Consider the following 116,071-nt stretch of genomic DNA (forward strand, 5'->3'; position numbering starts at 1 on the left):
AAGAGTATACTGTTTAATTTCCAAATATTTGATTTCTAATTTCAATCAATTGTCTACGGTCATAGAGCTGGTACACTTGGAGCTAAAATTTGTGCCTAGTGGTTTACTGAAGAACTCCCCCACCCCCAATGTCATGAGTCACTTCAATGTTCATATCTGGTCACTGATAAACCAAGTTTTTCTTTTCTTTTTTCCCTGTGATTATATTAGGAATATTTCCAAACATACAGAAAAACAAATAATTATATCATGAATGAACACCTATATACCCACCACCTAGATTGTATGGTATGTGAATAACTCTCAATAAAACTGCTTTAAAAAAGAGAATATGTCAGAATCATAACTTAAGTGTAACTTTATATTTTAAAATTTATGTTTTTATTTGTAATATTTATACATTTTTGTACTTGAAATGTCACTTCACTAACTTTAATTTTGTTTTATGAACTTGGAAGTCTTGTTAGTATGAATAGTAGTATTTCAGTATCAAGCCAAAAAAAAAAAAAAATATATATATATATATGTATTGGTATTCTCTTCCCTTCTTAGGAGTCAGTGGCCCTCTGTCCATGTGCAGGATGGCTGGGGCTGAACAACTTCATGATAAGAACAAAGGTGATTTCACCAATGGGCCAAGGTGGGATGCTCAAAATGAGTATTGATGTTCCAGAGTGATGTGTACTGATCCTTGCAGCTTGCTTTGAAATGCATCCGAAATAGACTGATGGATGCACAGAGGGAAAGATGGCTAGATATGTGATAATGGTGAAATCTAAATAAAGTTTTAACTTTTTCATTTTTCGGTAAAAAAAATATATATATATATATATATATATGTATAATATAGCCATCAACTACAACAATTTTGAATGCTTTCAATTATGTAGAAAAATGCTTATAAAATAATATCAATCCAAAACAACATAATATGAAATTATATGTATAGTATGTCCTCAACATTTAAGAGTATGTGTATAAAAAACACTGAAAAAAAACCTTAAAATATTAACAGTGATTGTCTCTTAACAGTGATATTATGGGTGGTTATTATTTCCTTCTTAAAATGTTCCTGTATTCTCCAAATTTTCCACAATATTATTATATTTTCCCAAAAAATTACTTAGGAAAAAATATTCCTAAATAATAATTTAGAGACTAGTTCAAGAATACAGTAATAAATTATTTTGAAAATACAGATATTACAAATCAATTTACAAAAACTCTCAAAACAGTAGTTAGAATAAAAGTTATACTTCTAGCAGATGGTAATAAAAATAAAAAGGAAATTATTACATATACACGTAAAATGAAAATGAATTTTATTTATGACTATATAGGTGTATAAACAAATTACCAAATAGGAAAAAAATACATTGAAAAATATATGCCATAATCAAGTAGAGGTTTATCTTGGGAATTTAAGGATGTTTTGTTTTTGTTTTATTTTTTTCTCTCCCCTTCCCCCCCACCCCAGTTGTCTGTTCTCTGTGTCTATTTGCTGTGTGTTCTTCTTTGTCCGCTTCTGTTGTTGTCAGCGGCACAGCAATCTGTTTTCCTTTGTTGCGTCATCTTGCTGCTGTCAACTCTCTGTGTGGGCAGCGCCATTCTTAGGCAGGCTGCACTTTCTTTCATGCTGGGCGGCTCTCCTTACGGGGCGCACTCCTTGCGTGTGGGGCTCCCCTACACGGGGGTCACCCCTGTGTGGCACGGCACTTCTTGCGCGCATCAGCTCCACACAGGTCAAGGAGGCCCGGGGTTTGAACCGCGGACCTCCCATGTGGTGGACAGATGCCCTAACCACTGGGCCAAGTGTGCTTCTCTAAGGATGTTTTAATATCATGAGAACCACTGATAATGAGAATCATATTAGGTGATTTAAATTAAAATTATATGATTATATCAAAAGATACCAACTCCTATTAAATGCTTTCAATAAACAACAGCCTAAGATGCTAGCTCCCTTATAATAAAGAACATTTGTTTAAAACCAACAATTATAATTCAATGAACAAATACCAAATAATATCTTTTTATCACAATTTTATTTAATACAAAAACAAAATAAGACATTAGAAAAGAAATAGTTTTGCAGCTATGATTTCATATTTAGAAGAAAAATAGGCCATCTAAAACTGTTAGAACAAGGACAATTTACCAAAAGATAAATATTTTTAAAATTATAGCATGCTAATGATAGCAATTCCCATATAGAGTAGCAATACATACACAAAATACTCAAGAATGAATTAATGTAATCAAGGATATACAAGACCTGGACAAAAACAAGAACAAATTATAATGAAAGAAATCAAGAGACACTTTAATAATGGAGAAACTTAATTCCTCAATGGAAAGAATTGGTATCATAAACATGGCAAGTCGTAAAGAGTTACCTTATAGGCTAAGCACAATTCAAATTAAAGCACCAGAAAAGAAAAAAAGATTTATCATATATAACACATTCCTTAGGGAAAAAACTGATATTCTGAATATTAAAAAAGAACAATGGAGGCCAATATAATTCTGGTTCAAGGAAATACAGTTTGATTTATTACATGGCAAAAAAATATGTATTAAACATTACCAAATATAGAACTATCAAGAAGAACACATAATGTGTCTGCTCCAAGCCAAGGGAATAAAAACACAAACCAGCATAATGTAATGTGGTAGGGCTCTGCTAGAAGAATGCTATGAGAACTACCTTTTTTGGGGTCAGAAAAGGCTTTCCAGCTACACTCACAGTTTGGGAGGGAGAAAGGAAGGGCACTTATAAAATACAAAATATCATTTACAAATACAGATAGTCACAAGATAAAACGGCACATTCCAAAAATTACAAGTAGGTCTCATTTTTACAAACCAATTAAAAATTAATATTTAAAAATCAGAAAATTTCTCATAAAAATCTGAGCCCATAGTCCCACATAGGAACGAGAGGCAGCAGCTCCTTTTAGATGGGACTTGTTCTCTACAATTTGACACAGCACTTCCCTCCTCTCATTTCTTGTACATCCAGCTCACTTCATCCATTTTACTCACCTTCTGGCCCCCTACATGATGGGTAGCCAAGGAAGGTTTTAAACGGAGAAATGGAATAAAGTTAGGTCTACATTTCCAAAGATCAACTTGGCAGCAGGATGGGAGACATGGGAGGAGATTGGTGATAGGCAGATCAGTGAAATCTACAAAAGCTTATTATAAAAAAACTTTAAATGGAGCTACCGTAATTGAACTTGGGTAGGAGGTTCACTTAGCACCTTGCTCCAAGAAATTCCCACAGCACATAACTTGAGAATTACTGAATTAGGCATCTGTGGAATATATGCAAGGTTTGAAACAAGGCAATGTGGAGGGGTGGAAAGGAAGAAAAAGAAAGTATAAAAATATTAGAGATTTTTAAGGAGAAGAAAACTCTCTAACAACAGATAATAAATTGGATACAGGGGACAAGAAAAAAGAAGAGTATAAGACAATTTCCAGTTGTCCAGTTTTTGGTTTAAGTCCTTAGATGAATGGTGGTAACACTCAAAAATAAGGAAATGTAAAGAGGAACAAGTTTGAAAAAAAGTTAATAATTCAATTTAGCATATGCTAAATTTATGGAGTCTATAAATATAGAACTTCGTCTCATAAACCCCAATAAATTCTCAGGAAATAATCTCCAACTCTAGAGTGATGATAACTCTCTAACAGCTGGCTCATCAGAAGAAAATAAGAGAAAGATAAACAGGTATGATTATACCTTTACAGAATGAATCACAGTAGAACTAAGATTAAATGGAATATTATAGAATTAAATAAAATATTGCAACAAAGATTACAGAGGGCCAATAGTTTCAAATGTAAAAGCATAATTATAAAATACATTTAAAAAGACAATAATATAAGTCCACCAAGTCTCCCAATATGAAAGGATATGTATTTATACCCTACCCTTTTTCCATAAAGGATTTAAGATGGCTTACAACAAAAATATAAGTGATAATATGTAAAATGTAAATAATAAAATGTAAAAACATTTTAAAAAGTAGCACAAGGGAGAAATCAGAACTAAGAAAAAAATATGAACTTATAAAGGCTTTCAGAAATACTGTAACAGACAACCAAAGTGAAAAAAATTAATTTAAACTGCATGATTTTTATTGACCATTAAAAGAAAACACAGCAATTTCTCCCTTTAAAAAGGACATCTTTGTGTCCCCTCCCCCAAATAGAAAAGATAGCATTTCATAATAAGCATTTCTCTAAATTAAACAAATTTAGCTTCATAAAAAACTCACTACAAAGTCCCTATTTCTCAAAGGTTATGTTATTGCAGGACAGTTACAATTTTTTTAAAAACCACTTTACACACTGATATTTGGGAATATTACTGCAACAAACACAGGAAAGGATTTTAAAAAGCTGCTTCTTTGTGGTACTTCCTGATGAATGTAAAGGACAAAATATCTAAATGTAACCCGATGAAGACAACTGGGTGGTGGAGACAGAGAGCAAGGGGAGAGTCAAGATGATAGAGGCAAGGTATACAGTTTTGTGATCCATGAAAAGAATGGAGACAACTTAGAGGAATGGATGACCTATATCATCCTTCAAACTACAGTAAATGGATTTTTCGTATAAGTTCAATAAGAGATGGATAATAGAGAGATTGGGATAATGTTCTCTGGTGATAACCCAAAGGTCATATATTCTGCAGTTTGGCTTAGGATGGATCCACAAAAATTGACTATATGAGCACCGTATAGTTGACATCGCTTTTGAAATTAAGGACCCTAATCAAGGGCCATCCCACATCAGTACAGAGAAGGTCCCCAGTAACAAAAGGACATGTAAATAAAAGTGCACAAAATAAAGGCATACAGAAACACAAAAATATTCACTCACATATATTTGAAGAAAGGCAAATTAAGTTTCATTTAGCATCTATAAACTAAGTAAAAGTAAAGAAAAATTGAAAAATTCAATACTATGGTGATTTTAAGAAAACAGTTAACTTCCAAATTTGTTAGAAAGACTAAATATTCCAGAATGAAGATAGTTAAATGAACCATGCAATATTAACTTGAGGAAATGTATCCAGAATAAAAAGGATTATATAAGATAAATGTGAACAAAAAATGAAAAGATGCTATGGAACAACATTAAATTAAAAAATAGAGTACGAAAGTATGCACAGTCTATGTTTATCACAATGTAAATTATGTATATGGGCATGTAGAAAAACAATGGCTAGGTCACAGAACAATGTCAGCAGAAACCTGCCCCTTGGGCAGAAGCTGCAGGACATTAGTGGATTTACCTTGCATTGACCCTGTCTGCACCAAGGGTCCAGCCTCTCTTGCCTGATTAATGCCCAATATCATCCTCGACCACCCATCCCAGTTTTATCCTGCCAATCTGGCATTTTCTCCTTTTTAATTATCTTTAATTCTCACAACAATCTGTGAGATACGTATTATTATGACCATTATTAATAAATGATTAAATGGTTACAAATTAAAATTCAAAAGAAGCCTTGTTTCCCGACCTCCCGAGGTAAACAGGCTTATTATTTCATGGACGCCCTTTCAGCTTTACCTGAGCATGGATTCTTGGCAGAATGAGCAGGGACACAGGCCATAGGACTGGCTTCTGCAGCCCCAGCTACCTGGACTCCTTGTTTCTCGGGGCCCTGTGAACGTTCAGTAGAAGAAGCTGAATTATCTAAAGGGAAGAAGAAAGGGATGAGCTTTCCCAAGACATTCTTTGTATCACTCTAAATTTCATTTTATATTGGGACCATCAGCCCAGATAACCAGACCTTGGACAAGCCTCCTAACATCCTAGATTTGGAGAGTTCCTGTCTTCTAGATGAAAAAAAAAAAAAAATGTATCAACAGCAAGGAGAAAGCCACTATTTCATAGTTGGGAGAGACCCACTACACAAGACAGATAAAGATAATGACATAGTATAAAGTAGAAGGTTCCTATCTGCCACCACTCAGGGTTCCCTAGAAAGGCTCTGACACTGGTATATGCAGAGCTCTTTCTATCTTCAAACCACTCGCCCATAAAGCCTGCCACTAACATCCCAATATAAGAAAAACCCGATATTAAAAGCTTTAGTGACTCAGATTTTGTTTTCATATCAGCAATTCTCCCAATGCCCATCACCCCAGAAAATGATTTTCAGCCTCAAACAAATCTAATAGAATATGTAAACCTAATGCATTATAATTAACACCAAACTACATTTTGTAAGTCTTTTAAAATGAAAGACTACACAGCAATATGAGAAGATAATTATGATGTTGTATAAAGTGAAAAATTAAGATAGTAGACTAATGCATACTTTGACCACAACTAGAAGCCTAAAAAAAGTAACGATTGTGGGTTAGGGTGAATAGAATCAGATGCAATTTTTATTTCTAAACTCTATTTTCCAAATTTTTCTGTCATGGGGTTAAAATTATGTGAAAATTCAAAAAGAAAAACTTTAATTCTATGTAATAAAAGAAAGCCATCCCTGCATTACCCTTAACTTTCTAGTCACTGACCCATTTCCCTCTTGTTTTTGTCTTAACCAAGATGTTAAGACTGTCTTACTTACCTCCTGACCCCCAACTTACCAAGGACCTACATACACTGTTGAATACTGGATAGATTCTATTAGCTGGCAGTGCTTATAATAAACTCCACCCCTTCCTTCCCTTATATCATAAAACGCTGAATGTCCTAAGCTTTCCAAAAGACAAAGCAGCAATGAACATATGAAATATTTTCTTCCCAGACTCACTTTCAGTTATTGTTATTTCTCTATGGTAAGAAATCTCAAAGCTATATTGAGAGTGCTTTGTCTACCTCTGATATTCTTACCTTTATTTTCCAGCATCTTGTGCAGCTTCATATGTTTGTATGCGGAGATTATTTGAAAATTAACGACGCTTGTAATATTCAGTCCTTGGTCTTGTAGTAACTTCAGGGTTGTAGCATGAATGAGCTGATGTGATCGTTTGCAGTTCTGAAGCTTGCACTCTCCCCTGACAAAGGATTTGCATACATGAAACTTGTTGCACTTATCCTTGAGGTTGCAGTAACCATACAGTGCTTCACCTCTGTTGTACAGCAAACAGACCTGGTACAGAATTAAGGCAACACATTAATTTTCATTATATCTTTAAGACAGTAAATTAGTCTCTCTCGCTCACCTAGAAATTAAGCTACATCTTCTGATCATCAATGGCTCTTCAAATCACTGGGTGAAAAGGCTGATGAACAGTGTAATAGAGCTAATAGTGCACCCCCCAGATTCTCTTTACTGGGTAGGTCCTCCTATCACCCATCCTCACTCCCCACCCATACTGGTGTGAGAACTGTCTGCCGTTGACTCACAGCTGGTCCTTTCTTACCCTCTAGTGACCCATCCTCCTACCCCAAAGCTGAAGCCAGACAGTGACTGTTGAGGTACAAAAGGCTGCCCACCCTATGCCCTCAAGGCTAAATCAATTCTATAGTGCAGTTGTTGCTCCAGGGTCCTCCATGAATAAAGTTAAGGTCAGACTTAACTTGCTTGTAGCTTTTCTTTTCCTCTCTCCTGCTTCCCTGTCTCCCTTATAGGGTTTTCTTGAGGGGTCCTCCCACAATAAATCACATGCACCTGAATCCCTATCTCAGGCTCTGCTTCCAGTGAAACCAAACCAAGACAGGTTGTATGAACATATAATTTATCATCCAAACTAGGACATTTTTGAGGGTGAAAGGGAGTACTATTAATAATTACCTTGGGACAGGTAACATAAACTGAGACTGTCCCAGGCAAATCAAGACTCTGGGGAGAGCTTAATAATTATGGATCAGGCTGTCTGCCCAGAAGCCACTAATCAATATTAACATCACACAAAAAATGAATGTCCAGACATTATGTGCCCCATCTTATGATGCAACAGGAAATACCACGTCCCAGGTTTAGCACTGAAAGTCCTGCACTTCAGGAAACTCTTAGTCCCAGGCAAATCAGGACAGTGACCCTAACAGTATACCACATATAAAAAAAATCTTGCTATAAAATAACCTAAGTCAAATCTCTAGACCTATCTATTTATAGTAAATTCAAGGGAAAGAAAAACATGTTAAATGATAATCCAGGAATCTAATCAAATTCATAATGTAGAGCACATGACACAGGTATCTCCTTTAAAGCAAAATGGCATTCTACCTATAATTGTGATGCCAATTTTCTAAAATGAACTCACAATTTTCATGCAATTTCCAACCCTTTCCCCCAATCCTATAAAATATTTTCAGGAACTTAAAAGATTCTGGCATTTGTCTGAAAAAGCAAACAAATGAAAATTGATTAAACAAAAGAAGAAGAGTAATACACAAAGACACTTGTTGGATAGTAAAATATATTACAAGCTATTTAATTAAACAGTGATAATGGTACAAGAATGTACAGGAGATCAAGAAAAATAAATCCTAGACCTAGTCCAAATCTGTTGGAATTATTAGACTCATCTGTTCCTTGAACTCAATGATAAAACTATGAGTCTCATGTTTTTTTTTCCAAGGAGATTTTAACTAATGCTTTGGTTTTTAAAGATGTTTTTAGGACTATTTTGACTTTGTAGTTCTTCTTAAGTCAATTTTTTTTTAAAGATTTTATTTATTTATTTATTTATCTCCCCTTCTCCCCTCCCCCCTGCCCCAGTTGTCTGTTCTCTGTGTCTATTTGCTGCGTCTTCTTTGTCCGCTTCTGTTGTTGTCAGCAGCACGGGAATCTGTGTTTCTTTTTGTTGCGTCATCTTGTTGTGTCAGCTCTCCATGTGTGCGGCGCCATTCCTAGGCAGGCTGAACTTTCTTTCACACTGGGCGGCTCTCCTTATGGGGCAGACTCCTTGTGCTTAGGGCTTCCCTGCGCGGGGACACTCCTGCATGGCAAGGCACTCCTTGAGCGCGCTGCGCATGGGCCAGCTCCACATGGGTCAAGGAGGCCCAGGGTTTGAACCGCGGACCTCCCATGTGGTAGACAGACACCCTAACCACTGTGCCAAGTCCACTTCCCTTCTTAAGTCAATTTTGATGAGCTGTACTTTTCTAGGAATTTGTCCATACCATCTAAGTTTTCAAACGTATCAGCATAAAATTTTACATACTGTCCATTGTTATTTTTATTATATATTGTAACCAGTTGTACCATTTTCCTCCCTAATATTTATTTATACCATTCCCCTCAACCTTTTTTTCCCCTTGATCAGCCCTATCAGATTTACATAGAGATTTTATTAGAGCTTTCAAAAAACTAATTTTTTGACTTTGTTAATACTCCCAACTACATTTTTATATTCTATATCATAGACTTTTACACTTATCTCTATTAATTCCTTTATTCAACTTTCTCTGGATTTATTTTGTTGATTTTTGCCTAATGTCTTAATTTGAATTATTATCAGCCTTTCTTTTTTCTAATATACACATGGAAGGCTCTATTCCTTCTAAGTACTATTTTACCTAATCCCTCAGTTTTGATTATGTAGTATTTTCAATACTGTTCAATTCTATTTAAATTCCTCTTTGACCCATATGTTGTTTAATATGTATTTTAATTTCCTGATATATGGGAATTTAATTTTTTTTTTCCTAACTTAATTGCATTGTGGTCAGAGAAAGTACACTCATATGAATGATTTGAAATTTGTTGGGTTCTCCAACATGTAAAGAGCTTGGAAGTTGTCACTTTTGTCCTAACAATAAGAAAAAGCTGAACAAACTGAAAAAAAAACTCTTTTTAAGTCCATCAGAGAACTAAGGTCATAAGAGCAAGCTGCTACTTTGAAAACTAGAGAGGCAGATACAGAGAATCACAGCTTTCTTGAAACAGAAGCCCAGAAGAAGATGGTGTCCACTGGAACCAGTATGTATTAGTTAGCCAAAGGGGTGTTGATTGAAAATACCAGAAATTGGTTGGTTTTTATAAAGGGTATTTATTTGGGGTAGAAGCTTACAGATACCAGGCCATAAAGCATAAGTTACTTCCCACACCAAAGTCTATTTTCACGTGTTGGAGCAAGATGGCTGCTGATGTCTGCGAGGGTTCAGGCTGCCTGGGTTCCTCTCTTCCAGGCTCTTGCTTCTCTTTGGGTTCAGGGTTTTTTTCTTCCTAGGGCTTGCTTCTCTTTCCTCTGTGTGCTTACTTCCCAGGGCTCTAGCCTAAGACTTCTGAATCAAACTCCAACATCAAAACTCCAACATTAAGAACGCTTAACTCTGTCCTTTGCCATGCCTTTCATCTGTGAGTCCCCACCCACCAAAGAGAGGGGACTCAACACCCTACTGGCACAAGAGGTTTACATAAGTGCTTAATCAAGTAAACCTATGAATCCAATATACTCTAATATGCTCAGGGGAAAAGATGAGTTTATAATCATAATCCAATATTTCTTTTTGGAATTCATCAATAATATCAAACTGTTACATAGTACCAGAAATTACAATGGAAAGAACAGCAAGGCTCAGACCTTAATTAAGTTCCGGCAGCCACCTCCTTCACCAGCTAACCTCTCTGGTTTCTGCCCCACAAACACTGCGTCTCTGTGGCTTCTCTCTCTCTCTTTCTGAATTCAGTTTTCAAATTATTCCCTAAATCCAGTATGCTAAGGCAGTGTTTATCAAAGGATGTTCTGTGGACAACTAATTCTAAGGATTGTTAATAGGTATTACATTAAAAAAAAAAAAAAAAGGGTTTCATAAGCAAATTTTGATTATGTCCAGTTGCTACTTGGATTTACTTTTGGCAATATGGTTGGAATGTATCTGGCTCACAACTATGACACAGCAAACCTGGGTTAAAAGCTTGAAGAAATTAAAAAGGAGTTGGATGCCAAGAAGAAACTTCTTGGTTCCTAAGGCTAACTCCTGGGCTGACTTTCTGGGTACACTGACTCTCCTGCGTTGAGGGCATCCTCTGCATCTGAAGCAAAGGCTCCTGCTCATATGCCCAGTTCTGTGGCCTTCTTGCCTTCTAGATGCTGAACAACTTTAGCACTAAAATGGTACACAATTAAGAACAGAGGCAGAAGAAAACCACAGACTCCTTACTAAGTCCACACTATACTGTATATTATTTAATAAATATATCACACCCGCATCAACATGTCCCCACAAGAATAATGGTGTTTTTAATTTCAATTCAAGTCCACAAACCCCTTGTTAAGAATCCCTGATCAAGAACTACCCTCCATTGCCCCAATATCTCCACTTTTTCCCACCCCTCCTTTAGTAACTTGTGTTGATGATAAAAGTATGGTGCTAGATTAGAAAATGCTACCTTTAATTAGTGGTCTTTTGTCATAATATTTTCTTTCAGGATTCCTAATATTTTGTTTAAAAAATTTTTGTTGATATCCAAACCCATATAAACTATGCAAATTTTACCATTTTAGGAATTATAATGGGTACTTCCTAATCATTTGGATGTAAACATATTGTTTTAAAGTAATTAAAATCTAAATAATATCTAAAGCCAAAAAAGTAAATGGGGAAAAATATTTGTAACAAATGTGATTAAAAAAAGGGGAGGGGGGGAAGATTAGGTAATATTATTAAAGACATCTGCTTTAAAATTAACAGAGAAAGACAAATGCCGCAATAGAAAAATACGCAAAGGCATAAACAGGTAATCCATAAAACACAAATGGCTAATAGATTTTTTTAAAAATCAAATTAAATGAAATTCAGAACCATTTTCAACTATGGTATTAGCTGAAATTTTTAATAATATTGTTAGAGCTCTTTTGAGGAATGTTTCAAGGAAATTCTAACTGGCTCACTCTTTTCTGGATGTCACTTTGGCAAAACATGTCAAAAGCTTTGAGATTCTGCATACCTTTCCATACATGCCACAGAGAGGCAGTGTTTGTGGGGCAGAAACCAGAGAGGTTAGCTGGTGAAGGATACCTTTAACAATTCCACCTGAAAGAATTTATTTCTAAGGAAATATTGCACATAAACAACTACCTTAATGGATGCTTGCTACGACACTATTTGTACTCATGAAAAACTAGAAACAAATCAAATATCCAATAACTAGGGAGACTTAAGCATATTATACTAAAACAGTATGCTAAAATATAATGAAGCTAACAAAATGGCATTTTGAAAGAATTTTAATTTAAAAAATGGAAACAGTTACATCCACACCCATTACAGGCAGACACACAGATGTAAATGAAATATATGTAAAGGACATTCACCAAAATATTAATAGTATTTCTCTCTGGGGTTTTGCAGCATTGAATGGTTTTAATTTTTCCCTCTATGTTCATTAGAGAGAAAATTTTCTACAGTGAAGATGTACTAATTTTGTAATTTAAAACAAAACAAAAAGCACAAATCCGAATGTTAAAAGAAATAACATATCCAATCATTTTCAAAACGCAAAATCTTGACTGTTGTCGCTGGGTCGACTCTTTGCGAAAGGAAAATAAACACTTAGGCTGTGCCTTTCTAAATTAGTCAAACCTGCTTGTGTCCTTTGGGATTCACACACCTATTGAAGAGTAACTAAGCAAATTAATTACACACAGTACAAATGCCTGAGCTTCTACAGTCTCAGCCCCAAAAGAGGTGGCTGTGGACACTACACCTTGGCCAGATACTCCCACTCACTCACTACCAGGACTTAAGAAAGTGAGGCCAGAAATGGATTTACCTGAAGCCTGTCACAACTGGTGGCAGAACCAGCCCAAAGATCCTTGTATCCCAGTTGTCTTCTTTAAAGTACAGTGATAATAGCAAGGCTTCAGAGTCAGACAGACAAATTGCAATCTGCTTAGCAAAAGAGGAGCAATGGTTTAAATGGTATAGCATTTCTATTTGGGTTGATTGTAAAGTTTTGGTAATGGATGGTGGTTATCGTAGCACAACAGCCCTGAATTATATATGTGAATATGGTTAAAGGGGAAATTTTAGGTTGTATATATGTTACTAGAATAAAAATTAAAAGAAAAAACAAGATTGTACAACACAGTGAACACTATTGTAAATGATAATTAATTGTATAATTATAAAAATGTTCTTCCATGAATTACAACAAATGTACCACACTAATGCAAGGTGTAAATAATAGTGTGGTATATGGGAATGCTGTATTGTATATATTTTTTACATGATATTTCTGTAAACCTCTAACTTCTCTAGCAAAACAATTAATTAAAAAACTAAACTAAAAAAAAATTCCAATCTGCCACTTACTATGTACCTTGGGCAATTTATTTAATCTGAGCCTCCATTTCCTCACCTGTAAAATGGGGACAGGAATACTTAATTCACAGGTTATTATTAAGCTAAAGTATATTAAGTGCTTAGCATGCACTATGCACTAAAAGAAAGCTGTAGCCATTATTATTTCTATAACATATAGGTTCATCTCTCCCTGTGTATCAAAGTCCAATAAAAAGCATAGACTCCAAAAGGTCTGCATTGCACCATAAATCCCACCCATACACCCCCAGGCTGTAACCCCCAGGCTGTCCTCTGTAAGCAGACTTAATATTCTCCCCTTGCCTCTTTTATGGTACAGACTATTATATATGAGGGTGATTCCTTGGCGACTCACCTCTGGTAAAAGGCAGGGGTCATTCTGCAAAAGCAGGATCCGAAGCTGGGCCTCATTGAGGCCAAAAAGTCCATGGTTTTTCAGGACTTGGATGTTGACAGGTGTGTGGATATCGTGGGAGAGGGTACAGGTAGACCTAGGAGAACATAAAGCTCTTGATCAGAAGCCCCAATGAAGAATGGGCTAGTCTGTCAAATTCCTTGCCTCTGGTCATTTGGAACTTAGGTGGGAAACTATACAATTTTCCTTGAACCCATATAATTATAAATACCCATGGTAATAAACACCGATGATAAGGAAACTGGATTGAAGGGCAACTCCCCATCCACAGTCATTTTCATTTTAAATGAAGATGCTTTAAAGCCAAGGGTATCACCACCCCCTATCCCCTTCATCTACCTTGACTGTCCATGCCCATTTGTTCTGTAGGTGACTGTACTTGACCTTCTCCACCCCCAAAGCTACCCACCCCCACCCCATCCCCACCATCCACCAACGGAAGAAGGAAAGCATCCATATCAAGCCTGCTTTCAGGGCTAGAATAAACACAGGAAGATTCTGGGATGCGGGCACAACCATACTGCAGTCAGGAAGCAGCCTCAGTGAGCCTCCAATCCCAGCTCTGGCAGCCACTAGCCAAATCATCCATCCCTCAGGACTCAGCTTCCTCAGGGTCAGACTAGATCAGGGTTTTTAAACCTAGAGAGCACAGACGGGGCTCTTTACAAATTCTGGTGGTTGTTTGGGAATGGGCAATCTCTGGATAAAGCGTCCATGGATATCACGAGGTCCTGGAATGTCCCCCCAAAGGACCACTGGAGTAAATGAACTCAAAAGTCCTACTCTGGAATAGCCGGCCATGTTGTGGAGGATCCCAGGGGCCAGGGAGGTAATTTTCCTTTCCTAGTTTTGTTTAGTTTTGTTTTGGGGAGGAGGGGGCGGCTGAGAGGACACTCCTCCTCATTCCGAACAAAGCTTGAGCGCAGGGAGACTTCCCCTAGAGCGCCCCACAGGGCCCAGGCTCGAGCTGCAGAGGGACTTTTGTCAAGACTTCTCTTCCGCCCTTTCGAAGTCCCGCCCCGGACTAATAGATTCGAATCATTTCTGTTGGGGCCCAGTTTCTACTAGAGGGGTCAGGCCTGCTGCCCGCGAGCGCCTTGGCGCGAGTGAAGACGCCGCGCCGGGCCGCTGCGGCTCCCTCCCGCCCCCGCCACCGGCGCGCGCCGCCGCCGCCCCCTCACCAGCAGTCCCGGTTCGGGCACTTGCCCAGCATGTGCCGACGGCAGAAATGCAGCTGGTCGCAGGCCTGGCACTCGCCGCGCTGGTAGCGGGCGCAGAGGCGCACGGAAGACACGGCCACGACCCTCCAGGCGGTGGTCCCGCCGCCACCGCTGGCTCCGGCCGCGGCCTCGGCCTCGTCGTCCCAGAGCCCCTCCTTCATGTACACCTCCTGCATCAGGAAGCGGTCGGGCCCGGCCTTCCGCAGCACGTCCTGGAGCTTCGCCTCCGAGAGCTCCACGTTGCCGCGCAGGTCTTGCAGGAACATGCGGCCGCCGTTGGCGCACAGCACCTTGGTGAGAAAGGAGCACACCGTGGGATCCGCCATGGTCCGTGCCGGGGTCCCTGCACCGCCGAGCACGGAAATCCGAGGCAAAGCAGACTCCTCCCAGTCACGTCCACGATTTAAAACTAATACCCCCGGGATGGGCCTGGAGAAGGGAGGGCGAGACGCTGCAACTCCAGCTCCTGGCTGGGTCTCTCCTGGCTGCCCGCTGCTGAAGGTGTGGATGAAAGGAAGCCCCGGGGGTTAAATTCGCCCCCGAAAACAGGTTCAGGCAGGGACAATATTTATTGAGCACCTGCTCTGGGCTTCCTGCTCAGGTGAGCCTCTGTCTTGAGGGAGTTTTATCGTAAGGAAGTCACAATAAGCACGCAGGCAAATAAGATAATTCGAGGTATTGGTAAGGGCTATAGAGAAGATAAAATAGGTAATGTGTTAGAAAGTGAATTGCTGGGCTGCTTTAGGTAGTTGGTAGAAGAAAGTCTAAAGAAAACCCACTAGCCAAATGTGCCGTGCTGCGGAAATGTGGCTAGTCCTAACTGAGATGTAACGTATGTGTGAAACACATGCTGGATTTAGAAGATTTAGTGTGGAAAAAAAAAGTTGAAAATATCTCATTAATAATATATTAATTACATGTTAAACTGATTTTTAAAAATATATTCAGTTAAATAAAATTTGGTAGTAAAATTTCATGTTTCTTTCGCTTTTCTAGTGTAGCTATGAGAAAATTAAATTTTTATATTTCTTTTGGATAGCCCCTGGTCTTAACCTGTATTTTTATCAGGCACCTTTCCTTTTTGTCCAACACCATGGTCATTGAGTGAAATGTATATTATGCAGTTACAAAGTACAAAGATGGGTAAAACATAAAGAGGAAACTCAATCTGGCTAGTTGCTGTCTTACAGAGCAGTTATGAAGAATAAATGAGTTAATGTAATGCCTGTAAAGTTTTTAGCACAAAACTAGGTATTCAGATAATAAAAATGTCATTTATTAGTGTTTGTGGGAGAAAGGTGAATACGTAATTAAGTGTGCTAGGAGTTATGAAATGGATGATGAGCACCTCAAGTGGGAGATTACGTGGAAAGCTTCCTAGAAGAGAAGGTTGAACTCTATTTTGAATGAAAACTAGTAGTTAGCCATGGAGAAAAAGTGTGTTCTTGACTGGTAACAAAAGAAGATGAACAAGGCGATGGCAGATGCCAAAGACCTTCTCTGTCATGGTAAGAAATTTGGATTTATAGCCTGAAGACTTGATGCCACTGAAGGATTTTCAGCTGGGGAGTGACATGATTCTTCCTCCTAGAAAGTTTTTTCCCCTAATCTTTGCATGTACCGCTCCTTTTTGTCTTTCATCTCTGAGCTGAAATGTCTTCAGAGAAACAAGTCATTCCTGACCTCCCAATCTAAAGTAGCTCACCAGTCTCTGTATGCAATTTATCACTGATAATTTTCTTCTTCTCATTTATTTATATATTTATTGTAGAAGTCAAGCTCATGAAAGTCAGAATCTTGTTTATCTTGTTCATCGCTGTGTCCTGACACCTAAAACAGTACCTGACCTTATTGCAGGATTGGTATTTTAGAAAGAGCTCTAGTAGCAATAAGAAGAATAAATTTCCAGAAAAGCAAGACAAGAAAGGGAATAATGGAGGAGAAACAGGATTTGAGGAAATATAATCCCAATTTTTATTGTTTTGAGTTTACAGTGGACAATCCAAGGTAAGATGGTAGATTTATATGTATAGGTCTAGAGCTTAAGGGAGATGAGTGGGGAAGGAATGTATATTTGGGTGGCATTAGAGTATAGGTAATTGAAGCTGTGAGAAAAGATCATCCAGCAAAAATGAAGAATATATAAAGCAGAAATGAGAAGACAGAACCTTGGGGAATACCAACATTAAAGAAGCAAGTGAAGGAAGAGAAAAATCAAGAAGTAAACTAGCATTAGCTCTTAATGCTTTGACGTAAATCCTTTTAGCACTCAGTGTTTACACATGGACTCTCTGCCTAAGGCCTTTTTCTAGTAGAAGGAGCAAGCTCACTTGCAACAGAGGCAGGCTGAAATTACCAAGAAGTTAACACCCCTAGGAAACAGCCCTCAGGAAGTGATTTTAGGGAGTTGGTGGGTAAATATCCCAGTGCATCATCCCTCAAGCGGGACAGTTTGGAGGCCTGTACCCCACAGTCTCCCAGACGCTCCTTAGTAGAATTGCGGCTTAGTTGCCCACAGCTACCACCTGCTTTTCCTCTTCTTTCCTGTCTCCTCTCCCTACTTCCCTACCAGTTTATTGTGGATTGAGGCTGTGTACCCTGGAAAAACATGTCCTTAAACTTAATCCATTCCTGTGGATATGAATCCATTGTGAATAGGACCTTTTAATGAGGTAACTTTAGTTAAGGTGTGGCCCAGCTAAGTTGGAATGAGTCAATTCTATTACTGCTATTACTGAAGGCCTTGTAGGGAGGGCTATAGAAAGAGAAAGCCACAGGGAGCAGCCAGAACTTGGAAGTCAACAGAAAAACCAGGAGAGGCTGCTATGTGCACTGGCACATGACAGAAAGCCAAAGACCAAGGGATGCTGGCAGCCCACCCCAAAACACCAGTCTTCCGGGAGAAAGCATCACCTTGATGAAACCTTGATTTTGGACTTCTCCTAGTCTCAAAACTGTCAGTCAATAAATTCTCATTGTTTCAGCCAACCCATTGCATTGTATTTGCTTTGGCAGCTTAGTGTTTGTTTCTTAGGATCACATCCCAAATAAATGGCTTGTATTGAAATCTTTGTCTGTTGGTTCTAAAAGAACTGAGTTTAAGATATAAACTGAGGCGGTGAACTTGGCCCAGTGGTTAGGGCATCCATCTACCACATGGGAGGTCCGCGGTTCAAACCCCGGGCCTCCTTGACCCGTGTGGAGCTGGCCCATGCCCAGTGCTGATGCATGCAAGGAGTGCTGTGCCACGTGGGGGTGTCCTCATGTAGGAGAGCCCTACGCGCAAGGAGTGCGCCCTGTAAGGAGAGCCGCCCAGCGTGAAAGAAAGTGCAGCCTGCCCAGGAATGGTGCCGCACACACAGAGAACTGACACAACAAGATGACGCAACAAAAAGAAACACAGATTCCCGTGCCGCTGACGACAACAGAAGCAGACAACGATGCAGCAAATAGACACAGAGAACATACAACTGGGGTTGGGGGGAGAGGAGAGAAATAAATAAATAAATAAAAATCTTAAAAAAAAAAAAGATACAAACTGAGAAAGAATGGTGAGGGATAAATGAGAGAGTCGTGTATGGATACACAGAGGAGAGAGTTTCAAGGAGGAATTCGTCAGCATTGTAAAATACTACAGGGAAGAGTTTTCCTAAAAGGAGGGCACTGATAACAGGCAAGAACACTTCAGAGATATAAAGAGAAAAGGCAGATTTCTGTAAGTAAAAACAAAAAAAAAAAACATAAAAGAATGGGTAAACCCATGGATTATAGACTATTTTTGAAAAAATAAGACAGCTTAAAAGATAACAATGAAATAGTAATTAGAGAAAAACATGAGGTTGAGAGAGGTATTTTATTATAGGCGAGAGAAGAATAGTTATATGCTGAGTAGAAAGAACCAGTAAAAAGGGTAAGTTGAAGATACAGTTAAGAAGAATGGTAATTCAGAGGGTGAGGCCCCTGTGGCAGTGGGAGATGATGCAAAGATGCAAAATGGTAGAAGAATTAGCCTCAGGAGGAAAGAGGAAAGGAGCAAGAATGAGTGCATTTAAAGGCAAGTTTATAGACTTAAGATCAAGAAGGAGAAATGATTCTTCCCAACAGCTGTTTTTTTTTGTTTATTCTTTAAACTCTTAAATTTGAAATATGTTCAGACTTACAAGACAGTTACAAAAGTAATACAGACTCCAACACACCCCTACCCACCCACCTCCAGATACCCAGCTCCACCAATTTTAACTTTTTGCCACATTTGCCATATCATTCTATTTAGCCATCTATCAATGAACCCATTTTTCTGATGTAGGTTGTCTACATTATACTCTTTGAACACTTAATACTATCATGTACATTTCCTAAGAACAAGCACATTCATTTATGTATCCACCTTAAAGGCAATAATCAAATTCAAGCAATTTAACATTGATATAAAGCTTACAATCTATTCCAAATTGTCATTTGTCCTAATAATGTCTCTTTGAGCCTTTTTTCCTCCCTTTCTAGATCCCATCCAGGATCATGTATTGCAGTTAAGTACCATTGTTCTTTATTTGCTTTTTCTTTTTTATAAAAATTGCTCATTCATATATACAGTGTAAACTTTCTAATCTAAGCTTCTCCTAAGCATATCATTTAATGAGAATAATCACAATCACATAATCGTAGTTCCCTCACCACCTACTGGTACTAAAACTTTCCCATCTCCCCAAACAGAAACTCTATACTCATTATGCATTAACTCCCTATCCTTCCTGCCTCCCATCTCTGGCAACCTGTACCTTTAATTTCTGTCTGTATGAGTTTTCATATATTCTAAAACTTAGTTTGTAGTTGCCATGGGACTAAGTGTAACATGCTAAACCTATAAGTCTTTGTTTGCTTTGATACCAGCTAACTTCAATAGTAAACGCAAACCAGTTTCCTATACCCCTCCACCCTGCCCCTGTGTAGTTCCAGTCACAAACTATGTTTATACATTATAAATCTAAAACCACTGATTTATCATTACATTTTATGCATTTGCCTTTTAGGTCCTGTAGGAAGTAAAAAGTGGAGTTAAAACCAAAACCACAATAAGTTTGTATTTACCCATGTCATTATCCTCACCAGAGATCTTTATTTCTCCCTGTGGCTTCAATCTATTGTCTATTGTCCTTTCCTTTCAACCTGCAGAACTCTCTTTCGCATCTCTTATAGGGTCAATCTAGTGGTGACAAACACCCTTAGCTTTTGTTTATCTGGGAATGTCTTAATCTCTCCTTCATTTTTTAAAAGACAGTTTTGCTGGATATAGAATTCTTGGTGCAATCTTTTTGCTTTCAGCACTTTAAATATGCCATCCCACTGCCTTCTTGCCTCCATGGTTTCTGAAGAGAAATCAGCTCTTAACATTAGTGAGGTTTCCTTGTACATGACATGTTGCTTCCCTCTTGCAGCTTTCAGAATTCTCTCTTTATCTTTGCCATTATACAGTCACAGTGTGTGTTTATTTGGGTTTATCCTGTTTGGAGTTCATTGAGCGGCCTGGATGTTTATATTCATGTCTTTCATGAAATTTGCAACATTTTCAGCTATTATTTCCTTGAATATTTTCTCTACCACTTTCTCTCTTTCCTTTTCTTCTTGGACTCCCACAATGTGTATAATAGTACTCTTTTTTTTTTAAGGATGTATTTATTTCTCCCCCCTCCCTCCATTGTTTGCTCTCTGTGTCTATTCACTGTGTGTTCTTCTATGTCTGCTTTTATTCTCATTACGTGGCTCTGGGAACCGATCCTGGGACCTTCCGGAGTGGGAGAGAGGCGACATTCTCTTGTACCACCTCAGCTCCCTGGCCTGCTGCATCTCTCATCACCTCTCCCCTATGTCTCTTTTTGTTGCATCATCTTGCTGCGTCAGCCCTCTGGGGCCAGCACTCCCACACAGGGCAGCATACCTGCTCGGGGCAGCACTCCACGTGGGCTAGCTCGCCGTGTGGGCCAGCTTGCCTTCACCAGGAGACCCTGGGTATCGAACCCTGGGCCTCCTATATGGTAGATGGGAGCCCAATTGCTTGAGCCACATCCAGTTCTCTATATTAGTACTCTTGATGATGTCCTACAGGTTCTTCAGGCTCTATTTATTTTCTTCATTTTTTTCCTTTTTCTGATCCATAGACTGAATGATTTCACTTGTCTTATCTTCATGTTCACTGATTCTTCCTTCTAGCTCCACTTTGCTGTTGAACCCTTCTAGGGAATTTTTAATTTCTGTTACAGTGGTCTTCAGCTCTGACTGGTTCCTTTTCAGATTTCCAGCTCTGTATTACTATCCTGTTTGTGTTCATCTGTTGTTTTCCTGACGCCATTCAGTTCTTTGTCCATGTTTTCCTTTCCATATTTAGGACCATTGTTTTTAAAGTCTTTCTCTGCTATGCCCCAGGTCCAGTGCTCCTTGTTGAAGGTTTCTGTTCTTTAATGTTCTCCTTGCCTGGACCATTGCTTCCTGTTTCTTTGAATGTTCTGTAATATTTTTTTGAAGCCTGGACATTTTGATATTTCAAGGTATGATTGCTGAAATTTAGACGCTACTGCATCTGGTCCATAAGCATATATCCAGCTAGTGTTACGACCAAGTTTTCCTTGAATGCCAGGAACTAACAACAACAAAAAAGAGAACAACAACAACAGAGGAAATAACTTTCCCAGTCTTCGCAGATTGGCCTGTGCAAGTGCTCTCCTTCAGAGTTTATTCATACAATGAGTTGTATGAGAATAACTCAAGGCCAAAGCCTAAGGGACACCGTGATCCTTTCTGCACATGCATCTTGTTTTGGGCATGCACGTGTGGACCTAGGAATTTCCCATTTACATAGTTACAGATGTCCCACCTTCCCTAAAAAATAGTTTCCTCACTGTCCCAGGCTCTTCACTGTGTCCTGTAGCCAGCAGTACTTTGCCCCCAGGCAGTATGCCTTGACTGTTTTCCCACAGCATTCTGTAGGAGAGCTCTGCCAGCAGCCTTCTATTAATATATGAAGGGCAAGTTCTGTAACAGCAAGTCCCTCAGGCCACGACTAGACATATTGGGCCAGATATATATGTTCCCAGCACGTACAGGGCTACTTTGCTCACTTTGGAACCAGGACCAGTGACCAACACTAGAGTGTATTACTGCTTCCCTGCCCCCTCCTTTATTAGAGAAGTTGTGGGTTTACAGAACAGCCATGCATAAAATACAGGATTCCTATACACCACCCCATCACCAACACCTTGCATTGGTGTAGAACATATGTTTCAATTGATGATAGCACATTTTTATAATTGTACAAGTAATTAAAGTCTATGGTTTAATTTAAGGTTCTGTTTGTGTAGTTCCATGGATTTAAATTTTTTTCCCTTTATTTTATTTTAAAGATTTCTTTTTTATTTATTTCTCTCCCCCCACCCTGTTGTCTGTTCTCTGTGTCCATTCACTGTGTGTTCTTCTGTGTCTGCTTGGATTCTTGTCAGTGGCATGATGACTCTGTCTCTTTTTGTTGCGTCATCTTGTGTCAGGTCTCCGTGTGTGTGGCGCCACACCTGGGCAGGCTGCACTTTCTTTGCACAGGGTGGCTCTCCTTACGGGGCACACTCCTTGTGCATGGGCTCCCCTACTCTGGGGACACCCCTGCGTGGCAGGGCACTCCTTGTGTGCATCAGCACTGCGAGTGCTTCCCAAGTGGTAGTGCTTCCCAAGTGGACACTCTATCCATTGAGCCAAATCCACTTCCCTTTTTCCTTTTTTTAAAAATCAATTTTGTTGCTATATATTAATAAAGCATACATTCCATCCAAAGTGTACAGTCCATCCAAAGTGTACAATCAGTGGTATATGGTATAATCACATAGTTGTGCATTCATCACTTCAATCATTTTTAGAGCATTTTCATTCTAATAATAAATAAAAATTTTTAAATTTTATTGTTATATATACAATCTAACATTTCCCTTTTTAAAAATCGTATTCAGATATATATTTCAGTGCTGTTAATTGCATTCACAATATTGTGCTACCATCACCATTATCCATTACAAAATATTTCCATCATTCCAAATAGGAAACTGTTCCTTTTTAAGGCTGAGTAATATTCCAGTGTGTGTATATGCACATATTATTTATCCATTCATCGGCTGATGGACACTTAGGTTGCTTCTATCTTTAGGCAATTGTAGATAATGCTGCCATGGACATCAGTGTACAAATATCTGTTCGAGTTCCTGCTTTCAGTTCTTGTGAGTATTTAAGTACTAGTGGGGCAAATGGTAGTTCTATACTTAGGTTTCTGAGGAACTGCCAAACTGTCTTCCACAGCGGCTGCACTATTTTATACTTTCCAGCAATGAATTTGTTACCATTTTTCCACATCTTCTCCAACACTTGTTATGTTCCATTTTTTAAAATAACAGTCATTCTAATGGGTGTGAAATGATATCTTATTGTGATTTTGATTTGCATTTCACTGATGGCTAATGATGATGAGCATCTTTTCATGTGCTTTCTGGCCATTTGTATATCTTGGAGAGATGTGCTCCTACTGCTTTTAAGAATTTTGTTTTGTTTTTTGTTGCTGTTTTTGTTTTTATTTGGCTCTTGCCCTATTTCACCCATCTTTTAACAGTTTTCTGGAATCCTGAGAAAGAGGTTTCTGCCAATCCTTGCTGGTTTTTCAAAGTTTCTCCTTTTATTTCTAAAGGATAAGTCTAAACCAAGGTGGGAGAGTCACTTGAGGAGACTGGTAAAAATTCAACAAAGGTGTCACGTGGGGATTGGCAGAATGCTGACAGGAGATTGATGGGTAGGCTAGAGGGCCCTGACAAGGTTGAAGACCAAGAATTTGTAGCGGCACTAATCTAACAGCTCACAATTCTCCCTAAAAACATTCAATGTATAGAAACACAATTTGATTAACCTATGGTTAATTTTGCCAAGTGGATGGGATATTAGATCGAAAGTCCTGGGCAATTTTAAATATTAATTAAATAGTGCTAAATGATGGGGTCTAAGCTAGATAAGGAAGAAAGTGAAGACAGGAAGGGGCTGAAAGTGTGTGGAGAAAGTAAATGCAAGGAATGTATAAATAAATAAGCGAAAAAGGTGGGTTATGGTAGGATATGTAAGCTTAAGATTTCAGAAAGAGTGGTTCTCAGGGACTTCTGAATAGTGACAGTATCTAAGGTAGGGTAATGGATGTGGTGCCTGGAGAAGAGTGACGGTGAGGGAAATAAACAGTCTAAAGTGATAAGGCAAAGGATGTTGGGTAGTTGTTCACAAATGTTGAAGGATGACAGGGTGCTTAGAATGGAGAGGAAGACTGTGAGCCAGAAAAAGTATTGGATGAGTATGGAGGAAGGATGAAGTGAATAAGCAGGAGTTAACGGGAAGAGGATGAGGTGAGAGGGAAGAGTTAGAAACATAGGAGATTAAGTTCTGATATACCCTTCAAATTAGATTTTGAAGCTAGTCCTCAAACAAACTGATGGCCACTCTAGGGATACTTTTCTAGGATAGGCTCTTGAGCAAGTTATTCCAATGACATACACTAATATAACTGTTACAAATCATTCACTGTCTTTAATTTTCTAAATGAAATCTGTTATCCCCTGCACTCTTTCAAAGCCATATCCTTGCCACTGACCCTAACCACACATTCAGCACTCACTGCCTTTTATGGTAATTAGTTTTAGAGTAAAGGTATGACTATGAATAGTTGATATTTGGCATTGCTTCTAGCAAATGCCAGACTGAGTAGTACTACAGAAAGCAAATAATGGTAGATTTTCCAATCATAGGATAAAAAATTAAGACATTAAATAGTATTTTCTCAAGTAAACGTTTCTGAAAAACTTCGCACCTGCTATGACTAAGTAAATAAACAAGTAGAAAAAATAATTAAAAAGCTCCTTGCTTGGTATGAGTTTTTATGTATTTGAATGTGGATACTTTGACAGCAACAGGTTTGCTGTACATCATTGTATTTACATGGAGGTCCTAACCAAATGGCAGTTTTACCTTCATTTTCATCAAACTATGCTGCCATATAGGGGACGTTCCCTCTCCCTCTTTCTCTTCATCCAAAGCTGGGTTAACAAGAGGCGGGGGAGGGACTTTGAAGGCAGAGTGCCTACTGATAGGACAATACTGCTGATAGCCATTTACATTTGTAACTTTTGTGCCTCAGACTGGCCCTGGTCCCATCTTTGGGCCCAGAGGACGAAAGATGTGTCAGCAGCTTGCAGCACCTTCCCCCTCCAAGTACCCAGGCAAAAGATATGCCAACCAACTGGCTTCTCTATCACCCCACCCTGCCCCTCCCTGGCAGTGTGCTAAAGGCTGCTACTCCTTGGTCATCAAGCCTGGAGTTGTGAAGCTAGAAGGGGCTAAACATATCAGCTATAGCACATTGAGTAAATTCATGTCTTCACTTGCTTACCTTTTTGTAAATAGCCAGAAGAGCAAATGAAGGCAGCATAGAAAAATTATTTATTTCTTTTTATTAGATAGTCTCAAATTAAGCTTGAAGAACGAGGAAATACAGCTTAACTATTGAAATATTTATAAACAGTTGAGCTTAATTTAATCAACAAAATTTATCCAGCACTTATAGCATATGAAGTACCAAGGTAGGCTAGGCATTGGGCATGGATTCAGACTGCCCTCATGGAGCTTACACTCTAACATTGAAAGCAGACAATTTCAAGTTAGGTAAATGCTAAAAATGAACAAAGCAAGAAGCAAAGTACTGTAAAAAGTGTGGGTATGGGGGGCAAGGACCTGACCTACTGTACAAAAGCAGTCCTTAAGGATGTAAGTTAAACTAATCTAGGGGTGCTAGACGTTAACTAAGTCAGTGGTTCTCACCTGTGGCATTTTGGAAACTGATGAGGTTGTAGGTTGGGGGCTATTACTGGCATTGAATGGATGTATCTAAGGATAACAGATGTCCTGCAGTGCGTGAGATAGTCTCACACAAAGAATATTCTGTATCCTCTACGACTTTCTAATGTCCTGCTGGACATTCATGTACGACCTTATAGTTCATCCGAGAGGATACAATTCACTTTTTTCCTCTTCGACGATCGTAACTTGTTGTATTATCCTTATTTCAATTAAGGTAATTTTGCTCTTTCCCTTACCATATACAGAAAAGGTATATGGTCTGTTATCACTTCCCCTATACTGGTTTTCATTTCTAGTGTCACCACACCTCTAATCTTTCACTTCCCTATACTTCTTTACATGATAGCCTCTGCTCAACTCTTAAATCCAAACCTATTCATTATAAGTAGGAGTAAACAATTGTCTGTTTTATGATGTCTTATGGTGTAGCCATGCCTGAGCGTTTACATATTAAAATTCATAGTATTGAATTCCAAATTTCTATTTCTCCATTACAATGAAGGGGGAGGCATTAAGCTGAATTTTCAAAAGTTTTTGTTATCTATGAATCACCTCAGGACAGCAAAGGGAATGTTACAAAATACCTATTCTAAAAAGGGTGATAACTCTGATAGGGTTTGTGGTGCCACAGTGACTGCGAGGGGGGTGCTACTGGCATTTAATGTGTGAAAGCCAAGTATGCCAAACATTTTGCAATACATTGGACAGTTCCACACAGTAAAGAATTATTCTGCACCCTCTACGAATTTTGAATGTCTCACTAGACATTCTAGCTCGTCGGCAAGAATATATTTCTTCATTTTCTCTGTATCGACAATCTCTAAGTTTTCTTGCATATTACCTTTATTTCAAAAGGCTATTTCGTTCTTTCTCATCATATACATATAAGTTTTATCATATGCAAAAAAATTATTGTATCATAGTTTTTATTCTAAGGTCGACAGATATCACTTTTTCATGATTTCCCATACCTTGTACAAAATAGCTTGTAGTTTCTTATCTTCTAAGTTGAAGTTTATTCATTATAAGTAGGTGTAAGCATCTGACTACTTCATTTTGTTTTCTAATTTAGTCATGCTCAAGTTACATCCTTTTATTTCCCTTTTATATCAATATTAATTTTATTTAATTTTTTATATCCAAATTATGTGCAGGGAGAGTATGTTGCCTATAAACTGCATTTCTGGATTATAGAGAGGATATTACAAAGTATTTGTCATAAAAAAATAAAATGACAGAAGTGCTTGTTGAGAACTACTGAACTACAGAAAGAAAAGGGGTACTAAGGAACTGAAAGAAAGTAGTTTGTGTAGAAAAAAATAAATGATTGCAGGGTATAGAAGGGAGAGATTATATAGGGCCATGATAATGATTTTGAACTTTATCCCAAAGTCATGATCAGATTTTTGTTTTTTAAAAAAATTAATAAAATTTAAAATATATATATAACCATGCTTGCTGCTAAATAGAGAACAACTTATAAGGGGACAAAGAGTTACTTAAGAGATGAAACTGGCCTTGGGAACTGCTTAGCTATTTAGAGGGAGGGAGAGGAGGGAGTCAAGGATGACTCCTGGATTTCTGCTTGAGCAGATGGAAAGATGGATGGATGATACCATTTACTCATATACAGAATACTTAAGGAGGAACTGATTAGTTTGAGGGAGGCAAATTGAGAGTTCTATTTTGGAAATGTTGAATAAAAGATGCCTATGAAATATCCAACTAGAGATGTCTAATAAGCAGCTGGATAAATTGCACTTCTACGAGAATGAAGTTCAAGAAATGAAAACTCCAAAACAGAACTAACCATGGAGGGGGGGGGGGGGGAGAAGTAAATAAGAATAAACATCTGTGGCTTTTCTCCCAGAAAATAACACTACCCTAAAATAATATCTATACATTTGTTACTGGGGGGGGTTTTAATCAACAGAGTTGTGGAAATCTTCATGTGATCTAAAATCTGCCTAATAAAAAATCAACTCCAATGCTAGTGAATCATTTGTAGCCTCTGCTGGGAAGACCTATAACAGGAAATTCTGAGGAGAGGTGTGGAATGTTGAAAAGGGAAAACTGGAAGGAAAAACCCAATTCATAGTAAAGGAGGAAATATTGGTCCAGGTACCTCGACTAGTCTAAAAACTGATTGTACCATAATTCCATACAACCAGTGATATTTAGAAAAAGAAGTCCCTAGCAGGCACAATTCCTGTTTGAGGCGCTCTTCTCTTTCTTCTAATTCTGTGCTCATCAGGAAATAAATAAGGCCCCCTCCTTGGGGGCCATCCTTCTGTAGGGATGGCCTGGATCCCAGTTCCTAAATGAGCTCTATCTGCTGCTGCAGCGAATGACTACAGTAGCACTCAGATTTATCAGTCGTGCTTGTGTGAATCTAGTTATTACAGCTCAGTCTTCTGCTGAGCTCATTTATCTTAAAAAGTGACATCATTTCTCTAATCACCTGGGAATGTGGCAATCCCTCCAAAATACAGACATTTCATAAAAGCATGACCCAAAAAAGGCTCTCCTTTGTATTCATATTGATTAGACAGTAAATGTCTGCTTTACTGTTATTGTACAGAAAGCCCAAATGGGCAATTAACTGATTGATTTTTTCTGAGCCATGTTTGGTGGCTCTTGTTACACATCAGGGTTAACCTGATGGGAGTCTATTCCCTTAATAATCGTAGAGATAAATACATGTGCCCCAAATCAGTTTCATCACAGATATCAGGTACAGTTATATCTGTAATAGCATTTAAATTACCTTTACTTTTTTCTAGCATATCCCTAAGCATTTTTTCTCAGTCTTTCACAGTCTTCCATCCAAGGTTGCAATATCTTAAATCCTTATTTCAATAGGCATTTTTAGATCTTTCCCAATTTAATTTTCATTCAGTTTAACCAAAACAAACCATGACCTACAGTAAACTAAAGTAGTTGGGAGAAAAACATTGCTGCAAATACAGAAAATTTAGAAATCATTCTTTATCAGTTAAATCTGAGACCACAGTTTCCAAATTTTGCTACACATTGGAATCATCCGGGGATCTTTAAAAAAGTACCACTGTCTGGCCCTCAACCCCAGGAATAGTGATTTAATTGATGTGGTGTGCGATTTTGGGCATCAAGATTTTTTAAAGCTTTGCAGATGATTCAAATGTGCAATAAAGTTTAGGAATCACTGATCCAAGACATGAGATAACTAGGTGAGGAAATGTAAGTTTAGCTATTTATCTGGGGCAATTTGGTCCATGAGTGAACAGAATAGTTTCGGTGCCGATTATGACATTGTATTTATCATTTCTAACTAATCAAGCAGGTTTTGCCTATTTCAGTATATTCAATCACATATGCTGGGTAAATCTGATCTTTCTGAAAGATAACAAAAACGGAAGGATTTGCCATTTCATCCACACAGCTGTCATATAGTGTTCCCTGGTCATCAGCTTTGAGAGGAGGTCTTATGTACATCATATTTCCTTCAGTAAAATCTCCAACCAGGACTTGGGCTACAAACATAGCTGTGTTTTTGGCTTCATGCTCACAACTTTTGTGGGAACAGAGGGCATCTGTTCTGAAGTAATTTCCTAGAAATAATCAGAAAAAAAGAAAAGTTAAGAATTATTATTAAAGAGGTTATTTCGCTTAGAAGAATATTTACACATAATCAGATAGTGGGCCTCAACAATACCTTATTGATACTTGTAAACCTTCCTTTACACTTAAAACCATGTTTACTACACAAGCAAACTTGAATACAATATGTAACACCACTGAAATGACTGAGAAACGTGCTACAGTGTGGGCTCACATTGACAGCCACCAGGTGCAGCAGCTGAGCAGTGATATCACAGTGGCCAGATCCAGGCAATACTGCATGGGGAGTTCCATTATAACTAATGAACCAAAGTACTCCAACAAAGATAATTTCCTATGGTTAAAATAAACATTTTAAGAAATAAACTTCATTTACTACAGATGGGAAGGTCCTGAAAAATGTGGAGGGGAAAAGTATTGTTATGAGTAAGCAGTTGACCCTGATAGAACTTTTCAAAGATAATTGGTTCATTGTCCTCACTTAACAACCTTTGAAAATCACTGATATTTCCTTACCAGCAGCTCAACAAGGACTTCCAGACAAATTAAAATTTCCTATATTTCCTATATTTTTATCATTGCCATCATTAGACCTAGGCTCTTTTTTGCTGTTGTATATCCTCCTCTCAGGAAATAAACCTCTTAAAACAAAATATCTTCTTCGTCCCCTCTGCTAGTACCTTGGTCTATGCCACCCTCATTTCTGGCTTGAACTCTTGAAATTGCCTCCTAACTCCAACTGGACTCTCCACCTCCAGTGGAAACCACTTCCCCCCTCTCGTGACAGTACAGCCAGAATTACCATGCCACTCTTCTTTCCAAGCCATTGAGTGGTTTACTGTTGCCTTCAGGATAAAATTTTTATCCCCTCAGCATGACTTACAAGGTGTTTCAGGATTTGACCTCTTCTTTTGTCATTCCCACCACCCCAAACTACTGACAGTTCCTGAAATGTGCTGGGCTATAAACAGCCTCTCCTGGCCTTGTGACTCTCTCATCTTCATGAAACATTAGAGAAATAAATAAAAAATAAAATCTTAAAAAAAAGAGAGAGAAGGAAAGAATCACAACTTTTTTTTTTCTCTTCCCTCTGCCCTCCCCCCCCCCCCAGTTGTCTACTCTCTGTATCCATTCGCTGTGTGTTCTTCTGTGTCTGCACCTATCCTAATCAGCGGCACTGGGAATCTGTGTTTCTTTTTGTTGCATCGTCTTGTTGTGTCAGCTCTGTGTGCGCGGTGCCATATTTGGGCAGGCTGCTCTTTCTTTTGCACTGGGCGGCTCTCCTTATGGGGTGCACTCCTTGTGCGTGGGGCTCCCCTACGTGGGGGACACGCTTGCATGGCACGGTACTCCTTGTGTGCATCAGCACTGCGCATGGGCCAGCTCCACACGGGTCAAGGAGGCCCGGGGTTTGAACCGCGGACCCCCCAGGTGGTAGGGGGATGCCCTATCCACTGGGCCAAGTCTGCTTCCCTCACAGTCCGCTTTTGATGACCAAAATAGGATCTTGAAATCCATTGCAGTTAAGACTGAGTAAAACCACAGGAAGGAAGGGTAGGGACCTGGAAAAAAGGCTAAGAGTCAAAAAAGGTCAAGTGGACTCTGGCTCACTCATGCAAGGACCCTGGGCCCCATTGTCCCTGGGAATCAGCCCAAGGGGTATTAAGTTGCCAGAAGTCAGAGATGATAGGTGGAAGCCAGTGGCAGGAGAAAACACATGTCCCATTTCATTGTAGAGCACCAACATTTTAATTCTTTGTAGATTTTTAGTTCTGTCTAGATATTTATATCATCTCCCAAAATAATGGTTTTCTTTTTTTTTCAATCATTTAGCATTTGAGGTAGCTGGGTTGTAGAATCTTGGGAAGGTTTATTGATGTGATGCGCACAAATGCCTACTACGTCTTAAGTACGTTCTCACACCCTGTATTCCTCTGCCTAGCCTGTTGAATCCAAGATAAACACTCTGTTCCTCAGCTACTTACCCCCAGAATTGTGTTTTTTTCTCTCTACTTTCACCCTGCTTCTGCTTTTTATCCAAATCCTGAGTTGAACTTTTACAGCTTCCTCTGGCTCCTGAGTCAAGTGACTTTTACTTTATTGCTGCAATTCTTACTCTTGGTCCAGACTGATCAGCAGTTCTGGCCAAGCTTCTTACGAGTCTCTTACTAACAGGTCTTCCTCTCTTACCTTTCCCCTCCCATCAGATGGCTGAGTTCCACCTCCAATTTATCAAGGTACAGCCCAGAACCCTACTATTTTTCCAGGCATGTGCTTATCCTCCTGATACCCCTTAAATGTAGTCATAGGGAAACGGACTTTGGACCAGTGGTTAGGGCGTCCGTCTACCACATGGGAGGCCCACGGTTCAAGCCCCGGGCCCCCTTGACCCGTGTGGAGCTGGCCCGTGTGCAGTGCTGATGCGCGCAAGGAGTGCCCTGCTACACAGGGGTGTCCCCCGCGTAGGGGAGCCCCAAGCGCAAGGAGTGCACCCATAAGGAGAGCCGCCCAGCGCGAAGGAGGGAGCAGCCTGCTGAGGAATGGCGCCGCCCACACTTCCCGTGCCGCTGACGACAACAGAAGCGGACAAAGAAACAAGACACAGCAAAAAGACACAGAATATAGACAACTGGGGGAGGGGAGGGGAATTAAATAAATAAATAAATAAATCTTAAAAAAAAAAAAAATGTAGTCACAGACTAAATTATGCAGGTAACAGCCTACATGGCTGTTTCACACATTCAGTGGGGGCAGCGGTAGTGGTGAAGGGGATAAGCCGACTTTCTTCCAGCCCAAAGAGTAGTGGTGTCTTTGACATTTACCCCTTAGTATCTTTTTGGTTAACTCCCTGTCATTTTTAAGATTACGGGCCCAGTGCTTTATACCAGTCTATCTAGTGAGTATTAATAGCATCACAGGAGATGGGAATGGAAAGCTGACACTAAAAATAATTATAAGCAACAACAAAAACCCAAAACCACCTCCTAATTCTATATAGCAGGAGAGAAGTCAAGTAAAGGAATCACCCTCTGACCTTCACAAGGAGCGATACTGTGGGGAAAAGGGCAGAAGTCCTCAAGAAACACCGTGCCTGTCCTATGAGAAGTGTGGGCCACATCCTTGCCTCTTTCCTCCTTGCAGCACAAGGGGGTTTTCCTGATTATCACTAACTTTCCTCTCTGACCAAGCTAAATGAAAAACAACAGCAAGTGAGTAACACTGTCAAACCATCAAAACATGTAAGAGGGTTTTAGTGCCCTTCTGTTTATAACAGGGAAAAAACTGACTAAACAACCATGTATATCACAGTCAACACCAGCTATGGCCAGAAACTAGGAACACAAGCGTACTATATTTTATTTTCTAGAATATTTGTTTGGTTTCTGACATACTGAGAGACCCATGAGAAACTGATGGATTTAAATTTCACTCAAGATGATTACCTTGCTTTCTCCAAACATTTCTAGGTAAGTTTTAGTGATACATTTAAACTTAATAAACGTTTGGCAAGTTTCCCAGCTTAAAACCCTTCCTTAGCTTACAACGTCCTTAGGGTAAAGCCTAAACTCTTTTATTATGTGGCCCTATCTCGCACCACTATCTCTAACTCTCTACATAATGACTACTAGGCAGGTAAATCCTACAATACAGTTTTCCTTGGGAGCATGTCTTCAGCTGGGTAAGGTAACCTAAGGGCCTGTATTTCTCCTCTACAGTGGCCACACATTTGCAGTCATTTATTTAATTATGTGAAGTAAATGTTTGGGGCCATGTCTAACTTGTTGACTACTGTGCCCCCAACATCAAGCGCATAGAAGGCACACAAAAATATTTATTGACTGGCTGATCAACTGACTTACTCTTATATTACAGAGTGCCCTGGTTGAGACCAGACCTTAAGCTTTTGTTTGTTTTCATTTTTAAAATCTGGTCTTTATGGGAAATTTCAAACGTCCATCAAAGTAGCAAGAACCAAGTAGAGAGAATAATACAATTTGCCCATCCCTTGGCTTCAACCTTGTATAATCTAGTCCTTCACCATCACTAATTTGGAGAGGGAGAACTTGGAGTATTATAAAGCATTTCCCAGATATCATGTCATTTTATTGCTTTTGACATAAGCATGCATCTCTAACCAATAAGAACTTTTTGGTTGTTTTTTTTTAACATAACCTCCACATCATTATCACACAAAATGGAATTAATAATAGTGCTTTTTTTTTTCAAAGATTTATTTTATTTACCGCCCCCCCCAACCCTGGTTGTCTGTTCTCTGTGTCCATTCACTGTGTGATCTTCTGTGTCCAGTTGCATGCTTGTCACGCGGCACCGGGGAAACTGTCACTTTTTGTTGTGTTGTTGTGTCATCTTGCTGCATCAGCTCTCCATGTATGCGGCGCCACACCTGGGCAGGCTGCACTTTTTTCACACAGGGCGGCTCTCCTTGTGGGGCGCACACCTTGGCACGTGGGGCTCCGCTATGCAGGGGCATCTTTGCATGGCACGGCACTCTTTGCACACAGCAGCATTGCGCATGGGCCAGCTTACCACACGGGTCAGGAGGCCCTGGGGATCGAACCCTGGACCCTCCATATAGTAGACAGATGCTCTATCCGTTGAGCCATGTCTGATTCCCAATAATAGTGCTTTAATATTATCTACTAAGTCATCCAAATTCAAATTTCCCAGATTGTCTCAAAAATATCTTTTTATAAGTTGGTTTGTTCCCATCAGGATCCAAACAAGTTCCACACGTTACATTTGGGTGTTCTAGCTCTTAAATCCATTTTAGTAACAGTCCTTCCTTTTTTCATTTTGTCATTGATCTTGTTGGAGAAAGCAACAACCCTAAAAATTTTGAAACCCTTAATATAACTCTCTATAATAGGGCTATCAAATAAAAATTTCTGTGATGATGTAAATGATTTAGATCTGCACTATCTAATACCATAATCACTAGCCACTTAGAGATGAGGCTACTAAGTACTTGAAATGTAGCTAGTGCAAATGAGGAAATGAAGTTTTAATTTTATTGAATTTTAATTAATTTAAATCTAAATAACCACATATGGCTAGTGGCTACTGTACTTGGAGTGCACAGCTCTATTATATCAACTCCATGAGAGAAGGATACAAGAAAAAAATCTATCCCTAGAACCTAGAATAGTGCGTGGCATAAAGTAAAATTTCATGAGTGAATGTAATCAAAGTGTTAGGAGAGATGTTTTCTAAAAAACAATTGGCTTTTGCCTTTTCAGGTAGAGACTTCAGTTCACCAACTGGGTAAATAATTTCTTAAGGAATAAGGAAAAAATGACTAGGATGGATCCTTTATTTATACAAATGTAAAGCACCCAGAGTTCTTGGGGGAAAATCCTGAAGTCCCCATTAACTTGACTTTAGATCCAAAATGTTCTGGTTTGGTGTTAGGAATGGTTGACTCTCAGACTTCTTGCTTTTCTGGGATGTGTGTGAATTTAATCGTTGTCATATGAATTGAGTTCACTTTTAACTGTAATAAAGTATTGTTCCCTAAAGATGAGCAGTTCTTTGTTTTCTGCCCTTTGTTTTCAGAGTTGCATGTAGGAGTTTAGGAGCAAAGAGGAAAAGCTGAAAAGACTTTGCAAGTGGGCAGACCTGTGGTGCTTCAGGCCCCAGGCGACATGACGTAGCAAGAGATGCGAAGAGGGGTCTTCTCCCCATCTTTGATTAGAACCCATTTGTGGCAACAGGAAGCTACTTCTAGTGGCTTCACAGGTGGACACAGCCAGGAAGAGCTATAGTCAGAATGGGGGTGATCGTAGACATTGTCATCAACAGATAGTTTGAAAGCATATATGAGACTCTTTGGGCACACTCAGAAAAAAAATGGAAGGCAGGAGCAGGGCTAAGGTCCAGCAGTTAAGCTGGAACTTAATTATAGCAAGTGAGTCGAACTGCTATAATTCTGGCTTTTAAGGTTAATAGGAGCTTATTTTCTCCTCAAGACTGCAAGAGCCTGGACATGCTAGTTAAATACACAAAGTAATTACATATACCTCTTAAGAGAAGTAAATACAGAGCCTGATGACTCTACTAATTAGGCTTATTTATTCCAGCACAAACCTTTTCCATATTTGGTTTCACAAGGTCCATGATATGTCCAGTCAAAATTATTTGCACAGATATACTCCAGGTGGGCACGGTCTGTTGCATAAAATAAGATTTTTTCATTGCTCGTCTTCATCTTCGATTTTTTCCTAATATAGGAAATGTAAGACTTAACACTGAGAACATCTCTCTCCCACTCTGGTTATTAGCACTAATCACAACTAAAATCCAGTCATAAAGTTGTATTCTACCATATTTCAGAATATAGCTACAAACACCAAAGCAGCAGCTCTAACAAATAAATTTATTACAATTTCAAACATGAAACTGTTGTTTTAAAATTGTAAAGCTGAAGGAGAAGCCTAAGTTTACACATTAAAAAAAACTAACTAGAGCTTGAAGAAACTGTTGAATACTCAAATAAACCAGTGAATATAAATCTAAAGGAACAGATCTTAACTAGTTCTTTCTAATTTGATGTAAGAAAACCAGATAATATGGCCACCAACCTCTCAAAAGTACGCAAGAGCTCTGGATTCTGGATTTTCTTTATCTTTTCAATCTTAAAGTTTTTCATGGAAGCTTTAAAATGTGCACTTATTTTAGCATATTCTGTCGTTCGGTCATTGATTTCTAACAACTAAAAAACAAAAATGAAAATTGAATGTGAAATGGGAAACATGTATGGTATGTCCACATATGTGGCCCCCTCTGCCATGGAGTATCACTGCCAGGCCTGTGATAGCAGGTGGGATAAGCTGGCTTAGGGCTTCCACTCTGGCTGTTCATTCCAGTAATGAACTAGATAGGGACTGGACTGGACAAGGTTGACTCAGATTGGCTTAAGGCTAACAAAGCATTTTGCCTCAAAGCAAAGGGAGCCTCCCAACCCATCCCCAGTCTGTGGCAAATTTCTTACCTAATACTCCAAAACCAATATAGGGGCAAAGGAATAGAAGATGCCATAGAGCCCAGGCAGAACTGCCTGTACCCAAGACTGGAGCATGATGTGGAAACTAAATGATCTAGGAATATTCTTTTTCATAAGACAAACATTTTATACTCAAGGAATAATCTTGCCCCAATTATGCCAGGTGAGGCACATTTTATTTCACTCCCACAGAAACCTGCTTTGTAACTCTAACAAATGGACAAGTCACTTTTACTCTCTCCAGTTTTTCTCTTCCTTAAAATAGAGATACTAATATCTATCTCACAGTGATGCTGTCAGCATCTGCCCAAATGAGATCATATGTGAACTCTGTAAACAATGAAGTACCACTTACAGGTTAACTGTTTTCTGGTCAAAGAGAGTACCCATGTGATCAACATTTAAATTTCTGCCTCTGAATCTTGATCCAACAGTTAGGCAGAAACACCTAATTCATTCAAACAAATACACACTCTTACAAGGTACTTTTCCCCACCAAACAAGTAAAAACAAAGTACCTCATATCCACTTATGGACGGGCGGTCAAAGTCCCACTGAGGAGGAAATGTCGAGGTTAAAGACTTTCGCTGGGTCTGCGCTGGCTTACTGCTACAAATAAGAAAGAGTAAGAACTCACTTGGTTCCCTGTGCCATGTGCCCAAGTCACTTTCTATTGTTAATTTCAAGCCCCTAAGTCAAGGTTTCCTAGAGAAATACAAGATGTTTCTTTCTGTATTTTTCCTTGGAAACCACATCCTTGCATACTGCTGGTATGGATGTATCAGTAATTATGCTTAAAAAAGTGCAATACTTTGGATGGATTGTATGGTGTGTGAATAAAACTTCTTTAATAAAATGAGTGCAATAGCTATTCATAAATTTAGTGACATGAATGTTCTTTTCCCATTGATTTGAAATGTAAAAGCATTGATTCTTTATATATTTCTGCTCTACCTTCAAAGATCCCAATGTGTTATCGTTAAGCAAGTATGTCTTCCAGTTTCATTGTCAAATAATAAACATTTAAGAGTATTAGAGGGAAGCAGTTTGGCTCAACTGATAGAGCGTCCACCTACCACATGGGGGGTCCAGGGTTCAAACCCAGGGCCTCCTGACCCATGTGGTGAACTGGCCCACACACAGTGTTAATGCGCTCGAGGAGTGCTGTGCCATGCAACGGTGTCCCCCACATAAGGGAGCCCCACGTGCAAGGAGTGCGCCCCACAAGGAAAGCTGCCCTATGTGAAAAAAGCACAGCCTGCCCAGGAGTGGCACTGCACACACGGAGAGCTGACGCAACAAGATGACTCAACATCCCCAGTGCCCACTGACAAGAATGCAAGTGGACACAGAAGAACACACAGCGAATGGACACAGGGAGCAGACAAGGGGGGGGGCGGAGGGAAGAAAAATAAATAAAAAATCTTTAAAAAAAAAAAAAAGTATTAGGGACACAGCAGAAAGAATCAAATACTATCTTCCCTTGATTTTCCTGTATTAACTGTATTTCAGGTTAACTATGAAAGGGGAAAAATCTACTTTATAGGCAAATAACAGCTAATGAATGCAGAAGAATTGCTAGAAGTAATAACAGATTTCTATTATTCTAATGAAATAAAGGATCTTAATAATAATCATTGTCCATGGCTGCTAAAATCACTAAGTGAAAGATGAGGAATATTATAATGAAGGGATCAGGCTGAAATGACTTGAACCCACTCTTCAATCTTAACATCTCTAGATATAGGACAACCAGATATTATATACCTCCTAATAAGATGTGATAGAGTGAAATGGATGTGGCTCAACCACAGAGACCAGGAACTGAGGTGGCGCAATTAACAGGGAACCTTTCTCCACATCAGGGGTCCCCAGGATCAAATCCCTGTGAATACTAGAGGATAAAATGAGAAAGACAAAAAAGAGAAGTAGATACAGAAGATCACCCAGCAAATGGACACAGAGAGTAAAAACATCAGGACAGGAGCAGGGGCAGGGGTGGGGCCGGTAAAGGGGGAAAAATAAAATAAATCTTAAAAAAAAAAAAGGTGATAGTGGAGATAAGATGTAAAAAGAATGGCAAAGTATGTTGGACAGTCATAGTGAGATGATGAGCTGGTGGGTACATGGATTATAAATTCACTCTACTTTTGTTTATGTCTGAAATTTCCCATAAGACAAAAATAAAATTTAAAAAGACTTGAAGGGCTTGAAGGGGAAAACTCTTTAAAGACCTTCTTATAAAATAAGGATTCTTTTTGTAATGAGAAAGTTTGCTCCCAATTTATCTGTATTTTAAGTTCAGATTTCTATATAGGTAGGGTATTGGTATTGGATTTACATAGGTCAGAGCAGATTGAATTACTAAATTTTAAATGCCATGAACAGTGAAGTGCTATAGTTGATTTTTCTGAGTATTCTGAATATAATTCTATATAAAAGCAAGTGTGTCTGCTCTGGGCTGGTGACAGCAAAATTACAGCTGCTTCCCTACCTCATCCAACACTAACACATTTTGCTCAATTCATTTTATTCATTCACTGACTAACCATCTATATGCCATGCATTACGCAAACTATTTTAAGAGCTCTGAGGGGCTGATAATTGTGGAATGGGAGAGTGGTTCTAGGAGAGATATTTACACAAATAACTAAACTACGAGATAAAGTGGAGTAATACTATAAGGAAGCTATTAGGTGTTACTGGAGGACAAATGGGGAAAATCACAAGTAATGTTATTGGAAAAGTCACATTTAGCTGAGCCATAAAGATACTTAGATCCATGTGAGAGATGGGGAAGAATGCCCCTGAAGATGAGAAAAGCAAATACAAAAGCATGAGGCAACTGGGACATATGTTGAGGCAGACAATGTGCTGACTACATCAGATATCTGGAAATGCCACAAACAAAATTTCTTCCCTTGGAAATACATGTGCACAGAAAAAGTCATCCTGCTTGGAGTCTAAGAAGCTTACACTCTTAACAGTATAAGCAACAAAATATGGTCTCTGAGACCAAGAAGGAGTATCTCAATTGTTAAAAAGAATTACAGGTCTTATTTTTTAAATGCAGTTTGGTTGCTTTTAGGAAATACAGTTTAAACATTTTGTCAAGACATGCTGCCAGCATCATTTTAAATAAGAAGCAGCTACAGGCAGGAGGCAAGAGAACAGTGGGATAAGGACCAGCAGGGTTCACCTCTCTTCTAAAAACAGCAAGAGGAAAGGCAGCATCTATCTAATGCAACTGTTTTGGGGATCTATAGACCAGGGGTGTGGCTTGCATCATTTAGGAGGGAGTGGGACAGGGAGATGGAGAAACTGAAGCAAAAACTGTGAGTGAATTACCCCCATGGCAGGGATCATTGCCCATCCCCCACCCTCAAGGCAAATAGCCTCTGTACAGCCAGGGCTGACTGTTGCCAACTGAGAGCAGAGCAGTTGTCTTTCTCCCTAGGATGATGGAGAATGCAACAGCTCAGCATGGCTTCTGAGCAGGGAGTTTGGACTGCAGGGCCAGGCTTTAAATCCTGACTCTAGCCCACCCAGAAAAGTTCCCATTGTCTCAATACCATCTGGTGGAGGTTTGAATAGTTACTCTCACCTAGGGCTGTGAGGAAAAGTTAGCCAAAGAATGCCATCTGCTGGCAGGCCAAGAAAGGACACCCCTGGGAAGATGAAGAGATTTAAAAAAAAAAAAAAAAGATGCTTTATGGTATTTTTCTCATCCCTATCCCCAGAGCCCTTTGGACCTAATCTGCTTCATTAGTGGATCCCTGGGCCTGTTTTGATCATTTAAACCTGAGAAATTATAATGATAATAAGTTGAACCAAGAATTAATGAAGAGCCACAACCAAAAACCAATAAACAATACAACCCTAGGAAAGAGGAAGAAACTGACCATCAGAGTAAACTCACCAACATAATCATATGCCTGGACATGAGCAAGAAATTACAAGTCATACTTAGAAACAGGAAGAGATGGCTCAGTTAAAGGAACAAATTAAAACTTCAGATGAGACACAAGATTTGAAATAACTAATCAATGTTCAGACATATCTCCCAAATCAATTTAAGGAGATGAAGGAAAATACGGCTAAAGAGATACTGGGGGGAAGCGGACTTGGCCCAGTGGCTAGGGCATCCATCTACCACATCCGCGTCCACGGTTCAAACCCCGGGCCTCCTTGACCCGTGTGAAACTGGCCCATGCACAGTGCTGATGCGCACAAGGAGTGCCGTACCATGCAGGGGTGTCCCCCGCGTAGGGGAGCCCCACGTGCAAGGAGTGCTCCCTATAAGGAGAGCCGCCCAGCACGAAAGAAAGTGCAGCTTGCGTAGGAATGGTGCCGCCCACACAGAGTTGACGCAGCAAGATGATGCAACAAAAGGAGACACAGATTCCCATGCGGCTGACAACAGAAGCCAACAAAGAAGATGCAGCAAATAGACACAGAGTACAGACAACCAGGGTGGGGAAGTGAGGGGAAAGGGAGAGAAATAAATAAATAAATCTTAAAAAAAAAAAAAAGATAATGGGTATTAAGACACTGGGTGAGCATAAAGAATTTGAAAGTGTGCAAAGGAAAATAACAGAACTTATGAGAATGAAAGATACAACGGATAAGAGTAAAAATACAAAAGGGGCATGCAACAGTAGATTTGAACTAGCAGAAGAAAGGATCAGCATTTTAGAAGACCACATCTGAAAATGAAAAGACAGAAGAACAGAAAGAGGGAAAAATGGAAAAAATTGAGCAGGATCTCAGGGAATTGAATGACAGCACAAAGTAGATAAACATGTGTCATGGGTGTCCAAGAAGGAGAAGAAAAGGGGGAAAGGTAGAAAGAATTTCTAAGGAAATAATGGCTGAAAATTTCCCAACTCATGGTATGGCTAAGAGTCTTCCAAAAAGAGGAGGTCATCAGAGGGGTCGTGCTTACACACACATCAGCAGGACCCCAGAAAAAGCCAAAATAGATACAACCCTAGGTACTGGTTTTCCTGAAGGCTATGGAGATCCACAAGGTATATAATCATGCCAGATGGATTTGGAGCTCTGTGCCATGTCAAAGGGCCCTACTTTGGAATTTGTGCTCCTGAGTGTGACGGAGCTGGACTCAGATGTGAGTTTTCTACACATGCCTCTTCTGTCACTTTTACTGAACCTGAAGTTGGTGCTAGGGATGGTCCATGCTCAGGAGACTTGAATCTCTGGACTGCCCATGTGCCATCTGGGCCCTGAGCCTCAGCAGAGTGGCAACTCCTACTCTCTGGTTCATTGGTCTTACCCAGGTCAGCTAACAGGGAGGTGAAGATGGTCAACCACCACACCAGGGAATCAAGAATGCCTACAACTGTAAGCAGAGGAATTGCATCCATCATCCATGTGGAATCTAAGCCCCCTCTAGATCTAGAGGTGGAGGGGACATCACCATTCCAGGGTCCACAGAATGGAGGAATAAAATATGGACTAGAGTGGACTTACTGATATTCCACTATAAAACTATTGTGATGAGTAATAGAAGAAATCTTAGCATCAAGGTGGAGAAAGTGGCCACAGTAGTTGCTGAGGGCAGGGAGAGGGAAGAAGAGATGTGATGTGGGGACATTTTTTGGATTTTGAGTTGCCTTAATGATACTGCGAGGTCAGATGCTGGACTTTATATATCCTGCCATAACCCACTGAATGTACTGGGGGAGAGTGTGAACTACAGGGGAAACAGTTACCTGTGTAGTGCAGCAGTGCCCTCAAATGTGTTCCTGAGTGTGATGAGGGTGCCGCAATGATGAGGGAGGTTGTTGGTGTGGGAGGAGCGGGGTGGGGGGGTGGGGGTATACAGGTACCTCATATTTTTTTAGTGTAACATTTTTTGGGGAATGTATATTTCTTTAAAAAAATACAATTTACAAAAATGATGTGGTGTGGGGAGTGGGTTATATGGGAACCTCTTATGGTTTTTTTAATTTTTTTTAATGTAACATTCCTTGTGATGTATTAATTTTTTTTAATTAAAAAAGAAAGAAGGGCAATGGAAATCAACGACAAAGATACAATTAGCAAATTCCACACGTGGGCATACTTGTAGATAATTGTAGATTTCTTTAACAAAAATAAAGAGAAAAGAGAGAGAAAAAAAATTTTTTCCCAGCTCTTTTATGAAAGACACAAATAGCCATATCCAAGAAGTACAACATACCCCCAACAGAATAAATCCAAATAGACCTATACTATATTATATTACTATACTAGGAATAGTAATTTGAGACATATACTATTCAGAATGTCAAATGCCAAAGATAAAGAAAGAATTCTGAAATCAAGAAGAGAAAAGTGATCCATCACATACAAGGGACGTCCAATAAGACTTAGTGCAGATTTCTCATCAGAAACCACAGAGATGAGAAGGCAGTTGTGTGATATATTTAAAGTACTGAAAGAGAAAAACTTCCAACTAAGAATTCTTTATCCGGAAAAACTGTCCTTTAAAAATGAGAATGAATTTAAAATACTCACAAATAAACAGAAACTTAGGGAGTTCATCATTAAGAGACTGGCTCTATAAGAAATGCTAAAGGGAATTCTGCAGCCTAAAAGGAAAAGACAGGACAGAGAGGCTTGAAGGAGAAATGTTGAAATGATGATTACCAGTAAGGGTAACTGAAAGGGTAAAAAGGTGGACAAAGTAAGATATGACATATGAAAGCCAAAGGATAAAATGGTTGAAGTAAGTAATGTCATTACAGTAATAACATTGAATGTTAATGGATTAAACTCCCCAATCAAATGACACACATGACAGAATGGATAAAAAATATAAGCCATCTATATCCTGTCTCCAAGAGACTCACCTTGGACCCAAGGGACACAAAAGGCTGAAAGTGATAATTATTATCAATTCTAATCTTAAATATTGTTCACTGAATATTTTTGTGCTTCAAAGGACTTTGTCAAGAAGGTGAAAAGGCAGCCTACTCAATGGGAGAAATATTTGGAAATCATCTATCTGATAAGGGTTTAATATCCAGAATACATAAAGAAATCCTAAAACTCAACAATAAAAAGACAAATGACACAGTTAAGAAATGGGCAAAGACTTGAATAGACATTTTTCTGAAGAAATACAAATGGCTAAAAAGTATATGAAAATATGCTCAACATCTTTTTCTGTTAGGGGAATGCAAATCAAAACCACGATGAGATATCATTTAATACCTACTAAACTGATAACTATTTTTTAAAAAACAACAACATAAAACTACAAGTGCTAGAGAGGTAGTGGAGAAATAGGAACACTTATTCACTGTGGCTGGTGGGAATGTAAAATAGTACAGTCAAGTGGAAGACAGTTTGGTGGTTCCTCAGGAAGCTAAGTATAGAACTGCCATATGATCCAGCTGTCCCGCTTCCAGGTATATACTCAGAAGAAATGAAAGCAAGAACATGAACAGACATATGCACACCTATGTTCTAGCAGCATTATTCACAATTGCCAAAGGATGGAAACAACCCAATTGTCTATCAACCAATGAATGGGTAAGCAAAATGTTGTATATACATACACTAGAATATTATTCAGCTGTAAGAAGAAATGAAGTCCTGATATAGGTGACAACATGGATGAACCTTGAGGACATTTATCTTGAATAAAACAAGCCAGACACACAAAAAACAAATATTGTATGATATCACTAATATGAGAAAATTATAATAAGCAAACACATGGACTCAAGAATATAGGTCCCAGGAAACAGAACAAAGGTGGCAAAGGAGCAATACTTAATCTGTGTAGGAATTACAATAAGGTTGATAGCAAATGTTTGAAAAAGGATAGAGATGATGGGAGCACATTATTGTGAGGGTAATTAACAGTGTTGAATAGTGTGTGTGATTATGGTAGAAAAGGGTTGTGTTTACCTTGGATGAAACATGACTGTATAACATAGTGAACCCCCACTGTGGATGATGACTGTGGCTAATAGTACAAAATTAAGAATGTTCTTTCATGAGCTAGAACAAATGTACATCACTATTACAAGGTGTTAATAGGGTGGCATATGAGGGAAAATACAACTAATGCAAATTATTGACTATAGTTAACAGCAATATTGCAATTTTTTTCATCAGATGTAACAAAGGTTCTATACCAATGCCAAGGGTCAATAATAGGGAGGTATAAGGGGGAAGGGTTTTCGTTATGGTTTTGTTTTTATGTTTGCAGCAATGAAAATGTTCTAACTCTGAATATGGTGATGAATGTACACCTCTGTGATTATATGAGATCCACTGAGTGCACACTTTGAATGGATTGTATGGTGTGTGACTAAAACGGCTTATATTAAATAAGAAGTAGCTATGATGATTTCCTTAGTTGTTTGAATGCAAATCACTTTCCATACTCTTACTCTGCTTTTCTCCTCCACTTAACATTGTTACTAACTGAAATAGTCTCTTATATTTTCTCATGTACCAGAATATAAGCTCCATGAGGGCATGAACTTTATTTTTCCCTCTCCACACCCTTCAATATTTTCTGCTTTATTAATCTGAACATTAAAAGAACTGGAAAAGACTTCAGATAACTAAGCCAATCAGATTCAAACTCTTGGGATTTTAACACTATTTGAAATAAAAAATTCAGATAAAATTTGGCAGTTAGTGGCAGAAGGTGAAGCTGAAAACTGAAGTTCTGAGATAAAAGATAAACCAAGTCTTAGCCTGAAAATTGAGTATATAGAATATATGGTGGGGGAGGGGTAGACTATCCATGGAACTGGGGGAAGGTCTGGAGGAAGGAACAGGTGAACTCTTGGGAGGTGGAGGTCTGTGGTTGAGAACACAATTGTGGGAATGTTCTTTCGGCAGTTACGGCAGGGGAGAGTCACTGGTGCAGAGTATTGGTGGTGGAGGGATGTGTGGGGAAGGGAGCACCTGGGACATGCTTTTGTGGAATAGGAAGGTGCTCACTGTGTCATGGGGTATTATCTCAGGGGGTGGAGACCCACACAGTAAACAGCAAAATATTAAACTACCATCCTGGGGAGTCCTGCTACATTCCAAATAGAGAGGTAAGAATCTCTTGAGTACATAGGCAGTACTTAATAGAAGAAACCGACCAATATGCCAAACCCTCAACATTAATACATATAAACCTCATTCTCATAAAATTGAAATTTAGCCTAATAATAACTATTGCCTAAGAGTTACCTCTTGAAAACCTCCTTGTTACACAAATCCAAAATCAGCAAATAAATGTACTGCCTTCTCCCCGGCACAGGGCATGGCTCCCAGTAATGAGCCTCCCTGAACTGAGGGATTAATGCCAAGCGCCAACCAGTGAGGCATTTAGAAAAAGACCTTAACCAAAAGGAGAAAACATTAAATACATACGAAATTTTACAACTAAGAGATTTCAAAATGAGTCAGGGAGTCATTTCAGAGGTTACCCTTATGCATGTCAGGCAGATCTCACTAACTGCCGCTGTGAACAAAGCCTCAAAAAGGGGTGCTTCTGAGGGCTCTATAGCCTCCCAGACACTATAGGTGAGACACACAGCCCCTTGAATTGAGCACCCTGCCAGTGGGCCTTACTTTGGAATATATGACAACATATTTCCCCAATGTAACAGAGTTAGACTCATTTATAATATCCCTGTACATGATTCTTCTACCCCTTTTATTTGAGTCTATAATTAGCACTATACTCATCAAATATGTCTCAGAGACTTAACTCCTTGGTCTGCTCATAAGCCTTGAATCTCAGCAGAGATGCAGCCAACAACTACTCTCCAGTTCATCAGACTTGCCCAGGACAACTAACAAGATGATGATGATGGACAACCCCCATCCCATAAAAAGAGTTTCTACAACTGCAGGCAAAACAGTTCCTTCCATCTGCTCCATAAGATTTAATCCCCTACTCAACCTGAAGTGGAGTGGGCATCATCATCCCCAAACCCTCAAGGTTGAGGAATAAACAACCTAAGGGGAGAATGCAAGCACAGGCGAAGTAAACTTATTAATATTGTAGTAATGGAAGAACATGAAACACTGATGTAAAGATAGTGTTGACCAGAGGTTCTGGGATGGGGATGGGGAGGGAATAACAGGTAGAACTTAGGACATTTTTAGGGCATTGGAATTAAATGTAAATCCTAATGTAACTATAGACCTTGGTTAACAGCAATGCTTCAAGATTTACTCACCAATTATAACAAATGTACCATACCATTGTAAGATGTTATTAATAGGGGAAGATGTAGGAGGAGAAGGGATGGAGTATATGGAAATCGTTTATACTTATTTTCTTTTTCTAAAAAAACTTTTTGTTCCTTTAGTTCATTTCCTTTTCTCTTTTTTTATTCTTTAAACCCTTGTGTCAAGGGCTAATCACTTATACTTGTGATGTAACTTTTCTGTAATCTAACACCTCTTTAAAAAAGTTGATTATATGAAAAAATTAAAATAAAAAAAAAAGATATATAGGGTATATATAGGATTTCCAAGTCTGTTAATAGCAGGGAAATAAAAATAATACCAGCAGCTAACACCCTGAAGTGTTGGCCTCCATTCTGAGTACCTTGCACTTATGTAATCACCTTGAGGAAGGTAATATTATTAAGACCCATTTTATGGGTGAAGAGGTAGAGTGATCAATTTGTCCAAATCTACACAACCAGTGAGTAGCAGAGCAGAATTTGAACTCAGGCAATCTAGATCCAGGACCTGATCTGTGTACCTGGTCATAGACAAGCATCTGTGACCCCAAGCTGCTCAATTTCTAAAGCAGAATTGGAACCAGTTCTCATTTCTGAAGCTCTGATATACTTCAGTTGCCATTCTTGGATTCTTGGGAGAGGAAGACAAGACTTGAATTCTTATTTTCTTACTATTTCACATTTATTATCCTTTTAGTAACTTCTGCTTTCATGAAATACCTGGAATTCTTACAACTCAAAGAGCCTAATTAGAACACCTTGATTTTAATCCTGCCTTGAGGTATGTTTTATATAATGATACATCACCAAGAAAAAAAAAATCCAACTCCAGAAATGTTATTGAACAATGTAGATTTTACTGAGAGTTTCAATAGCAGACAGAGCAGAATTACATTTCACCCCCCACAGCAAAATTTACTAAAAAAATCCCCTTTCATAACCTTGTCCTTCCCCAAAGCCCTTGCTCAGGCAGCTACTTCAACCCATCTTTCTCCCCAATGATTTCCTTGTCAGCCTCCCACCTTTTCTACCTCCTCTATAAATACACATCAGCAAAACTAAAGATACAAGCCATAAAAATGAATTTCTGATACATGCAGACAATACGGATGAGCCTAGAAGACGTCATGTTGAATGAAACAAGCCAGACACAAAAGGTAAAATATTGTAATGATCTCACTGATATGAAACAATTAGAATAGGCAAATCCAGAGTCAGAAACTCGAATACACGTTATCAGGGGATGGGGACAGGTAGGGAAAGGGGGATTGATAGTTAATTGGTAAAAAATTTCTTTTTGAGTGATGGAAAGGTTTTGATAACAGATAAGGTGATAATAGCAAAATATTGTGAATATATTTTATACCATTGAATAATATATTTGAATGTGATTAAAAGGGCAAGTTTTAGGTTATATATATGTTGAGAATAAAAATTAAAGAAAAAACCATTTGACTGTACAACACAGTAAACCCTAATGTAAATTATAAGTAATAGTTACTAGTGCAATTTTAATAATATTCTTTCATCAATTGTAACAAAGGAACCACACTAACACAAAGTATAAATAATAGGAGAGATATATGGAAACTATGTATTTTCTGCATGATTTCTTTTCTTGTGTGACTGAATGTTCATAGCAGCTTTATTCTTTTTTTTCATTTTTTATTATCTTTTTTAAAAGATACATAGATCATACAAAATCTACATGATTTCTATGTAAACTTACTACTTCTCTAATTAAAAAAAAAACAACTAAAGATACACAAAGAGTCCACAGCAAAACAAAAGCCCAGTAATCACGCATTCTATTATTTCTTCAGCATACACCATTCATGCAGCCATTCACAGCTAAAGAAGATGAGGGCCAGAATATTTAAGAGATTTGCCTGAAATCCCACTGTGAGTTAGAAGGAAGAACACGTTTCCTGGCATAGAGTTCCTTCAATCACACCATGCTTCCTTAATATGCTCCTTACCATAGATAAGGCAAAAGAAAATTGTCATATAATGCAAACAGAACTTTTCAAGAAAACAAGAGTCCAGATTCATGAGATTTGATGATATCAGGGCATGAACATCTCAAACATTTGCCAGCAAGCGGTGCATCAGAACACTTACTCTAGCCTTTTTTTAATGTGTTCCACATCCTCGGAAGACACAAATTTTGGCCTTCTGACGACATCGCTTTGAGTCTTGGAAACTACGTTGGTCTGAATCATCCCTTTAGACAGGAAAACAATAAAACAAACAAGAATCAAGAATTGTTCCTAGAAAATGACTTCTTGTTATTTTTCACGGGCAAACATCATGGCAAATATTCATGACTGAAATGCGCATGTATGAAGAGAGAAAATCATTTTAGGTGGTAATTTCTTACGATAAAAATGTGTACCCTTCAGTGTCCTTAGCTGTAAGACCCAGAAGGAAAACAGGTAGATGAGTATTCAGGACTTAATCTAATCTTCAAATCAAAGCCAGAAGGTCCAAGAGGAGAGCTAGGACAGGAACAGAGCAGGAGACCATCCATTTAAGCGCCCCTAAAACCAGACATCAATGATTACAAATCCCAATGCAGTATCTATAGCTTGAAGTTTTTTCCTACAGCAAGTGTAAAAAGTAATTTTCATTTTGTGCCTATTGTATACCCAGGTCCAAACTGCAGCCAAAGTGATCCTTTTAAAAAGTAAATCATCATATGTTGTGGGTGAAAGGGTAAAATGGTATAACCAGTTAAACTTACACTGACTATGTGATCCAGCAATCTCACCCCTAGGTATTTATTCAAGATGAATGAAAACCTATATCCACACAAAGACTGAATATGAATGTTCATAGCAGCTTTATTATAATAGCTCCCAAGTGGAAACAACCCACATGCTCATCAACAAGTCAAATGTATAAACAAATTATGGCATGTCTTTAAATGGAATATTACTCAGCAACAAAAAGGAAAGAATTATTTACTATACATGCAACAGTACAGATGAATCAAAAATATTATTCCAAGTGAAAGAAGTCAGCCACATGCAGAGTCCATACTGAATGAATCTATTTATATGAAGTTAAAGAATAGGTAAAACTAATCTATAGTTATTGCCTGCAATGGGGGTAAAAGATGGGGCTGTGGGTTGGAAAGGGTCAGACTAACTGCAAAGAACATGAGGAAACTTCTTGAATTGATGGATATTCTATATGTTGATTAGGGATATGGCACATGCATTTGTCAAAACTCATCAAACTGTTTAAAAAGGATGCATTTTATTACACTAAATTATACCTCAATAAAGATTATTTAAAACAAAACAACAAGAACAACAAAAAGAGTAAAGGGGAACATATGTGGCTCAAGCAATTGAGCACCTGCTTCCCACTTGAGAGGTCCCGGGTTTGGTTCCTGGAGCCTCCTAAAAATATTTTTTTAAAAAACAAACCACTGGGAAGCAGACGTGGCTCAACTAATAGAGCATCTACCATATGGGAGGGTCCAGGGTTTAATACCCAGGGCTCCTGACCCATGTGCAAAGAGTGCCGTGCCACGCAGGGGCGCCACCGCGCCCTGCAAGGATAACCGCCCTTCGTGAAAAAAGTGCAGCCCGCCCAGGAGTGGCGCCGCACACAGAGAGCTGACACAGCAAGATGACACAACAAAAAAGAGACGTAGTTTCCCGGTGCCACCAAGGGTAGAAGGAGACATAGAAGGAGACATAGAAGAACACACAGCGAGTGGACACAGAGAGCAGACAACGGGGGGGAGGGGGAAGAGGAAAAGAAAAATCTTAAAAAAAAAAAAAAAACCAAACAAGTGAAAAACCAACAGCAGATGTGGCTCAGTGACTGAGCACTGGCTTCCCACATATGAGGTCCCAGGTTCAATTCCTGGTCAAAAAAAAAAAAAAAGTAAATGAAAGCATGCCACAACTCTGCTCAAAACCTCCCATGGCTTCCATCTAATAAAATATACAGGTTTCTGTCTCTGCCCTCATCTCTTATAGACCTTACTATTCTCTGAAACCTCAAACATGCACGTTACAGCCTTAGCCCTAGCTATTCCCTGGAGTGCCTGCCTTCTCACGGGCAGTGCTGGCTCCCTCCTTCCAAAGATTCTTCCTCAGATTGAAGTAGGCCCTCCGCCACCAAGGCCCCCATTCTCCCTCTGCTTCATCACATTGTTTTATTTTCTCCATAACTCTTATCACTTCTGATATTGCTTCATTTCCTTACTTGTTTATTGTCTATCACCACCCTCTCAAATCTAGGCTTCAAGAGAGCAAGTTCATCGCTGTATCACCTGGCACACAGCTGGCTCTCAAATATTAGTTTAATGAATCAGAGGATATACTTGTTGTCTAGATAAAAAAAAAGAAAAATTCTTTTGTAACCCTGCAAAATGCTCTGAATTGGCTGCTGTGAAGCAAGTGAACACAAGTAGCTGTTAAATTGCTCCCAATTCAGACACACGGTGCATGACTTCTCATCTCACCTTTAAATTGTATAAAGAATTTAATACCACCAAAGGAAAAAAATTAATGTAAGTCATTTTTAATTTTACCACCTGATATAACAGATTTTTATTTTTCTCTGTTGCCTTCTAGTCTTAGTCCACATGCATTCATTACTGTCATTGTAGCACACATTAAAATTTTCCTTAAACCTTTTTTAATTTTAAAAATAATATACAAACAAAAATGTGAATAAGTACACATTTTGGCTTCTGCCTTTTTCATTTAACAATATCAAATTTTGCATTTGCTATGTAGTTTTAATAATCATAATTTTAACAATGCCAATACTCCAAGAAATTAAATTCTCTTATTTGGTCACTATCCTACCGGTACACAGTCCGTTCCTATTTTTTAGTGCTATTGTTAAGGCTTCAGTCATTATTTTCATGCCTATAGCTTTTTTTTTTTCTGGAGAATTATTTTCTTAGGAAAATTACTGAGAGAATGAGAAAGCAGGCATATTTAATATCTTTTGATATATACAGCCAAGTTGCATTTCAAAAGGAAAATGGTTGGTATAATGGTTTTAAAAAGCTATGTTACCACTCAGCTAAGATGGAGTTGAAGAAGGACAATCACCACACCATGGAGCCTAGAGTGATTACAACCGAAAATGGGAGGATTGCATCCAGCATCCATGTGGAATCTGAGCCTCCTCTTGACATAGAGGTGCAATGGACACAACCAATCCAATGTCCACAAAGAAGAGGTGGCATTGGATTGGGAAAAGTGGACATGGTGGACGATGGGTGTGGGGAAAGGCAGGAAGAGATGAGAGGTGGAGGCGTCTTTGGGTCATGGAGCTGCCCTGGATGGTGCCTCAGAGGTAATCACCGGACATTGTAAATCCTCACAGGGCCCACTGGATGGAATGGAGGAGAGTATGGGCCATGATGTGGACCATTGTCTATGAGGTGCAGAGGTGCCCAAAGATGTACTTACCAAATCCGATGGATATGTCATGACGATGGGAACGAGTGTTGTTGGGGGGGGAGAGGGGGGTGGGGGGGGTGGGGTTGAATGGGACCTCACATATATATTTTTAATGTAATATTATTACAAAGTCAATAAAAAAATATAAAAAATAAAAAAATAAAAAAAAATAAAAAAAAAAAAAAAGCTATGTTACTTAATAGAGCAGATGTACATCACTATTGCAGGGTGATGGGAATATGGAGAAGCATGGGAAAACTACAATTGGTGTGACCTATAAACTATGGATTAACAGCAATACTATAATATTCTTGCATCAATGCCAAAGATGTACTGTGTTCATAATGGAGGCGTATGGAAAAAATGTGCCAAATGTACGCTATGGACCATGGGTTGGTGGTAATAGCCTGAGGATATTATCTCATAATCTGTAACAAATGTTCCACCACGGTGTGATGTGTGTTGGGAATTCTACACATGTGCATGATTGTTTTGCAAGTTCACAAAACCTCTGAAATAAAAATATATTTTGAAAAAATGGTGTGGGTTGGGGGAAAAATTCACCAAATGTGAAATAGGGACATTGGGTAGTAATATTTTGACAATGCTCTTGCATAGTTTGTTAACAAATGTTTCACAAGGAAAAGTGTTGGTGGAGGGGTGATGTATGAGACCCCTGTATGATGTTATGTATGTTTATTTTGTAAGTTCACAATTTTTACTATACACTTATTGTTTATGCATGTTCATGTATGAATGATGTACTTCAATAAAAAATATGTTTTTAAAAAAAGCTATGTTACTTAAGATTCACTAATTAGTACAGGACTCACGTACCACCTGGGACTGACAAGGACCTGAGAAGGTCGTCATCTACTTCTTACCAAAGACCTGCAGGGCTGGTCCTAAAGGGCATGTATCTAACCATATATGCAGGGAGTATTCCAGGGGTTAGATTGATGGGAAAGTACATTCAGAGAGAGGGCAGTTTCTGCCCTGCTTTTTGACAAAGACAGAAGACATTCTGCTAGGAGCTAACCAGAGCCACTGGGATCTTTCCAAGGCTGCTCAAATAAATATGGTGGAAAGCAAAGTGCTTTAGTCAATGTGAAAGATAAAACCACTGACGCACATGATGAAGCCTAAAAGAAACAGCAAGCTTGTAAAACTCTGAAGATGTCCAAATATGGTAGTAGTCATCAGCACCTATAATTTCTGCCTCAGCCTGGGAAGCAGCCCACTCAGAATCAGAGGCTTAGAATGGCACAGGTGAGAGCATCCCTAGACCATTTAGTCCAATCCCTTCATTTTAGAGATGAGGAAACTGAGGTCTAGACACGCCAGGTGAGAAACTAGTTGCCTCACATTGAAACTGAGGTCTAGAAAGGCCAAGCTGCCATCTTGGGAATGCCAGATGACATTCCTGAGGGGGCATAGCAAGTGTGGTGGATCAGAGCCAGGGCTCCTAAGCACGGGTCTTCTGATGGCCACTGGCTTCCAGTACACAGCTCACCTTGCTAAAAAATAATCTCAGGGGAGAAAGCAAACAGCCCACCCTGACTCTGGTCCACACACACAGCCATTCTGTTCTGACTCGCACATATACATCACATGCCAGATTTGAAAGACTCTCACCATTGCCAAATACAAAAACTTACCTTGGAAACTCAGTTCGTAGTTCTGTGAACCCTCCTTAAATGGTACAATTCCCCTTGGACAGGATAGAAACAAAGATTCCAGGTATGAAGAGCTGATGTTTGAAGTTTGCTGATTGTATTAAAAAAAAAAAAAAGGGTAAAAACTTCAGGGTAGGCTTTCAAGAAACCTCTACCGTTATATCTTACAAAACATTTTAGTCATGGGAGTTGATCAGGAGTGCATCTTGCCTTCCAAATCAAACTGGAAGTTCTCCCAGTTCAGGGCCATGTCACAGCCTTTGTAGTCCTCTCCATCATGGTGCTTAGGACAGTGCTGTCTACACTGAAGAAACTGACTATATGTGTAATGGAAGTCTGAAAAATAAAGCTCTTCTCAATATTCTTTTTACACCTTCCATAAATAGGAGCCAAGCGTGCAAAGAAACTTGACTGCCCTCTCCAGTGATGCCGGTCTGCCTGAGCTGTGTGACAGAATCCAGCACTCTACTCTCGCATGAAGTATATCGTCATGGGCTCTTTTATCCAGTCACATGGTGAGAAAGCACAGTTTAGAGTTGTAGTGAAAGAAAGCAAAAGTGGACATTCTGTTCTTCACCCAAACTCCAACAGGTATACTGCTGTTCAAATATCTATAACCTAATCCTTCTCTGTCCTGAACAAATAAAATCAACCAAACCTCCCATCAATGACACTGAAAAACCACCCGAATTTCCACTGAAAGGGGCAATGATCAAAGAGGTGAGGACTTTCAAAAAAATATGTCAAGATATGTCACTGGTCTCCACGCATAATATAAAAGGTCCAAACATCAGAATAAGTGGGTACAGGGAAGTGTTGATTCTATCCAGAGGCAGGCTAGGCCACAGTTCCACTGTTCCCATCTTTGGCAAGGGTGGCAGACCAGATTGGACGTGAGCCCGTAAGAGCAGGAATTTCCAACATTTAATGATGCGGAGACACTTGCTCCTTATGATCAAGACTGGAGGAGCTAGCGACAGCAATGTCCTGCTGGCAGTTCATAGTGAGGAGGGGCTCACCATCCTTTAAAAGGACATTCTATACTCTGATCTTTCAGACACACTCACCTCCTTTTCCTTTCCCCCAAGAGCAATGTCTGCTGGATGTAAGGGTGAGGGCACCAGAATGAATGCACCCAAAGGAAAATGTCCTGGTTGGAGAAAGGCCTGAGCTGGGTCTCTTTAGCCTGGAGAGGAGGATGGTGGGAGCAGAAAAGCTGTGTTCAAATACTTGCAAAGCCAACCAGAGAAAGCAGGAATAAACTTGAGAGTTTTTCAGGATGTAGAACCAGGACAAATGGGCAGAAGAGACAAGGAAGCAGACTTTAGCACACTTTCCTAACCTACAGCATTCAACAATTAAGTCACATCATGAAGATGTTTGTTGAAACAGCAGCTGCGAGATTATCTATTGTAAAAGATAATCTCCCAGCTGCTATATTGTAAAAGGGCTATTGTAAAAGAGCTTCCTACACAGAGTAGGCACTGGGAAACTAAGTTTCTATGATTAGATGACATGTTGGTAAACCTCATGCCTTTGTCAGGCCCTAAAGAGCAGCTGAAATGGGCACACACCTGTGCAGGTACAGGGTGAGGCAGGGCCACTCTGTGACCTCTATGCATCCCAGGTTTGACCTCTCACTAAATCTCTGCACCCATTTACAATTCTCATAGCTCGTGTCCTGTGTTTACCCACTGCCTGCTCAGCACTGCCTTAGAATCCTAGAACCTAGTCTGTTCTTGTCTGAAGGGGTCTACAAAGCACTGGTCAAGAGTGCTTCAACCTGCAACGTGCATGTGACTTACCCAAGGATTTTACTGAAGTGTATACTCTGATTCAGGAGGAATGGGTTAAGACCTGAGATTCTGTATTTCTAACGGCTCCCAGCAAAGCTGATGTTGCTGCTCTGCAGAGCTCACTTTGACTACAGGGCAGCAGGGTCTAGATCAGAGCTGCCCAATGAAACTTCCAGAAATGTACAGAAACATCTACATTGTCCAATATGATAGCCACAAGCTACATGCAGTTACAGAGCACTGAATATGTGGCCAGTTGAACTGAGCAACTGAATCCTTAATTTCATTTTAAGTTTAACTATTTAAATTTAAATTAATTGAACTAATATAAATTTAAAATTAAATACCGATAGTTAATTTTCAGTTATGTGAGTTCCACCTCAATAAAAACAATTGAATAACCACCTGTGCCTAGTGCTGTCATGCTGAGTCAGTGTCTGAGCATATGGGCAGCCATGCATGGTTCCACTCGGACCTTCCTCTGGTCCTGCCCTCACACTGTACTCCAGTTCTGTAACTGCCTTTTCCTTACTAGACAAGTTACTTGAAAAACAGGTGGTTGTATTCAGTATTTGGCACATTCTAGGCCTGTATACACGTTTGCTGACTGACTGAATGAATGAATGACCAAATGAATAAGTGGCAAAGCTTTCAGTTATTGATTCCCCCAGAAGACTTGACTTACATTTTAGTTCCAGGAACCAACTTCCTTTGTCTTGATTCTTGGTCTTCTAGAGCTGAGGTTTGCCCTGTTCTTGCCCTTCTCTCAGGCCCTGTACTCCTGTCCTTTCTTGACACCAGCTTTCACAGCTACTTGCTGGTAAACATTTATCTCCGAGGATGACCAACCTGGAACTGTACATCCTGCCTGATGCAAACCCCCAACTACCAGGCTCTGCTCTCTTCCTGTCATCCCTGCTCTAGCTCCTTCCTATACCACTGCTGCCCACGGCCTATCTATTCAATCATGTCCTCTTCTTGTCCACCATCAACACAAGTCCTCGTTAGGCATAGTAATTGCCAAAAAAGGATATCCACTCTAGCTTCCACAGAGCTCACTATCAAAGCACCTACCCTTTGTTGGCAAGAAATTCTGCGCCCCAAGTTCCTACTAGGGAAGTTCCTAACCCAGAACTCTCGGTTGCCTAAAGCTTATTAAAAATTAAGTTGCAAAAAAAAAAAAAAAAAATCTATGGGACATTATCTGAAGACTATATAGTCCACCCTTTTTTCTAAATATTCTAACCTGCACACTGAATCAAACCAGGCCACCAAAAAGCTGAAAACTTGGACAAGAATTCATTTAATTGTGGGAAAAAAACCAGGCTTCTCCTTATGTTTGGGGTTCAAGTCTCCTGGGACCACCATTTTTGTTTTCCTTGAACAGCCAGCAAGGAAAAACAGAAACCCAAGGCTTGACTTTTTATTTATTAAATAAAAGAAGAGCTAACTCCATTTATAGAAAGACATTTCTAATTAATATGAGACAGTAATAATTTATTCACATCTTCAAAGAAAATATTCCATTTCTTATAGTAAACATGTGCCATCAATTCAATGAATCCAACATATTACATGTTTGCAGATTAAAAGTTAAATATTAATACTAAAAATTTTGCTTCTAATACAAATGTATATTCCAAGAGAAGAACTTTGTATTAAAGAGTTCAGGAAGTTCCTTGATGTTTTATTAGGCAACAAGAACAAGGAAACTGATAAAAATTTAAATTTAAGCAGGATTTTTTTCTCCCACTGATAGTTCTCTTTGGTCCCTGGGACCCTGATGTCACTAGAATGTAAATATTTTTCAATCTTTTCCCCTTCTCTTACTGAAAATGGCAAGTATTTGACATAAGTACCATTTAGATCAATAGTTTATTTTTATTTTAACCCAGGCTAATTATTTTGGGGTTATAATTTCTATTTCCACAAGTACCTCACAGAATCACTTTAATGAGCTGCACTTTGACATCATCCTTGGCTTAAACATTTAACATGAAAAGAACTGCACAGAGCTCAATCTCATAGAAGATTCTGAACAGACCCTGGCTCCACAGAGTGGCTCCGTAGGTCACGATAGGTGAAAGGAGTACAATAAGGATGGGGACCAAGCAAGCAGGCTCTGAGACTATTTCTTCCATCCTATTTCAACAGGGAATAGTTTGCTTTAATCTAGCTTGCATTATTACTTAGATTAGGGGAAAGATTGTTTGATTTTTTTTTAAAAAAGCATCTGCTGCTAAAACAGTTTGGAAACCACTGTGCCTCCCCATGGGACCCAATGGGGGATGCTTTTCTCAGGCCTTACTAACTGAAAAAAGCTGTACTCCTCCTAAGTAACGTGTGTGTTCTTGACCAAGAAGCACAGGAAATCCTGTAACAACAGACTTTCTGTTTGCTGGTGCAGCCGGGCAGCCAGGCAGCTTGGTGCCCAAAGAGATGGCCCACAGAATAAGAGCTGTGAGATGCGTAATGCTGGCATCGCCTTGTCCCGACTTTATCTTTGGCTTCATTTTAATCTCTTGCTTTTACCTTCCTTTCTCCTTACTCTGATCTCATTACCTACTTGAGATCTTTTTTCTTTTTTATCCCATGAATTGTAGAGAGGAAGGGACACATAAACAGAAGGACAGAAGCTCTGCTTATCTCAACTTCTATTCCCTATTACCATGGCCTCTCTGTGGCCTCTCTGTGTAAGCTTAGAATTATCTGGCTCCAATCCTTTAAGTGCATCTGAATCCAGGTTCTATCAGTCTTCTGGCTTCTCTTTCTCACCCTCTTTTTCTGGCTCAAGCAATGGCCTCAATACATCTACATAGAAAGCTAAAGTTCCTGATAGTATAGAAAGAGGGACATGTGGCTGACTCCTGTCTCAGGGAGTTCCTTAGAAATCATAGACACTTTTGTTTTTAATTACCACCATTGTCCATCTCTGTTGAAAAAATACAAACATGGATATGTATGAAGTGAAAAAGTACCACATCCTCTCTCCATGGGTAATGATGTAGACTTCAGACATTTTAAAAATAGTTTTCTTTTGACATAGCAAATTTAAACAAGAGCCTTCCAGAAGGAAAAATGGTACTCACGTCTTTTCCATATTGTAACCAATTGTTAGATTTATCCTTCCAATACCAAATCCATTTTGTGGAAAAGATGGAATCGACTGGCTTTGCCATAGATGAGGGGGTGGAGATACGTCGCATGGGATTAGCATTACAAGTCATTTTCCGGAAATCGATGTTAAGATTTCTTATAGAAATGCTGAGAGAGAAAAGTTTAAAGTTAACATGCTACATTTGACCTGTTTTCTACAATCTGGTCTTCTCTGATGAAAGCACAGAATTAAATTTTAGAACTAAAAGGGATCTTCACAATTTCATTCTAAAGCTCTAGATCTTACACACAAAAGAAAAAGTAAAATACAGAAAGGTAAAGTAACTTGCCCAGTCACGTATTTGGTGATATCATAAAATAATAGTATTCTCTCAAAAAGTATCCCAAAATAAAACTGTGCCCATATATCTTTTTCATAGAGTATACTGAGAGCCAAAAATATAAAACAATGGATTGACTCAATGTTAGAAAGTTACGATGTATCTGTTGCATCTACAATCACAGTAGGTCAGTTTTTAAAATTATTTCATTTCTGAGTTAAGTCTAAGACATTTGCTCTCAAAGTGTGGTCCAAGACCCTTTCAGGGAGTCCACAAAATCAAAATTATTTTCATTTTAATATTAAGACTAAATTATTTTCCTTTTCACTTTCATTTTTTTCATGAATGTACTGGAAAGTTTTTCAGAGGCTACATAATGTATGATTTCACTATTGATTGAGTGCAGAAGCAGATATGATAATCCAGTTGTCTTCTATTATTACATCAGATATTGAGATTTATAAAAATATAAAATAATGTCACTCTTCTCAATAAATTCATTTTATTTTGGAAAATAAAGTTATTTTTATAAAAAAATATATAATAGGGCTTTTTAAATGACTCAATAAATATTTAACTTTTTCTCAGTTTTAAATTTGAAGTAGCAAATATTGACAGCTATAATCCACATAAACAAAAGCTCTTTGAAGTTCTCAATAAACTTTGAGAGTGTAGGACGTCCTAAGAGCAAAAACTCTGAGAACTGCTGCTCTAAGAACAAGGAACGATTTTGCCCCGCAGGGTTTATCTGGCAAAACTGAAGACATTTTTGGTTACCCTAACTGGGGGGATGTTTACTGGCATCTAGCAGAGACCAGGGATGCTGCCCAACAGGCCCCTACAACAAAGAATTATCTGAAGTAAAAAATCAACAATGCCGAGGTTCAGAAACCCCGCTCTAGAGTCACCTGGGGGCGGGGAAGCACCTAGAAACAAGACGGTAGAAGATGCCACCCTCTAGTGGCAGAGAACAGCAACAAAGAATCCCCACCAAAAATTCACTGAATTCACATATGATGATTACTTTCTTATCTCAAAGAATTTCCTGCTAAAACTAGGATCTATCTTATACCCCTGCACATCACTGGTAAATACGGTCATGTGTAGTGTCACCCATCTCAACTGTGACAGAAACAGAAATGTATCGTAGCCTCTTAGATACTTCTAGGATAGAGAAACTAGCAAAACTAAAGGAAATAAACCCAGAATTTCTCTTTTTTAAAAAAAATTTAAAAATAAAGATAGAAAATGCTAATTCTGCATAAGAACTACATGAAATTGTTCAAGCCATGTTTTAAAATTATGAAATTAAGCCAAAGTCTATTTTGTGCTAAATCATTTAGTATTTTCAATAGTTCTTTGATGAACTGATAGGATTACAAACCTCTCGGCATTGTGTCTCTGGAAGACACACAGACAAATATTGACTAAACAATCACATTACTGTTTGTTTCAGTTGGGTTAGCAAATATTCCCAGAATCCCCAGTATAAGCCAGGCTCGGTGCTACTGCAAATCTAACTCAGCAGCGTGTGGGCCATTTGATCTCAAGAGTTATTTCAGGGAAGCAGATTTGGCTCAAGGGATAGAGCATCTGCCTACCACATGGGAGGTCCAGGGTTCAAACCCAGGGCCTCCTGACCCGTGTGGTGAACTGGCCCACACGCAGTGCTGATGCACACAGGGCATGCCCTGCCATGCAGGGGTATCCCCCGCATAGGGAAGCCCCACACGCAAGGAGTGCGCCCCGCAAGGAGAGCTGCCCCGCGCGATAAAAGTGCAGCCTGCTCAGGAATGGCACTGCACACTGCACACATGGAGAGCTGGCACAGCAAGATGACACAACAAAAAGAAACACAGATTCCTGGTGCCGCTGACAAGAATACAAGTGGACACAGAAGAACACAGCAAATGGGCAGAGAGAGCAGACAACTGGGGGAGGGGGAGAGAAATAAATAAATCTCTCTTTTTTAAAGCTATTTCAAACTTGAATGGGATTCTGAAGGAAAATTTGCCCTTTTTCCTATAAACCTAGCACTAGGCTTTCCCTTATCAAGTGGATCTTGCAAGCCAGAGGACAGCCACCAACTTACAGCCAGTTCTTTGGGTCACAGTAGGCCTCCTCAATCATCTCCATGAGTCTGAGGTCCATCCAGGTATTTGTAGTTAACATCTGCCACCGATAGGGCAGATGGAAATGAACTTTGCTGCAGTTGCCTACAAAGACAGAGAAAGGATCTGAGGGCCGTTTTAGCAGGAGGGAGTTCCAGTTCAGTCGAGTTAAAGGCTGACTTTCTCCATGAAGGTCTGCTATTGCCACACCTGCAGACAAGCACATTTCCCACCCATGCCTTAGTTCATGCTAGCCCCTGCTTATATTGCCTAATATTCATTATCTAGGTCCCTTTACTGCTTATAAAAACTCACTGGAGAACAGAAATCCCCCACTCCCTCAAAAGTCACATTAGCCACATGAAAATTTGGGGTAATTATAAATTTGCAGTAGACTTTTTGCAACGCCAAGTGTGTACATTAAGATGAAATGCTCTCCAGCATAGACACTGCCTATATTTCCTTGAAGCCCCAGGCCTACAATTCATCCCTTCCAGAAAGATTTCCCAACTAACCTCACTCCATTCTGATCTGACTTATATTTTGTATTCCCTTTGCCTGTATTCAGTACCAAGTTTTGGCTTTATTATTTGTGTATTTACTTATTTACACAGTTTTCTCACTTTTACATGCCTCGATGCCCCACATAAATTGCAAAAGCATTGAGGAAAGGCTACATCGTTATTTAGCTTACATCTCCTTCACATAACCAGGACAGGGCTTGCTGAATAAACGGATGAATGCTATATATAATGTGTTATGTATGTAGAATGTTCTGTAATAATAAGAAATACAGAAAACAGTTCTTTTTTCCCCAAAATGTACATTATATAATATTTAAATCATTTTGAAATATCAAAGAGGTATGACTACCTTAGAATAAAAAGAGGCAGGTTTAGTCACCACAGGCAGACCCACAGAGTGGCACTGCCTGATCTTGGCTGATTCAAAAGTTTCAGAAGCACTTACAGGAATATGGAGCCTGAATTCATGATCCTGTTTGCGACTGGGGAGGGGACACTGGGTGCGCTGGGGAACGACTGCCCATGGCATGCCTCCACTACAGCTATGTTTTATTTCTTCAAAATAAATAAATAAATAAGAGGCTGCATAGCAAATACAGCATAGCATTAAAATCTGCAAAAGGTAGGAGCAAGATACACAGTAATTTCTCTATAATTGTTTTATAATTTTCAAAAACTGTTGTGAGAGGAGCAGATGTGTTTCAAGCAGTTGAGTGCCTACTTCCCACATGGGAGGTCCCAGGTTCGGTTCCTGGTGCCTCCTAAAACAAAAACAAAACAACAAGAAAACAAATCAAGGGAGCCAATATGGCTCAGTGGTTGAGTGCTGGCTTCCCACATAAGTGGTCTCATGTTCAATCCCTGGTACTCTCAAAACAACAACAAAAATGTTGTGAAATACTTTAAAGTCAGCTTAGCAGTAGGAAGAAAAACAAAGGAGGGTCACAAGTGAGGTCTTCGATGTTGGTGGCAGAAAAATGGTACTAAGAGTTAAGTGCACCCCTGACAAGGGATTAAACACCACAGAACTGAATCTGACCAGGGACCCAGAAGACCTTGAAGAGCTAGCTCTTTTCTGTCTTTTCTGTTTTGACTAGTAGACAGACAATTAAAGAGGTTAACAGAAAGAAGCTACACAAAGCTCTCTTTGGGCTCTAGAGGAGACACCGAAGGACAAGTATCTGCCTGGAGAAAGCACATGGAAACAGATGGCAGATGGCTTTAGAGCAGAGATGCAGAAACAAGACACATTCAACAACTTCGGGGGACCATGGGGGGAGGTTAGGAGCCTAAATGGCTCTACTCCTAAACCAAAAGTAGCTGAAGAGTTTCAGGATGAACAGACATTCAGGATCCCTGTCTCTGAAAGAAGACAGGATAGGCTTGTAAAAAAGGGTGGGAATATGATGTTAAATCTCGGGTTTTTCTTCCAGAAACTAAAGTCTCCAAGTTCACTTGCCCAGCTTTAGATAGCTAGACAGGCACAGGGTTTTAATGACCATGCTCCTTGAAGACAGATCCTTTAAAAACAACTTTAGCTTGGAACCACTAAGTCTAGGAAGCCCAGTACAGGTTTAAAGGGAAAAATAAAAGGTACCTGTACAAATGGAGTCTCTTGCAGGCTGTGCTAGACAGTTTGCATGAATTTTCCCACTTAAGCCTCACAACTCTACAAGCCAGGCAAAGGAGAGAACTAAAATTCAGAGAACTCAAGCCAGAACCCACATCTGTCTGATTCTAAGCCACAGCCTATTACATTACCTACCTGTGCACTCAGTTTCTGTTGTTACTGTTGGTGGGGGAGTATGTTTTCTCTGACAGTTATCAGGTGCTTATGGTATTAGAGATATTTGTTTCAAAGTTGCATAAAATGCCTGGGCTATAGCTCAAGTTGAAGAATTATATATAAAGATGTCCATCACATTATTTACAACAGGAAAAAAATGGGAAGCAAAATATTCAATTACAAGTGAGCAATAGGAAAATAAATAATGGTATATCCATATGACAGTTTATAAACCATTAATATGTTTTCAAAGAATGTAAAATAGGGAAGTGGATTTAGCTCAACTGATAGAGCATTGGCCTATCACACGGGAGGTCCAGGGTTCAAACCCAGGGCCTCCTGACCTATGTGGTGAGCTGGCCCACGTGCAGTCCTGATGCGTGCAAGGAGTGCCATGCCATGCAAGGGTGTCCCCTGCGTAGGGGAGCCCCACATTCAAGGATCCCCCATAAGGAGAGCCGCTCCACGCAAAAAAAGCGCAGCCTGTCCATGAGTGGCACTGCACACATGGAGAGCTGACACAGCAAGACACAGCAAGATGACACAACAAGAAGAGACACAGATTCCCAGTGCCACTGACAAGAAGGCAAGAGGACACAAAGAACTCACAGCAAATGGACAGAGAGACAGACGGGGGGAGGGGGGCGGGAATAAATCTTTTTTTAAAAAAAAGTAAAATACCAGAAATATCCAGAATAATAATTAAAAATCAGGGTGTAAAACTGTATAGTGACATCCAAAGTTTGCAATTTAAAAAAATAGAGAAAAAATGGAAGGAAATATACTAATATGTTAGCAAATCATCTCTATATGGTGTTTTTAAATTATCTTTTGGGTAGAATATAGACCTTCTAAATTTTCTGTAATAAAAATAAATGGGGAAGCAGATTTGGCCCAGTGGTTAGGGTATCCATCTACCATATGGGAGGTCTGTGGTTCAAACCCCGGGCCTCCTTGACCCGTGTGGAGCTGGCCCACGCGCAGTGCTGATGCACGCAAGGAGTGCAGTGCCACGCAGGGGTGTCCCCCACGTAGGGAAGCCCCACACGCAAGGAGTGCGCCCCATAAGGAGAGCCGCCCAGCGCGAAAGAAAGTTTAGCCTGCCCAGGAATGGCGCCGCACAAATGGAGAGTTGACACAACAAAATGACGCAACAAAGAGAGACACAGATTCCTGTGCCGCTGACAACAACAGAAGCAGACAAAGAAGAACACATAGCAAATAGACACAGAGAACAAATAACTGTGCCAGGGGCGGGGGCAGGGGGCAGAATGGGAGAGAAATAAACAAATAAATCTTTAAAAATTTTAAAAAATAAAATGAGTCACACTAATAATTTATATAAATGTTGCTTTAAAAAGTTAAAAACCTTCAACTGGCTTAGAGAACACACAGTCAAGTCCTGATGTCAGACACAAGGCCAAGTGAGTCACAGACCACTAAGAGAACAATCTAGAGACCAAGCAAAGGAAGCAGACATAACATCTAGACCCACGGACAGAGGTAGACAGCAGAAAGTGACACAAGAATGAGAGGACAGCAATTTGTCCTGTGGGAAACACTTCCCCCGGAAGCCTGGTGGGCGGGGACAGTGAACAGATGTGGAAACCTGACGGAAACAACACCGAGTCCTGTGAAGCCCATGTTTCTTCAGGACAGGTGTGAATGCTCATCTGTGAAGAGCCCCACAGAGCCAGAGAGACTGTGTTTAAATGCTGACAGGAAATGAACTTTTAAAATCTGTCTGCTAGAATACTTTGTTTTCGTCTGGTGGAATCTTTTGTTTGTTTTGTTCTCAGTATATGAAAAGTTGGGTCCCTGATTAAGGAAAATCTTTTACTTAAGGCTGAATGGCTATAAAAGGTCAAAATCCAAACTGACTCCTTTCATATGTGAGGTCTTAACCTGTCAATGCCCCAGTTTTCTTATCTGTGAAATGGAATAACAACAGTACAAACCTCTAGCATTGATGTGAGGTTTAAAGAATGTGCACAAAATCTTAGCATTGTGCCTGGCGTATAGCAAATGCTCGGTAAAAGTTGGCCATATTATTATTAATAAAATTTCTGTTTATAGAAAGTCCTTAAGTTACTCACTAAGTCCACAACCCTTATACAGACAGTCAAGACAAATTTCTTCTGAGCCACAATCATCTGTCCTGGGAGATGTGGTATCGACGATGTCAGATATAGAATCTATAAAACAAAAGAGGATACATTTATGCTGATCTGAATTTTTACACCAAAAACAAATACAACTGTATCACGATAGGAAAGAATACCTGAAACTGGTGCCACATTCAAGAAAATCCCCAAGATTCATGTGTTGCTCATGAGAGCCTGGACAACCCTCCGTAAAAGGAAACATGATCGTGAGGGGCACATGAGAGGCATGTTTACTTCTTAAATCATAGTTGAATTATTCCTATTTTTAAAAATATAGCAGCTTATTCCACATACTTTTATTAGTTCATCCATCCCTGTCATATGTCAATCTCCTTACCAACACAAAACCTTAAATAAAACCCTCTAACTCTAAACCAAAATTATAGATTATTCTTTAATAACCATAGGTGAACATCCAGGGAGAAGCAGCCATAGTCACCCTGCTACTGGAACAAGACAAGACAGCCCCCCCACATTTTTTCCAATAACTTACACAAATCCCGGTCGTGGGTCCTACCAGTTGGAAGCACATTGGCAGGTGCAACAGAGGCTTGGGCAAAGTTGCCACTGTGGGCCCACTTGCTTGGGGAAGGGGTAGCAGATGACACCTTAGGCAGACTGCTGACTTGTACGGGAGCATTAGCTTCCCCAGATGGGGCAAAGACCCGGGTTCTCAGATCCTGACTTCCAGGGTATGACACATCTTTATCTCGGCTGACTGCCCCTTTCAAGCTGAAACCAGTGGCACCAGTTTTACCTACATCAGTAGAATCAACAGTAACTTTGCTCAAGTCATTTGACACATTGTGGGCATACTTACTAGCCCAGTATGTCTTCCCAACAGATTTATGATTAAAAAATGCCAGTCCTGGATCATCTTCTGCAGTTTTGCCAGTGATTTGGAGATTCCCATCAGTGGTTCTGGTGCCCTGATTCCTCGATAGTGATTTTTCTCTCTGTCTACTGTTATAATTTAAAGATCTTATGGAAGTTGTACCTGTGGCTGTTCCATCAACAATATCATCATTAAGAGGGAAATGTTGGGCATCTTTATTACCACTTTTGCCCTCAATGTTGGGAGATAAGTCCAATGAAGGCCTGCCTGTGCTCTTCGTTTGTACAGAAACAAAATCTGTGAAGGAGGCAGCTTGATTCTTAGAAAACAAAGTCTCTCTTTCGGTACCTTGGTGGTTCAACCAGGAGGTGGAGCCCTTCCAGCTGGAGGCTGATGTTGAATCAGAAGCAGAATAAGGGTTCCCAAACAACAGACCCTCTACACCGTCATTCACTGAAACCTTGTGGCTTGTACCTCCAAGACTGGGAGCCTTAGATGAGACTGAGGAAGGCTGAGAGCTATCCTGACTCCCAAAATTCATGAATTTGTCGGTGAGGTCCTTTATATCATCCAGGGGAGACATGCCACCATTGTCGTCTGGACTGGGTGTGTAGGACCTCTGAGTAGAAGCTGAAGCAGATGGAAGAAATTCTTGATTGTCCTGAGATAATCTGTCTCTACTTTTGCTTCTGCTTCTATATGCCATACCTCTATGATTAGGGGAAACAGCTAAGAAAAACAAAAGAATGAAAAGTAGAGTTAACAGGATTGAGTTCTTACCACCATGCCTCCCTACAGCTTTTCCAGGTTTGCTATTCAAATTCTACCAAAACTACATGTTTTAATCTGGTATAGAGAAATTTTGAGGAAGGGTGGTTATGAACATGAAGGAATCCTGACATTGTGATAGCAAAGCAGAGAACATCACACCATCCCCTAAGATATGAGGTGGTCCCTGTTTCTTCTCAGGCTTCTCTTCTGGGTATCAGATGTAGCTATCATTCAGTATAATTTTAGGCTTTTTAGAGAAAAAATAAATTTCAGGAAGAAATTTATTTATTTGAAAGTTTTAATTTTCATGCAATTTCATTATAACACACTATTAACTATTGGTTATATATAGCCTAAATATAGTAAAATTATTATTTGGCATAGCCAGAAATTGGGATATTCTAGCTAAAAATGGCTTAGCTTCTTAAAATTATAACATAATTATATTACATAACCACAAAAAGCATTATTCAATTTTTTAAAGTCTAGAAGTCTCTTCAGAATCTTATTATGCCTCATGGTTTCTCCAGTCATCATTATTTGTTATGGTAAAGTATGGATGTACCAGTTAATAGAGTTTCAATTGTTTGAGCACTGAATAACAAAAAATTCTATCATCATATTAAAATATTTTCTCTTTTGGCATATGTGTATGTATGTGTATGTGTGCGTATATGTGTATAAGCTAATTAAATGGTATTATTGATGGTGGCACAATAGTGTTAACATAGCACCGAATTATATATTTGAATGTGGTTAAAAGAGGAAATTTTAGGTCGTATATATGGTACTAGAATACATTTAAAAAAAAAAAATTAACGGACTAGCACAACAGTGAACCCTAAGGTAAGCCAGGGACTACTATTAATAGTACAATTATAAAAATGTGTCATCATCAATTGTAACAAATGTATTGCAATTGTGTTTTATGCATGATTTTTGAAAACCTACATCTTCTCTAATAAAAATAAAATAAATAGATAAAAGGTATTATTGTAATTTCAGGGATATTGAGAAAAAGACCCGGGTCCCTATATGTTCAGTAAATATTTGTTTTGTGAAGTGGCCATGAAAAAAAAATTGCAGGTATTAATACCAATAAACAATACAAAATTGCTTAAAAAACAGTACTGAGAACTTTAATTAAATTAAATGTATATTAAATACATGGGAATTGTACTGTGGTTAGGTAAAAGAAGGGCCATACTCTTAGGAGACACATACTGAAGGTATGAAGTCAAAATGCCTGCATACATCAAATGGTTTAACCAAAAAATGTCCTATGTGTGTCTGTGTGTATCTCTATGCACACAGAAAGAGTAAGAGATAAAGCAATTGTGACAAACCATTAACCACTGGTGAATCTTAAAAACATTTATTTGGTTTCTTCCCTCCACCCCCTCCTCCAAAAAGGCTTTATCGATTAGCTTTTAGAAAAATGAAAAAAAAAATTTTTTTTAATCTGGGGGGAAATGGTGCATGAAAACCAAATTGCAAAATTGCATATACTATGACTAAAAAATGGATAAAAATTGTGTATGCATATAAACCAGGTATGGGAAGGAAAATGAAAATGGTTTTGTGTGCTAAAGTAGAAATTATAGGTAAAGTTTTTCTTTCCTTGAGTTGCTGTTTATTTGAAAGTTTATACAACTAATACAACTAAAACGGAAAAAGCAGTTACCTCTCCAGACAGAAGGGTTCTTTCTCCCCGGGGCATGCTTGCTATTGCAGATATCCTGGATGTTATGAATGACTTCCAGGCTCAGCCCATGTCTCCTCATGATTGTCAGCACATTTCTGTCCATCAGGTTATGGGACCTGAGACAATTGGAGTACCTGCAAGCCCCCCGGGTGAAGTGTTCACAGATGTGGAGCCTTTCACAGGATGGCTGCTGGTTACAAATCTGTCCTCGACCGGCTCCTTTATAACTTTTGCATATCTACAGAAGGAAGAAACGGGGTGAGCTACAATGGCCAAAGACAATATCCCTTGCTGTATCTGCCATGCATTTAATGAAGAAGGTTTATGTATACAAAAGTTTCTGAATCAAGCAGAGATACACCAAAGATTTTTTAAAAATGCATATTCCACAATCTTTGCACAGTTACCTTCAACTGATGATTTATTTTGGGCAGAGGAAGCATGCAGACTATCTAAAAGATACAAATGAATTTGCTCACCCTAGAAAAAATCCAAGTAAGATGGCTGGCTACAGATAGGCCCAAACAGGACCCCAAGTGAGCCCTCCATTACAAAGGAATCCAAAAGAGGAAGGCTCATCTTTGGACATGGACTCACAACGCAATTAAAAGGAAAAGTGGGTCCTATCTGCAACTGTTTGGGAATCCAGAGTCTAGTCTCTGCCAGACAGATCTTGGGTAAGGTTCTCAAGAAATCAACTAAAGAAGCTAATTTTCCTATTTCTATCTAATTAGATATATCTACATATCTAGTTCTACAGAAACATAACTCCTACTGAAAACAAGGCAGAAGGAATGCTGTCCTTGAGCCCAGAACGAGAAGATCTGGCTTCTAAGTCAGAGACCTTAGAACGAGCTGTGCGATCTCAGTGCATCCTTGCACACTCTCAGCTATTCACTGTCAGCCTCCATTTCCTTTGCTGTAACATAGGAAAAAGTTTGCTCTGTCTATCGAAGCCTGAAAGTGTTGTGCAAAATATAAAGTTTAAGGCAAACGTTTAGACCATTTGTAGCACTGAAAAACCAGTATAGCTTAAACATTAAGACATTAAATTATACCTTATGGTGTTAAAAAAAAATACAATGTAACTCTTACGCATGTCAGGCACATTAGATCTTCAGGTTTAACATTAACCAGAACAGCCTCTCCACCAAAGAATGTGTAACTATGCACTCCCCATCTACATCCTCATATCCATTCATACCACCCTCCTGTCCTTATCACCCCAGACTGCCCATCACCAGGTGCCTGTGCACATTTTAAGATTAAAACGTGCAAAAAACTAATGAAATTTCCCATTCCTTCTTAGAAACGTCACCCTGAGGATTAACTTCCTTTGTTTCAATCTATATAAAAGCTGTGAGAAAAACCCTTTAAGCGGAGGCTGACTTGAGAATGGTTACACCACCCACCTCCTGCCAGCAAACAAAGCCACTTTTCCTGCCTAGCCTAATCAGGTGTCTGTCTACTCTGCCGCGCTGGGTGAAGACCCCAGCCGAGAACAGCCCTGGTCCCCTTCAATTTGGCACCCAATGTGGGCCCGGCGTCCTTGTGAGAACGAAGCTACTCGGTGGCTGCTAGAGTGCTTTACTCTAAGAGTCGGACAAAGGTCTCTTGCCCCAGATGTCTAGGCTCCCCAAAGGCAGTGGGCTATGAAGGAAAGCCGGATCTTTTCTTTTTTTTTTCACTTAAAGTTTTGTCCTGTACATGTGTGGTGGTTTGTACTATTCTCACTATTCTCAACAGCACACTAGTCCCTGCCAGAGCTGTAAGTAACATTTTGCCAGGCTTGGTTTCTAGACTTGAAAAGGAATAGGGAAGGAAGCAGCCAGCCCGGGCATAAGAAAGGGCTGCTGAGCTTGGTTGATTGGGCCTTGCTTTCGAGACTTGTTTAACTAGGATGGAAAATAACCAGCGTTCAGAAGAGAATGGAAAAAGCAACCCAATGGGTTGCATCATTACACACTGGGAACAATCTGGGTACAAAACTATGACTTAAAAGAGAATCATCCACCTTTGTAAAGAAGTTTGGCCTCAGTATGCAGGTGAACAGAAACGGCCAGCACAAGGATCTTTAGAGTTTAAAACTCTTCTGCAATGAGACCTATTCTGTAGAAATTTATGTTAATAGGATGAAACTCTTTACATCCAATGCTTTATGGCTTTAGCCCAAAATGAGCAACTTCAGAGAGAATGTTTTGGACATGGTGTACTGCCTATTAGTCAGGCCCCAAATCCCCAGCACACTAAAATTAGAGACAACAATGACTCGCCACCCCAGCCGGCTAAGGAATTAGTTAATCAACCATCTGGACAAAAACTGGAGTTAAATAATTACAAAGACCAGGAAAATAGAACCAGCAAAAATCTCCCAGAGTCTAACTCAACTACTGATATCTTAGATACTATTATTATCTCAAGTACCTGGAGAATTGAGAATGCCACTGCTCCCATACCTCCCCCACTCCATTTCAGGAGTATGAAAATAGACCTGATTCCCATTAGATCCCCCAGAAATGGCCTCCCCACCCAACAGGCAGAGTGGGGTAGCTTTTGGGCTGGGAGCCTCTCCCTCAGAAGGGCAAAGCCATGGCCAATTCCCTCCTCAGCAAGTGCCTGCAGGAATAGATGACCAAAGACAACCTAGGAGCTATTTATATGTACATACTCCATTCTTGGAGTCTATATAATTGGAAATCGGTTCTATATAATTGGAAAGATCGGCTCCCTAGTTACAGAGACAACCCTAGTAAAACAGCAACTCTTTAAGACTATATTTGGAACACAAAACTTGAACTGGGCAGATATTCAGTCTTTATTAAATGTTCTTTTAACTGCAGAGGAAAAGCGAATTGTACTAGAAAAAGCTCAAGATCATGCTGGTTTTCTGGCCAATAACGACCGACCCTAAAATCCCATTCATGTCCCTTAAAGTCAGGCAGTTCCAATAAGTGATCCTGACTGGAACCCAAGAGAACAGCGGGACTGAACAAAACTGGATCATTACAAAGCATGTATAATTTGGGGGCTTAGATATGGGGTTCCCAAGCAAAATAATTTGAGCAAAATTCAAGAAATTGTCCAAAAGAGACTCCTCGAGGCATATGGTCCCTTCACTGACTTAGACCCATTGTTAATTAACCCACTGTTAATCGGCACAATGTTGGCCAGTCTTTTACTTGTCAGAGTGCTCCTGATGTTCATCGCAAATTGCAAAAAGCAGAAGGAGGGCTAAAACAGCCAATTTCAAGCCTGGGAGAGACTGCCTTCAAAGTGTTTTATAACCGAGAAGTGACTCAAGAAAAACATAGGAAGAAAACAATCTTGCATACGGCTAACTTGAATGCTAACTTTTAGGAGCAGTCCTAAGCAAAACCCTCCACAAAAGAGGGAGCCAAAGGTAAGACCTCAGGGCCCCTAGAAAACCTCTGAGCACACAGCTCCCAGCAACGTGCTTACTGCTTGGGCAGTGGAAGCAATGACCCATTGCTCACAAGGAAAGGAACACTAAAGTCTCTAACCCTGCATTCCAAAACCCACAATTACAGGGGATGAGTGACAGGGCCCAGGGGTACTTTCCACCAGTCGGGAAACATTCTGATCACCCACAAGGAACCTAGAGCCTCTCTCCAAGTGGGTAAGAAATTGGTAAATTTTCTGGTGGATACAGGAGCAACTTTTTTCAGTTCTGAATCAAAAGCTTACTCATAAATCAAATGAGTCTGTCCCTGTTATTGGGAGTGTTAGGGATTACAAATGATCAGTTCTTCCTATCGCCACTATAATTCCAAATTGGAGACATCCAACTACTGCATAAATTTCTCTACATGACTGAATGTCCAATCCGTCTCCTTGGCTGAGACTTACAGTCAAAGTTACAAGTCTCAATCTCTTTTTCACACAATGAAGTTAACATACAGGTTCCGGCAGTGCAAGCCTATGCCCTCCAAGCAGCCTTGCTGGGCCTGACAGAATGCACCAAGAAATTTGGAGTACCCAAAGAAATAAAACAGGTGCCAGCCAAGGTATGCACAACAGGGAACCTCTGGAAAGGGCGAGAAAAGCACAAAAAGTAAAGGTAAGTAAGACTGTGGCCAAATAAGCACTTCTCCGCACTTAAAACAGTACCCACTTAGACCTGGAGCTAAAGCAGGGATCTCACATCTAATTAGGATGCAGCTAAGAAATTTCTAATTTCTAAGAAATTAGATCCTGTCAATTGGACTTCAACACTTTTATTAGGCTTAAAGCGTGGCACATGAGAATACAGACCTGAGAGCTAGCAACTAAGCAGTAGATGCTATCCATTCAATAGCACCTATCATTTATATTCCTTGTAAATATCTCAGATGCTTATACTTGGTTCACTGTATTGGACTTAAAAGACATCTTTTACCGCATTCCCTTAGTTAGAGAATCGCAAAAGCTTTTAGCTTTTGAATGGGAAGATCCTGATACTGGAATGAAACAACAATATCCTTGGGCTGTATTGCCACAGGAAATTTAAAATGCCCCAAATCTTATGGCAAGTATCAGAACCTAAAAATAAAAAGGAAGTTAGAGGGTTTCTAGGTATGGCTGGCTATTGCGGGCTCTAGATACCGAATTGCTAAACCCCTATGTGAAGCTTTAAAAGGGGATGTAAAAGATCCTTTAAACTGGACCCCAGAATGTTCTCTGGCATTTTAGGAGCTTACAGGCAAGCTCTTCTCTGTCCCAGCCTGCAGATTCCCCTACTGGCTGAAGGAATCTGAACTGTTTGTGCATGAAGGACAAGGCATTGCCTTGGGAATATTAGTACAAGCTTTTGGCAGGGACCTTATCAAAGCAGTTTGATTCCGTTGCCCAAGGCTGGCCAGCAGGCCTACAGGCTGTTGCAGCCACCTGTGACCTTCTGTAAGAAGAGGAAAAATTCACGGTAGTCTCCCCCACAGGATTTCTTACCCTGCATTAAGTTCTTGCAACTGGAACAGAAAGGAGGTCAATGGTTAACTGTGGGCAGATAAAACAAATATTAAGCTGTTTTACTAAACAACCCAAAGTCACTCGAAGAACTACAGATAAGTTCAACTCAGCCACATTATTGCCTGAGTTTAATGAAAAGCCAGAATCGATGACTCCCAGGCACAAGTACCTTCAACTTCTTGATGAAAAGTATTCTAGCCATCCTGCTATCAGATCGAGATTTAGAATTATTCACAGATTATATGGATCATCGAAAAAGCAGAGCAGGCTAACTCAGTAGTTACTTTCATCGAAACACTAGAAGCAGAACCTTTACCCCAAGAAAGCCAAACTAATTGCTCTCTTAGAAGCCCTGCAATTAAGTGCAGGACAAAAGGCAAACATATAAATATATACACAGATACATATAAACATTGCACACGGAACTATTTGGGAAGAACATGGTTTATTAATCACCACCAATAAAGATATTAAGCATGTAGAATTGATCCTATAGATACGTGATACAGTTTTACAACCTAAAGTTGGCTGTCATCCACTGTAAAGGACATCAGTCTACTAGTAGTAAAGAAACTAAAGGCAACATGCTAGCAGATAAGGCAGAAAAAGCAGCAGCCAAAAGAAAATCCCCTTCTACAACTCTTGCCATGTTCTGTCCAAAACACCCACTGTAACCTCATAGTGAACAGGACCCAAGCTCAAGAGGTATAGAAAACCTCAATATTCAAAAAAAGACTTGGCCAGGGCAAAAGAATGGGGATTTATAAAGCGAACTGAACAAGGATAAATGGTTAAGAAGCAGAAATGAACATGCTGATGTGCCTAAAGTTCTTGTCCCAGAGAGACTCCTTAAACCCACCATACCATCAAATTACTCATAACGGACGTAGAACTCGATAATGGATGAGTTGATTCCTGGTGGGGCCCAATTGACAACAAACCATTCAAAATATAACTCGTCCATGTGTAGGTAACCTGTGCTCAGGTTAATCCTCAACCCTGCCCAAAGGCCCCTGCATTAACAAAGGAAGTACAGCCCCGGGGTCTGGGCAGAGGAGAAGACTGGCAAATAGATTTCACTGCAATGCCAAAGCTCCTGGAAATTTTAAATGTTTGTTACTGTTTCTTGACACTTTCACTGGATGGGTAGAAGCTTTCCCTTGTTAGACTGAAAAAGCCCATGAGGTTGTTAAACGCCTACTAAAAGAAATTAATCCTAGGTTTGGACTCCCACTCTCCATTCAAAGTGACAACAGCCCTGCTTTCGTCTCTAAAGAAATTAAAGATGTTTCCAGTTTGCTGGATATTGATTGGCGACTACACTTTTCTTATAGACCTCAATCCACAGGAAAACAGAATGTATGAACAGAATGTTAAAGGAACATCTAGCAAAAATCTGCCTAGCAACACAACTAAAATAGGATCAGCCCCACCCATCGCACTCCTGAAGCGACACTAGGTTTAAGTCCTTATGAAAGGTCATACAGAAGGCAACTTCCAAAAGTGGAAAATGCTGACAATATGCATCCTAGCTCTGAATTAGCTACCATACAATATATAGACTCCCTGGGAACTACCCTGACTGAGATCAATAATCGTGCTTCTAACTATCTTAAATTCCCCACATTTACCCCTTTACACAGTCATAAACCTGGAGACTGGGTGAGTCCATATACCTAGAAAGACCAACATCCCCAGGCAAAACAAAACCCAAAGTGAGTTGGACCATACCTAGAATCACTTGTCACTCACTATTAAGTTGCAAAGCAGAAAACCTTAGATACATCATACTACAGTCAAGCCACAAACATTCCTGCACAGCGATACCCCACCAGTCAGTCAAAAAGCAGCCATCACCATCGCCCTCCGAGAGGACCAGAGCATAAGTATACTTGTGAATCATTAGAAGGACTCAAATACTTGTTTAAAAGAACACCTGCATAAATAAACTTACTATTATTTATTGTTTTTAGGCTCTTGTCTAAAGTTAGTTCTCATGTATTTCATTTCTATCTCCAAAATCCTGCCTGTAAAATCACAAGATGCTAATCTATTCCTTCAATGAGAATACTATTATGCTACCTCTATAAATCAATCTAATTGTTGGGTTTCTGGACAGTTGCTTATCTCTAGTGTATCTGGCCTGCTTTGATAGATATCACCACAAGCAACAGGCTAGAAAGCTCTGAAGTCACTTAATAAAAAAAAAAAAAAAGCAAACTAGACGAGGGGCACTAAATACAAGACCAATACAGATCTATAGCCAATAAGTTTATCCCAACCAGGATACGTCTCATATTTTCCAATAAGGTTGGAAACTTATTGAAAACTGCCTTGTAATACTCTTACCAGTTAGATGATAAAACAGATGACCCAATTGAAAGAGGGAAAAAAATGGCCATTTCCAACTTTGGGACAGAATGCTCTGGCTTACACCAGGATATGGCAAGTTAAGTTAGACAGTATCTCTGCTGGGAACAAAGAAATCACTCTCAACTGCACAACCTGTCTCTAACTCCACTCCCCTCAAAATTTTAAGCAGTTAGGTTTATCCAAAACTATTGTGTTCCCACAGTTCAAGGCAAACTAAAAAAGGTATGAAACTTTAATGTTTTGAGGGCAGGAAGTGTACCTTGCTTACTGGAGCCTCATTATTCAACAAAGAGTCCAACACTTAACAGACATTCCTAAGTATTAATTGAAAGAATGAAAAAGCAACAACAACAAATGAAGGGGACCCAGAAGAGTTAAATACCTGGTACAAGATTGCATTGGTGTTCAGTAGCAGAGTCTGGACTGGTGGAGACACAGAAAGTCTGAGAACATTCCGCTGTGGTCCTCACAGATCCTTGTGGCCTTCCTCCCACAGCTGTTCCTCCCCATCCTCTCTTGCACTTAATTTAGCCCTGAACTCTCCCTGCCCATCCTTACTGATAAAATCCAAATTGCCCAAACAATGGTCCTCCCTCTTTGTAGAACCATTCTTAACAGACTATGCTAGAAACCAGGTGAACTCCGGCTGACCTCCTCCCACTAAAGCCCTAGGAGAACATTCTTTTCCCATCCTCTAGGTTAGAACACTTTCAGAGACTTTTCTTGCTGAGCATTTTCGAGAAAAATGTATGCTGAGTTGATTTTCTACTACAAAACTGCAGCCAGCTCCTCATACCTCTTGTTTAGGAGACAATGCAAACTCCCAGTCTGTGATCTTAACCCTGACAAGTGGTGAAATTCATGGGTACTGATTTCTTAAAACAAAGAAGGAACATCAGGTGAGACTCTCCCTTCTTTTGACAGCACTTCTGCCAATGGGCACTTCTGGGATCACAGGCACAACAGTATCTTCAACTAGGTTCATAACTGCCAACCTCTTCCCTAAAGAAGGGAAGAGCCACCACTCCCCCTTTTTTTCCAGGGAATCAACAAAGAAATGACTCAGATGTCTGTCATGATATACGAAGTCCTTAGTGGTTTTGAAGAACTAAAGCAGAGAGAAAGTCCTCATAAGCATCCTTTCTAAGCCTCAATGATTAATACTGGACTAGGGATGGACAATGGATCAACACCCTTTCTCAAATTTTATAACAAGTCTTCAGCTAAGTCATTCCTTCACACAAAAAGGACAGGATGGGATGCTGGTTCAACCCCTTAAGAAGCCGCCTGCATGTCAATGGGGACTTTAATGAGGTTAGTGTTTCCCTCATGCTTGTAGCCATCAGGAACTGGGCTGAGATATAGGTCAAGGGCCATAAATATCCTAACACAAGACCTCTAAACCTTGCATTCCTGGAAACAGAGAGCAAGAGACAAATCTAAGTTCCTAGACAGAAGAATGCACAAGGTGGGGGAAGGAAATGGGATATATTTTCCTCCCCCTAACAAATTTTTACAGAGTGTCTGCAAGCTCAGTGACTAAACCAGAATCATTCCTCAGAACATAGCTTTTAAATCCTCAGGGAATCAATGGATGCGAGTTCCAGCAAGATGGTGTCAACTTAATTGGTGCTGGAGTTGGTAGATGTACATCCAAGAGACTAGAATCTTTGGGCTGTCCATGTGCCACCTGGGCCCTGGTCCTCAATGGAGTTGCAACACCTACTCTCCAGTTCATTGGATTCAACCAGGACAACTAACAAAGAGGTAATGATGGACAACCACCATACCAAGGAACCGAGAGAGTCTACAACTGCAAGCAAGAGAGTCCCATCCACTGGTCGTATGGAACTGAAGCCCCCTCTCAATTAGAGGTGGAGTGGGCATCACCATCCCAGAATCCTCAGGATTGGGGAATGATCTATGGACTAGAGTGGATTTACTGGACTCTACTATAGACTTATTGTGATTCTAGCAATGGAAGAACTTACATGATTGATGTGGAGGCAGTGGCCACTAGAGGTTCTAAGATCAGGGAGAGGGAAAACAGGTGTAATACGGGGGCATTTTCAGGACTTGAGAATTTCCCTGAATAACAATGCAATGACAGATACAGGCCATTATGTATCTTGCCATAACCTACAGAATTGCTTAGTGGCAATGCTCCAAAATGTGTTCATTAGTTGCAATGAATATACCACACTAATGAAATATGTTGTTCATGTGGGTAAATGTGGGCAGTGTGGGGAGCAGAGCATATGGGAATCCTCTATATTTTTTATGTAATAGTTATGAAATCTAAATATCTTTTTTAAAAAAATTAAAAATTAAAAAAATATATCAATGAAAAAAAATCCTCAGGGAAACACACTGAACTCAGAGTCAAGGAGAGTTTAACTTTCCTGAGGTCCCTAACAGCTATTTCAACCTACTTTACATTATCTCCATCCCTTCTACCCACCCTACCTGGGTCTTCTATTATATTTCTATGCCTTAGTTTTAGTGTGAGGCTAATTTCTTTACTCAAAGATTTTTCTCAGGTCAGATACCATGCTTTAAACAGCATCCTCTGATCCTGGGTGTATGAAACTGTTAATTATCCATTATTGTCCCAATCTTTCTTCTAGTAGTAGAAGTTTTAGCTGAACACATCACTATCCAGACACAAACTACATTTCCTAGCCTCCCTTCCAGCTACATGTGACCTTGTGATAAGTTTTGGTCAATGGGACGTGAGTAGGTGTGTTGTATACAATGTACATGTCACATCTTTTGGAAAGAAAACTGCTTGCCTCCTACTGACCTCCTCTCTATATTCCTGCTAGCTAGAAAATGGTGGCATGAGAACAGCCTCACTGTACCTAGAGATGGAAGCTATATGTTGAAGATAACAGAGTCGACCTACTGACTTGAGTCCCTGGATGACACCGTGGAGCCAAGCTGCCTGACAACACAGTCTGCCCCGTCTGTCTACATCTAGACCAAGAGTTGGCAACCTTTTTCTGTAAAGGGTTAGACAGTAATATTTTAGCCTATGCAGGCAACTTGGTCTCTGCTGCAACTACCCAACTCACCATTGTAGTATGAAAGCAGCCATGAATTATATGTAATAGATGGATGTGGCTGTGTTCCAATAAAACTTCATGATCATACTTGAGATAGTAGCCAACATTGTGGATGCAATTAACATTATATATATATATATATGTATATGAATGCAATTAAAAGGGGGAAAATGTTAGATTGTAAATATGGTAACAGGATAAATTTTTTTAAAACATATGGAACTATACTACACAAACAAGGATCCCTAGGTTAAACTATGGACTTCAATTAATAGTACAATTATAAAAATGTGCTATCATCAGTTTTTGTTTGTTTGTTTTTATCAGTTTTAACAAATGTTCCACACTAACGCAAGGTGTTGGTGTTAGGGTGGTATATGGGAATCCTGCATTTTACATGTGATTGTTCTGTAAATGCACAACTTCTCTAATAAAGGGGGACATATATTTTTTAAAAGTCAAGCATTGAACCAGCAAGATGGCAGCAGAGTAAGGAGCTCCTAGAGTCAGCTCCTGGTAGAGGGCAGTTAGTAAACACCCAGAGTTATCTGGAGCTTGCTGAAGCACCTGTTTGGGGGCTCCAGGAGACCAGAAGAACATCCTACAACATCCTTGAAGGAATGGAAGAAGGAGACTGCCCATCTGCAGAGAGATTCATAAGTAGAGCACTCCACACCAGGGAGGCTGATGCCCATCCTCCACTAAAGGCACAAGCTACCTTGGGAGCTGTTCTGTGGCTGGAATTGAAAGCTCTAATTCCCAAAAATGGGGGAGGAAGAGATGGTTGGGCACCAACTTCAGCTACTAATGAGTAAATTCAACAGACTAAAGTATAACCCTAAGAAAAGCTAAAGTTTGAGCCTGTCCAAGTCGGAAAGAGGCTGGTGGCCAATATTTTTACTCCACCCCCAGCCTGAGGGGAAGCCCGGCTAACCGAAAACTATATGGACGGTAGGAACCAGGATTTTTCACCCAGATCGGCCTGCTGCCCTAGCCAAGGCTTCAGCCCCACCACTCGCAGGGAGGAGGCTGGCGGGCCCTGCACCAGCCTATCCAGGTAACTGCAGGTATCTTAGTCTGGCACAGACTGAGTAATCAGAAGTCTACCTGGACAACTGCGGTCATAGATTGCTGTCCACACCCATAGCTCCATTCCCACCCTAGGCAGGGGAGAAAGGGGCGTGAAGCTTCATCAGTCTTTCTGGGCAACTACAGTCTAGGCCTACACAACTTGGATTATTCTACACAGCTGTGACTCTGTCCCTATCCCTGCAAAGGAGAAAGTTGGGAGAAGCTTCACTGGTTCCTGGGGCAATGAGGGCACCTTAAGCCTCCACAGCTTATAGCACCAACTACATCCTTGGCTCCTACTGTACAACCAGCAAGGGAGAAAGGGCAGGACGCCCTAAAGAGAAAAACTGCACCCAGAATAAATACTCTAGTAAGCCAGATACCAAGACACCAACAAAAAATTATAATCCACATCAAGAAACAGGGAGCTATGGTCCAGTTAAAGGAACAAGATAAATCTCCAGATGACATAAAGGAGTTGAGACAACTAATCATAGATGTTCAAACAAATCTTCTTCATAAATTCAGTGAGATGGCTAAAGAGATTAAGGATGTTAAGAAGACATTGGATGAGCACAAAGAAGAATTTGAAAGCATACATAGAAAAATAGCAGATGTTATGGGAAGGAAAGGTGCAATAAATGAAATTTTAAAAATACTGGAATCATATAATAGCAGATTTGAGGAGGCAGAAGAAAGGATTGATGAGCTTGAATAATTGGCCTCTGAAAGTGAACATACAAAAGAACAGATGAAGAAAAGAATGGAAAAAATTGAACAAGGTCTCAGGGAACTAAATGACAGCAACAGTCGTGCAAACATATGTGTCAAGAACGTCCCAGAAGAAGAGAAGGGAAAAGGGGCAGAAGGAATATTTGAAGAAACAGTGGTAGAAAATTTCCCAACCCTATTGAAGGATATAGATATCCATGTCCACGAAGCACAACGTACTCCCATCCAAAAGAATCCAAATAGGCCAACTCTGAGACACATACTCATCAGAATGTCAAATGCCAAAGACAGAGAGAGAATTCTGAGAAGAGCAAGAGAAAAGCAATGCATAACATATAATGCAAACCCAGTAAGATTAAGTGATTTCTCACCAGAAACCATGGAGGCAAGATGACAGTGGTCTGACATATTTAAGATACTACAAGAGAAAAACTTCCGGCCAAGAATCTTATATCCAGCAAGACTGTCTTTCAAAAATGAGGGTGAAATTAGAATATTCACAGATAAACAGAAACTGAGAGAATTTCTAAGCAAGAGACCAGATTTTCAGGAGATACTAAAGGGTGTGCTAGAGCCTAAAAAGAAAAGACAGGAGAGAGGGGCCTGGAAGAGAGTCTAGAAATGAAGATTATATCAATAAAAGTAACTAAAAGTGTCAAAAGAGTGGTGAAAATAAAATATGATAGATAAAACTTAAATAGTCAGGAATAAACTTAACCAATGATGTAAAGCACTTGTATTCAGAAAACTGCAACTCAATGTTAAAAGAAATCAAAAAAAGGCCTAGGGAAACGGACTTTGGCCCAGTGGTTAGGGCATCCGTCTACCATATGGGAGGTCCGCGGTTCAAAACCCGGGCCTCCTTGACCCGTGTGGAGCTGGCCATGCGCAGCGCTGATGCGCGCAAGGAGTGCCGTGCCACGCAAGGGTGTCCCCCGCGTGGGGGAGCCCCACGCGCAAGGAGTGTGCCCGTGAGGAAAGCCGCCCAGCGTGAAAAGAAAGAGCAGCCTGCCCAGGAATGGCGCCGCCCACACTTCCCTTGCCGCTGACGACAACAGAAGCGGACAAAAGAAACAAGACGCAGCAAATAGACACCAAGAACAGACAACCAGGGGAGGGGGGGAAATTAAATAAATAAATAAATCTTTAAAAAAAAAAAAAAAGGCCTAAATAATTGGAAGAACATTCCATACTCATGGACTGGAAGACTAAATATCATTAGGATGTCAGTTCTACTCAAATTGATATACAGATTCAACACAGTCCTGATAAAAATTCCACTAGCATTTTTTTAAAAAGTTGAAATCATGATTATCAAGTTTATTTGGAAGGTCCTGAATAGCCAGAAACATCATAAAAAGAAAAAGTAAACCCTCATCTCCAGACTTTAAATCATATTACCTAGCTATAGTGGTAAAAACAGTATGGTACTTGCATAAAGATAGACACAAAGGCCAATGAAACCAAACAGATGGTTCAGAAACAAGACCCTCACATGTATGGTCAAGTGATTTTTTACTTGATTGTCAAACCACACAGCTTGGGTAGAACAATCCATTCAATAAATGGTGCTGGAAGAACTAGATATCCATAGCTGGAAGAAGGAAAAAGGACCCCTATCTCACACCTTTTCCAAAAATTTTGATCCAAAATGGATCAAAAACCTAAAAATAAAAGCAAGAACCATAAAGCTTCTAGAAGAAATTGTAGGAAAATATTTTCAAGACCTGGGGTAGGTGGCTGATTCTTAAAGGAGATAAGAGGAGGAGTGAGATGGACTACTGATGTTTAATGTATGTAGAAGTTTTAATTAGCTCTAATGTAAAAGTGTGGAAATGTATAGGGTGGATGGTAACACATAGTAACAGCTAGTTTATAAATGGAGATTTGGCTGAAAATGGTAGTTGAGGTATGTAAATGCCAGTTGACAGAATAATAGAGAATAATCTAGGAACTGAATAGCACAGTAAACCAAGAGGTGGATCAGAACTGTGGTTGATGGTACAAACGTAAGAGTGTCCTTTGTGAGCCAAAGCAAAGTACATCACTACTGCAGCATTGTGGGAATGTGGAAAAGCATGGGAAAAATACAAATGCAGTGACCTATGGACTGTGGTTGACAATAATAATATTCTTGCATCTGTGCCAAAGATGTACTCTGTTGATATTGGGGCAGTATGGAAAATGTGAGCCAAATGTACACTATGGAAGTGGTAACAATAAGATGTCTTTACCTTATCTGTAACAAATTTTTCACCACAGTGTGGTGTGTTGATGGAGGGGCGTTGTTTGGGAATTCTGCTCATGTGCATGACTGTTTTATAAGTTTACATCTCCTGTCATAAAAATATATATTTAAAAAATAATAATAGGTTGGGTAGGGGGGGGAACACACCAAATGTAAGATAAGACTATAATTAGTATTACGATTTTAACAATATTCTTTCATAATTTGTAACAAACATCTCGCGACAACACAAGGTGTTGGTGGAGGGTTGATGTATGGCACCCCTGTATGATGTTATGGATGTTTGCTTTGTAAGTTCACAACTTTTACTATATACTTATTATTGATGTATATTCATATATAAATAATATAAAGATAATAATAATAGGGTGGGTTGGAGAAAAAATACTTTGGTTACTAGTAATATTTGACAATGCTCCTTAATCATAGTTAAAAAGGTTTAACAACAATACAAGGTGTTGGTAGTGGGGTGAGTTATGAGAGTCCTATATGATGTTATATACGTTTGTTTTATAAGTTACAACTATTACTATACATTTATTGTTTTTGTATGCTCATGTATGAATGATATACTTCAATACATTTTTTTAAAAAGTCAAGCACTAATTTAGATTGGAGTTGATTAAGCCAAATAATAAAAAAAAATATTTTTATTTGTCAAAACAGATGACAGGCCAAATTTGGCCTTTGGGCTGTAGTTCAATGATCTCTGGGCTAGACTATCAAGTGAGAGAGAAATTAAATTTTATTTGAATCACTGTTTTTGGCTTTCATTGTTACCATCCCTCAGAATCACCCTTCAGAACACAAGCTTTTAAATCCTTAGGGAATCACGCTGAACTCGGATTCGAGGAGACTTTAACCCTCCAGAGGCCCCCAATAGGTACACTGCTATATATAAAAGTGCATTTATGTCAGGGAGCTTAGCCTGTACCGTCACCAATATACCCTGTCATCTTCCAAACCTTGCCTCAAAGCCTCTTCCAGAAGGCTGCCTCCAATGTAAAGCATCCATTAGTCCTATTACTATTATATCTTCAGATCATACTTCCTGACCCAAGGTTCCCTAGCAGCTTAGCAGAGGAGGCATCCCAGACTCAAATTCTTATGAAGTCTCAAATGCAGGGAAACTGCTAGAATCTCCTGTTACTCAGCAACAGCCTTGACTGTCAATATCACCTACAGAGTCTTGTGTAACCTTCATTTGTTTTCTGTTCCTACTCTAACGTATCCACGACACAACACCAGAAATAATATTCTCCCTCTTTTTTAACTGAGGAATCGTAACTTACCTCAGGCATAAAAAAAGGGTCACTTTGAATGAGGAGCACTGCTAATTCCTCTTGGTTAAGTCCAGAGAGCTCATGATTTTTCAAGACTCTGAAGTTCTTTTCTGAGAGAATATCATGAGAATATTTGCATAAATTCCTGGAAGAAGACATGACAACTGTCAGTGTTTTCATTTCACAGACATAAAGAAAAAGAAATCACCTATGGAACTTTGTCAGAGAAGATCAATCCCCAAACCCCTTGGTAACTAATACAAATAGGTCCAGGTTAAATAATAGACTGTATAAAGTTAAACTTACAGAAAAGATGGATGGGGTAGGGAAGACTATTTTCTTCATAAAGTATACACATACACACACAGACATATTTGCATTTTAAATAGCTACTGTGGTATTTCTTTAAACAGTAGTTTCCCTAGTAAACATAAGCTATAGCTTATATATATATATATATATATATATATATATATATATATATATATATATATACATAGTTCAGAAAAGTGAGAAGAGGAAAAAACTGGCAAATTTATTAAAAATAAAATGACAACCTATCAATAAACAAAGATAATTAGGATAACTCACCTATGAACTGGCAATAAGTCAATGGGAAAAGAGAATTCCCTTTATAAAAAATTTTAATTATGTAAAAATTTTCACTGCTGTATCTCTTCTACATCTTATGTACCACTGTATACTTATATTACTTGTGACTACAAAGGAATAGAAGAAGCTTTTAACTGTATAGTTAAAACAGGTATTTTAAATTTAAAAAGAAGGAAGTGGATATGGCTCAACAGATAGAGCGACCGCCTACCATATAGGAGGTCCAAAGGGTCAATCCCCAGGGCCTCCTGGCTCGTGTGGTGAGCTGGCCCACGCGTAGTACTGCTGTGCACAAGGAGTGCCGGCCCATGCGGGGATACCCCACGTAAGGGTGCTCCCCACGCAAGGAGTGGCCCCCTGCCCAAGGAGAGCCACCCCACGCGAAACTGCAGCCCACCAGGAGTGGTGCCACACACATGGAGAGCTGACGCAGCAAGATGACGCAACAAAAAAGAGACACTGCTCCCCAGTGCCGCCTGATGAGAATACAAGCGGACACAGAAGAACACACAGCAAATGGACACAGAGAGAAGACAGGGTGAGGGGGAGAAATAAACAAATAAATCTTTTAAAAAAACAAACAGTAAGTGTTGCCTTTTAAAATAAAATAAAATAAATTTAAAAAGAGATGAAAATCCCTTAACTTGAACAAACCATTATATCAAGTTGACAGCCATTTAGGTTATACTTAGATTTTCATTATGAATGGTACAGCTAAAATTACACCTTTTACAAATATTCTTTCTTTTTTTATATTATTTTCCTGGGTTTATACTTTGGGGAGTATTGCCTCAAAGGGTACAATAATTTTCCTGTGTTTCATTTTGATCTACTTCTCGCCAAAAACACATACCAGCAATCTGAGTCTGTCTGTTTTCCTGCAAGCACATTAATAATGAATTTTATCACTTTTGCAACTTTCGGTAGGTATGAAATAGACATGCTTTTATTAATTTGCATTTTAATTATTAGCAAGACTGAAATAGTCCCAAGTGTTAACTTGATGCTTGCGTTTCCTTTCATTTACACTACTTGTTCATATCTTTTAACTCCTTCTCTAATGGACAATGTATGCTGACCTACAGATTTGTAATTGTTCTTTATATTTTTGAATATTTATCTTTTTTTTTAAGATTTATTTTTATTTCTCCCGCCCCGCCCCAGTTGTCTATTCTCTGTGTCCATTCACTGTGTGTTCTTCTGTGTCCACTCCTATTATTGTCAGTGGCACCAGGAATCTGTTGTCTCTTTTTCATTGTGTCAGCTTGCTGTGTCAGCTCTCCGTGTGTGCGGCGCCACTCCTGGGCAGGCTGCACTTTCTTTCGCACTGGGCAGTTCTTCTTACAGGGCACACTCCTTGGGCGCGGGACTCCCTTGTGTGGCAGGGCACTCCTTGCGCACCATTCCTGGGCAGGCTTAACTTCCTTTTGCGCTGGGCGGCTCTCCTTACAGGGCGCACTCCTTGCGCGCATCAGCACTGCGCATGGGCCAGCTCCACACGGGTCAAGGAGGCCCGGGGTTTGAACTGTGGACCTCCCATGTGGTAGGCAGACACTCTATCCACTGAGCCAAGTCCGTTTCCCTGAATATTTATCTTTACTAGTTTTTATTAGTCTTGCTTATTTTCAAAACTTTTTGTATTTTTTTCATTTTTGTCAAGGATTTATTGAGGCTGTTGGTGCTGGATTTTTAATATGAACAGGTCCCTCCTATTAGCTAGTCATAATTTAGCTAATTGTTTTAATACTTGCAAAAGTAATTCCTCCCCCACAGTTGGATAACTATATCAATTTGTTTCACATTTAAGAGATATTTTCTACTTTGATTATTTAAAATATCTTAAGTTTATTATGACAAATAATATTAGAGAGGGATATAAGGATTTTAAGTCAACTCTTCTCAATAACATCTAATAAGTATGATTCCTTTCTTATTATTTTGTTATCCTGTTCTATTGTTTATTAATCTTTTAACAAGTTTAGAACTATGGGAATCTATTATTCCACTCTATTATTCCCTTTTCAATCCAATATCACAATTTAAATATCATTTTCACCAGATTTTAGCTATTAACAGAGTAATCTACCATATTATTGCCTTGTTCCCTTTCTTTTTTCTCTCCCCCTCCCACCCTGCTATTTTGTTTAGTTTAGTTTAGTTTTTGCTGTCTGTATCCATTTGCTGTGTGATCTTTTGTATCTACCTCTTTTTTTGTCTCCTCTTCTTATCTTTCTCCTCTAGGATTCACTGGGATTCAATCCTGGGGATCTCTGATGTGAAGAGAGGTTCCCTGTCAATTGCACCACCTCAGTTCCTTGTTCTCTTTTGTTGCGTCATCATCTTGCTGCATGACTCACTTGCGCAGGCGCTGGCTCACTGCCCAGGTTCTCACGTGGGCGCTTGGCTCACCACATGGGCACTTGACTTGCCCTACAGGCACTTGGTTCACCACACAGGCACCCACATGGACACTCAGCTCGTCATGCAGGCACTTGGCTCACCACGTGGGCACATGGCTCACCATGCAGGCACTCAGCTCACCACGCAGGCAGAGGCTCACCACACAGGCACGCTTTCTCTTCTTTTTCACCAGGAGGCCCCAGGAATTGAACCCGAGTCCTCCCATATGGTAGGTGGAGCCCTTATCACTTTAGCCACATGTGCTTCCCATTGTTCCTTTTCAAAAAACTCTCTAGTGTACTGAACTATTATATCTTTATAGAAATTTTATTAGTACCTTTCCATTTCCATAATATATCATATTGGGAATTCAATTCATGTTAACTCCATAAATTAGATGGGATTTTAAGTATATCACCTTAGTTACATTAAATCTTCTGATTCTGGAACAGGACATATTTCTCCATTTATTCATATCTACTTCTATTTTTCATATCAAGATTTAAATTTTTTCTTTTAATAATTCTGATTTTCCAAATATTAAATATTATCTGTCACCACTATTAGTTTTTTGTTGTATGTCATTGGTAAACAGAAATTGAAAATGACCTTGCAAAATTATCTTACAGTTTCAATAATTCAGAAAATACTTTTAAGAAAATATAAACATCCAGGTAAATTTATTCTCTAAGAATTAATCTTTAAAAGTCACTTTAAACACTGCCAGCCGTGTAAAATATTTTTGAAATTATGGACTTGCCTTCAGATCTAGCTGTGGAGCCTCATAAGAAAAATTATGGAATCAACGACTCTGTCAGCCATTGCCTGAGTCCTTGAAACTTAGCCAGCCCTCCCACATTCCTTGATTCAAGAAGTCATGGCAAATAATCAAGTCCTGGGTGATAGCCCCAATCCTAGCTGTTTTCCTAGGCAGGTCCTCCCCTTGCTTCCTCTCTGACTTTTGGTGTCTGTTTCTGTACTCCTTGATAAGGCTAATCTCAACTCTCAGCAAGCCTTTGGGTTCTGCATTGAGATTTCAGATAACTGCTCCCCCAAGTCCCCAGTACCCAGATTCCTCACAGGCCGGGCTAGAACTCTACCTTATCACCCCCTCACCTTCAAAGGAGAGGGGATTGAAGAGACTCCTATAACAGGTCATCTCCAACCTCCAGCCCAAGGCAGAAATGCCTTCACTTCTAGCTTTACCAGGTGTGTGCCTTGCTACTTCATAAGGCATCCTATTCCATTATGTTGGACAATGACTGCTATTAATGTTTTTCTTGATATCAAGCTAAAAAATGACCTCGCTGAAACACCCCACCCTTGGAAGACTCTGCTCTATGGTTCTGAAATACATGGCAATTGTTACTAGAAGAAATTAATCATCTTTGCTTTCCCTTCAGCACCATCTGACTGACCATATAAGGGTCACAAAGGAAGACCCAGCCCCTCTCCAGGTTACAAGATGCAGATTTAGTTATATCTGCCCTGTACTAGCTGAGGAAGAATATGGCATTTCTGAGGCCCCTGGAATGAGCACTTCCTTTAAATAAGTAATGGCAGCCAAGCAACCAAATGAGAACTTTCTTCTGCTTGGGAACCCTGAGTGTCCAGGTTTTTCCATGTCTACCCAAGACACAAATGCACGGGGAAGAGTGGTACCCAGCATCCACTGAGCTTGCCATGATCCCTGATGATGCCTGAGTGAGGATCTGCTTTTTTCTCTTTTCTTTTTCCTTTTTTTTAAACATACATATTTTTATTAGAGAAGTTGTGAGCTTACAAAACAATCATGCATAATGTGCTGAATTCCCCATACACGACATTTCTACCAACACCTTACATTGCTGTGGAACATGTTACAGATTATGAAAGAACATCATCAGACTATTACCACTAACTATGGTCCATAACTTACAATTGGTATATTTTTTCCATACATCCCTATTATTAACACCATGTATTAGTACTGTCCATTTGTTATAGCTGCTAAGAGAACATTCATATATTTCTACTGTTAACCACAGTCCCTCTTCACATGGTTCGGTGTGTTATAGTCACATGCCTTATAAAACCTACCCAAAGCGTACACTCAGTGGCTCTCACTTTCATTACAGAGATGTGCAGTCATCACCTCAGTAAATTTTTGAACATTTTCCTTAGTCCAAAAGAAAAAATCCCATACTCCCCTATTATTGACCCTTAGCATTGATATAGTACCTTCTTTGACACTGATGCAATAATATTACAATATTACTGTTAACTACAGTCCATAAGTTACATTAATTGTATTTTCCCATGCATCACTATATTCTTACCATCTTGTAATAGTGATGTACATTTGTTCTAGTTAATAGAAGAACATTCTTGCATTTGTAATATTAACCACAATCCTCATCCACCTCCAGGTTCATATTATTCAGTCCCTAGATTATTCTCTAGCTTGCTTGCTTTCAAATGACATTTACTTCCCTAGACTACCCCATTCAGCCATAATTACATTTATAAGCCAGGCATGTTATAATGTGTTACCATCAACTCTATCTACTTCCACACTTTTACAGTCAAGCTAATTAAAAATTCTACATACATTAAGCATCAGTATCCCTTCTCAGCCCTCATCCTATCTCCTAGTAACCTATAATCTAGGTTTTAATTCCATATATTTATTCTTCCTATTTAGTTCATATTAGTGAGATTATGCAATATTTCTCTTTTGTGTCTGGCTTATTTCACTCAGCATAATGTTCTCAAGGTTCATTCATGTCATCATATATGTCTCAATTTCATTTTTTCTTACAGCAGCATAGTATTCCATCATATATATATTACACACACCACATTTTGCTTATCCGTTCATCGGTTGATGGACACTTAGGATGTTTCCAACTTTTGGCAATTGCGAATAACACCACTGTGACATCTGTGTTCAAACGTCTGTTCATGTCACTGTTTTCAATTCTTCTGGATAAATTCCTAATAGAGGGATTGCCAGATCATAGAGCAGTTCTATATTTAGCTTCCTGAGGGGCTGCCAAACTGTCTTCCAAAGGGTGCACCATTCTAACATTCCACATCCTCTCCAGCACTTGTTGGGTTCTGTTTTTTAAATAATGACTGTTCTATGAGGTGTGAGATGATATCTCATTTTAGTTTTGATTTGCATTTCCCTAATAGCTAGTACTATTGAACAATTCCAATAGTACTTTTTTGCCATTTGCATTTCCTCTTTGGAGAAATGTCTAAGTCTCTTGCCCATTTTAAAATTGGATTTCTTGCTCTTTTATTGTTGAGTTGTATGATCTCTTTATATAGCATGGAAATCAAACCATTATCAGATACGTGGTTTCCAAATATAGTTTCTCCATTGAATGGGCTGCCTTTTCACTTTCTTGACAAAGTCCTTTGAAGCACAAAAGTATTTAAGTTTTAGGAGATTCCATTCATCCCTTTCTTCTTTCATTGCTCATGCTTTCAGTGTAAGATTTAAGAAACCACCACCTACCACCAGGTATTGAAGATGATTCCCTACATTTTCTTCTAGGTGTTTTATGTTTTAAGCTTTTATATTTAGGTCTTTGATCCATTCTGAGTTAATTTTTCTAGAAGGTGTGAGATAGGGGTCCTCTTTCTTTCTTTTAGATTTGGATATCCAGTTTTACCAGCACCATTTGTTGAAAAAACTGTTCTGCCCTGGCTGGGTGGGCTTAACAATCTTGTCAAAAATCACTTTACCGTAGAGGTGAAGGTCTGCTTCTGAACCATCAATTCAGTTCCATTGGTCTATATGCCTATCTTATGCCAATCCCATGCTGTATTTATCACTATTGCTAGGTATTATGATTTAGAAGTGAAAGTCCTCCAACTTTGTCCTTCTTTTTAAGATGTTTCTGCTTATTCAGATCCCCTACCCTTCCAAATAAATATGATGATTGGGTTTCCCATTTCTTTTTTTTTTTTAAAGGGCTGTTGGAATTTTCATCAGGATTGCACTGATTCTGTATATCAATTTTGGTAGAATTGGCATCTTAATTATATGTAGTCTTCCACTCCATGAACACAGTTATGTTCTTCCATTTATTTAGGTCTTACTTGATTTCTTTTAGCAATGCACTGTAGTTTTCTAAGTACAAGAGCTTTATGTCCTTGGTTAAGTTTATTCCTAAATATTTTATTCTTTTAGTTACTATCGTAAACAGAATTTTCTTGACTTACTTTTCAGATTGCTCATTACTAGTTTATAGAAACACTATTGATTTTATCATATTCATCTTGTATCCTGCCACTCTGATGACATCATTTATAAGCTCTAGTAGCTTTGTTATAGTTTTCAGAACTTTCTAGTTATAAAACCATTATCATCTGCAAATAGCAAAAGTTTACTTCCTCCTTTCCAATTTGGACTTCTTTTAAATCTTTGTCTTACTTATTGCTCTAGCACTATATTGAACAACAATGGTGATAGTGGGCATCCTTGTCTTGTTCCTGATCTCAACAGGAAAGTTTCCAGTCTTTCACCATTGAGTACAATGTTAGCTGTGGGTTTTTCATATATACCCTTTATCATATTGAGAAAGTTTCCTTCAATTCCTATATTTTGGAGTATTTTTTATCAAGAAAGGATATGGTATTTCGTCAAATGCCTCTTCTGTGCCAATCGAGATGATCATGTGATTTTTCTTCTCTATTAGTTTGAAGTATTATGCCAAATTTTTCTTGTGTCGAATTTCCAGTGTTGAACCACCCTTGCATGCCTGGTATAAAACCCAGTTGATCATGATGAATAATTCTTTTCACGCACTGTTGGATTTGACTAGCTAGTATTTTTTTGAGATTTTCTTCTTTGATCCACTGATTATTGAAGTGTGTTGTTAATCTCCATGTATTTGTGAATTTTCCCTTTTTCTGCCTGTTGTTGATTTCCAGCTTTATTCCCTTATGATCAGAGAAAATACTTGTATAATTTTGATCTTTTTAAATTTATTGAGATCTGTTTTGTGGCCCAACACATGGTCTATCCAGTAGAAGGATCCGTGAGCACTTGAGATGAATCCTACTCTTTTGGGTTGCACTATTCTGTATATGTCTCTTAGGTTTAGGTCATTTATCATATTATTCAAGCTATTTCTTTGTTGGTCCTCTGTCGAGATGTTCTATCCAATGCTGAGAGTAATGTATTGAAGTCTCCAACTATTATTGTAGAGACATCTATTTTTCCCTTCAGTTTTGCTAGTGTTTGCCTCAAGTAATTTGGCATCCTGATTAGGTACATACAACCTCCCTTATTAATATATAATGTCCTTCCTTGTCTCTAATAATAACTTTGCTTTTAAAGTCTACTTCATCAGATATAAATATAGCTACTCCGGCTTTTTTTTTTTTTTTAGGAGGTACCTAGGAGGTACCCAGGACCTTGTACATGGGAAGGAGGTGCTCAACCATTGAGGTACATCTACTCACTTTTTAAAAAATATACTGCATGCATGGAATATCTTTATCCAGCCTTTCACTTTCAATCTATTTGTATCCTTGGGTCTACTAAGGGGAGTCTCTTGTAGACAGCATATAAATGGCACATATTTTCTAATCCATTCTGCCAGTCTGGGACATTTGATTAGGAAGATTAATCCATTAACAGTGTTGTTACTGTAAAAACAATTCTTACTTCACCCATTTTGGCTTTGGGTTTTATGTGTTATATCTTATTTTCACCACTCTTTTTACACTTTTAATTTTTTTTACTGATATAATCTTCATTTCTAGACTCTTTTCCAAGCCTTTCTCTCCTGTCTTTACTTTCTAGGCTGTAGCACTCTCTTTAGTATATCCAACAAAGCTGGTCTCATGTTTACAAATTACCACATTTTCTGTTTATCTGTGACTATTCTAAACTCACCCTCTTTTTTTTTTTGAAAGACAATTTTGCCAGATATAAGATTATTGGCTGGCAATTTTTCTCTTTCAATATCTTAAATATATCATGCCACTGCCTTCTTGGCTTCTAATTAGAAGTCAGCACTTAATCTCTTTGGGCACCCTTGTATGTGATGAATTGCTTTTCTCTTACTGCTTTCAGGATTCTCTCTTTATCTTTGGTATTTGACATCCTGATTAGTATGTACCTTGGAGTAGGTCAATTCAGATTTATTTGGATGGGAGCACATTGTGCTTCTTGGGCAGGGATATCTATGTCCTTTAATAGGGTTGGGAAATTTTATTCCATTATTTCCTCAAATATTCCTTCTGCCTCTTTTCCTTTCTCTTCTCCTTCAGGACACTCATGACACATATGTTTGCATGTCTCTTGCCATCATCTAGTTCCCTGAGAACCTGTTCAACTTTTTCAGTCTTTTATCTTTGTGTGTGAGTGTGTAAGTTTGCCTTTGGAGGCCCTGTCTTCAAGCTCACTGAGCCTTTCTTCTGCCTCTTTAAATCTACTGTTACCTCCAGTGCTTTTTTAATTTCATTTAATGTGCCTTTTATTCTTATAAGATCAGCTATTTGTCTATGTATGCCTTCAAATTCTTCCTTGTGCTCACTCAGTGTCTTCTCGATATCCTTAATCTCTTTAGCCATCTTACTCAATTTATTAAGGAGATCTGTGTGAACATCTATGATTAGTTGTCTCAACTCCTTTATGTCATCTGGAGGCCTAGTCTGTTTCTTTGACTGGGCCATATCTTCCTGTTTCTTGGTATGTACTATAATTTTTTTGTTGGTGACTTGGCATCGGATTTACTCCGGGCATTTATTTTGGGCTCAGTTTCTCTCTTTCATCCAGGGTTTTCTACTTGATTGGCTTTGTGCTATCTCGCCTCTTCGAAACTTGGTTCAACTTAACTTGGAACTTGATAGTGGTTCATATTTAGCCAATCTGAGTTTTTTCAGTTCTTTTTCATCTGTTTCTTGCCTTTTCTCCATTGATGGTTGTGGAGTAAGAGTAGAAGGTACAGTAGTAGTTACTATAATTGTGGAGGGTGACGCTGTCTGCATTGCTCCAGGGACAAAGAAACTGCTCCCACCTTTCTCCCAAGAGTAGGGATGGAGCCACAGACATGTGCAGCGATCCAAGCCATGCAGGACAAGACCATCTGTAGTTGCTTGGAGAGACTGATGAAGCTCCACACCTCTTCCTCCCCTTCCTAGGGTGGGGATGGAGCTGCAGATATGGGCAGCAAATTAAGCCTTGTGAATCACAACTGACCACAGTTTCCCAGATAGACTGACAAAGCACCAGCCCCCTCTCCTCCCCTGCCAGGGGTGGGGATGGAGTCACAGGTGTGTACAACAATCTTGTCTGTGCGGGCCAAAAGTGATTGCAATTGTCCAGAGAGACTGAGGGAGCATGTGCCCTCCTCATTCCCATCAGGTGCAGGGATGGAGCCACAGAGTGCCCAACAATCTAGTCTGTGCAGGCCAAAAGCAGCGGCAGTTGCCCAGAGAGACTGAGGGAGCACTATCCTTCCTCCTACCCTGTCAGGGCTAAGGATGGAGCCATAGGTGCATACAAGTCTAGTTCATGTGGGCCAAAAGCACCTGCAGTTGTCCAGAGAGGCTGAACAGTGTCCCTCCTCCTTCCCTGTCAGAGGTGGGGATGGAGCCACAGATGTATCCAACAGTCTCAGACTGAAAGCAAATATAGTTGCCCAGAGAGGTTGGTGCAGGTCCCCCAGCTTCCTCCCTGCCAGAAGTAGGGCTGGAGACTAGGCTAGGGCAGAAATCCAACCTGGGTGGAAAGAAACCGGGCCCCACCATCACTGTGATCTTCAATCAGCCCCACTTCCCCTCTTTCAAGGGGATGAAGTTAAAATGGAGGTTACTGGCCTTTTGCCATCTTGGACAGGTTCCAGCTATAGCTTACAGTCCCACATATAACATAGTGAAACCTCATGCAAAATATGAATATGGGTGATATTGCATATATAAGACTATTTTTACAAAATATTAATACAAATAAACTAGAGAGACAGAAACAGAATAGCAATTATGTATGGCAGGGGAACCACAGAGAGATGGACAGGTGATGAGTTTTGTTTGTTTCTTTTGTTTATTATTATTACTATTATTGGAATAATGAAACACTAATAATGATCAAAGTGATGAATGCACAACTATGTGATTATACCAAATACCACTGACAGTACACTTTGGATGGATTTATGCTGTATTAATATATATCAAGAAAATTGATTTGTTTAAAAAAAAAAGCTTACAGTCCCAAGGCCATGGAAAGTCCACCTCAAATTACCATAAGAGGTAAGTTCTCATCAAAGTCAGCTGCCATGTGTTGAACCAACATGGCAGGTGATCTCTGTCAGGTTGCAGCCTTCCCCTCTAGGCTTCTTCTTCCTCTGAGTCTTTGTGGGCCCGGCATCTTCCTGATCTCAGTTGTAGGCTGGCAGAGAGCTTGTCTCTCAGGACTTCCTCTATCAGTCTCGGCTCTTTTCCAAGGCCAGCTATAAACGCTCAGGCAAATGATCCATCTCTCCTCAGGGCTTTAGCTGTTTGAGCCATCTTCTTTCTATCACATGACAGGATCAAAAATGACAAAGTTCTCTCCTCGGTGTCTCTTCTTGTGTCTGCTTGTCCATGTGAGTGTCCATTTATATCAGAAGCACAAAGTGGGTGGGGATTCAAACTGAGTGTCACACCTAACTGGCACGGACAAATCAAAAAAGCCCTTATCTTAACAGGCAATTTAATTTAAAACACCTCAGCTGAATTTAATGCAATCAAAGGTTCTCACATCCAGGGTAACAGATTAGCTTACAAACATAATCTTTCTCTTTTTGGGATTCATGAAATAATCTCAAACTGCCACACAATGTTCTTAGGATTAGACTTTAGGCAGTCAATTTACAAATCAGTAGCTGAAGTCAGTGCCCAACTGTCTCTTGCCCCCCTCATTTTTGGGAAATGGAGCTTCCAACTCCAGCCAGGGAATAGCTCCAGAAATGTCTGGCACTGTCAGTGGAGGATGTGCGAGCTGACCTCTGTGGCATGGAGTAATCTACTCATGAATCTTCACTGCAGGTGGGCAGTCTCTTCCCTCCATTCTTCCAAGGATGTTACAGGATACTCTTCTGGTCTCTCATTCCCCTTCCAAACAGGTGATTTAGGTAGCTCTGGGTGATTACTAACTGCCATGAAGGACGAGCTGACTCTTGGAGTGCCCTATTCTGTCACCATCTTGCCCCTCTGAAGAGCCATTTTTACCTCTAATTTCCCATCTCCACACTCAGACCAACTTTTCAGCACCATCAGCCTAACTCCCTTTCCCCAAGAAACATGACTCTCTGGCTTTTCTCAGCCTACATTTCTCTGGATTCTATGATACTCACCTTGAAGCCAGCTTCAATCTCTAATGTGTATGTCTACCCCTGGCTTCTGACCTGCTGCCCATTCCCTGGGAGGCTCTGGTGTTTTCCCACATTCTCTAGACTTCTCCCCACCTACTTAAAGGCTTTTTCTTTCTCCCAGTTTCAGCATATTGATCAGCCACATGGGTGTAGTTTGTGCTCACATTCTACTTGGGGTTAAGTATAACTGGAAGTACAAAAATCAACACTGATTACATAAATACTAAGTGGTAGGAACTTCACATCTGTTATTTAATTTAGTTGTCATAATAACCCTGTTATGTAGCAGTTTATTTTCTATTTGGGAAAACTAAGCCTTGACAAAGTGAGAAGGCAAAGGTGACTCAGGCAAGAAAAAGATCTGAAAATTACCCCCAGATCTCAAAAAACAAAACAAAACAAACAAGCAAATTGGAAAAATAAAAACAGAAAGATCTTAAACTTTTTCAAGCTGAAAGGAAAATAATTCACTGTTTTGGATTAACCACTGTTCCCCACTACTAAATGGAAAATTGAGAGGCAAGTAAAAGGAGACATAATGTGTATAAATATATAAAGAGTGTAATAGGGGCACAATAAATTATAGAAACTATTTGTTTAGATTAGCATTGAGGAGACAAGCTCAGTGACACAGGTCACATGATGGAGATCATGTGTAGGTTTTAAGGTTGGAGAAGCTTCGTTTCCACCTTCCTCTGATCACTCTGTCCCAGCTCTAGGGCCTTAATACTGACAAATTGGCTTAAGCCAGAAATAGTGTGAAAGTCTCCCATGGCATCTCAGACCTCTCTAGGCCAGTTGTTTTCAAAGTATGATCCCCAGACAAGCACCATCAGCATCATCTGGGAGGTTATGCAAAATGCAAATTCTCAGGCCCCATCCCAGATGTATGGGATGATTCTCAAACTTTGGTGGGCATCAGAAGTCCACCAAAGTTTGATGGAGCACTGACTCCTGGGCTCTACTCCAAGGGTTCCTGAATCAGATCTGGAGAATGGGATAGGAATTCTTATTTCTAACAAGCTCTAGATGGTGCCATTGATGCTGGTCCAAGGAGCACATTTGGAGAAGCAAGACAATGGGTCCTACATAGGCTGGTGAAATGGCACAAAAACTTCCAACCTACTAATGCAGAAAAGAGCTCACCTACAAACCAATATGAATTGCCCAGGGAAAAACAATCGTTTGCAGAATGCTGCCAGTGCTTGGAGCAGATAAACTTAAAACAGCATGAGTTGAAATTGCTAAAATATGGAACCAGCCCAAGTGTCCACCAACCAAAGAATGGATAAACAAAATGTGGTATATACATACATATCGGGATGAATATGACAACATGGGTGAACCTTGAGGGTATTATGTGGAGTGAAATAAACTGGACACAAAAGGACAAATATTGTAATGGTCCCACTCATATGAACTAAATATGATAAGTAAACTCTCAGAGGTAAACTCTAGAGTACAGGTTACTAGGAAACAAAATATGGGTTGAGAATGGGCACTGATGCTTAATGTATGTAGCATTTTTTTAAATTCCAGAATTTTTTTTTTTTTAAGATTTATTTTATTTATTTCTCTCCCCTTCCCCTCCATTGTCTGCTCTCTCTGTCCATTCGCTGCGTGTTCTTCTGCATCCGCTTGCATTATCTGGCAGCACTGGGAAACTGCGTCTCTTTTTGTTGCATCATCTTGCTGCATCAGCTCTCCATGTGTGCAGCGCCACTACTGGGCAGGCTGTGCTTTTTTCATGCAGGCGGCTCTCCTTACTGGGCACACTCCTTGTGTGGGGGGCATCCCTACACAGGGGTGCCCCTGCATGGCAGGGCACTCCTTGTGTGCAGCAGCCCTGCACATGGGCCAGCTTACCACACAGGTCAGGAGGTCCTGGGGATTGAACCCTGGACCCTCCATATAATAGACAGATGCGCTATCAGTTGAGCCACATCCACTTCCTGTATGGCAGTTTGGTATTATTTATGAATTCCAAAAAGGAGATATTGGTCTGTTTCTCTGGGCACGATACCCTTTGATTCTATTACATTCAGCTGAAACAGCTATTTAAATTATGTTAAGATTAGACACTCTAATAATAACCACATTATTAGAGTGTGACTTAGCATTGAGTCCCAGTCCCTTTGGGTAGATAAAACAGATTCTCACATGGAAGTAGACACATAGAGAAGAACACAGAGGAACTGAGTGCACCCCATAGACACAGCAGAGGCCCCAGGAAGAGAGATGAGCCTGATAGTCTACAGCTGACCTGTGAAGAAAAGAGAGCAGCTGAGCCCAGAAAGAAATGAGTCCCAGAAAGAGAGACAAGTCTGGTCAGATTCGATCATAGGTTAGATTCCTGAACTAGATGCTCACCTCTGAGATCTTGTACTTTACAAGTCAGTAAACACAGGCCAGCCCTTGGCTCAAAAGCCAGACTAAGAGGAAAGAGATCACAAATGTCCCAAGGGAAACTTGCTTTTTGACAGTAACTTGCATAGAAATATCCCTTCCCATCTTTTCCATCACCTGTCTGTGAGCCAACAAGTTGATAAAAACAAATAAAAATTAATTTGTACAGAAAATAGGAAAGAGCTTACCAAGATATAAGTAAGGAAAGAAAGCAACCTGGATACGTGAAAGATAAAATCTAGAGAATGTTGGCCTAAAAATAAAATATCTTCAATCAAAAACAACCCTAAAAGGGTCTTATTTTTCAGCCGCGAGATTCATAATCTCTATATGTTTGTACTTCTTGTGTTCAGGATTAAGCTGCCATGTTTCAGAGGTGGGGGTAGGGGTTCAGTGACTCTGGAACCTCTAGTACAAGCAGGGAGAAACCAAGTAGATCAGCAGAGAACACACAGGCAGCTAAGCGACAATATCAGGGAAGAGAAGGGGTAGAGAACAGGTTTGCTTTACCCACAGCTGTATTACCCAGAACTTATTAGGCACAAAGCAGAGAACCCCAGCTGACTGCTACAACTTGGGCAAGCCCCAGCTGCAGATGGCTGCAGACCGCAGCCAGGAGAGGAATACACCCGAGTAGGTTCCAAGACTGGGCAGCAGAGGGCAACTGGAGGGGACCGGGCCAGCTGAGGATGGCGTCAAGGGGAGGCCAGGGATCTGTGTGTATTTTGTAGTTGTACCAGGAGTGGGGCAATCAGCACCAAAAATCAACTAACATGTGGTCCATCTCCCCAGTCTTGACCTGTTTCTCTAGTCCAGCCCCCTAAATTAGTGGGATTCCTTAAACTTTGCTACATATTAGAATCACCTAGTGACTTTTTAAACATCCTGATGCCCAATTCACACCCCAACCAAATTAAATCAGAATGTTTGGGGTGGAGGGGGAGGAGACGGGGAGACAGGGAGCCAGGCATCAGTATTTTAAAGAAAGTCCCTGAGTGATTCCATTGTGCTGCAATGTTCAGGAAGCAGGCTTTTAAGTCAATATCAGGACTTAGAAAAAGCCTAGGAAGTAGAGAAAGCAAAGAGTAGGAGGTGATGAAGGTATTGCCAAAATCTTGATGATGCTGACAAAGCAGGTCACACAAACCTCCTCTCCTCTTACAAGACTGTTTCTCCCCCAGTCATATGTCCCAACACGAATCTCTTTGAGTTAAGAACAGTGAAATACATCAGAGATGAAGACGAATTAACTGCTTAATACTATTTGAAGGATCCTGAGTCTAGGAGAGAGGAAGGGGTAAAAGTCTTTAGAATATCCTACTTTTTGCAACACCAAGTATGTGCTCAATAATGTTTATTGGGTTACTAAATGCCAAAGGGTTCCTATGGCTTGTGTGTCTATCATATACAATAACCAACACATCACTCTGACCTATGAGAAAGCAGTACTTTTTTAAACCGGGAAGCATATCCCCAGGTATTATTAAGGAAAGTCTGGTTCCTGAACCCCTACAAAAGAATCCTTTGGTGCAATGGTTAAAAGGCCAATTCCCAGACCCCAACCCACACCTTCTGAACCAGAATTCTTGATGTGTGACTTAGGAATCCGTGTTTTAATAAGTTCCGCCATTTCAAATGTGCACCATTGTTTGACAACTACTGCTCCAAAGCTAGATGCCTATACCCCAGAGGCTGCCCAATGATCCATTAGGGTGTGGGGAAAATATTAGAACTTCTCTCAATATTTATTTTTATAAAAAATGTAAAAAATAAGGTCTTATTAAAATTCAATATAAAAATTAAGAGTTGTACTTTATATAATTTATAAGTAACTATACATATATTAGGAGTACATGCTCATAATGTTCTCTACAGACAGGAATGAAGGATCAAAATGTTTGGAAACCACTGCCCTAGACAACCTTCCTTAACCTGTTGCCCTGAATTGGTCTGAGATGTATTAAAATCTGTTCCCAGTATGGGGAAGTATGGGAAAGACCTAAAAAATAAAACAGGGGTCTCTACTCTCAACTCCAAACCTGCGTATAGCTCCCCTGCTCCAACTTGGATAAACTGACTTCTCACTGGGCCTGAAATCTGAAGTCCTTCTGGATTATTTCACTCCCTTTCCACCCTCACCTTGGGACCTAGTCTAGTCTAAAGTAGCCAGTAAGTAAAGATCTGAGGCACCTGTTGGGAAGTAAATGTGCCAGGAGCAAATCAGAAGTCTTTTATGGAAGTAAAAGAAGTCTATACTTATTTTGAATTCTTAATTTTGATGTCTATAGATTATGTAAAAAGTAGAAAGTATTTTGTTCTCAGATGCCTACTTGTCACTATTAAAGATTTTATCATGGCTCACCATATCACTTATAAGGAAAAGTTTTTAGTTTTATTAATATTTGCAGAAAACTGTAGAAATTGAAAGTCAAATGTGCTCAAGTTGTAATAAAAATGAAGCAAAATTTGAAAAGAAAAGAAAAATTCCCAAATGACCTTTTTTTGTGCCATGATGTTACAGAAATGTACGTGCCTCTAAGGCCTTCAGCCTGACAACGTGACTCCTTGGACAGTTAGTACACAGTCAGTAATAGAATGAACTTCCAGAAAGACTCCTCCTGGGTAAATACACCCACACAAACAAAATGTAACAGGCAAAAGCAAAACATAAACCTTGAAATCATGCTGTGTGAAAGAAGCTGGATGCAAAAGGCCACATATTGTATGATTTCATTTCTATGAAATGTTGAGAATAGGTGAATCCATAGAGACAGAAAGCAGATTATTGGTTGCCAGGGGCTGGGGGAAGAGGAAAATGAGGGGTGACAGCTGTTAGGTGCTGGTTTCTTTTTGGGTGATGAAAATGTTCTGAAACTAGAGAGTGGTAATGGTTGCACAACACTGTACATGTATGTCATGCCACTGAGCTGTACACTTTGAAATTATTTAAATTGTTTCAAAAAGGCTCTTACAAATGTATATATATGGCATTAAGATGACAATAAAAGTAAAATGCAAATAAGAAGCAGCTACAAAAATCAGACACCAAATAACACCATCACAAAAAACAAGCAATATGACTTAAAGGGGACAGAGCCCCAGAATATAAAAAGAATTAAAACCACAATGAGATTTAATTTCATATCCCTTGAATTGCACAAATTTTAAAAGTCTGATGAGGTCAAGTGGCAGAAATATGAAGCAAGACAGTAGTCATATTCTTCTGGTGGGAGTATAACTTTGTATACTCACTTTGGAAAACAATTTGGTATTATCTCATAAAACTTAATATAAATATGGGAATTCCACTAATAGCCTAGGAAAACTTCAATATGTACACAAGGAGACATATACAAAAATGTCCAGCACATCATGGTTTGTAATAACAAAAAATGAAAAATAGTCTAAATTTTAATAATAGGAAAACTGATATATAAATTGTATACATTCATACAAACAAATTTGTGGGGCCCAGACAAGACTATAAAATGGAGACTCATGCACCATACGCCTAAATATTTAAAATTATAAATCAAGCCAAAAAACAATTAAATACAACTCATTTTATCCTCCTCTCTTGGTAAATAAACTTTCATAATAACCTGGAAGACCAAATTTAAATTTGTAATTCCCAGATTTCTCAAAGTTATATGAAAGACTATGGCAGAGAGGAGAAAGCCAGCCTTGGCTTCCAACCCTGACTCTGTCCCACACTGCTAGTGGGTTCACACAGGGGCAGTGGACAGGCCAGCTTCACATCCAAATTCCTTACACACCTAGGAAGACCCAGAAAAGAACACAGGCCCTGGAAGTCGGCTTTAAAATTCTACAGTCCCAGGATCCCAGTAATGATCTAGAAGTGGAATGGGGGGCATAGGCCCCAGATGGGGGCATTTCCTTGGCCCCATGTACTCCTCAACTGGTGAGGAGAGAGACAACTGGAGGAGGGCCAGAAGTAGGTCCTGTAAATCACAGAGCCAGGATAGAAGTTCCCCTTTCTCCAGCTCTCCAGGTGGGATAGACACATAGCTCTGCACATTAGGGGTGAGTCTCAGAAACATCGTGGTAAAAAAATAAAGCAAGTTGCAGTATCAAAATCATTGACAGAAATGCAGGCTTGAGAACATTCAAAGCAATCCTAACTATTGTTTAAAAATACACACATATGTAGTGAAATACTAAACAAATATGTGGGGAAAAATAAAATACCAAATACAGCACAGTAATTATCTCCAGTTACCCTCTCGAAGAAGGGGAAGATGATCAAGGAAGCAAATTCAGGAGGATTTAATTGAGTAACATACTATTTAAGCTGGTTTATGCATACACAAGTCTGATAATAGCAAAGGTTAGTTGGCCATACATGGGGAAACTGGGAGTCACAAACATGAAAACATAAGTTGATACAACCACCTTTAAGAATAACTTGTCAGAATCTGGTAAATTTGAAGCTGTACAACAATTCAACCCAGAAACTCCACTTCTAATTATCTCAGAGAGACTGTTACCATGAGCACTAAAAGGCACTGACATGTACAGTTGGCCCTACTTCAGAGTTTGTGTTTCTGAGTGTGAGGGAGTCGGACTCAGATGTGGCCTTCCTACACATGCCTCTTCTGTCACTTTTACCGGACCTGTGGTTGGCGCTGGAGTTGGTGTATACTCAGGAGACTTGAATCTTTGGACTGTCCATGTCAGAGCCAGGCCCTGAGCCTCGGCAGACTTGCAACTCCTACCCTCTGGTTTATTGGACTTACCCCGGCCAGCTAACAGGAAGGTGAAGGTCAACCACCACACCCAGGAGCCCAGAGTGCCTACAACTGCAAGCAGGAGAACTGCATCCATCAGCCATGTGGAATCTAAGCCCCCTCTCAATATAGATGTGGACTGGACATAACCATCCCAGGGTCCACAGAATGGAGGAATAGAGTCTAGATTAGAATAGACTTACTGATATTCTACTATGGAACTATTGTGGTTAGTAATGGAAGAAACTGTAGCATTGATATGGAGAAAGTGGCCACAGTAGCTGCTGAGGGTAGGGAGAGAAAAGAAGAGATACGATGTGGGGGCATTTTCAGGACTTGGAGTAGTCCTGGGTGGTACTGCAGGGACAGATGCTGGACATTGTACGCACTGCCATGGCCCACTGGGTGAACTGGGGGAGAGTGTAAACTACAATGTAAACCATTATCCACGTGGTGCAGCAGTGCTACAAAAAGTATTCACTAAATGCAATGAATGTCCCACGATGATGAAAGAGGTTATTAATGTGGGAGGAGTGGGGTGAGGAGGGTGATGGGGACCTCATATTTTTTTAATGTAACTTTTTTTTTTAAATAGAGGGAAAAAAAAGACACTGACCTGTGTATTCTTGGCAGCCTGGTTTGTTGTAGCAAAAAAATGGAAAATAACCCAAATGTCCACTATTGGAGGAATAGATAAATAAGTTTTATATAAGTCATATGAGACACCACACAGCTCTTAAAATGAATGAACTAGGTCTTTATGTATCAACATGAATAGATTTCAAAAACATAACATTGAGTAAAAATTCTAAAACACAAAAAACAATAGTGCATTTTGTATACAGGTACAAATATAAATGTGAGGAAGCTATAAAAACAGGGATGGGCAGTATCCATGCCAAAAGCATGACTGAGGTTGCTCTTGGGAAGGGGAATGAGACTGGGGCAGAAGGGAAAAAAATGACCTTAAGCTTATTACGATTTTTTATTTTATTTTAAAAGATAAGAAGCAAAAATGAACATTATAAACATTTATTCATTCTGGGAGAGAAGTATTCTGATGCTTGTTACATTATTCTTTGTGCTTTTTGGTTATTTTTTCCTTCAATTTTTGAAAAAGTTAACACTTCCTACCTACCCACCCCCATGCAAAGTTTCAATTAACCAAAAGGGAAAGGCATATAAACAGGAAAGGGCCTAGAGGAAATACCCACATTGGCAGAAACCACAAAGCAAGATGAAGGCACTCAGCCTGCTTTAAAAACTTAAAAAGAAATCATGCTTGCAAAAAATAAATTAATGAAACATCAAACTTCATACAGCTTCTTGACAAAGCAAGTACCGGTTAAAATGTCTTCCAGATCCACATTCAAACTCCAAGTCTACCGGCTACCAGCTATGTGACCCTCGATAAATTTCTAAATATCACTAGGCGTGCATTTCCTCGCATTAAAATGGAGCTTGTGATACCTACCTAGAAGCTACCATAAAGACTAACTTGTATACCATCTGTAAAGTACTTATCATAGTGCTTGGTATAAAGTTATTTGTTCAATAAATGGTAGTTACTGTTTGTGTCACAGCTGGGATTAGAACTGTGTAAGGGCATACATTTCAGCAAAGCAAACAGAAAGATCAAAATTTATCCACCAAAACAAATGATTATCCAACACTGAAGGTAAGTCTTATTCTCAATTAAAATGTATAGCTAAAAACAAGGAAGTACTGAACAGATAATAGAAAGCCTACCAATAAATAATAGCACTACAGAGGAAGTTTTATAAATCCAGCAAAATGCAAACTGTCATGAGGTAAACAAAGATTTCCTGAACTGAACGGCAACAATGTCAACAGGGATATCAATAGGTCAACAGATTCCATTAATACCAGCAATCCACAAAAGAAAGTCCTTTGACCCCCACATGTCAAGTTTTGAAGGCCGAAGTTTTATAAGTTGCTGAGGAGAAAATATTTAAAGGCTCACTTGGCCAAAAAGTTATTTTCTAGGCTCTGAGGACAGAAAAATAAAATTCTCACACAGAAGTCCTTATGGGAACATTACAGAATTAGAAAAGTGTAATACCCAAACTCAAAACTGATATAAAAGCAAATAAAAATATGACCAGACCAATATATATAAGAAATAAGAATTTATCACCCCACTAAAAAAATAACTTTAATGAATCTCTGGAGTGTGCACTCAAACTTGCATAGATAAAGTAATCTCTATATTATATAGCCTCTTATAAAATACAGAAAATACCTGAAATTTGCCAATTTATGAGTTAAAAATGGTTTTGATGTTTCAAACCAGACCAAAAAAAAAAAAAAAACCATAATAAAATTCATAAAATCAAACTAAAGTTTCTAAAAATATTGTGTGTGTGCATATACTGAAACAATTAAGTATAATGTCTGTGTAGGGTTTTTTTCCCTGAAAAGGCAAGTCTGATTTTATAAGACAATCAGGGAATTTTAATACCAACTGGACATTAGATGAAATTAAGGAATTATTATAAACTTAAAGTGATAATTGTAGTTATGTTAATAATATATAGCCCTTATCTTATAGCAGTACTAACTAGAATATTTATGAATGAAATGATATCTGGGATTTGCTTTAAAATAATTCATTGGAGTTAAGGACAGGGATAGGAGAATTGGTCAAATTTTGAAAACTTTTAAAGTCAAATGATGTGTACCTGGGACTTCAAGTGTTTAAAACAAAAAGCTACCATAAGTTGGTAAAGAATTTCTCATCATTCACTTTAAGAACAGAAAAACGATAATGAAGTCTTCCAACCCCACCGCTATGCGGTATAGTGCTAGAACGTTCCTTCCCTTTCTATCCTCCACCCTCTTTCCTTTTCTCCTCAGTGGTTTCTTCTGCTGTTCCATCACTGTCTCAAATGACTTCCTCTATAACATCACTTCCAGGAACTCAAAATTACACGTTCAAATTATTACATCACAACGTATTATATAAGTATTTTTAAAATAAGTAATTATATTCAAGCACATTTTTAAACTTTATAGTGAGCAAAAAGGGTTTTTTGCTCTATACAAGTTTTTCAGAAATATCTGTATGCTATAAACCATAGTTAGTGGTAATAATCTGATGATATTCCCATATTCTCTAACAAATGTTCCACAGCAATGTAGTGTGTTGATGGAGGGGTATTGTATGGGAATTCCACACACATGCATGACTGTTTTGTAAGTTCACAACTTCTATAACGAAAATATCTTAAAAAATGTCTATTAAAACTATTATCTCGTCTGTCTCATCCATTTAAAATATCTATCTTCTGTATACTTATTTCACACATATATCTTAAGGTGAGTAATCTAAAGTTTGTTGGGATTTTTTTGTTTATATTTTTGTTTTGTTAGTATGAAGTGGGTGATCAAAAAGTTTGACGGCCTCCCTTTTAGACACTGGGACACCACTTGAGATTTTTAAGAAAGGGAACAGTGTAAAACATGCCATATCAGAAAAAAAAATTGGATATAAGTACATAGGGGCAGATTAGATGGGGGAAACCACTGTGACTAGAGAGAATGGTTTATTTAATTCAGCAATGCATGCATTCGGAAGTAAGATGGGAAAAAGGAATGGACAGGAGATGGGTATGGGAGACTTCACAGAAAGAGCTTGGTGATTAATGGCTTGTGAAGGAGGAGAAAGATCAACACACTTCCTGGGGAAAGAAAAAGAGTTTGACCTAGTATACTCTGGTATGGCAGTTCCGGGGGACACTACGAGACGATGAAAGTGAAGTCAGTAGGCTGCCCCGAGCAGCGAACGTATATTTGGAAGCCATCTTTATAGCCATGGCAGCTGAACCAATGGAGTGAGCTCTTGTAGGAGAACACTTGCAAGACAATTTCAAATCAAAAGGCTTTTGCCAAACCTTGGGACACACCTATATTGAGAAGGCAGAAAAGGGCAAGTGGAAGCACAGAAGCAACGCCTAGGAAATAAGCCGCGCTATTTCAAACGACCGTTTTAAGGCAGGAGTCCCAAGAGGGGGTGGTCGACCGTGCGGGCCACAGCAGAGAGAAAAGCGCTCAGCGACACTCTATCACAGGTGACCTAGAGGAGGGCCATTCCTGCCAGATGGTGTGGACTGGCGCCAGATTCCCGAAAGGTGAAAATGGGAGCATTGGAGACGGCTAAGATTGAAGGGCAGGCAGAGACGAGGAGCTCGCAGCGGTGGAGAAGGTCCGGCGCGCGCCGGCGGTAACTGGGAAGACCGCAACAGGTCTAGGGACGTGGGTAGCAGAAAGGTAAAAAACCGGAGATTCCTGAGAGCCGTGGCATTTTTCTTCATTCCGGAACCCGCCTCCAACTTCAGCAGGACCGGCTTGTCCAGAAAGTACTTTACTCTTAGCGGGATGCGGGGGATGGGGGGATGGGGGGAGGTAAAAGCAGTCTCCACCTAGGCAAGGCAGCGTTACCCATATTCTGGGTGCCGGCGGGAAGGGGACCGCCAAGGTAGGAGCTTCCGCAGATTAGGGTCTCTCCAACGTAAGCAGAGAAATCAGAAGCAAGGGGAGCATCCGCAGAGTAGGGACTCTCCAAGGGCAGCAGAGAAATCAGAAGCTGGAGAAAGAGGCTGTCGGGCGCCCGCACCCCGCGAGGGTGCAGCAGCCCAGCCCATCTCCCCCCACCAAAGACGCGGGGAGCCGCCCCTGCCCTGCGCACTCACCGATCTGAGTGAGAATAACCGCACCGGCCCAGCAGGTTGAGCTTGCAGAGGTGCAAGTTTTCGCAGGGCCTGTCGCAGAACTTGCGACGGCAGACTCGGGCTCGAGTGTTGGCCACCACCGACCGGCTGACCCCGGCCCTGCCGCCAGTCTCCAACACCACGAAGCGGTCGGGCCCAGCCTTCTCCAGCACCTCGCAGAGCTGCGCCTCGGAGAGTGCGATTTCCTCGAGCAGCTTGTCCAGGGCCATGCGGCCCCCATGGGCGCACAGGATTTTGGTGATGAAACAGCACACCTCTGGGTCCGTCATGGCGCGCGGCTGTGCCTGCTCCGCCTAGCCGAGGGCGCAGGACTCCGCTTCCCGTAGAATCGAAACTTACAAGTGTCCCGGGGGCGGGCGCGGGCCCGGGCGCGGGCGGTGCTCCAGCTCGGCGCGCCCTCCTCTTCCTCCCTTAGCTAAACCCAGGAGTTTCGGTTTCCATCTCGGGTCTAGGGTGTTCTCGAGAAGGCAGATATCACCGACTGGCCCTTGCGTCAGATTTGCAATCTAATGCCAAATGGAAAGAAAGTGGAACGTGAACAAGCGCGGAAAAGTCTTGATTCTAGGCTCGGCGAGGATGGGTTTTCCCAGACGGTCGCCCGCGAGGCTTCTTCGCAATCCAGAGAAACTAAAAATTGACCTCGGGGCTTTGGGGGGAGTTTTTAGAAGTCTAACTCAGTGGCGAGTGACGCGAGTCTTGGGAGCTCTTTTGAGGCGTCCTCTCGCTCTCCACCCCTCCCATCCCATTCCCGGAAAGAAAAGGCAGCAGTGAGCGCTTCCTCTGAGTTGGGGCCTCTGCTTCGTGTATTTTAGTTTTGCACGTTTCGTGGAATTTACAAGACTCCACGAGTTGAATATATCATCCCTGGAATTGAGGAAGTAACTTGAACACAAGCACACCACCACCAAACAGGAGCCCGGATGCCACCCTAGGTTCTCAAAATCTGGTCGAGGGCTCTGATCTCCTGGGTTACATCTGGCCAAAGTGCACTTTCTTCCACATTACCATTTCCCTAAAAGAACAGCAATTATTAGTCTCCCTCTGTGTTTTGAACATTGGTGGAAGACCAGGGAAGAAGCAGGATTGTTTCGAGGGAGCTGTCATATTGTGTTGCAGACTTACAAAGTCTCTGCCAGACCAAGAGGGAGCTCAGGAGCAGAAATGGCTAGGCCTACGTGCCAGTCATTGGCAGGGGCCACTAGAGAAAGTGTGTGACTTTACCTGGAATTCTAAGGCGGATCCTGAAGAAGTTTAAGGCTGGAGGCTATCTGGGAACCACAGTAGCTCAGTGGTTGAGCGACTTCTTCCTGTGTAAGAGGCCCTGGGGCTATCAGTTAAAAGGTAAACACACTCCTTATGACAGGACAGCAAGTACTGGCTTGAAGGGAGATCTGAGTGACACACCTAGTCTGCACCACATAGATCTTTTTCTCCATCCATGTTCAGGGAACATCTCCTTCATGGCTCTCATGGGCCTCTCTTCATTAAACAAAACTTAGAAGAGGGAAGCTAATGGAATGAACTTATAACCCAGCCACCGCTATTGGTCTCAAGGCCACAATGGGTCCTCATCCATCCCTCCTCCACTATCCATTCTAATTTTCCTCACCCTTGGCTACCACCTCAGCTGGTCTCAGTGACTTAACTGGTTAGTAAATCCTCATTCTTGAGGGGTCTGATATTCCCTTCACAGACCAGGATTGCTGCTCTTGTCCATTCACAGTTGGACTAGGAAACACCCTGTGCCCATTATGTAATAGCAGCCCTACCTCTTCCTGCTGACCCATGTCAATTACCTCTGAAAAGATGGCCATTCCTTTTCTTACCTGCTAGACTCTTGACATTGGAGTCCAAAGTGCCTGGTGGCAACCAAGGCTTGTGGTCCAATGGGATGTTTACTCTGTCCTTAGGCAAGAGTGTTTTGGGAAACAGAACCTCTAACCCTGCAGAGCCCAGAATTATAGGGATGGGGAAGCCCACTGTGTCATTGGTAACAATGGCAAGTAGGACCTCTCATGCTTCCACCCTTTGTTTCCAGAGCCACTGGGGATGGAGCACCATACTCAGTTCTCTGATTCAATGAATGTACCAAGTCCTCGAGAATATGTCATCATTGCAGTGTATTGCCGCCAACCTGGTACTTCAGCTACATCTTTAACAGGGTATTCCAACAATTTATGTATGCTGTAGCTTCTGGGGAATGAAATATATGGATAAGACTAGTGATACCATTTTCATGGGCCAACTTCTCCATATCCTTTGTGAGAAGAGAATCCTTTGGTCAGACCCTACGTTATGTGGGATTTCATGTCTGAACCAGGTAATCTTTACGCTCCTTAGGACGTGTGGACAGAAAAGACAAACACATATCAAGAACAAGTGTTCCTAGTCTATTCCTCAAAGAGTAAATCAATGGCTCTTCCAGGATAAAAGGAACTCAGTGGATTCTACTTGCTGCTAAGTAGCCTATTGGTCTTCTTAAGGAATAGAGCTTAGTGCTTGGTCTATATGGCTGGCAGACTGGACATCAAGAGGTGGCAATGGCTATATTCAGTTTGGTAAAAGGCAATCCATGCATAGTCTCCATCTCTGCCACCACGATGACTTCCTTCATTTTTCCATCACACAGCAGAAAGGGGACCTCTGACAAAGCCTGGCTAACAATAACTGAGTGAATTTTTCTGTCTATTTGGTGTATCTTCTGTAGTAAATGCTCACTAGTTGAATTTAACATGCGATACAAACAACTTTCCACTTTGTGCCCACTTCTGTATGTCCATCTACGTGTTTCTACTGCAGACATTATTTTCTCTAACTTTCTGATCTTTTTCCTTTCAGTCTCCTGTCCTGCCAGCCAGGCCATTTGTCCTGGTGATATGTCCACATATGTTCTGACCCGGGGCTACTTCTCTTTGCATACAAAGGGCAAGACCAGGTACACTCTCAAAGCTCTGCCCATCAGGAAGATTTTCCCTCACCACTGTTTTCCAAGTCTTCTATGCATGACACCATGTAGCTGTCATCTATTTTCAGCTTGCATCCACATACTAGCTGACCCATCTATAATCCAAGCTTGGTCTTTTTTTTCCTCTTATTACTGGTTTTATGGGACTCCCCACATGGCCATAGGTATAAGCTAGCAGAGGGGTGCTGGTGCAACTATAGCAGGTGTCATGGGTATCTTGCTACTCATTCATGCAGCTTGCTTATACCCTCTGGTGCTGGTTGTGCTCAATCCCAGAAGTACCAGTTTCATCTTATGATGGCTTGATGCTGGGCCTGCCTGATTTTGAGTTGATGTGTCCAACAGGACCTCGCTCATGATGGCCAGTTCCAAATCAATGACTATTTGGTTTCGCTACCAGGTCCCAGTACAAAGCTAGAGGATTTTTTTTTTCAAAAGGAATGTAATTTTTCACCATACTTGCCTTGATCTTGATTCTCTTATTGGGGCTTACCATAATAAATTCCACACTACACCTTTTTCCATCATCAGCACCTCCAGCACTATATAGGCCCAACCAGACTATATGGTCCAAGCAAAAAAGCTCTTCCCTGCTCTGGGTCTCACTCAAAGCTGTCAGATCTTTGTGTAATGTATGAACAGCAGTATTATTCTTAGGTATGGAACATTTTTTTCTCCAGAACTCAAAGAGACCTAATAGGCTTTGTGCTTCCTTCTTTCTAGTAAATAATAAAAGGTGCAGTAATGTGTCTTTTACTTTGGAGGCCATGTCCCAGCACACTGCTGACAACTAGGCCCCCAAAATCTTTAGTTAAGTGACAGGTCACTGAATCCTGGTAGGATTTATCTCTCATTCTAGAGCACATGTGTCTTGCCAAAGCCTCTAATATGCCCTCCTCCTCTTTTTTATCCTGCCTAAGCAGCACGAAATCCTTGAAGAAATGGATCACTGAGATCCATATATGGGATGTCAAAATGCATGGTTTCTCTTCAAACTATCTTATGAGAGAGGACTGGAGAATTAGTATAACCCTGTGAAAACTGTTATACAGTCCATGTGAATATTACTATTTCTGATCCTCTTTCTGCTTGAGATATAAAAGGATGCATTAACCAAATCAATGCTGCAAACCATGTATCCAAGGTTGTATTATTGTACTCTAGAAAAAACATTGTATCTGACACAGCAGGTATGATCAAATAGACTACTTAGTCTATAGTCTGCAGTCATTCTCCAAGATCCATTCCGTTGCTGCAGGGTCTACATTGACAGATTAAACAAAGATATGATAGGGACCACTGTTGGAGTATTAGCCAGCATAAAGCATGCTGGGATACTTGACATGACTGCTTTAAATAGAAATGTGTGCAGTTTGGCATGGAAATAAATGGCTTGGAAAGAAGTCAGTGAAAGGAGACGATGGCTTCTTGTTCCTCATTTTATGGTACATGTTAGGGTCAATGTGCACAGTGTTTGCCAAGTTTTTAATAATAGCTTTGCAAGGGCCTTTTTGCTAAATAGAGAGTTGTTTGGAATTGTACAAATACTATGACTTTGTACAATAAACTTGTCAGTAGCATTCGCTCTGATCCCCTGAACCCCAGTCTGCATGATTTTTCATTTCTTCATGAGTCACCATTGACAGACCACACTTCCCCATCCTTTAGATATTTAAAAGTGACACTAATCCCTGCCATCCCAGCATCCCAGGATACAGTGCTATTTTGCAGCTATTATATTGGCTGGAGTATGGATAGGGGACTGATAGTGCATTTTAAAAGCTTCTACTTGGCCTTCTCAACTATGATAGCTCTTACCCTACAGAGCAAGGAGGCAATGTGGTGGTTAGTCTAAGTATGTTTCCAAATTATATATTTGGGGATTAGAGGAATGGCCACAAGGTGAGTCCACAGATCCAGTGGACCCACTGTAAGCTGGGCCTTGGTCAGGACTTCATTTCCCCCGAGTCTAGCAGAGGGGCCATGAAGAAACTAAAGGTTATCAATGTCAAATAATCCCTTACTAGGTCTTCTGGCCTAATGTAATATATCCCATCATGTCCACTTTCCTGAGACTTTTAATCCTTTCTTCTGTCTGCCAAGGCAACTAAGCATTCCAACCTCACTCTTCATGGACATCACTTTTCCAGAATTCTAGCAGCAAGTTTGCACCATCTCCTCATCCTTGTATCATGAGAGAGAGTCCTTAAGTCAATAAAGCCCCCATAATCAGTCTTATATTCCAGCTCACTTGCTAATCCAGCAGATTTCTTAGTATGGTAAAATTGGAAATCAAATTGTCCATAGCAAAGAAATAGAATCACTATGTATAGATTACTGTTATCAGAAGTTATGTTGAGGGAGCCAATGTGGCTCAGTGGTTGAGAGCTGGCTTCCCACATAGGAGGTCCTGGGTTCAATCCCTAGCCATGGTATCTCAAAAAATAAAATAAAAAATATAATAAAATATCCTGACCCACAGAATCTCAGAATGTAGCCTTATTTGAAATATGGTTATTGCAGATATAGTTAGTTATGTTAAGATGAGGTCATATTGGAGTAGGGCAGACCTACTTATGAGAAAAGGAGAAGAGAGAGAGAATGGAGTTATACAGCTATAACTCATGGAACACCAAGAATTTCTGACCACCATCAGAAGATAGAAAGAGACAAAGAAGAATTCTTCCACAGAGCCATTGGAGAAAGCATGGCCCTGACTTGATTTTGGAATTGTAGCTTCCACAATGGTGAGAAAATAAATTTCTGTTGTTTTAAGCCACTAAATTTACGATACTTTGTTATTGTTATGCCAGCCCTAGAAAATTAAGATAATCACTTATTTTAGAAAATTGACAAGGAAAGAAAAACAGGAAGGGAAAGAAAGAAAAGGAAAAGAATTATTGCAGTAGCTAGAAGGAGAAATTTGTGTGTGTGTGTGGTTTCCTTGTTGATTGTTGTTTTAGTGGAGGATCCAGTCATATGTGAAAGTTTCAAAGAAATAAATCTGGGGAGCAAGCAAAACTGAAGTTAAAGGGTACATTAGTGTGATATCAGGCTACATGAATTGGCCCTACCAATCAAAGAGGGAAGCAAAAGTTACACAAGGCAGTGATGTCAGCTATGTAAAGTCATACAAATAAAAAGTATATGAACATCAGAGGGTGAGTCAGATGGAATGTCAAAGTCCATGGCAACCACGTGAATTCTGCAGGATCTATGGGAATTAAAAGAGGCATTAGTCAAATGGTCAAACAGTCAGAGGAGGGCAGAGGTGGGGAGCAGCCCAGGAGTTTTCTCTAGATGGAATATGTATAACAGCAAGTTTCCTTAAGAAGAACTGAACTGGGAAAAGATGGAGTTACAGGTATAAGTGAAGCAGTTATCTTTAGAATAGAGAAGGGACAAATACCTCTTTACAGATAAGTTTACAGACATTGCTTCGATGGTGCTAAAATGAGGAATTTCAGACTGCAAACCTTCCAATAACATTGGTCCGAGAGCTTAAGCAATGGGCATGGGGTAATAGGGGGAGGGGGAGAGTCAAGTTGGTGAGGATAACCTGATGTAATAGCCAAATAGCCTCCAGGGAGTCTTTCCTCCTGATATTTTGCATCCTTGTACAGTCCCTTCCTACAATAAATAGGGCAGACCTGTGTAATCAATAGGCTATTATGGAAATGACAGTGTGATTTACAAGGCTAGGTCATAAAAAAATTGCAGTTTCCTCCTTGATTACTCTTGGATCATTTGCTCTGGGGAAGCCAATTGTTATGCTGGGAGGACACTCAAGCTGCTCTATGGAGAGGTCCACGTGGCAAGTAACCAAGGCCTCTTGCCAACAACCAATACTAATTTGCCAAGTGTGTGGGTGAGCCATCTTGGAAGTGGATCCTTCAGCTCTAGCCAAGCCTCTGAATGACTGCAGCTCTAGCCAAACGTGTAACTACAACCTCAGGAGAGACTCTGAGCCAGAACTGCACAGAAATTGTGGAAGATGATAATGCTGAGTTCTTTAAGCCATTAAATTGTGGAGTTTTTATAACAGCTTTATTGAGATATACTTCACATAACATACTATTATATTCACACATTTAAAGTGTACAACTCGATGGTTTTTATTAAATTCACAGAGTTTTGCAACTATCAACCCCTATCAAATTCCAGAACATTTTCATCACCGCAGAGAGAAACTCTGTACCCTTTGGCCA

At 39.8% G+C, this 116,071-nt stretch overlaps 2 protein-coding genes across 10 annotated transcripts; both read right to left on the minus strand.

Annotated features, from left to right (window-relative positions):
* Positions 1-2,028: 2,028 nt before the first annotated feature.
* On the minus strand, positions 2,029-15,491 carry ZC3HAV1L (ZC3HAV1 like). Of its 2 annotated transcripts, none has more exons than XM_004462136.3 (4): positions 14,845-15,491; positions 13,604-13,739; positions 6,865-7,123; positions 2,029-5,712 (listed from the first exon to the last, which is right to left on the minus strand). In XM_004462136.3, the coding sequence occupies exons 1-4, from the start codon at positions 15,207-15,209 to the stop codon at positions 5,558-5,560; spliced, it is 915 nt and encodes a 304-aa protein (XP_004462193.1). In that variant the 5' UTR covers positions 15,210-15,491; the 3' UTR covers positions 2,029-5,557. The 2 variants fall into 2 exon arrangements, with proteins under 2 accessions (XP_004462193.1, XP_023445612.1); XM_023589844.2 differs by lacking the exon at positions 2,029-5,712 and adding an exon at positions 12,698-12,813 and having other exon boundaries at positions 6,876-7,123; positions 14,845-15,248.
* A 9,887-nt stretch (positions 15,492-25,378) lies between these two features.
* Positions 25,379-109,632, minus strand: ZC3HAV1 (zinc finger CCCH-type containing, antiviral 1). 8 transcript variants are annotated; one of them, XM_004462133.5, is made up of 13 exons: positions 108,860-109,632; positions 84,632-84,767; positions 68,865-69,123; positions 66,395-67,138; positions 65,506-65,604; positions 61,081-61,204; positions 58,641-58,815; positions 53,738-53,846; positions 48,763-48,865; positions 36,940-37,030; positions 36,000-36,130; positions 35,506-35,639; positions 25,379-29,390 (listed from the first exon to the last, which is right to left on the minus strand). In XM_004462133.5, the coding sequence occupies exons 1-13, from the start codon at positions 109,165-109,167 to the stop codon at positions 29,107-29,109; spliced, it is 2,697 nt and encodes an 898-aa protein (XP_004462190.1). In that variant the 5' UTR covers positions 109,168-109,632; the 3' UTR covers positions 25,379-29,106. The 8 variants fall into 8 exon arrangements, with proteins under 8 accessions (XP_004462190.1, XP_004462189.1, XP_004462192.1 ...); XM_004462132.5 differs by having other exon boundaries at positions 66,092-67,138; positions 108,860-109,595; XM_004462135.4 differs by having other exon boundaries at positions 66,758-67,138; positions 108,860-109,587.
* Between the last annotated feature and the right edge of the window lie 6,439 nt (positions 109,633-116,071).

Source organism: Dasypus novemcinctus, chromosome 5 (assembly GCF_030445035.2).
Source record: "Dasypus novemcinctus isolate mDasNov1 chromosome 5, mDasNov1.1.hap2, whole genome shotgun sequence".
NCBI lineage: Eukaryota > Metazoa > Chordata > Mammalia > Cingulata > Dasypodidae > Dasypus > Dasypus novemcinctus.

Coding starts and splice junctions, on each gene's coding strand:
- ZC3HAV1L (XM_004462136.3), bottom strand. CDS start 15,209: ATGGCGGATCCCACGGTGTGCTCCTTTCTCACCAAGGTGCTGTGCGCC. Junction 13,740..14,844: donor TGCCCGAACCGGGACTGCTG/GTGAGGGGGCGG, acceptor ATGTTCTCCTAG/GTCTACCTGTACCCTCTCCC. Junction 7,124..13,603: donor ACCCCTGCCTTTTACCAGAG/GTGAGTCGCCAA, acceptor ATTCTGTACCAG/GTCTGTTTGCTGTACAACAG.
- ZC3HAV1 (XM_004462131.5), bottom strand. CDS start 109,167: ATGACGGACCCAGAGGTGTGCTGTTTCATCACCAAAATCCTGTGCGCC. Junction 48,866..53,737: donor CTACGAACTGAGTTTCCAAG/GTAAGTTTTTGT, acceptor TCCTGTCTAAAG/GGATGATTCAGACCAACGTA. Junction 36,131..36,939: donor CGTCCATAAGTGGATATGAG/GTACTTTGTTTT, acceptor TTTGTTTTTTAG/TTGTTAGAAATCAATGACCG.